The following is a 125,983-nucleotide window of genomic DNA, read 5'->3' on the forward strand; positions in this document are numbered from 1 at the left end:
TTGATGAACTACGTCATACCCCCCTGGAATAGTGCATTGTGGGATAGAGGGGAAAAGGTCAATACAACAACACGACCGGGCAACAACAACGATCAACGCAGCTTTTATAGTGCCATAACATGAGCGCCAAAAATATCTTAAACTACAGATCTTAGAATTATTAGTAAATAACAAATACAGACATTCACATTTCCAATATGCGACTGATTGAGGTTAAATACCACTAATTATGTATTACACGTGTTTCAATGAGAAAATGCCTAATTTCGGGTGGAATTTTCTCATATTCAAAACTCTCACAGTTCAATGCCACCAATATCAGGTGAAACTATATGATTTAGATGCCAAATGATCAAAAATTCAACATATGTTGACCTGAGACTTTTCTTGTTTTAACGCACTGAACCGTAAACACGGAATGAGCTGAAAGTTACAATATGATAGGGCGACTATTTACTAAAAACCGAAGCCGTGCGTATGAATTTTGGTACTATTACATCAAAAATGTCATATAATGAGAGAAAATGTACCATTTTGAAGCATCAAACTCTAAAAAGTACTTTTTGGCTATATAACTTGATCAATTTCAGCGATTTTAATGCAGTCTTTTCGAATGCCATGAAAACAAATAGTTACTAATCGTATTTCAATGTATCGCCCAGGCCTATTAGTGGTATTTAACCTATACTGACTGTACATTTTGTTGTTGACCGATGCTACATTTGAACCCTCCGACACATCTAATAACCTACTCAAGACTGGCCTCGAATGAACTTCTATAGACTATGCATGTAAAAGTATCCATATTTTGTTTTATCAGAGAAAATGTACATCTTTTCTGGTTTTATTTATGGTGATTGGACAATATCATAAGAACAGTTAAATATAAAATAGCAAAATACATTCGGAAACGATTACAATAATATACATGATAATAATTGATATCAGGGCTAGTGCCTTCAAACTTCCCCCTCTATTGTTATTTTATATTTTTTAAACTTCGAAATTAGATTCAAATTTTGAGTTTTACAAAAATTTGCCGTTGCCAATGTTATATGACTTGAGTTATTATACGAGTTTATGCGTTAAAATGTATACAAGTGTCATGATACAGGGTTCAAAAGATGCAAACCTGTAAAAAGGTATGAGTAGCCGTATTTGTTTTACACATATGGACCAAATTATAGCGTCACACGTCATTATGCATTGCGTTCAGTCACAATGGTTCATTATGTAAATAAAAAACCCTTTAAAAAGGGATGTACCGGGACAGGAATGATTTCATGTGAAGATTATATCACAAAAAGTAGATCACAGTGATTCCTTTACAATGTACTCATTGCCAATAACTCATCCAAGTTTGTGCCATCAATTCACCTACACCTTTTATAACATTCCAGAAATATTTGTTTTATTGTATGCAATTGCTAGAGTTCCAAATACTTTCCAATAGTGATCTACATTTGTTACTTATATTTTTTTATAATTAAAGTATGTCTTTCTATACTCAAAACATATACACACAACAACAGCTAATTGTGCTGTGGCAGTAATATAACAAACACATTTGAAAATTTAAACACACAGAATGTTAAACACTATATCAAGAATAATTATTTTTGGAATATATAAACAACAAATATATTATAGGCCTACACATACTGAAACCCAATGCTATTGTATTAATTTTGTTTATAGCATGGTTAAAGACTAGTGATATATACGTAAGAACATAATTCATAAAGCATCTGCACCAAAGCTACATTTTACTGATTTCTGATTTTTCTGTATATCATCATAATATTATAGACAAAATATATGAAGTTAATCAACTTATCCAAAAGAAGGTAATTGTTTATCATGTGTGCAAATAGCTTTTGATACCAGACTTTTGATTAAGGGCATAACATACACCCTCTTCTATCCTAACATATTATTATTATCATGTGAAACTCCTAAATGTAGAACCAATTGTCCTGCCAATTATTCTCTATCTCCCACCAACTGCCAATTAATTTTCATGTGTAAGTTTTCTGATGTGTAATGACATCAAAACATTTTCATTAACCTATAGCAAGATCGCTGCTAGATAACCTTGACCCTGCTTGAAAAGCACTATGACATGATGACCACACACTGACACATTTACTGAGTATTTTATTGTCCCCTGCACTTTATACTCTAATAAGGTCAATGTGCATGGTAAGAGGACCAGCGAATTTGCCCAATTTTCAATTTAGAAAGAAAGTTCCTAAAATATATACTGATTTTACCTTAGTCATGCAAAATCAACACAAAACTTCTGCTTTCTTCACACACCAATTTTGGTATTTCTATTTGCTATGACAACTTGATCATTTTTGACAATATTTTCTGTTTTATTCATAAACTATCAAATAGAAAGTTAGAAACAACAACAAACTTGAACCAATTAATAAGTACCGTGGCCAGCTTTGCTGGCCCCGGTACAAAAAGAGACCGTTTTAAACAGTGTTAAAAGTTGCATCTGAGTTCATAGGAGTCAGCTCTCAAACAATACAGTAGGCCAGGTCTGTGCATGTGTTTGTTAAAGAAAACCAGACTGCTATGGACTCAGGTGCAACTTTTAAAACGGTCTCTTTTCTTATACAATTAACCATTGTGACTGAACGCAATGACGTGTGACGCTATAAATTGGTCCATATGTGTAAAACAAATGGGGCTATACAGATCTTTTTACACTTTTACATTTCGTAAAATGTTTTCTGAATTATTTTAAAAAGTATTAGGGGGAAGTTATGGACCGTATATTTGCTCAAAATCCAAATAATATTTTGTGGAGGGTGTCTGGTTTCATCTCTTTCGTCTAAAACCTTAAATTAAAGGATTATGGCTGGTATGAGAGATTATAGTCAAGACAATAGAAAATGTTGCAATAAAAATAGAAATATGCGCATGCGATGATAGTATGTATGATTAAAAGTACCAAAAAAAAAAAAAAAAAAGATAATTTCTTCATAAATTGGCTAAAAATGTAATTAAATACAATGTTAGCGGAACAATAACAGTGTGGGTGATTTGCTATGCTAAGCCTCATGCTAAAACTAAACAAACATTTTGTAATTCAAATTTCTTATTCAATCCAGAGCATGTCTAGAGATGCTACTTTGATTACATATTAAACATTACATAAACATGGCCTTTTGAGAACAAAGGGTTCAGTAAGAAATAAATGTTTGTGATTTCACCACTGGGACCTCCTTTTTGTTAAATCTTGTCGTTGAATAATCTTGCTATCTCTAAAACAATGGACGATAAAGTCGACTCAAAATTGGAGTCTAAAAAGAATATAGCAACAACCCGCCAAATTCCATACTTTCATTCTTGAGAAATTTGTAACAGTACCTCAATTTGGCCTGTAATTTTCTCCACTACTTTTCACCGCAAATCAGACAGTGTCCATGTGCTATTGTGTTTATTCTAATTGCATTACGTAATTAAGACTTGGGGTCTGTTACCGTCAAGCAAAATTTTAAATATGTGGACAAACTCAAAAAAATAGAAATCCTTGATTCTTTTAGCATGGAAAGGGTTTAGGGGGACATTTTAAAAATGACATTTAAAAAGTTGCATTTAACCTGTTGGCATGGTAACGGACAAATCAAATTTTAGTCGAAAATGACCAAAAAATACAATTTTCATTTTTGAAAAAAGGCAAAGTTTGGTCGAATGCCACAAATAAATAAGATGTGATATTATTTTTAATTTTTTTCGTCAGATTGGGTCATGCTTTGGTAGTCCTTGCAAATGAAGAAAGAGCTTGTCACTCTTTTAAAAGATCCTTTAATTTTAAGTAGAAAAAACACATTTTTGGGCAAAAATCGTAAGTGCCATTTTACCCCAACATTGAAGGGGTGTAAATGTAAAGAAGAGATTGATATTTTGTAAGTGTATGGTGTCATAGCTAGAGTGAACCCTTGTTGACAGATATATAGTTTCAAAAAATTGGGATCTCAAATTCTAAAGAAATTATGGCTTTATAAAAGTACCAAGTTTTTGAAAAAATAAGTATTTTTTAAGGGGAATTTATGGCAAATAAGGTCATATTTCGATTAAAAGTATTGTATTTAAATATCCGTAATGAAATAATTATTGAATATATTTCTATTGATGAAAAGATTAAGTGACTTCTTAAATTTGAGTCTCAGTTTTAAATGGTGCAAACAAGCTATATTTATACATACAGGCCTTTTAAGCATGTTAAGTGCTATTCAAATACAGATGGAGGGCAGTGCTTGGAAGACATGTTGCTTTTAGCATCAGACAGCTAGAAACCCGGTACAAACAACAGAGTTCACCAAGTCTACGAGAACACCAATCAGGGGCTGTGCAATAAAATAAGCCCTGCAGGAAGGGTAAATATGGGGGGGTTGGTGTCCAAACATTTTGGCAAGCGAAAAAAAGGGGGGGGCAATTTTGGCAGGTCATATACCATGAGTCATAGCCGTCGCAGAGGAGTATAGGGTAGTGTCAATATTTGCCCGGGTTTTTGTAAGTTTGCCACTGCAAGCTAGGTGGTGGCAATGGACACTAGAGCATATTTACTGGGCAGACTATACTATAGACACGCTCTAATAAGGGCTTAGAAAAACAGTGCAGAAATGTTCAAATATGCAAAATTCCTTGCTCACTACACTTGTACATCTAGACCATTATTATAAGGTTTGCAAATTGGGAACTCAAACATTTGGCATGTGCGGGGGGGGCAAAGATTGGTTGGCAGGCCGAAAGGGGCAAGAAATTCTTTTTGGCACGCCGTTTTAAGCCTAGCCCCTCAACATCAGGAAGCATGTAAAGTTTCATCTCCAGCAGATCGGATCTTGTGGGAATTCAACATCAGAAAATGTTAACCAAGAAACACTTGAAAATCATCAACATCATGAACTATGTGCTGCTTTTAACATCAGGCAGCTAGCTACCAGGTACAAGCAACAGTGTTCACCGTTTTCTACGAGAACACCAATCAGCATTAGGAAGTATGTAAAGCTTTATTTTCAGTAGATGAATCTACTATGGTGGATTCAAGAGGTCTATTGAAAACGCTATTCAGTTGCCCAAGGAAACATGCACAACGACATACACAAAGTGTTGACGCTATAGTAGCTCACATTCATTCAGGAAAATATGACAAAATTACAAACACCAAAATTTAAAAAGCCTTCTAGCCAAGATAAGAGGAATTACAAGCGGACAGCAATGCATTCTTTCTGAATCAGAGATATGATTAGGTCATGAATTGGCCCTAAAGTCAGCAACAAGAGGGCATTTAGTACGCCTACATCTGAGACGAGTATCTGACCCCACAACAAATAAGTAGTTTTTTTCCGAGAGATCAATGATGAACTTGCAGATCCTGCAGATACAATGGTACGGTATATCAAGAGCCTAAAGCAACCAGTGCAAAAGCCAGAGCTTTATCATCCCATTACTCCTATTACTTTGGGGACAAATAGATTATTTAGAGTACAAGATGAAAAACAAAACTCTCACAGACATCTGTTAGCCACTGTTCATGATCTCATTAGAAAATCCCACACATGAGCGACTCCGTTTATAATTCTAATATTCTACACAAAGTAAAGACTTGATGGGTTGGCAATGGCTTCACCATGTCCACATTTAACTTTTAAGAAAAAACCCAAAACACTATGACATTGCATTTTAAAAACAATAATTCAAGTGCATTGTCCAGTCCTCCATGTTTTATAAACATTTTTATATTGTTTTGTACAATGTTTGATTTTTCTTACATTTGAGATTTGTTTTCAGTATCATGCAGTCTTAGAACTAAATTTATAGATAACATTGTATAAAACAGAGAAAAATGTTACTTGGTACTGTCAGTTGCAGTTGGTTGCTATAAACTCCAGATAAGGTAGAAACAACTGGTAAAAAAGACATAAATTCACAATTTCAGATAAAGTCAACTAATGAGTCCAGTAGTGAATATAGGCCTAAATAAGAAGTAGAAATGATTATTATATACACGTACATGGAAACCCCTAGCCTATATGTAGGTTTTAATGACCAATTGACCAACTGAAATATAATGTGTTTTATTTGGTTTCAATAGTTATAATCGATGTATCCATCGTTTAGGAATAGTAGAGATTGTAAATGACAGATAACCACCACCAAAAAAAAGTAATGCCCATATGGTAACCATTTTGGAGCGAACTTTGCGCATTTTTCATGATCATGCATATTAACCGTATAGCTGGGGGTAGGGGTCACTGGCAATTTACTTAGTGAAAATGTTTATATATACTTAAATAAATGATAACCCATGGTTATGATGGGTTAATGAGCTATTCTGAGCATGTTGTTTGCAAATCACAAAAAAATAAAGGATTTTTATACTGTGAAAGTGCTATGTAATTAGCTCATTTTTATCGAAAATAGCGAACTTTCTTTAAAGTAAAACTTCGTTATGGGGCCCAATTTTTTTTATTGGTTGGTTGATCAGCCCCATTCATGGTTATTCTCATCCAACCCCTGACTTTAATCAGCAATCAGAGTTATTGAATTTTAAAGTTATACAACTTTTACTAATGAAAAGAAAAAATTGCAAAAAGAGGGATTTTGCATTGCATATTACACAATATTCTAGGTGGGTGAGAAAACTGGCAATACTATTTTTGTAATGTCTAATACATAGACATTTATTGCAATTTTGTTAGTGTTAGCTAGAAAAATGTGTCTTTTTCGTATTGAAAAATTGAAAAAATGTACTATCCCTGTGGCAATCTTCAAAGAACCGTTACCATGGCAACAAGGGATTTTCGAATTTTTGATCAAGTTACAAAATCATTAGACCCAAATACCTTTCCTATCACAAGATTTTGGCAAATTCCATGAACCTTTATTTTTGGCTTTGTCCACCCATTGCTGAATTGATACAGACCCCCAGTCTTAAGTACACGGCTTTCGGCTCAACCACTGGTCGGCTATGTTAGGACATCTATGACAATAATAAAGGTATACAAATCTGAATTTTGATGGTTTTTATGATCGTCCGGATGAGCAAAGCACAATGATTTTCAGGATTTCATACAAAATACAAAAAGAACACCATAACATCAGAAGCATGTTTTCACAATTACGTTGTTTACACTACAGAAACAAATGATGTACACACATTGAATATTCCAATACTACGGTGTTAGGAGAATTGCTCTCGAACAGTAAAACATTATACCTGCTTTAATTCTTGAAAATAAATTGTTGAAGATATTTGATGCGAAGCTCGCCAAGGATCAATTCTAGTCCTTTTAATGTTGATTTTATAAGACAATGACATTGCACAATGCTTCCAATGCGTGGGAATACTGAAGTGTGTTTTTCTTGGTCATGCTGATAGCACAACAATAACATATTCACCCAAATGTACTGTCAATCAATCTGATTACAAATAACAAACTCCAAAGCGCCAATATGTTGTGAAGGAATACCTTGATATAGAACTATTGTTTTAGAAGTATGCCTATGAAGGTATATCGATTAGAATATTGTGTGTGACCAATGTTGTCCTACATTTCATTTGTTATAACTGATAGAGATATTCAATGGGTGTTTTGAAGGTTATGTGAAAGTTAACATCCGCGAATAAACCCCAGGCTATTGTTTGGAGTGGGTCTTTTACAAATTGTTGATTAGATTAGTAAATCGACATCAAGACTGTTGACATTGTGTAGAACTGTCTTCCAAATGCTTTGTAATTCTGAGTAGGACAAACAAAAAGCCTTGCGTAAGATGCAAAGCATATTCAATGGAATTACAAATTTAAAAAAAACCAAAGCAGACATTATTTTAAACGCTGGAATCAAACTATTGTGTATATCTCAAAACTATATTACAATTCAAAGAAACACATATAAAACAAAGACTCCCTTTGTTCGCTCAACTCATATGTCAATCAAAAGCATAAACTACTCAGCACAATGTCTTTTATCTCATCCCATTTAAGCATCTATATAATGGGGTTATTTACATAAAATAGAGAGAATCCTCGTTGGACCAATTTTCCTTATACTTGTGGTGTGATCAATACGTTCTGAATTCCCATTGTGGCTCAATGTATTAAATTGGACAATTGCAATATTGGCATCACTCAGTAAATTTGACCTTGACTAGAGAACAAAAACACTAAATTACACAGAAAACAAAACCACCTTGGCTGACATCATGCTTTCGCACCACCAATGAAAAAATGATATTCATTTTCTTCTCGTGGGAAAAAATGTTTAAATGTAACATTTGAGATACAACCTGTATTTTCAAATTGTACTAATGTTACTTAAACTATTTTTAATCATAGAAAGTTTGACAGATTGATATACTTTTAGTATTTCTTATTTAACATAATGAGCTGAGATCATTTTTGTGCATAGCGTTAACATATTAAAGCATTGTTCTGAAAGACGCGTGGCGCGTGGGAGAGGGTGGCGCAACTGTTAGGGTACTTGCCTTTAGTGCATGAGGTCCCGGGTTCAATTCCCGGCGGTGGCGATTTGCTGGGATATTGACTTGGCAATTAATTTGCAACATCTGTAGATTAAATTCAGACTTCCGCTCTTCCCATGGTTTATTTAGAATTGGGTAAATGAACCATGAAAGTACCCCGTCCTTCGGAGGGGACGTTCACGTTAAGAGTCATTACTGTACATGTATCTCGCAGCCAGTTTCGAAAAGAGTAGGGTGTTAACCCCTGACTGTTCCCAACCCGTCCCGGTGTTCAAATGGACCCCAATGGAAATAACTTCAAATAAGCTTCAATAGAGGCTTTCTTGGGTTATCCAGGGTTATCAAAACCTCGAACAAATCAAATCAAAACGCGTCATAATCGTGGTTTCTACATTCATGAATACAAGCTTACTATTAACCGCCATACGTAACCTATGAACCGCAATTATAACATTGCCTGTGCCATGTCACTATTATATAAAGTGTGGGTTTAAAAACTAAGGTTCGTCAGTAATGTGTACACTACTCCATGTACATAAACTTAAAACTTTTAATAATTGACACCAAAAAAGTTATTGGTGGGCCCAAACAGTATTCTGGTGTGCGGCCTGCCGTAAAATTCATGTAAAAATGCAATGAATAAGTTTGAAATTCAGGGGCGTAACCAGACCGGACCTTCTGGGGGAGGGGGTTGGAGGGTTTGGTTTCTAGATTTAAAAACTTCCCAATTTCTGATCAAAAGTGATAGTATTTATGTGCGAGCGAAGCAATAAACAGGTGTGGTCCAGGGGCCGACCTTAGGGCCCCTTTTGGTGTTCAGGGGCAAACCCCGGCGGAGCCCCCTGAAGCTCCTGGTTTTTGGCATATTGGAAGCTAAACAATCAGTTTTTTCAGAGTACACATTTCACAAATGAGACATCTTCTGTAACAACAAGTATATTTTGGATTTGTTTGTTTTATTGAACAACTTACAAGCAATGGCAGGTTATATAATGCGTTATTACTTTTTATACTAAATTATGTGCAGATACAGTCCGTATATATACGAAGGTCGGTCGCTATGTAATGAAAGTTGACTTGTAATCATGGCATTTCACTATGAACACATAAACACCGTACCTTTGTCTTTCAAACAACACATGTAAACATTACATCACATACTTGATTACGTAACAGCATTAGCATAAAATCAATGGTCTACAGTCATTGGCTAAAATGAGTCGTTTTTGTTAAGGGAAATAAGAGGCTGAAATGAGGCTGCATTTTGGAATAATAGAAGAACACAAACCACCAGCTCATAAAACCATCTTTGCCGGAATGGAAAAGTTTTAGTTGTTTATGACAAATCTTATTCCCAGTATGTTGTATCCGTTATTCCACCTACGCATGCGCAGATTGTTGTTTGATTATCATTGTCCTGAGTACTAGCTCTCACATGTGACCTGTCATTATATTTCAATATTTTTTTTAATTTTTGGGATTAATGTCATTTGTAATAACTGCTTTTTGCAGAATAATGTTACTTCTCTTCAAGTCCTACAGTTGTTGAAGTTCAGAGACGTCCCATTTCCACCCAAGTTTAATGGCAAGTCTCATATTGTACCAAAGGCATACCAGACCCAGGACCTGGTGTCTATTCCTGCCAAAAAGTAGTCATATGCACCATGTACTTTTGCTGTTATCGAACGTTTTAAAAGGCCCGGTTTTTGCGTGATTTGGCAGTGTCCATAGTCTATCAATTTTATGCCAATGTTGTTACGTAATCAAGTATATAATATCATTTCCACATAATGTGGTTTGAAAGACCAAGCAAAAGGTACAGTCTTTATGTGCTCATAAACAAATTCCATCCAAATATTTATGGGGTCAAAGGTCAACTTTCATTACATATTAACCGACCCTCGTAGTTTTAAATGAGACGATTAAGAGTAATTTTAATTAATTTTGTCGTGTCTTTAATTTCCTCACATGTATACATTTCATATTGTCGGGATTTTAATGTAGCTAATTGACGTAACGTGCCATGAAACATATCAACTAACACGCACTTAACATCCACACGCAACATGCTTATAAGACATTAGCTTTAATAGCCTTTTGCAAAATTAAATGCTTTCATATCCCCACATGCACACTCCGCACACTTTCACCAATACACACCGCTAAAAATGCACACTAAACGTCACAAACAACAAAACATGTAAACAAGTTCATTTTATGAGTCAATGTACTATTACATTTTCTTTCGAACACGATTTTAGTCTGCCTTTAAATAATGATTCAAATTAAATCACTGACCTGAGATTCGCGCAGAATTTGTTTTCAAGGGATTAGATTAGATTAGATTAGATTAGATTTATTATTATCTTTTCACTCCTTCGATGATACACTCTTAGAAAAAAAGGTTCCAGAGGGGGTTCTTGAAATGACAAATGGTTCTTGTTGGAACATCACATCTCCAAAGAACCTTTTAAGGTTCTTTATGTTCTTGAAAAGGGTTCTAAATAGCAAAATGTGGGTTTTATATGGCTATAGGGTTCTTCCAAGAACCATAATTTTAAGGACAACGGGTTCCAGACTGTCAACACACACCTATGTTGCAATAATATACCTACACATGATAAAAGAGTTTTAAATTAAATGTTTTTGTACTTTATCCTTTTGAACAATACTGTCTATAAAAAGTGAGCTTACTAGTTATTTTATTTTCCTTAATTTATTTGATATACCTATTTCAATGATACACTGGTGAGAATTTCAATTAATTATTCCTGCTGCGTAACGATATGTAGTGTGCAGTAAAGCGGTCATCTAGCAAGTTCACATGCTGACACCATAGAATATATATTCTGCTTTTTAAACTTTTACCCCATAATTTCCCCCATTCTTCAAGCCATGCCTTTATCGGGGGCTAATTTATCGTTTAAGCTTCTTGGATGTATACATATTTCGCGGTTAGTGGTTCTTTGTTGCCCTCCCTTAATAATAAATAATAAATAAATAAATAAATAAATAAATAAATAAATAAGGTTCTTTCTAGAACCCATTAAAAAAGGTTCCATCCAGAACCTGTAGGGTGCTCCCAGTGGGACAAACTGCAAGAACCATTAATGGTTCTTGAAAGAACCATTAAGGTGCTTAATAGAACCTGAATGGGTTCTAGATAGAACCCTGTTTCATGGTTCTTTATAGAACCTCCACAAAAGGGTTCTTAAGTAGAACCTTACATGGTGCTCCCCACGGGACAAGCTTTAGCACCTTTTATGGTTCTAAATGGAACCTTTTTTTCTAAGAGTGTACAACGAATAATACATAAATAAGGTATAATACAGAATAAAGATATATTAAAAAAATGCATTATCAATGATGTGTAAAGGAATTACAGTTAAGGCCAAGAGGCCTTTAGGAAATGTTTGTAATTCTCTTGAGAAACTATTCACTTAAAAAAAAAAGAATTCATCGTGTAAGAAAGAGAATGTTGAATTGAGATGATGATATCAGCAAAAAACCCATGCTAACAGTGGAAAGACATCGCTTTGCCAGGTTAAATGGAAATTGTATTCACGAACATAAAAATGAATAACATAATTCTTTCGTATTCAAAGGCAATAACGTTTTACACAATTTGCCATTAATATTTTCTATTTTCCAATAAATATATAACCATCAGGTATTTATTGTTTAAATGTTCAATATAGGAAAGATAATTACATTTTACGTCTAATATAATTTGCGGTGTAGGACTTATCATCAATGTTACGGTAGCAGAATTTATTGGAATACGTTACGAGAGTTGCTTTTTACATGATTTGTTTGGTTCGTACGTTAAACCAAAGGAACAAACTACAACCATGGACAAAGGTGTTGGAATAAAATTAGTACGCTATTGCAAATAAGCCCCCGTTCCCTCCAATCAATGTTGAATCCTGACATTTTGTTCATGTGCGCTCAATAGTACCCAACATTGATTGGTGGGGCAGGGGAGGTATTGGGGGTGAGGATAATGTTTAGACTTGACACTTAAGAAAGCGCCATTTCATCACACTCTAAAAAAAGATAACGAAAATATTGCTATTACAAAGTGCCCATTCTAATTTTTATTCCAACCTATTTTGTCTAGCATTGTAGAAAGAAGAGTGCCTGAAAGAATTGCTTGACTACTCTGAGAACACGCTATTATGAAACTCAAACATTTGAAAACTTGATTCATCTGGACACTTAATTTACTATGAAGAAGAGGTTAATTAAAAGGTTGCGGATTTTAGGAATTCGGAATTATTGTAAATCTTTACTTTTATGGCGAAACTATACACTTGATTATTACAAAAACCAACTAAAATGCCCATAAAAATACCTGAAAATCAATTCGTGAGTCCTTCCCACAAGGTACAATATCATGTGCATTGCATTAATATAGATACAGCTAAATGGGCTAATTAAATTTAAATTTTTTTTATTTTTTAAATATCAAAAATATAAATTTTTAATTATTTGCCATAACATGTGTATTATATCGCGAATTTCACTGACCTGAGCGTCGCACAGAATTTGTTTTCAGGGGATTACATTATCGCAAAAAAAAAATCAAAATTATTTGATATCAGAAGGACAATCTTCGTATTCAGAATGCAATTCAATATGTCTGATGTGCTCTCATGTCCCACAAAAATACTGTCCAAACGTTCATACCCCAGTCCTTAAGTAAAAAAAAAATCCAAGCATCCAAGCACCCGACGTAACCCAACACTCTTTTTCCCAAACGTAAATGTTGGCAGTACCTAAGAAAACAAATTTGGCTTGCCCAATAATATTTTGTAACTCCTATTGTCAAGAAGCATATTTGATAGAATCCAATGATAGAATGTGTTTGGCAGGCCAATAACGAAATGAATTACTATGATAACTTTTAAGTTCTAAATGTGATTAACAGGTTGAAGTAATCAGCCCGGAATTAAGTTTACGTAATAGACCTATTGTAGAAAATGCAATTAAGTACGAAAAGCTTGATCAAATAGTGAGTTACAAAGCATTAGAGCCACATGTATTGGGCTACTCCAGGAATAGACGCACACTGCCAAAGAGGAGTTCAGATTTCCGGACCTTTTTGTCAAGTCGTGATTGGTGGAAATCCAGAAAATTATTAAAAGGCGAAAAATTCCAGCAGAAAAAATGGTTCAAAATCGGAAATCCTCATTGGACATTTGCGTGATTTTTCATTCATTTAATTACATTTCCAAGTTGTTGTTTTTTCACTAACATTGGCAAATTGAATTCCAGACACACCCTCATCATACAATGGCTTAATATGAACAGTCAGTGGTTGTATGCCAGGGATCTTGTTGTACCACTAGTTACCAGTCGTGTATTAGGCTAAAAAATGTGTTATGTCTAAAAGCCCATGGCAGTTTCAGAAACGAATGCGGAATGAGATTTTTTTTAAACTTTTTTTTTTAAATATTCTTTTCATAACTAAAATTTGAATTAAGATGTCATTTTTAGTGCTCAAAAGTACACAGCACAAAATTGTGGTTGATTTACACATTTGTATTATTGTTTTATACCAAAACAATGCGAGTATCGAATCAAATAACTTATCTTCCAAATTTATCACAGAATTTCATGATTTTACGGCAAAAAATAAAAGAAAAAGAAAAAGAAAAAGGAAAATAAAAAATGAATTTGCCGTTTTAGCTAACATGGACGCGCTAAGAAAAACGAACGCGCGGGTGGGCTTTGAGACATAACAATTTTTTTAGCCTTACCAGATTGTTTTTAAATTTCCTACTAGCAGCGAAGGTATTTCTTGTTCTTAGATAGACTTCAATTTCACAAAGGTTTGTGTGCTTCTTTCGCAAAATTGTATCAAACTAGAAAGCAAAATTAAACTAAACTGAATATCCATCATTATATTGTATCAAACTGTTTAAAAAATCATGATCCCATCAGTTTAAAAAACAACTTAGGTTTAAATACTCTTAATCAAGTCATTATTGTTTGATCAAGAATAAGTCGAAGATGTGGTTGATATGGTAGCTTCAGCAATCAATGTGTTATTTAAAGGTCCTTTCTTAGTCTCCAAGGTTTTGATTGTTAAATCTTTCTGTAATACAAAATATACGAAAATAACATTTAATGATAAGTACAGACTTGACATTTAATATGGAATACTTTTTCGCAAAATTCCATACTGGTCTGGCAGAGGTGTGCATAAACGGCACGGGCTAAATATTAATTGGGGTGTGTCGGGTTATGGTGCAAAATAATTGTTTGACAGAAACTGTACTTTCCATTAGTTTATATTATGGCGCTCATAATGTAGCAAATTAGCCTAAAATGGCGGATTTAAGGAGACTGAATTTGAATTTTGTGGGGGTAAAATGTATGATTTTGAGCAACATTAATCTGATATTATCAAATTTATTGAGGTTTGAGGTAATTTTATTGAACCTAAATACCAATAAGTGTTCGTCAGATCTGTAATGCACCTGTGATCTACCAGTTTTGAAAGTGGGAGGAGCTTTACAAAATATGGCTCTATAAAGTGGTATGCACTCAGAAAATTTGAATGGTCCCCTGGGGCCAAATGTTATAAACTTACTGTACACAAAGAAACAGTGTGAGTTCATTGGACAACCAGGAATCCGCACAGTTGTTTTAAACAGAAAAGTTTATAACATTTGACCCCAGTGGGCCATTCAAACTTTCTGAGTACGTACAGCTTTTAAGAGCCCTATTTTTAAGCTCCTCCCCTGTTCAAAAACTTGGTACATTGTAAGTGTATTTCAGCTGTGATGAATGCAAGTTGCTGATGGAGTTTAGGAAATATCACCCCAAAACCCTATAAATTTGATAATAACAGAACCACGTTGCATAAAGTCCGAAATTGTGTCCCCCACAAAGCTCAAAATCAGCCATTTTAGGCAAACTCGCTACATTATGAGCACCATAATGTAAACATATCGAAACCACATTTTCAATCAAACAATTATTTTACACCATATCCCGACACACCCCAATTAATATTTAGCCCGTGCGGTCTATGCAGACTCCGCCCAGACCAGTCTTGGAACTTTGCGAAAAATATACCATATTATATTAAATGTCGAGTCTGTATTATTACATTATTATTGTTAGATATTGTCACATTTTGTCTCGTTTCTGACAATATTAAACATTACAACCACTTCAATAAGCTGCTTAATATAACTATTTGTAAGTATGTGTTTGAAATATCATGCTAATTTTACCTCTGATATCAGAAAAGAAATATTTGGCGAACACATCATACGACAGGCGTATAGTGTGTCCTAATCAAAATTACCGGATGATTTCATTTCGTTAAAAGTGCACATTGGAATCACACAATATTATTTAAAAAATAACATGTAGGATAGAATAATTATGATACGCATGTCACAATGAGGATTTGAATAATTCTCAGCCTGATGCTAATCATGCTGATACTGTATTAGTATCTACCTCTGGAACTCTAGAACGCGTATTAATTTGGCATCACTATAATTATATTTATTTATTAATATAATTATGTATAATTTATACATACATTTATACGTTTTATATTATAAAACGGGGAAGTATAGTTGTCGATATAGCACTATGCATGTTTTCTTCTTTGGTCCACAACGATGCACGGACCCTATTGAATACTATGTCATTTTAAATTTAAATAAGAAGCCTCCACGGGGAAATTCTCATGATGATAAAATAGAAAAGGTGGTTGGTATGAATGGCTGTGGAATCGAACTAAAGACCTGTCCCTCTGACACTTAGAACTAAGAATCAACATGTCATATGCCAATACAATTGGAATACCGTTACCGTTTATTCGATATGGGCTATCAAACCAATGGAACTATTTTACAGAAAAGTTGGAATGATGATAAGCTATCATTCAATAAAGTCAGACCACCCTATGACATTCTAATTACCTTGCCCAGCGCAGCTTCAAGAGACTGGACTTTCTGTGTTAAATTCTTAATTTGTTTATCTGTATCAGACTGCTCTGTTGTTTCTCCGTCTTGGGTCATTAACATCGTATTCTTTGGATGGACTTCATTTCTAGATTTAACCTATAGATATAAGAAGAATGAAAAATGGTCAGCATAATGGTCAGCATGTGTACTTTATCAATATTTTAGTCACAAATTTCATTAATTTACTTTCAATAATTAGTATTTGACATGTGCATTTTGTTTTTTGTTTTATTCTTTGTTTTTCTTTAAATGTACAACATAGGATATGTCATTGATGGACATGACAGTTGGTTGGTTGGACTCGGCATCTTTTGTGGTCTACCAACCTACTGCCATGTCAAGTAAATGCCATATACCTGTATCAAGGGGTTACAGAGCTACAGGCCTCTGGGCCTCAACTGTAATTCCTTCACTCATCGTTGTATTATGCATTTCCATAGTTCATATGTATTATTCTTTATATCTTTATGATGTATTATTCTTGTATCATGTAATGAGTGAAAAGATAATAATAAATGTAATCTAATCTATTTGTAAAATAATGGCAATGTCAAACCTACATTAACACACCCCACAAATATCTTCTCTACACAAACAACAACATATAAGCCCTCCCCCCCCAAAAAAAACAACAACAACAAAAACAAACAAACAAACAAAACAAAAAATAACATCTGTTTTGTTACCTTGGGAATGAAAACTAGGCAGAGAGTTACTGTTGCAGCGAAGAATATAAACAATGATATGATGAGATAATTAGCGTTGACGTCATCTAAGATAAGTGAGACAGGTACGCCGACAAATGACAGGATAACTATATTGTAAACGCTCACACCTGTGGTAAAATAAGCAGAAATATGGACAACCTTTAGACTAGTCACGCTAGCAGATTTTAATGTTAATGTGAGCGTTGCACAAAGGTAGAGCAAAATATTGATAAAATATATACAAAGTAAGTATTGGTTTACCTGTAAATTGCTGCACTTTTCACAGCTATGATTTCTTGTAATGCTAGTTTGTCTGGTGTCACGGATTTTACTTTGCAGGATTCAACATTAATGGTTCATGGGGAAGAAAATGTTCTATTTTAATGTCCCAACTCTGTTGATCGGCGTTGTATGATTTCAACTATGAATAATATTTTTTTAATATTTATTGTATGTTTGTAGACCCAAATTTATGAGCTTAAATAGAGAAAGTTGTGTTATGCAACAAGTTTTCAGTGGCAAAATAATGGATAAAAGGCACAGGAAATAAATTAATAAAATGGCAACAAGCAGTGCATCATACCAAATAGTTTTTACCTGTTTTTTGAATAATGTTAAAAAATACTTCGTAAAAAGAACTTCTAATTAAGGTAATTTCAATCATATCCAACACGACTCGTAATGAAAGTATGTTCTACTTACCTATATACTTAGAATCATTAAGCGCAGGAACAGTAACTTTTCTTGTTTCCCATGCTAAGAACGCCCCAAATATAAGTAATAAACCATTTTTGCAGAGTAAGCTTCCCATCCAATATGTATCCCATTTCGATGAACAGGTTACAAAAACGGGGATTAATACCACGTCAGAATTATCGGTACTAACCTAAAAAGGGTAAGTTATTAACAGAGATGAGTTATGACATGGGATAGGAAAAAGTGATGAGACAGCTAGATCTCTGAACAATGCTGTTAGAAAATTAGAAAGTAAATTATTTATACGTATTTTCAATCTCGAGAACAACTTGAACCTGTTTCAACATACTATTTGTATTAACAATGTTAAAATTCAAGTAAAGTGCGTACTTTGCATTTCAGATACTAGTAGTAATACAAATGACTACACTATAGAATTGTCACAGAATAAGTCACAATAGAGCTAAAGGTTAATAAAGTTAATGAAATTAGGAATTTCTTTAAAGATTGAATAATTTGGTTAACATGTTTTAAAAAGAGCAAAATACTGGTGTTGGGTTTGATGTGAGTACAAAACGCAAGAAGTAATTTTTTGTTTTTTTGTGTTGAAGTATAAGTTCTCTCACCTGTTCCCGGCCTTGACTGATGACTATTCCCATTGGATCTAATGCTTCCCATAAGGTAAATATAAGCAGATCCACCAGTATAAGAATACCAACCATTATAAATAGCTGAGAATCTTTAATAATCTGGAAACAAAATAATATCATCAATGCATTGAACGTGATATAAATTGAGATATAATACTTCTCAATTCTCATTTACAGTTTATTAGTTCAACAAGCTCTATTAAAGATTAGCAGTAATTTGGCAAAGAAAATCAAAATATATAATACATGTACCGCTGAGTGCACCAAATCCGGGTAACTTCGGAGTAAGCTACTAGTTTAGTAATTTGGCGAGTATCTCGCATTTTGTGACTTCCAAATCGGCGTAAGTTACTAGACTAGTAAGTTCTATTGTTATAATACTCGGCAACTTACTCTTCATCTTTTGCGGAGTAAGTTGGCAAGTATCTCAGAATTTAGTGACTTCCAAATGTGCGTAAGTTACTAGACTAGTAAAGTTAAGCCGCAGCTATTGTTATTTACTCGGCAACGTACTCTTCATCCTTCGAGGAGTAAGTTGTCGAGTAAGCAAATCGCTTCATAGATAGAGGAGAAAATTATTGATATTGATGAGATTTTGAAAGTGAATAATAAGATATTTCGTAATAGAGCGTATTTTACGCGTGGAACGTCTCGTATGCGGCGCCACAAACCTTTCGTGTAGGCCAAGTGATGGAACGTTTTAAGTTAAGGTTGGTCTTAACCCTGGAACTATGGAAACCTCATTAGTGCTAAATTGTAGGCCTATATACAAGTACAAATGTTTAGAATGACAAAAATCCAGGTTGCCACTAAGAAAAAATATTATCATCCGAAATGCTGGTGATGTCATCTATTCTTTGAAGGGGGAACAAGACCATTGGAAGGGGAAATTCGAATCTATACAAATATTTTCATGTCTACAAAAACATGCTTTCAAAACTCAAGATATCTTCTATCTTTAATATAGGCCTACATACTTTACTATATATATTATCTTATTTCAGGATCTCCCCACGGTTCAAGCATTAGGAATAACTGCAAGTTTTGTGCCAAATTAATTTTTGAGGAATTACTATCCCAACCCATCCGGTTGATGCTTGAATAGAATAGGCCTACTAATAAAATATCTGACAATCGTGGGCAGAGTAAGTACTATGCCCACGATTGTCAGATATTTTGGCAAATTGAAAACAATTTTGCGACATTGTTACTAAATAGGTCTATCATTAAAAAAAAATCCAAGACTTGCGTTTCATTTAGGTGAAATTTGTGATGTTTTTAACAATTGAAAAACTTTATACTAAAATTGTATACAAAAAGGTCCACAAATGAGAACCATATTTGCGGCTTATTATGACGTATGGTCATTTGAAATGAGTACTAAGTTAGACTTTGCGGGGGTACCACTTTTAATGAGTTGGTTTGCTAACTCACCCCCCCCAAATAAAAACCTAAACCCCCTAAAAACAACCTCACAAAAGAAAATGTCAACACCCTAAAACCAAAACCTTAAAATCCCAACCTCTGACCCCCCAGTGTAAAGTTGAAAATTGCCCGGTAAACACAAATTTTACCCTTATTTGGGCAAAAATAATTTAGTGGCATAGTAAACAAAAAATATCACCTTAATTATGGGGTAAAATTGTGTACAACTGAAAATGATTTTCGCGTTTCGTGAGCAATTATCATAAGAACACAGGACCAAAATGATGTCCACTAGATTTTTTTTAATCTTTGCCCCTCCTACAACTGACCCCTATACGCGGCTGTACATGTAAACTAGAACCCGAAAGGAATTTTACAAAAACTACACCGCTGAGCCCCCCCCCCCTCCACCCCAGTGTGTTATGCCCCTCTGTGACAGAATAAATAAACCTATAGGCCTACTACAAAATCACAAGACACGCAAAATACAATGATATGGTATTTTGTTTGTACCGGGGTATTTCGTGACATAACGTAACACTGTTATTGAATAACAATTGACGATGTAAGACCGCGTGGTTAAAAACGTTTAAATGCTGGTTTAGATTTTCTGCTCCATTAACTAAGATACTAAAGAAGTAGTTACTCGCCAGATACGCTTCAGCGCAAGTCCCAAAAATACTAGTTTAGTAAGATACTCGGCAGTTGCGGAGTAGTTACTAAAGAAGTAAGCTACTAAACTAGTAAGTTACGCGGATTTGGTGCACTCAGCGGATAATGAATAGGTTTTTATGTCTCTACCATTTCTTGACAAACAATGTGCAGAAACAACAAATTCTAAAGATAAATTCCAAAATGGATACCTTAAAATGTCACCACTGAGAGGCGTAAATATTATTAGGTATTTAGAACAGTTCTGTAGTCGTGAAAGTCTTGAATTTATAGTGAGAACTTAAATTAAATTCTTACCGTTTTTTTGATACGTTTAGTTGTGAATATTTTATGAACCCTCCATGTTTTGCTAAACATTGCCCCAAAAGCCATTGTAAATCCGACCGCTAAGACCCACGCATTAACCTATTATTAAAGAAACATTAAACAGATAGTTAATAGCATAGCCACATACGTGTTTGAGATTTAGTCATGTCACAATGAATTTTCAAATATCTTTGTTCATGACTAATTAAAGACCAGATATCAATCAACTCAGTAAATGGTATAGTATGTAAAACTGAGAATTTAATATCAGAAGATATACTTTTTGGATATGAGCAAAAACGAGGTAAAACATGGTAACGACCTGAAGTATATTCTATGGGCCATTGTTGTACACATTTTTGCTTCTAATAGCAAAACCGTAGAGCAATATAAATCAAACTTTTGAAACAGATTGTTTTGCCTCAAAATAGAAAACCTAATATGAAAAAATCTGACAACACACTCATCAATACTGTGGTTACTACCTCTATACACATTCTGTCTTTTTAATGAAGTGATAGAAAAAATATCAAGTGACGGGAAAAGGGTGGTTATGTCCATTTCATGTTATTATTATTTACTGAATAACGACAGGTCCTTCATTTCACTTGTGACTATTAAGATACTGCTGTTATGTTAAATCAAATTGGCAGATAATGCAATTTGGTGCATAACCAGGATTGAAATAATGGTCAAATGAGCAACATATCTGTACCTTACACATCCATATGTATGTATAATTGTCAATACGTCCCGTGTCTAATCCGTTTAAGATTATGTAAAGATAAGTCAGTATGCCTCCGACTAGTATCAAATTATTCAGCTTTGGACTAGACATCTTGATATACCTGAAATAACAACATTACCAAGGTCAGTAAAAAAACATCATTTCTGAGTTTAAAACCTGCTACCGGATAATCCATAGGTGATACGATACAGTGTGTACCTCAGAAATTAATACAATCTAAAGAAACTTATCACATTATAGGGGCTATTTGTTTGCCCAACTCATATGTCACCAGAATGTTGAACAATTACTCAACACAATCCCATTCCATTTAAACATCTGCAGCCACAAGTGATTTATATTAAGTAGAGACGATCCTAATTGCCCCACTAGGATAAAAATTGAACCAGACGAATTTTGGAATGGCCCCGTAAATTTACTGTCAGAAAAAAATCAAATCAAATCACCCAAACATTACCATGATTACCATTGTGATATTTTAAGATACATATTGGATTTGTAAATTTATAGTTGAATTGCATCAGGAAAGTGATTGAAAGTTACGATAGGTTTCTCGGAAATATGTATATTCCATTCCCAGTAGTCATGTTTGCGTGCAGATCGAATATATATTTTTTTTAAAGTTTCTGATTCCCTTAGTTCAAATGTTGTATAAGAAAAAAGGAGACCATCATAATATTCTGCTGTCTAGTAGAATTAATGTGCGAGTGCTAGTTAGCCAATTCGATAATATCAGGCGCTGCATGCATGGTTTTGATGGAAATCTTCAATAAATTGTATTTAAATCCCTCATAATGTTTCTTGCAATCCCTCAAAAGTACTCTGGGGCGATTGTCATTATCAAGGAGTACGGGATAATTAGTTATTGCGTTTTTGTACCAATGGGAACGTTTGAATTATATTGCTAGGCTAAAGTGATATATATCAAATGAGAATACTAGCTATTCTATACTCTAGAGTATAACATCCCATGTAATTAACAATACGTTAGGCTGTTTAGTCTGTAGAGAATATGGGAGGATACAAAAGGGTGCAACATAGAACCTCCCGTAGGGAGCACCGTCAGGTAACAATGGCTCTTTATTATGTTCAATACCCCTAAAATGTTCCTTAGGAACCAACATGGGTTCTAAAGACCCGTTGGAGAACATTAAAGCCATATTATAACATTTCTGCAAAAATAGAGTAGTATTTATTTTCCATAAATGTTAGCTTTTCCTGTCAGATATGTCCCCTTTTAATTTTAAGCGAGGTAAAGCAAAGAAAATTGGAATTTGCTACTAGCGCCAATGCATGTTACTCCAGCGGTTGTAATACGGTACGACCATCTGTGTGTATGTGTCCCGCCCGCACGCCGTGTACGTACTAGTACTGTGTTTATGTGTTACGTGTTCGACTTATATTTCCATCGTAATAATAAAACAACGGTTCCTGCGTTTTATTCAAAATCTCGGATTTTGACAAAACTACAGCACCGTAAGCCTTGATTTTTACAGAGTATCTTTGTTTACTAAAGTACATTACAATCGTGTAAACATCAGAATTAAAAATATTTTTGAGGGCGTTCTCCTCAGCAAATGTTATAATATGGCTTTAAATAGTTTTTGTTTGATAAAAATTGCAATTTCGCTTTTTAGAAAAAAGATATCATGGCAAATATTTTTCACGCAATTGACTTAGCAATATTTTGGCCAACAGAAAAACTTTACTTGGTTTCTTTACTAGTTCGGGCTCAAACGCTATGCTCAATTAACTAAATCGTCCCGAAAACGAGTTGGCCCACTTTTGACATTTTCGCGCTTATCAAGCTTGTATCGCGTAAAAATGATTTTAGAACAAAGGTAAAAGTTGTTCATGTTTTTCCAATAATTGACATTAGTAAATAAATAATATGATATTTATTTCAAATTTGTAAAATTTATTAAAATTACCCATGTTAAAAGCACCGACCAGATGATTCATGATTCAAATTAATTCAATTACTTTTGCAACAGTAGCTGTTTTAAGCTGTTTTAGGACTACTTTACACAATTGGCCACATCTTCGCTTGTATGCCACCGATTTTACTGAAACAAATCTTAAAATCACCCTGACGACAAAGTAAAACTCAATACAATCAATTAATGATATATTTGCAAAGTACTATTTTCTAAATTGTATAATTTCTTTTGTTACAACGTGTATGATGCTGTACAGCCAAGGTCAATGGTATTACTAGCCATTTGGAATTGTTTTGGGACTGCGTCGTTAACAATTATGGAAAACATGATCTATTCAGTCAAAGAGACGATGTATTTTTTTAATAATGTAAATGTATTTTCAAAAAGGTTGTCCGAAGGTTTTCCCAGCAAACACAAAACGTTTTCGACATCATTCGAAAAAAAGGTTATAAAAGGTTGTCAGAAAACGTTTAAATTTCGGGTTATATAAAGGGTGTATTAAGGTTATAAAACGTTTTCATAACCTTTAAAAACATTATTTGATAATCTACTGCTCAGCAAACAAAAAGGTTTTACACAAAACGTTTAAATGTCGGGTTATATAAAGGGTATGAAAACGTTTCAATAACATTCCAAAAAACATTCTTGAAAACTTGATACAAAACATTCTGAGCAGAATATTATTTTGGGGTTGAAAAAATATTTTGCAAAAAATGTTTGCCCAAACTATTTTCAATAACGTTTTAAAAACGTTTTCATGACTTTTAAATAACCCGACATTTAAATGTTAGTAAAAGGTTTTGAAAAAAACATTTTAAGAACATTTCTGTGTTTGCTGGTTTCAAATATTTTAACATAATGTTATTTAAGTATTGACACAATATTTGGCAAAAATTTTTGCAAAAATAGTTTACAATGACATTTTATGAAAACATTTAAAAAATATTGTTGTAGTGTGTTTTCATACAAAACGTTTTAAAATGTTATCATGACCTTTATATAACCCGACATTTTAATGTTATTAAAACGTTTTTACCTAAACCAAAAGCCAAAATATAACTTATTTAAAATGTTTTGAAAACGTTTTTGTGTTTGCTGGGTTAACATGACCTGCAATGATACACACCTTCTATCTCTGTACTTGATGTTGAACACCAGAAATATCACAGCAAGTGTTATTCCGATAGTAGCTAGTGTTGTTAACGTTACAAATAACACAAACGAAATACTGTTATATTCTTCGCGGATTATAATTGAATCAACGGGAGGCTTTCCACCTGTTTAATGAGAATGACAAATCGGATATATATTATATAAAATAAGTGTTACTAAACTATACAAAGGTAAAATAGATACATTATATTCCACCATGGGTTATTTCCTACACACCCAACATGGAGTTTCATACGGAAAGAAAAAAGCAAGGTACACCAACTTGATGTGGGGAAACAAGTAAAATGCAGACTAGACAGTATGCAGGGGACAAAAACAGCAAATGTAGGCAGAAGAAGTAGGCAAAGTTCGATAGCCAAAATTTACCAGTTCCAAGGCCCACAGAAGTGCTGAACCTGCAAAAACAACAAGGATCAATGGTAATACAAAACTGCACTAGAAGAAGTGATGAAAATCACTGTGCATATAAATTACAGACACGCTTGACCAAACATCAAGAGTAGGCACAAAACAGGCAAAGTTCGATGGCCAAAAATTGCCAATTCCAGAGCACACAAAAGTGTCCGGAAAACAGTACACTGGAAGTGATGAAAATCACTGTGTACATAGCAGTCAAACACTAAACAGACAAAAAACAACCGACGTTTCGAGCAGATAAACTGCTCTTCTTCAGGGACAGACAACAAAATATAAAGCAAACAACAAAAACTACATGCTGTAGTTTAAAAACAAATTCAAGTCAAAAAGTGAAGGCAAGTTCAAATTGAAATAAGTAGCAAAAAAGACAGCAAACTCAGAGCAAAATAAGTTGGGTCTTCTCTCATTGAGAGCAAATTCCCTACAAAGTAAGACTGGGAAACAATATGTAAATAAACACCACCACAGGACAATAGGGTATTGTCCTAATTGACAGGAAGTAAATGTCAAGTGGGGTCGCAATCAAGAGAGGTTGTAGAGAATGAATAGATAGGATAAGTGGACTTATGTCAATCAAACTGCAATATTATGAGAAATGTAATGCATATTAAATAAAGAACAAATAATGTTTATAGACCTACACAATACATAATTAAACATTTTGCTAGGCAAATCCAATAAAAAGAAACTCACTTCTTTAGCTTTCGCCATCTGGTCTGATGGCTTGATCACAAGTGTCTTGGTCCACTGCTTTTCCCGCGAAACGGCCTGTTGACATTTCCCGGAAGTGATGTTGTTTTGTTTTGAGCAGTGGATCGTATACGTGATCGAGAGAGACGATACCTTCGTCGCGGTTGATTGCTTTGGGCCCCTTTTTGCGGATTTGAATGGCTTCCCTTATTCTTCTGGTGAATGCGTTTGAGTCCCTGTCAAGTACTTTTGCCCCTTCCCATTCAATGACGTGGTTTTCCTGAGCGATGTGGTCAGTAATGGCTGATTTGTGTTGTTCAGAAGTTGATTCTTTTCGGTTTGCTCTTGTGAATTTTCTTTCGGCTATTGTTTCAGAGTCTTTCTTGTGTTCTTTGAGTCTTGTCCCAAACTGTCTTCCTGTCTCCTCTACGTAGGACTTGTCACACCCTTTACACGGGATATTGTAGACAACGTCACTTGTCTGCTCTATGCTAAACACGCAACACGCTAAAAAGCCTTTTAGTCCACCCTAAGGACAAGAAGGACATAGAGCAGACAAGTGACGTTGTCTACAATATCCCGTGTAAAGGGTGTGACAAGTCCTACGTAGGGGAGACAGGAAGACAGTTTGGGACAAGACTCAAAGAACACAAGAAAGACTCTGAAACAATAGCCGAAAGAAAATTCACAAGAGCAAACCGAAAAGAATCAACTTCTGAACAACACAAATCAGCCATTACTGACCACATCGCTCAGGAAAACCACGTCATTGAATGGGAAGGGCAAAAGTACTTGACAGGGACTCAAACGCATTCACCAGAAGAATAAGGGAAGCCATTCAAATCCGCAAAAAGGGGCCCAAAGCAATCAACCGCGACGAAGGTATCGTCTCTCTCGATCACGTATACGATCCACTGCTCAAAACAAAAACAACATCACTTCCGGGAAATGTCAACAAGCCGTTTCGTGGGAAAAGCAGTGGACCAAGACACTTTGTGATCAAGCCATCAGACCAGATGGCGAAAGCTAAAGAAGTGAGTTTCTTTTTATTGGATTTGCCTAGCAAAATGTTTAATTATTTAATCTACAATCCTACAAAATGCATCTATTTACTACACAATACATGTATAGTGAAAAATAAGCCAAAAATTGCTGGATAAAACACAAGTTAATGAAGGTCTCAAATATTAAAGTGTAATATGCATATATACTGAAAAGAAGAGGAGGTAGAAAAACAGAGAAAGTAAGAAAGCATGTGGTCCATGCATGATAAAATTTAATTTCAGTGCATGTACAGATATAGGCCTGCGGATGAAAGTGATAAAGCCAAAAATCACTAAAACCAAAGCACAGTGAAATACCGTTGCAAATTGACATGAAATATGCCAAAATAGGTAGTGATACAGGGACTGCTAAAAGCTGGAAAAATATTAGCAAGCAACGAGGCCTACAATAAGGAGAAAGCCAAATGTGAATTGACACATCAAACATAGAGGCCTACATGTAGGTCCAGTAATAAATGCTAACAAGATCCATAGGCCTAAAGATACACTGGCATGTTAATCTTTAACATTTAAGCCAAGTGGTTGGGTAGTCTGAAGTTTAGAGATCCAGTCTTTCTCAAGTTTATTTCGCATGAAAGTGTCAGTCTTTGGGGGTTTGTCAATACACATGACAGTAATGTGATTTGCAGAATGTCCTGGGAGGTTGAAATGTTTAGCTACTGGTGTATTTCTGTTAAGACGAGCATCGGCACAATGCTCAGTCAGTCTGGTTTCCAGGCTACGACCAGTCTCTCCTACATACTGCACTTGACAATTAGCACATTGTGATAAGGTAGATCACATTCTCACTCTGACAACTGAGGTGTTTGTGGATGACATGACTTTCACCTGTGGAAGAACTAGTGAAAGACGACCCTTTCTTGGTGTGTGCGGCTGGTGAGCCACCACCCCATTTAGGTTTAGAGTGGATCTCATGATTACATAAAGTACATGAGCCACATGCAATCGAGCCTCTGGGAGGAGGTTGGGCTGGAGGTAGGGATGAACGTACAATCATGTCCTTGATGATAGCACTTCTCCGATAAGCTACCATGGGTAGGTTAGGAATAGCCTTCTTACATCTATCTGAAGAATGCAAGATACGCAAGTGTTTGTGAAGTATCTGAGAAAGTTTGGGAAGCGAAGGATGGTAAGTGATGACCAGTGGAATGCGTTCTGGATTATCAGAGTCAGGCGTCTTAGGCACGAGAGCATCAGATCTAGGAATCTCTAGAGCTTTGTTGATTTGTCTGTTGATAACAGAACCAGGATAGCCTCTGGCCTTTAGAAAGCATTCAAGTTCAACTTTTCTCTTCTGAAGCGTCTCAGGTGAGGAGCAGATGCGGTTCAACCGGAAAGCCAAGCTGTACGGAAGACTTGACTTGGTATGCTTGTGATGACAGGAAGTCCAGTGAAGAAACTGATGTGAGTCAGTGGGTTTAGAGTACAGATCCGTGTGGAGAGTATCATCTCTGATGGATACCAGTACATCTAGGAAGGGTATTTCCTTGATTGAAGATTCAGAGGTAAACTTGATAGTTGGATGGAATGAATTGCAGAAGTTGACAAAGTGCTGAAGTTCATCAGGTCCATGTGTCCACAGAAAGAAAATATCATCGATATATCTCATCCACATGAGGGGTTTCTTGGAGATTGAAGAGAGCAGACGTTCTTCAAGACGGCCCATGAAAAGACAGGCCATAGAGGGCGCCATTTTCGTTCCCGTACTGGTCCCAAATATTTGCTTGTAGTTAGTGCTGTCAAATGTGAAATTATTGCAAGTAAGAACAATTTCCATGAGGTCACAGAAAGCATCAAGTTGGTCAGGAGAGTAAGTGAGTTCAAGAAAAGAACGACATGCAGCTATACCCTCGTTTGCCGGGATATTAGTGTATAGGGCTGAAACATCCATAGTGCAAAGTATGGTGTTAGGCGCAAGGGGCCCATGTGCGTTAACGGCCTTTATCTTGCGAAGGAAATCCATGTCATCCTGAACATACGATGGCAAAGTAGAGACATGTGGTTTGAGATGGTGGTCAATGAAAAGAGAAACCTTCTCTGTGACGCTGCCATTGGCACTAACTATTGGACGACCAACTGGTATAGTGTCAAAATGTTTGTGGATCTTAGGTAGAGTATAAAATCTACCTGGTTTGGGACGTTTGGGTGTGAGCGCAACCTTGTGATCATGATCTATAAGGTCCACCTCCAAGGCTTTGTTAAGACTTTTACACACACGCTTTTCAAATTCAGGGGTAGGATCATGGTCAAGTTGTTGGTAGTGATCAGAGTTGTTGAGTTGTCTTAAACACTCGTGAACATACCGTTTTTACAAGTCCTTGTTTAGGAGATCCGAAAATGTGAATCTGAAGGTCACATAGAATGACATGTGAATAATAAAAAACAGGTTAACCCCCACTAGAGTCAATTGCCTACAATATCCAAATAAAATGACCTTCAGCCTAATATTCAACAATATATATGGGAAAAATCTTTATCCGGATGGATCGTAGCATCTTCACTGACGATACGTCCATGAGGCAATCATAAACATCTCAAAAATATTGACGTCACAGCGCACATTTAAATCAATGTGACCCAAGATTTGAAAGTTGCAGTAAGTTGTATTGATTTGTATTCAGAATAACGGAAGGAAATCTGTGTAACTGATATCGGAGTGTTTTTGTATTGTATGTAAGTGCAATTTTCAAATCTGGACCTCACTACATTAAATTGACCGGTGTTTTATTGTTTTCTGGGCTATCGTATCAAATGATACTTTTTTTGAGATGTTTACAAACAATTGTAATGGCAACGTACTACCTGCAAGTTAATAATGATTTTGTTGAATATAGCAAAAATCACTATTATGCAAAATTACATGCAGGTTAAACTTGATTCATATTTCCTACCTTGCCATCGTATGGGCGTGTCATTAAGCCACAATAATGGAGTACCAGATATAGAAGCTGGGTTGTAGATGCCAACTCGGATTTCTTTGCCCTCTGTCATAAATATAATTTGCAAATAATTTACGTAAATATCAATAAAATAGTATTAGTTTAGTATAGACGTTTACTAGACGTCTCATACTATTATATTTGATATACCAATGTATAGCTATGAGTCTCCTTTATCCAATGATACCAACATTCAAAATAAGTACCATCATTCTCCCACGGCCTGTCGTTATGACGTTATAACGCAATTGCGCCCTGGCGAAATCGCTATTTACATTGAGGAAAATATAAGACAAATTTGTGTTTCGTTGCATTTGTTGCTAAATGAATAATCTCAATATCTAGTTAACAACTCAATATCACTATATAGAATATTTGTGTGAGAACAAAATAAATATTAGTGGGCTTCAGGAACACCGTTTAAGTTTTATGATCGTCCTTACTCCCGGACAAGGCGGTAGGTCAATTACTTTAATTTGGAAATGAATGCGCGGGATGGTCCCACAACTTCAATTAGCCATTTGGAAATCAATCCTAGCGTTTTCCCCGTATTAAAAATAACATCTTTAGGGCTGCAATAACTTCCAGTAGAGGAGGGTTAAATAATTATTTTTCATTATATTTCTACACTATGATTATTGCAAAATCAACCAGACAAAACGATTATCTTACTATACAAGCATATTTGACCTACAACAAATTCATTAAAAGAAAAAGAACAGAGTAAAATGACTGGCAAACGTGGCATGCGTGTGGATACATCACGACTCATTTAACGCGTAAACACCAACAGAGCACGGAGGCATGGTTTCTATAGCAACAATCATGCAATTGTAGGGAAGAATCGGTAACATCTTTGATTGTTAAATACAAAGTTGCAATGAGGCAATCATTGTTTATGGATCAAATATAATATGTTTTGTACGAAATTGATTTGTTTTTAACGACATATTCGATAAAGCTCGATGAAAAGTACTGAGATATTTTAATAACATAAAAACAAACCTATGTAATGCATGTTTGTATCGTTACAAAAAAGCCCTTTCCGGGTTAGCCTTTCATTATTCTTTCTAGAGGTTTTCAGACGAGAGATCCTTTATTAATTGGTTGCTCTCAATTTAATTTAAAAATATAAGGATTTGATTAATCTAACCTAATCACCTCACTAAAATATTTATATGAATCATTCTACAACTGGTCTTAAAATGGTCATATCAATCATTTTAGTGCAATGCTCTGTTGTTATTAAGTTTATTCCGTATATAAGAAGAATTTGGTTCCAAAAGGCGCTAACTCCAAAGGCTGCTTTGTGTAAAATTCATTGAAGATATTCCTAAGAGTAGCAGTAACCTTGCCAATAACATTGGAACTCCAGAATAGTTATAACAATGTTTTGGTTATCTTTAAAAATAAATTGCAAATCTCTGAAACCTCCCCGGTGCGAAAAAGAAAATATTAAATATAAAAGAAAATGAATTTTTGGTTCTGAAAGGAGCTAAATCCCGGGCTAAATCCAATAGCAACCATTTTAAAACTTTGCATTGGAGAATTTTAGGTGACAAATATGATGTCGAAAATAGTTACAAGCTAGAGTTACAAACATATCCATTCCAACCGTTAAATGTCATTTAAACTTAAAAATGTTAAAATATACCAGAAAAATGTGACAAAAGGCAGCTATTGGGTTTAGTGCCTTTTGGAAACGAACTCTGCATAATGTAAAATGTTTTGAAGATACATTTGATAAGTAAGGTTGTCGATAACTTGAGTTACGCAAGGTTTTTTACCCAGTATCAATAAAAACATCAAGGCCGCAAACCTGGCAGGGCTGAGGCCGGTAACTCTCATAATGCAACTATTGGAGTTTTATTGTATAATGGCCCCGTAGGGCAAAAAAAGCAAGGCGTAATCTTAAGTTACCTAAATATACCGACACCTCCCCAACCTTCCCCATAAAGGTTACAAAAAAAATTACATTTTTTTTTTTATATCCCATGGCCTCAAATATAGTTTCAAAAAGTTTTACATACGGAATAACAACACCTGGCGCTATCACCGCAATAAAAAGGTTGATATGATCATTTGAAGACCAGTTGTAGAATGATAAATATGATCATTTTAATAGGGGGACTGGGTTGTATTAATCATGCTAATTCTAAAAAAACATTGTTTTGACGAAGCAGCTAAACCTTTTGCCTCTTAGTCAATGGCATCGTTGTATGAGATGATTATAACGTACGACAGTTAAAACAATACCTTCATTTAAGATTATATTGAAGTCACTTGCCTTGTATTTGTTTGATTTGTATGAGTGCTTTCCTATCTCCGTTAGTGTTGAATTGTACAGGTCCCTATTTGTGCGAGTGAAAGGTAAAAACAAGCAGAAAAGTGAACACTGTGACCTGGGCAAAATGTAAGTGCTATTGGGTGTTTTTTCAAAAATTAGTAGCGTAGTTCAGTTCGGGTAAAATTGCACACCATTATCAAGTGGATTATCATAATGAACAATGTGTATGGTGTGGGTATGTGTGCGCAAGAAAGAATGTGTGTGGGGTGCGAGCCTTCTGCGTGGGGTTTTTCTGTGTGGCTGCTTGTGCGTGGCGTTTGGAGGCGTGTTTGCGGGTATATGTGTTGATATATTGGGGTGGGGATGGGTTGGGTAGGTTATTTCGGATTTTTTTCTCAACATTCGCATTAAGAATCATACTTCATTTCAAAATGCAAGTTGGTACAAGCACAAGCAGAAAAATAAGATCAAGATTGAAATTTCAATTTTTGTTGATTGCATTTAGGGATAAAGCGGATCAAAAGATTGTTTAATGGATAGTTTTAGACTAAATATTTTCCGTATTTTGTCTTTGTGTTCCCAACGATTAAATTGAATTTAGTCGACATATCGAATATTCATTAAATCAATGCGCGTAATGTATTAAGCCTTTCTTTCTTTCTTTCCCTAAACTGCACTCATATATATTGACATTTCAATATGAAGTAGTAAACATGTTTGCTAAATTCAAACTCTTTCCGGAACATGTAGAAATAGAAATAACGCAATATTGACAAGAACTCGTCAATTATTAGCTATCGGGTTATGTGATCAGTAAAATACTAGTATTACGCGCGAGCCCCTATTCTCATTTATATTCCTATTCCCCATTCCTATTCCCTATTCTCAGTGCATTTTAAATCGAGCACAGAGCCATAATTGTTGTATTTTACCCACTTTAGTTCAAAAACTTTTCCACAGATAGGCAACAAGAAGACAATCAGTGTACGAAATAGGGGAAGTGTCTCACAGAAATTTATTAGTGCAAATGTACAACAAACTTGCCTTGGATTTGTACAACTTCCGAGGCTGGCCATCTATCACCCGTTGCTGAAAAACTAACAGGGCCCTGTGTTTTGCAAGGAGTTATGTAAAAAATTTAATTCGTTTACTATATGACTGACCAACTTCCATTTAAGGATCCGACAATTGGAGAACAGGAAAACAATGTACTTGTCTTATTTATTATCAAAACTTGAGAAGTATTTACCATGTTTACCATATCACCATCGCGTACTGTTTTAAATAGTTCCTATATATTTAGATTTAGAATCATGAACACATTCTTTAAGAAGAACCCCTCTAGGAAGTGGACATGGCGAAGTCCAAATGGCGCAACCAAGACTGAAATTGACTCTCAGACAAGCAACATATTATAACAGATGTATCTGTTCTCAACAAATTCAATACAGGCAGTGACCACAGATTAGTAAGAGCTAAGATTTACATGAAACTGGAAACAGCCAAGCTAATGGGCAAGAAGACAGCCAATTTGAACCTCGACAAGCTACATCAACATTCACTTGAGTTCCAGTTCGCTCTACAGAACAAGTTTGATTCACTGGAAGATACAATGAAGGAGTGTGATCTTACTGAAAAATTCAAAGCCATAGCAGAAACAATCAATAGCTGTGCCAGGGAAGTGGCTGGAAAGGAAGTGAAAGTTTCTCAAGAAGAGGCGGAAAATGAAATAGCAAACCAACATTAAGAAAATAGAGTACTCGGAAGTATGTTAACCATCAGGAAACGAATGAAGGCAGAACACAATGTCAAACAGATATGCAAACCGTGGAAACAGGCAGACGCTACAAAAAGACAAAACAATCATTGACACTTGGGAGATCACAGATGGTTGTCCTGCAATATGAGGATGGGGAAATAATAACAGACCGGGATGGTTGAACATTTTTACCAGGACATCTACAGCAGCAAGATCCCAGTAGAAGTCCCACATTTAGTCTCAACCAGTGATCCCAATATACCACCCATCCACTCAGATGAAGTAAGATCTGCCCTTAAGGATATGAAAAAGAGAGGGTGAGATACTGACTGATGTGTTAAATGATGGAGGTGAAGTTGTAATTAGTAAGCTAGCTGATCTCTTCACACATTGTATCCGAGAAGGCAAACTACTAGACAAGTGGAGTAATGCTATTATCATCCTTCTTCATAAGAAAGGTAACATCAAAGATCCAGGAAACTATCCAATCACCACCAATAGGCTCACTGCTACCTTAGACTGCAACCAGCCCAGAAAACAAACCAGATTTATATAGTAGCGGATTCTCTACCACAGATCACCAACATGTAGTTAACCAGATCATAGAGAAAGCAAATCAATATCAGCAACCATTGTGTTTGGTTTTCGTAGACTATGAGAAGACTTTCGACAGAATTGAAATTTCAACTGTACTACAGGCACTGGTTAACCAGGGAATCAAGAACACATATGTCAATATAATCAAGGACATATACAGCAAAATAACAGCTACCATCCGGCTACACTCTGAGAGCAACAGAATCAACATTCACCGGGTGGTTCGACAGGGAGATACCATGTCACTAAAACTTTTCAACGCAGCTTTGGAAGCCATCATACAAAAGCTTGACTGGGAAAAGATAGGATAAGCCACCTGAGATTTGCAGATGATGTTATAATCTTTGCAGAAAACCCTGATGATCTGGAGTCTATGCTGCAAGCCCTCAACAATGGAAGTAACCAAGTGGGGCTGCAGATCAACATGAGCAAGACCAAAAGTAAGTTCAACAGATTTGTCCTCAAGAAGCCAATTAACATTCACCAAACAGCACTAGAAGAAGTAGATTAATATGTGTACTTGGGTCAAGTTGTCAAAATGAGCTACAACCACTTTTGGAAACTTGAATGAGGTGATGCAGAGCAATATGCCATTATGTCTTAAAAAGAAAGTCTACAACCAGTGTGTCGTGTCCTCCCAGCCATGACATATGGTTCAGAAACTTAGGTCATGACCCAGAGAATGGAGCAGAAGTTGAGAGTGGCTCAACACAGGAAAGGAGCATGCTTAGGATCACAAACTGAGACAGAAAAACAAATGAGAGTGTCAAAAGCATGACACAGGTCACCGAGAAAATGACAACAAAGATATGATCGTAAAAATCATCAAAATTCAGATTTAGTACCTTTGTCATTGTCATAGATGGGCTAACATAGCCTGCTAGTGGTTCAGCCGAAAGACAAAATAAGACATTTCACACAAATCTGTAATTTCTCTATTTAAGTAGAGAAAACAGCTACATGTGTTTAATGGGGCTTCAGCTTCAACTTTGTTCATTTCAAAAATAATGATTTTTTAATGACATATCCTTCACTTTTATGGAATTTATAATCAATTTGAATTTTTTACACTTCCGCCTGATTAGGATCGCTGAATGGGCCCTTAAGGAGAGCTTTTAAAACAGGATGCAAATAATCTTCTTCTCTTTAAATGTTTCGCTCCCTTTCTCTCTCACTTTATTTAAAGTTTTCTTAATTTTAGCAAATTACAAAATAATTATTTTTATATAAATAAATGAGTAAAATTTGAACTTACTGAAACGCCTTCAAAGTCAGTTGCATTCATAATTTCGAAAAATAGTTTGGTCATATTGTCATTATCATAGGTGAAATTAACGACGGTTTGAGGCGGATCTGAAATGCAAAATAAACCTATAATGAATGCTTGGACACGAGAAAGTGTTCATAAACAATCCGGGTAAACAATCAATAATACAATCAAGTACACCAAATACTAGACTGGGAACTTTAATTAGCGAAAGGAAGAAACTTTCATTTGACCTCTTTGAAATGATGATGGGGGAATTGGAATTTTTGGGGAAAAAGTCCGGTTGCATCGAGATCATTTTGACCCGGTATTATTGGTGGGATATAAACTAATAGCGTTTTTTTTAGAGAGGCTGAGTAGTATACAAAGTACCATAATTGCACAATTCAATCCTGTATAAAAAGCATTTAAATGGCTAAAAATTTCCAATTTCTAAAATACAGGATTGAATTCGACATACGACCAAAAAAAAAAGTTATAAATCCTTCAAAAATGTCATTCAGCATGGCTTGACCTTATGACCTTTGACCTATGACCTCTTAAAACAGAAATAATTAAAAAAATTCTAAATACAACACTTGATTTGAGAATGCAATAAAAAAAGTTGTGATTTTTTAAAAATGTGTGTTTTAACTGCTTTTGGTTTTTCTTTTTCTTTATATTGTTTTAAAACCTAAAACAAAATAAGAGACTTGAGATATGAGGTTTAATTTGGGTGTATTATATTATTAGCGATGTAGCAATTATTTATCATAGAAGGCCCAAGTTGAAACTTATGCGTAAACATTTTTGGGGAAATCTAAAATTATTTTATATAAAACTTACAGACAGCAATAAAAACTGAATATTTGTACCCAGGGTTCTGGGTCAGAGTGCAACACTATTTTATGTTATGTATAATATTTTTTTGGGGAGGATCTAAAATTTTATTTACTGTTCTGTATGATAAGTGTTTACACAAGTTAAAAGCAAATATTCAGTAAGAAGGAAATATTCAGTTTTTATTGTTAATAAGAGCCTTAAAAAAAATTCAACGACCCAAAATTTCAACGAAGACATTCCTTCAAAATCCCATATTTTTTCTCATCATTTTTCAAACCCAACATTTTTACCATTTTGCTTTTCATCATTTCCCAAACCCAGCATTTTTCACCATTTTTTATTTCATCATCATAAAACCCACACTTTTTCACCATTTGTCATTTTATTTACCTTCAAGCACCCCCTTTTTACTATTTTTCTTTGAAAAAAATAAAAATTAAAAATAAATATATTTTGTATATGTATACCATGAACCAACTTTCAACGAAAACAAATTCAACGAACCAATATTCAGAAAACCAACAAACTGCACTATGCACCACATTCAAAGAGATAGGATTGCGGTCTGAGAAAAGACTTTCTTACCATCTCCTGCTTGAAAATACTTTTGAAAATAACTTATTATCAGATATTTCTAATGTCGATTACACCAAAGGCAACCTAGGTCCTACTGATTTAGAACCTTTAGAAGGTGTGCAAATGTTCATAGATGACATTTACGTATATGGCTACCTTTCAAACTCAAACCTTGTGGATAAAGGTGGAAAAACTCTCTTATCAACAGGCGAAACAGGACATGCAAAGAGAGTAGTAGCTGCCATTCAAGTGTGTATTGGTGCTTCATTTGGTGTTGGAGAAGCATTCATTCCTGTACAAATAATTCAAACAATGCTTACAGGCACACATGGGATAGTAGGGAAAACGATAGAATCAATAGAAAGAAAAACAACTAACCAATGCATAGACCAATGGACATATATCACAAATGAAAAACCTGCCGCATGTTTTGTAGCCAAACTAGATGTTTCAAAAGTCCCAATACAAAAACTGCACCAACACTTAGACACCTTTCAAAGACATCTTTTAGCCATTGGATACAACCTATATTGCGTCGATTACACACAGGACTTTTCAGGCACACTCCACCGTCCCACCCTTGTAAACTTCCTCATGAGTATGGGCTATAACAACCAAGGTGATTTCATATCCGCATTTAACAATGACACCCCAACAATTCTAGAAAACACATCATCTGTAGGCAACAACGTATGTACATGGATTTCTTCCAAAAATGATAAAACAATTCGCGTCAAACTTTATAACAAAATAGTATCTAATTTCGAAGCAGGTGAAGTACAATCCCAATTTGGTGGCCATCTTGCAGACTATGCTGACTGCAGCAATGAACACATGAAGCAAACATTTACACACCACAAAGTACAAGAACGAGGCTGCACAAGAGTTGAAATTTCCTTGTATGCTTTTGAAAGAGGTGAAGAAACAGTAGCCCATAACATTATACAAGAAGCACTTGAAATGTTTAGAGGCACAAATTTATTTTTTATCCAACCAGCACCAAACCAATGGCTTTGTCTAGCAGAACAAATTGACAGATGCTGCGTAATTGCAAACCAACCAACCAAAACAATCAATGTCGGATGGTATGCAAACACCAAAACAGGAAAAATTGCAGGAATGCAGTTTGATGTAAAAAACATAGACAACTGGGAGAAAGCAGTGCAGTGGTTCATTTCAGAATTTGGCTTCAAAAATTGCCCAATCTTTCGCATAGACATTCTTGACATCCAGAAGAACAACATTATATCTGAAGACGGAATAACTATTGATAAACTCAGATGCTATGTTAAGAATGCACCAACCATATTAGCCCGCTCTAAAAAGCCAACTGAAGTTCATAAAGATCCTCCTTGTTTACAGAAGCTTCTTCCCCAACAAACTTTGTAGAATGGGAATGGCGTACTAAGAAAACAAAGAACAGCATAGGTATAGAAAAAATAAGGCATGAAATCCTTGAAGTTCCAACAAACAGAGAAATATCTACTCTTTCAGTGAATAAAAGGAAACTTAGATTATTCGACCTTATAGAAAGTGGAAAAGTTGCAAACTGGAAATTAGAAAAGGAAAGACAGCTTCAAGAGAACATCAATAAAAGAATCAAAGAATTTGAAATTGTTCAACAAGCGGTACTAAGAAAAACTCATGCCGAGGACATAAAGAGACAAATGCATAATCTAGTCTTGGATGCATTCAAAAACTACCCACCTCTAAAACTTGTCGAAATACCACTTCAAATTACAAACATAATTGTACTAGGTTTTAGACTGTCCAATGGTAAATTCACCAGTGCCAGAATGGTAGTAAGTTTTACAGGAGAAACAGTAGATGAAGTATATTGGGCTTCGTCATCTATAGTACGGTATTTCAAAGTTATTGTAGATAATAACTATTGCTGTACTGAAGAAACTACTCATTATTTTCCATCGTTGTCTTCCTGTCCACAATTTAGCTTAGAAGGAAACAAATTTCATATAGACCCTCACAACCAGTAGACTCTTCCTGGGTTAGTAGTCTAAAGAGTTTGATTGACAACATAGAAGAAACTGTACCTCCTAAATCCTCATATCTCCTTAGAATTGATCCACCCGAACCTAAGAACACAATCCAAGCATCAAAAATGAAAGAAGGTGAATATACATGCTACCAGTATGCTTTCACCACATACAGAGGCAAACCGAAAACAATTATATTGCTTATTGCATCAGGAACTACAGAAGAAATACCTGCATACGGCCCATTCCTACAGGAAGAAGTAGACAAGTTAGATCTATCAAATTGTATGGCACCAATTTACTGTAAAATAGGCGAATTGAAACACACCAAATCCAGGAACAAAGACAGAACAGTTTCTCTTGTTGCAAGCCACATGCAATCACAACCTATGCAATCACAGTCTATGTCTCCAGTACAAGAACCAATTCCACTGGACCACAATGTTGCACCTGAGGTAGTTAGAACAAGAAATGTGCAAAGCATAAAGCCTGCGAAAGAAAACCCGAAACCTGTTTCAAGGAAAATACGGGCGGATGTTGTAGGTGCGAAGTTATACCCCAAAACTAGCGTGAATGAAATGCTACAAGGCAAGTATGTATTTGATGCATTTCATACACAAACAATAGACAAGAAAGAAAGCATACGTACTTATCTACACCTACAAAGTATAGATAATACTGGAAAGAGAGCTGATTTCTTATATGGATATTCTACGTACGGCCCATCCATAGAACAAGAAATAGCCAAGATAGATTTCGAAAATACCATAGCGCCTATATACTGCACAATAACAGACATACCTGGTCGTGGTAGAGAATTTCACATATTATAAGATAGAAGTCCATTTCCACATTGCACTTTTCTGCGCTGATAACATAGAGGAGTTGCAAAGTACAAAGAGATTACCCATACACTAGGCATAGAATTTGAACCATTCTCAATATAGAAAGCATGTGTTGTACTACAGCATTTCGAAATTATCTGGTTTTGTGGGGAACAAGTCAAAAGACTTTCTAGGGTTTGTATTTGCAACAGGTTTCTGTTTCGGCTCTGGTGTATGTACATACTTCCAAGTTGTTGCAAGCACACCCAAAATCGATATGGCAAAATGGATATGGCAATAGTACCAAAATACACAACTTGTTGTACCATTTTTGTAGCTTCATATATTTGTTGAGATATGTCTTCTATTGTATTTGTGTTGATTTCCAAATCCTCTACTTTCTCGTCTATATCCTCTACATCACTTGCAACACTCTCTACCTCATCTTGTGTCTCTCCCAATCTACTAGCCATATTTTGTACAGTCGTGTCTATATTCTGTAGCCTATTGTGTATGGCAACCAAGAGACTATTGTGTTCTACAAGGCTTGTAGACAGGTCAAGGTATTCTGCATTAGATTGTAGAGGGATATCGGGTTCGGTACCTATTGCATCTTCTTGGGCTTTTGGTAGTTCCGTAAGCATTGGGGCTGTTGGGGGCTCTTCCGCTTCTTTCCATATTTTATATAATCTTGGGGACCCGATTCCATACTTTTTTTAAATTTCTTTGGCAGGCATCTGCCCACGCAAATTGTGGATGTCTTTGATGTCTTCTTCCGAGAGTTGTTTTCTTGGCGGCATTTTTAGAAAGGTATATATATACCCTAGATATTTTCTGGAGATCTCCAGTGCTACTCTGAAAAAATCCAGAATTTGTTGGTTTGCACAGCTAGCTACACAGCTAGCTACACAGCAAATTTTAGCTACATATACAGCTAAATATTAGCAAATAGCAACTAGTTTTGCAATTAGCTAATAGCAAACCAACAAATTCTGGGTTTTTTCAGAGTAGCACTGGAGAGCTCCAGAAAATATCTAGGGTATAGGTTTGAAAAATGATGAGAAAAAATGTGGGATTTTGAAGGAATGTCTTCGTTGAAATTTTGGGTCGTTGAATTTTTTTTAAGGCTCTTATTAAAACAATATAAAGAAAAATAAAAACCAAAAGCAGTTAAAACACACATTTTAAAAAAATCACAACTTTTTTTATTGCATTCTCAAATCAAGTGTTGTATTTAGAATTTTTTTAATTATTTCTGTTTTAAGAGGTCATAGGTCAAAGGTCATAAGGTCAAGCCATGCTGAATGACATTTTTGAAGGATTTATAACTTTTTTTTTTTTTTTTCGTATGTCGAATTCAATCCTGTATTTTAGAAATTGGAAATTTTTAGCCATTTAAATGCTTTTTATACAGGATTGAATTATGCAATTATGGTACTTTGTATACTACTGGCTGTACATGTACAAAATTTTCGAGCTTCCAAAAAAAAGGATAAGTTTTAAGTTAAGGAAGTTAAGGTTAAGGTTATACATAGTTAAGGGGACCCATTATCAACAAAAAAACATCAAGGCCGCATGCCCGGCAGTGCTGAGGCCGGAAACTCCCATAGTGAGGACTTTATTGGGACTATGAGGTAATACTAGCTAATACTCACCTAGTAATTGCAGCTGTCTTTCAGCCTCCTGTAGCATGAGGGCGATAGTCCACACGCTGTCATAGCCATACGGTGCTTCTGTATAGCCGGTTAGTGATTCAGGATTGCCGCCAACATAGTCTTTGTATTCTTTTAAAAACTGCTCTGTCGTCTTATTTCAGAATCAATGTAAGAGAGAAAGAAAAGAAACGTGGAGATTTTCAAAAGGCAATATTTTCTGGTGATGTTGTCTTCTCATACATACGTTTCAGTATTATTCTGTCTATAGTTATTTTTAGCTGTCAATAATATTTAAAAACGTTAATAGTGTCCATCAATAGATTTTCATTGGATCGTGGAATGGATGAAACTAATCCGAGTTTTAAAACAACAAAAGGCTTTCAGACACAACGTAAGTTCATATTTATATTGGTATGTACAGAGATAAAACAAATTGGTATGTCTCATGTTGACCAGCATACTTTATATTACCAGTTTATTCTAAGCATACATTCGCGTCACCAAAATATTATTCCTTGTACTTTTGTTTTCGGCAGTTATCGTAGCAGTGGTGAATCACCAAATCTTACGGTGCTCATCCAGAATCCAAAAATTCCTAAAAGGAGAAATAATTATCAAGCATGGATGACACAATATGAGGTTATCTTTCTGTGTTATGGATGCCCTAGCAAAATATAAACACAAAGAATGCCACGTACCCGACCCGATACCCCTGGATGTTCCGATAGACTCATCGGTAACGCATCCATGGAAAATGATCCTGACACTGCCTCGTCCATCTGTGCTTGGGAACAATCGTGATTTTTATCATCTTTACGCCACCATTCATAACTGTACCAACCTAAAGAAGACATACAATTTGATATTCAATGATGGTACTCACATGACATATTGATGGCGCTGTGTGGTATAATAGCCCCGCATTCTGGATGAGCAAGTGTTTCGTTTTATAGGTATTGGAGGCAGCATAGTATATCAGCTTGTAAATGGATACACATTCATCAATGTTAAAAGATTGATGTATGTTTAACATGTATGTGTGTACTTTAGCTTTTTATATTTGATAAGAGTTAAAGATGTTCAATTTCAATGCAATGACTTTGGGACCTGATGTGGATCGTGTCTAGTGTCATGCTATTTGTATTAAACGAAATGCTTTTCAATGTATTATACAATCGGTTAATTATGGGCTAAAAATATTTTCCCTCATTAGCATCAAACAGTAATAAACCCTAATATTTCACACGGTTAAGAAAGAAAGGTTATCGCTTATACCAAAAAGAGAGGCACCGTAAGATTTGGTGATTCACCACTGCTACGATAACTGCCTAAGTAATTTTGTGTGATTTTGAAAACAGGTACAGAATATGGTTCACGTGTACATCAGTTACGTAATCACCCTATTCATTTCTGATTATTCCATTTGTCTCATTATCATTTTGTTCTTGTGCAAGGATTGGTGAATAAATATGTTTAACTGCATGCTTGTACCAATTTTTGTACTTGTTCTCAAAATTATCAAAAACTATTTAGGCTATTATCGTAGCAGGGTGACGATATATTTTAGTGGTCATTTGTTTAAGTACATATTCAAGACAAACCATGGAGATTGTTCACATAACTCCCTTGGTCGTGTAAGGCAAAGCTAGGATGTCCTTGGGTTTCAGAGATAAATATCCCGTGGCATTAGAGAGATAAAGACTTGGACCTTTAACATTATCCCCATTTACATTTCTTAACTGGCGGAATGTTAGCAAACCCTTAAGGTTTCAAGCCATTAACGAAATCACTATGCAAACAAGTTAATGTTCGTTGGGCTATGACATTTGTCGAATGAATTAGTTTGTAATATCTTGAGGATTGAGGAAACAAAATCCGTATTTAAGGAATCAGAGATGCTTCAGGTAAGGATGATAAATAACAGCAGACATTAAGTCAATTGACACAGTGAATCTTGTGATTATATTTCGTCTGTGTTGACTTTGTACTGCAGCAACACCCAGTTTCAAAAAAGTGACACAATGTGATTGATTGCTTTCATTTGGTGATAAACGAAATCGTGACATCGAGTTTTTGCAGACGATTAGGAATAGAACAAAGACAATAAAACTAAAATCGAAATGAAATACACTCCAGAACGAAAGAAAATAAGTCAAGTTGATCAAGCTGATTGAGCCTTTGCATTGAAACCTCATGCTGGCATTCAATAGTGAAACTGCTAAAGTATATCGTTGCTTTTCGAATATAGCTTGTTTACTTAAATAGCACATCACTTACGTTCAGTTTTTAAATTAAGACAGAATGTAAATGTCAAAGTGGTGTTATCTAGATTTTCTCTTTTGACGTTTTCAAATGAAATGAACTTTGTAAGCGATGTAAGTACCGTCGCTATTTCTCGGGGCAGGAAAAAGCATGGCTTTTACTCTACCATTTACGTCCAAACGCTTATAAGTGACAAGAACTGATCGATCGCTAAATCAAATACGCATATGGCTGTAGGTGTGAGAGTGACATGGCATGATCGATTACTAATTCGTGATCACAGTCGTGAGGCGAGCACATTCACCTTTGTATAGTATGACACCCACAGCAGACAGAAATTATACTTTTGACTTTTGTGAGAATACAGAAAATTATCACAAATTATAATTTTTAAATTTAAACATTGATGGCATGCCTTTTTCATTAATTTGAACAACCCACCAAATGTTCAACTGGCACTTCAAATTCTGAGATGACCAGCACACATATCTGATACGTCAGCAAATTCTGAGATGACCAGCACACATATCTGATACGTCAGCAAATTCTGAGATGACCAGCACATATATCTGATACGTCAGCAAATTCTGAGATGACCAGCACACATATCTGATACGTCAGCAAATTCTGAGATGACCAGCACATATATCTGATACGTCAGCAAATTCTGAGATGACCAGCACACATATCTGATACGTCAGCAAATTCTGAGATGACCAGCACATATATCTGATACGTCAGCAAATTCTGAGATGACCAGCACACATATCTGATACGTCAGCAAATTCTGAGATGACCAGCACACATATCTGATACGTCAGCAAATTCTGAGATGACCAGCACACATATCTGATACGTCAGCAAATTCTGAGATGACCAGCACACATATCTGATACGTCAGCAAACGTAACACTTTTGTAACCGGATCAGCTACTATTTTGAAGAAACTAAATGTGCATTAATACCGATTTCACGCTGAATCATGTTATTCACGTGATTTGTCGAGGCGCAAAACTGACATAAAAGTAAAAAGTCACGAAACTTTAGATTGTAGATTTCACTTTGAGTGTAAACATTACACCCAAATGACTTAAAGGAGTATTTCGTGATCCTAGCATCCTCTATTTATGTCATTTTTCATTAGATATCCACGAAAAAAACCTATTCCCAAAATTTCAGTTGATTCCGATTTTGCGTTCGCGAGTTATGCATGATTATGTGTATTACACTGCTCCATAGACAATGCGTTGTAATTTCGTTTTGGTGCACCAGAACGAAATTCAAATTTCACGATATCTTTGCTAAACGAATTAATCTGCAAGAAATATTTTGTACATAAACATTATGTAGCCAGAGGTTTCCAGTGATATAAAAATCTCAACTTTTTGGAGAAAAGTGGGGGATGAGGCTGTGGATCACGAAATGCCCTTAGCTATACTCGCAAAGGGTGTCCCCATGAGAACTGTTCGTCGGACACCTAATTGTTTGGGTATTTTAACGCCACAACTAAAAATAACTAAATAATTAGTGTGATTGGATAATAAATCAGCTATCACATACTTTTTGAATTTTGACAATTGACCACACCGTTCCTGAAATATAAGAATTTTACGAAACTCTCTCATTTTCAAACCTTTCCACAGAATCAAATATCAATCGATGATCTGTATTCGGAATGCTAATCACAGCGCACGAGGCGTCTATTATCATTGATAGATATTTGACTCCGTGGAGATCCTGTGTCATATACTGGGGTACACAAAAAGGTGGTTTTGTTACATGTTGATGTGCAGCTTGGATTTCAAAACACTGTCACTTGAGTATTCCCTCACTTAGAAGATTCAATTAGGTCTTAAATTGAGGCTAATTTATTATATATTACTCATGTTTTTAATCTGTTTTAAAATAATTTTTAATTTTTTTCTTATGACGTTTGGCATGAAATGTGCCAAGGTTGGTTGAGGATTAGGAGGAGGAGGAGGATTAGGAGGAGGGATTCGTATCGTTAATTTGATCTAAACCCCCATTAAAAATGTGAATTTAGTAAAAAAAATGTCTAAATGAACTCCCAGACATCTAAACCAAGTAAATAAATACAGAAGGTCATTTAAAAGACTAATACCTGCTCAGAATGATTGTAAATGTTGAAAAAAGACGTGGGGTTAAATCCCACCTACTTTGTGATTGTGTTTGCCCCCACTCTCTCATTTTTTAACCGATTTCCATAAAAAAAAGTTGTCAAAATCCTCAGGAGGATGAACCACTTCAAATGAGACGTGTAGGTAAGATGTTTGAAACATTTCATTTTTTTACTATGTAACACAAAGGTACCCCAGGTTGTGACACAGGACCTGGAACGAATTGAAATTGAGGTAGTTTTGTAAAAGTCTTGTATTTCAAAATCGGAGTGGTCAATTGTCAAAATTCAAAAAGTATGTGATACAGGGTGTCCCAAAAAAAAGAGGCCCCTCATTGCGCCCCTTTTTCTCCTATTTCTGTTGATCAAATATATTTTGGTATGTAAAAAAACCTTGAGTCGTTAGCTATAATAAACCAAAACAATTATATCAATCGGCTCACAACTTTTGAAGATATGCTCTTTTAAAGAAATGTACCCGTTTTTCACTCTGTCCACGGAGAGGGTTTGGCTACTTCAAAGATTGAAAAAGAAATGTACCCGTTTTTCACTTTGTCCACGGAGAGGGTTTGGCTACTTCAAAGATTGAAAAAGAGTACACATACCATGCATGAATATCAAACATTTCTCAATGATAACTTTATAAAATAACTTTGTTTATGTTATGGGCTTTACCGGTGGGTTGGGCAATGGATTTTGTTAATAGTGTCATTAATTTGTGGGTAAAATGGATGCCGAATGGGACTTCTTTTGTTTTACTTGCAATTACTTATTTTTTCTTGGTTATTTATGCCTTTTTGTTTTATTATGTTTCTTACTTTCTTACGTTGTTGTTTCTTGCTTTCTTTTTTTTTAATTTACAACATAAGTCATTTCTCTTTTTAGGATAAAAGGTAGCCCTAAAAGGCTGTTTGGTTTGTATTTGGTTCTTCTGAAGTGAGTTTACTATGCTGCTCTGCCCTCTACCTGGTTGCCTCCTTGGCGAATACAGGTTTCAGCCCTGGTCCTCATTGCATCTATTGCGTTGCGTACCATCCTTGTGCGCCGGATACTTGCGAATGCATTCAGTAATACGTTTGCGAAGATCTTGGATTTTGCCACAAAGGAAAAAAATCAAGTGTTAAGGTCTGGTGATCGTGCAGGCCACTCCACAACATGAGCCATCCCAACCACTCTGTTTACTATCCGTGGACAGAGTGAAAAACGGGTACTTTTATTCAAAAGGACATATCTTCAAAAGTTGTGAGCCGATTGAAATAATTGTTTTGGTTTATTAAAGCTAATGATTAAAGGTTTTTTTACATACCAAAATATATTTAATCAACTCTTCAGAAATAGGAGAAAAAGAGGGCGCAATGAGGGGCCTCTTTTTTTTGGGACACCCTGTAGCTGATATATTCTGTAGATCCATCCTTTTTTAAACAAGTACATCATAACAATGCAAACATACCAAGAAATGAATTGTCAAAGAGCCGTTTTATCCTGAATCAAGCAGGCCATTGGCTTAGCATTCTATAAATTTCTCACCATTTACAATCCAGACATACTTGGCCCCATACATTCCTTCCTTGTAAGCCTGGCAAAAGATCTGTCTCGCCTTGTCCTCATAAAAACTACCCAAAATAATTCGTGCTCCACGTTTCTATAAGAAATGAACAGACGTATAAAGCTATTATATTCCCATATTGTGAGAGGAAATTGAAATATGAACCCATAATATATCATTCAATTTGAAAAATCAAATCCGCATGCAGGATTATGATGGCAAATGCAGACTTACGTTGGTTAATCAAGTTATAACCTGGCAATGTAGTTGACTGTTGATATTTAGTTAGTAGTAACGGTACATTTCACTTACGATTTCGAAGGTTACCATTGCATTCTAAGCTGATCGTAACATTACATGATCGGTCTACCTCATTGAAAACCCACTGAATTAAAGCAGGTTCATTTGTACTCAAATGGAAAAACATTTTCACATAAATCGTTATAATTATGGTTATGAAAATTTAACATTGAAAATACACTTAAAGGTCTAACATCGTTGGCCAGGCCAACTGGCCAGTTTCGTGCAGTAACTAAATACCATCAAGTAAAAATGGTATACTAGGATTTGTGTAGGTAACCTTATCCTTACATATCACAATGTTCTTTACACTGATCAGGACCTTGGCGAGTTAGACACTTTTATTATCATGGATTATGTTTTGCCATTGAGCTTGTGTAACATTTATGAATAAATCCAGACGTGCTGTTAACCTTAAAATTGTCGACTTCACTTGACAGACGTGCAAAAGGTTCATTAGATCTAACGTTTTCAATATCGAACGGTAATCAGATACTGGTGCGTTATGCAATATCCCTCACAAACTAATGAAAACTTTGTGCTACATCCAGAACAAGCTATAAAATTGCATTTAGGTTTGGCCCTGAAATGTCCCTATCTGATGACAATGATACCCGATATACGACGAATCAAGTGAAATGAGTCATTTGTCGCAGAAAATAAAGTCCCGTTTAATAAACACTTGTTCATTTAATGGGCGACAGTGCTGAAAATTCCTCCAACATTAGAGCTACAGTTCCTGAGATTATAATTTTTGGCTGAAAAAATGCAAGGAATATAGACACTTGTTTGGACGGGGCCCGATACCTCCTCTGGTTCATAATCAACCTGTTCTCTCTAATACTAAGACTGTATGCGACTGAACACATACTCGTAATCGGTCTATGTGAGACTGAATACACAGCAGTAAATAGCGCCCTCTGTTTTACATTAAGGTTAAGTATTCCTCATTCAAACCAATTCAATGCACGACCTCGGAGTTACTTGCATGACTTTGGCGGGCTATTTTGAAACTGTCATTGTTGTACATGCAGGTACTTCTTTTGAAAATCCTAAACAAGCTATAGCAGTCGCTGATAGGATATGCAGTTTATAGAACACGGATAACCTCTATTGGGCAATGTTGCATTAAGGTTACTGTTGGTCAATGTTACATTAGGTAAGGTAAGGGGTTATTGGTTAGGGTTAGGATTAGGATTAGAATTAGGATTAGGGTTAGGTTAGTGGGTTAGGGTTAGGGTTAGGGTTAGTGGGTTAGGGTTAGTGGGTTAGGGTTAGGGTTAGTGGGTCAGGGTTAGTGGGTTAGGGTTAGGGTTAGTGGGTTAGGGTTAAGGTTAAGTTTAATGGATTAGGGTTAGGGTTAGGTTTAGTTGGTTAGAGTTAGGGCCCCAGTATCAACAAAACATTAAGGCCGCAGGTCCGGCAGGCCGGAGGGTTAGGCTTAAGGTTTGAGTAACCTTAAGGGTGATGGGCTGCCAAAGTTCTGCTTTTTATATTCTATAGTTTCACATATTAACTCAAGTATTTATTAACACCGTTGAAAATACTTACTAAAGTGAATTTTGATCAAGAGAGGGCGCTATTTACTGTTGTATATTCAGTCTCATATAGACTGATTACGATGTGCTTCTTCCCTTTTCGCCTGTTGACGATCAAATTGAGACCAAACTGTGCCATATTTGGCCTCTCACTTTTTAGATTCTTGAGCACCATGGGCAAAAAAACAAACAGTTTTTGTGTTCAACAATTCAAAATTTCAGTCAGCAAAAATTTTGTCGGTACAAGTTTGTACCCTCCCCCGGTTACGCCATTGCGACTTATGACTCATTTTACTTGATATTGTCACAATTCGAATCAAACACAACCGAACGTCTTCAGAGTGATGTCTCACGTTAAACGTTCCAGTAAAATGGAACAAAATATATAATATCTACAGGATTATATAAGAAACATCAAGTTTGCCAAAAGTGCGCAATTGACACTTTCTTCATTACATACTCCATTCATATTAATAATAAATGTTACAAAAGAATATTCTATTGCATCTGTGTTTAATTAAATATACACGTTACACGTCAAAATATCTGATTCATGACACGACATGTCAATATGTCACAAATCATTACCATTAAGCGATCCTACTCGCTTTTGAAATTGAAGATATCGCTTTGAGCAATATCACCTTTTCAAGAGAAATGTCTGAGGCGAAAAATATTCAAGTTGTGTATTGGTTCATAATGTAAATATTAAATGTTACATATCAAGATTTTAATCATTTAACACGTACTCGTCGAGAAGCTGTCGAGGCTAAAAATAACTCCAAGTTAGAATTATTGCATTTGACAGATGATTTATCCATATTCATGATATTGTGTGTTTAATATATTAGAATGGCATTAATTGGCACTACCATGATTTGTTTTCTCACTCTGCTTTAGGGATTAAAACGTTACAGAAAATATCTATAAGATATATCATTTGTTGAAAGGTTATATTTCAGACAGTGTTATCTTTACAAGGGATTTGCAACATTTTCATATATTAGTATTAATATGAGCTTATTTTTGAAAGTGGGATTTACTGGTATGCTTTCTAATAAAAAATCAAATATTTGATCGGTATTTCATAACAATGGCTTTTAATTTGAAATTGCAACAGCGTATAATGCATGGCGATATTAAACTTGCAATATGTTCAGTAAAATTGCAGAATCCAATGCAGAATATTGACCGAATTCTCTGATCCTTAACCATAAAACTACTGGGCCATATTTTGTTGTTGCAACCACCCTCCCCCCGATTTTCAATTATTCAAATATACTGGTATATTTATGTATAGCTATGGGTCTCCTCTATCCAGCGATATCAAAATAAGTACAAATATTCCCCACATAATGTCGCTATAACATGTGAGGGCGCCATGGAAATTTGGGAAATTCTGGCTATGTACAAAAGTATAGACAAAATTCGACTAAAAAATCTACAAAAATGCAATTTGTACCGAATTTTCTCCTAAATATAAAAGAAAATTACTATTATTACCTAACTAACAAGTAAAAAGTCAGTAGCTCTTGGAACTGCTTCACAAGAGCGATATGTAAGTCATTGATTTTACTGTCAGTATAAACCAATTTTTTATGACGGATAAAAAGATCTTAGGAGGCGTGGTACAACCCCCCTCTCGTTCGTAGTTCTAGGGTTAAACATGTTGATATGGATAAACCATCATCATCAAAATCTCAACATCATCACAACCAACACAAACTAAGAAACAAACCCATAACAGCATTTAAGAACACTATGCAGTAAAAATCAGATATTTTCAAAAAATGTTGGCAGACTTCAAAAAATGATTTTTCTTAATACTTTGTGTGTGGATGCACCTTGGGTCAGAGTCTACAGGAGTGACAGTCATATCGCCTCTAAACCTTTGGTTGCCATGGCAACAGCGAAAATGTCAATTTGCCCAATTTTCAGCATTTTCAGCATTTTCCCATGTAGCAAAATGTAGAAATATCAGGTCAGATTTCAGGATGAAGGAAATAATGTTCAGTACCCTTCTTTTATACAGTGAATAAGACATCCTTCTTCTCTATTAAAATCATGTAAACACAAACAAATCCCTTTCAGAAGTGGGTGAAACCATTATGTAAAATAGGGGTGTTTTTCATTATTTTCGGCCATGCCAAAACTTGTGTTGGGAAAATTAATGTAACCCCCAAAGTAACACTTTTCTCACAATAATCTGTTCAGGGTAGGTAGATAAGATGTTGGTCTAGTAATACCATGAAAAAAAAGTTGTGGTAAATTTCAAACGTGGGAGCAGTGTTGCCAGGAAAATTGCACAATTTTCAGTTTTTTAATTTAATATATTATGAAAAATAGGGCTTTTATCCACCTAGGGGATGATGATGCATTTTTATGATATTAGTATGAAGACATTACCAACTGTAGTGCATCAGTATCAAGTATTTCTGCCTAAGTGTTGACAGAAACCTCACTTTTTTGACGTTTGAGATTTTATTTAGGCCTACAATGGAAAATGCTGATTTTAACAGACAACTCTCTTGTTAGTTTTATGCAACAATCTAGTATTGTTATTTGGAGTAAGTGCATGGTGTGACATGATTTGCATTGGTTTCAACACCAGTGTTGCCAGTAGCGTTGCCTTTTCAGGTGCTGTTATAAAGTAATTTTCATATGTGGGAGCAGTGTTGCCAGGAAAATTGCACAATTTTCAGGGTTTTTTTTTAGTATATTATGAAAAATAAGGCTTTTATCCACCTAGGGGATGATGATGCATTTTGATGATATTAGTATGAAGACATTACCAACTGTAGTGCATGAGTATCAAGTATTTCTGCCTAAGTGTTGACAGAAACCTCACTTTTTTGACGTTTGAGATTTTATTGATGATTGAAAATACTGATTTTAACAGGCAACTCTCTTGTTAATTTTATGCAACACTGCAGTATTGTGATTTTGATTAAGTGCATGGTGTGACATGATTTGCATTGGTTTCAACAACAGTGTTGCCAGCAGCTTTGCCTTTTCAGGTGCTGTTATAAAGAAACAGCGAAACCAGCGTTGCTAGTAATATTGTCTATTCAAGTCAGTTTACAGGATAATGACACTCTTACTGACAAACTTACAGAAAAGGAGGTTAACAGCACTGGTATACATAGTATACTAAATTTTTTTTAAATCGTGAAGTAAAGCGGGTACTGGTCTGCTATTATTAACATGTCAACAACAGTATTGCCAGAAAACTCACTTTTCTATTATTGAGGTTAAATTGACTGTTTAAATTAAGTGTAGTATACCTTACTTTGCTCACTGTGATTTCAACACCTGTGTTGCTAGTAACATTTTCAGTTATTTTGAAACAATTGAGAAAGCTACAGAAGAATTTAAAGAGGTAACATGGTTAGCTATGTCTGTTGCAGTTCATACACTAGATATGATGCAGCAGAGTACCCTTTTTCACCTCATTTGATGACTCACATTACTGAAGATACAAGATTGCCAACCGACATTTACAGACATAGTGCTTAAAAACACCACATGTTTTGAAATTGTTCAAAACATTGTTTGTAACTAAACAGGAACAACCTTCCACAAAGCTTTCAATTTTCTTGATATACGGACATTTAGGTGTCGATGTTGAGGTATATGCATATGTCCTTAAGTTTTTGAAACAGATTGCTTGATCAGACTCTTTGTTTTTACAAGTTCACAAATATTACACGGAAAAACAGTAGCAGGATCGACGGGAATTATATAAATAAACATTGTTATTCATCAGGTTCGCCTTCGCAAATAATAAAGGAGACAAGAAGAAAAAATGATCCCGCCTGGGAATTAGGACCTCAGGGTTACGAGACCTACGCCTTAACCGCTTGGCCACGGGAGCTTCATGATTAGGCTGGTTGAAATTCGAACTCTTCAGGTTCGCCGTCGCAAATAAACTGAAAAGGTTAGGCCTACTAGCAACACTGGTGTTGAAATCACAGCGAGCAAAGTAAAGTATACTACACTTAATTTAAACAGTAAATTAAACTCAATAATACAAAAGTGAGTTTTCTAGCAATACTGTTGTTGACATGTGAATAATAGCAGTCCAGGACCCGCTATACTTCACGCTATACTTCATTGAATTGACAATGTTACTAGCAACACTGGTTTCGCTGTTTCTTTATAACAGCACCTGAAAAGGCAAAGCTACTGGCAACACTGGTGTTGAAACCAATGTGAAACATGTCACACCATGCACTTAATCCAAATCACAATACTAGAGTGTTGCATAAAATTAACAAGAGAGTTAGTTGTCTGTTAAAGTCAGAATTTTCCATTGTAAATAAAATCTCAAACGTCAAAAAAGTGATGTTTCTGGCAACATTTAGGCAGAAATATTGATACTCATGCACTACAGTTGGTAATGTCTTCATACTAATATCATACAAATGCATCATCATCTCTAGGTCAATAAAAGCCCTTTTTTTCATAACATTTTAAATTAAAAACTGAAAATTATGCAATTTTCCTAGCAACACTGCTCCCACGTATGAAAATTACTTTATAACAGCATCTGAAAAGGCAAAGCTAGTGGCAACACTGGTGTTGAAACCAATGCAAATCATGTCACACCATGCACTTACTCCAAATAACAATACTAGATTGTTGCATAAAATTAACAAGAGAGTTGTCTGTTAAAATCAGCATTTTCCATTGTAAATAAAATCTCAAACATAAAAAAAGTGAGGTTTCTGGCAACACTTAGGCAGAAATACTTGATACTCATGAACTACCAGTTGGTAATGTCTTCATACTAATATCATAAAAATGCATCATCATCCCCTAGGTGGATAAGAGCCTTATTTTTCATAATATATTAAATTAAAAACCTGAAAATTGTGAAATTTTTTCCTGGCAACACTGCTCCCACGTATGAAAATTACTTTATAACAGCACCTGAAAAGGCAACGCTACTGGCAACACTGGTGTTGAAACCAATGCAAATCATGTCACACCATGCACTTACTCCAAATAACAATACTAGATTGTTGCATAAAATTAACAAGAGAGTTGTCTGTTAAAATCAGCATTTTCCATTGTCAATAAAATCTCAAACGTCAAAAAAGTGAGGTTTCTGGCAACACTTAGGCAGAAATACTTGATACTCATGCACTACAGTTGGTAATGTCTTCATACTAATATCATAAAAATGCATCATCATCCCCTAGGTGGATAAAAGCCCTTATTTTTCATAATATATTCAATTAAAAAACTGAAAATTGTGCAATTTTCCTGGCAACACTGCTCCCACGTATGAAAATTACCAAAACTTTTTTTTCATGATATTACTAGACCAACATCTTATCTACTTACCCAGAGCAGATAATTGTGAGAAAAGTGTTACTTTGGGGGTTACATTAATTTTCCCAACACAAGTTTTGGCATGGCCGAAAATAATGAAAAACACCCCTATTTTACATAATGGTTGCACCCACTTCTGAAAGTGATTTGTTTGTGTTTACATGATTTTAATAGAGAGGAAGGATGTCTTATTCACTGTATAAAAGAAGGGTACTGAACATGATTTTCTTCATCCTGAAATCTGACCTGATATTTGTACATTTTGTTACATGTGAAAATTCTGAAAATGCTGAAAATTGGGCAAATTTACATTTTGGCGGTTGCCATGGCAACCAAAGGTGCAGAGGCGACATGAATGTCATTCCTGTTGACTTTGACCCAAGGTGCATCCATGCACAAAGTTTGAAGAAAAATCATTTTTTGAAGTCTGCCAACACTTATTTGATTTATACAGCAGACCAGTCTTAAATGCTTTTGAATAGTTTCGTCAATTTTGTTTGGGAATTAGAAACAAAATCACGGTAAATAGGCCAAACTGCTGTACTATATAAATACTAAAGCATAACAGTTACTGGCAAAGAACAAATGATGTCTCCATATTGTCGTCATTATTATTGGTATAGTTATTACTATTCAGACTTACCCGTAGGTTAGATACTTGAACTTGAGGATTGTCTGCAAAACTTTCCGACGAGATCACTTCGATGTCATTGTCACTAGCGTGGTCGTGGAAATCAGCTGTAGGCTATACGGGTATGAAAAGGAGAGGTTCACACTCACTATATGACATATCGGTATGAGTTGAATTTTTACTATATCTGATTTAGTTTGTTATACAAGGGGAGACCTCTATTACATATATAATAACATTGATATTGATGGAAACGTAATTAAAGGTAAAAAAGTGACAATTATCGGCGTACCTACCAAAGCAAACAAGTCAACTGATTGATGTAATGTTGCGACTTTCTTCCATCCAAAGTGCTTCATCATTGCAAATTTGACTACATTGAAAACAGATTCGGGTGGATACATGCGAAAAAACTTGGGAAAGATTTCCCGCTCAGACAGTTTTGGTGAAGCTGAGGAATACGACAGCTGAAAAAACAAAACAAACAGAAAAATTGATGAAAAGTATTTATATAATATTCTCATAAACTATTGTAGGCTACGCTACCCAGATACATAATTGTAGCATCGTCCTATTAAAAATGTCCTGGAACAATCAGGGCGCAAACGCCTGGAGTTTCACGCTATTGGTCTATAATAAAAGCAGATTTTACCCTTAATAGTGAAACGTATTTAAGTTAAACAGATCAAGTGAGATATTTGCTGCTGGCAGAAATCATAAAAATGTACATTGATGAAGATACACAACATAATATTATAGGCAGGGACACATAAAAATTGCGAGAACGGTATTGGATTGGCAACTATACTAACTAAAAATTAGATAGAATCGAACTGGCGTCGCTGCAGTGGTAACTCTACACCAGCACGTCTTTCTCCATTCAGCATTTATAATATGAAAAATCCATCACAACTAAACTTGGTGCTGTATGTAACAATACGCACAATAATGCTGCTCATTTCTCTTGACATTCCAATGAAAATATGAAATCCAATTAAGCAAACAATGTAATGGCTTATATGTTGTTGCAGTTCGAAAAATAAATAGAGGTTAAAAGAATATAAATGTTAACGATGATATGTTATTAAATTGAACAGACGTTTTCTTTTCCTAAATAATATTGCAAACAGTCGTCAGTATTTTTAATTCTCGACATTTTCAATAAAAAAAATTAAAAAAACAGTGGCAAAAGTGGTAAAACTACATTATATAGCAGAAGAAGTATATTCATTGGTAATGTAAGAAATGGTAAAACTACATTATCTTGAAGAAGTATTCAATGGTATTGCATAAAGTGGTAAAACTAAATGTTGTATTGGAGAATAAGTATTTAATGTTATTTTAAGAATTGGTAGAACTACGTTGTCTTGAAGGACAAGTATTCAATGATAATGTAAGAAGGAGACGTATTCAGTGGTAATGTAAGCGGTAAAACTACATTATCAAAGTATAAAAAATCTTCTAATCTGCATTATCTTGAAGAAGTATTCAATGGTATTGCAGGAAGTGGTAAAACTACATTATCCTGAAGAGAAGTATTCTATACAAATGCAGAAAGAGATAAAACTACATTGTCTTGAAGGAGGCATATATTATATTCAGTGGTAATGCAAGAAGTGGGGATGCTGGAAAGAAGAAATGTTCAATGACATTGCAAGGAATGCCTAAAATACGTTGTTAATCAGGGACTATGTTAACGTGTCTCCTGGTACGTTCGTGCAGTGAGATTAAAAATCCGTGCAGTGACAATTAAAAATATGTGCTTAAAATACGCAGTGGAGATGTATAGCCCATTTTACATTAAAAATGTCAGATTCAGGAAAAGGGAAGAAGGGTGGTAAATAACAGGTAGACTAGGTGGGTCAATGCCCACCGAGTATATTATTTTGCCCACCCAGTCAAGTTAACCTGCCCATTGCCCCTAAAATGCATATCCAGTAAATATTTTTCCACACAAATATGTGCACCATACAATAATCGTTAAATCATAATTAGCTGGCATGTGCCCCGTCCATTCTATGAGTTATTCATTCCAGATGGAGAAGCAGATAAAATATTTTGATATCATTAAAGTATGTGGAGCTGGAGGTAGGATTCCCGGGACAAAAGCACCCAACCCACCGCCGTCCGTCGGTTGCACTTGCAGTAGACTGAGTGAATTGACAACAGGATGTAGTATAACCTGGGCTTGATAATATCAATGATCTTCAACACTGTGAACGTCCTTAAAAGACGTTATGGTAGCGGCCACATCCGCCCATGGTATTCATGGTATTTTCATTGTGAAATCTCTTGAAATCAACTATTACTATATCTTTTCATAACATTTGTTATATTTATTTCCTTGAGGTTCAATTACAACTTCGGAGGCGCAGGGATAAATATCACACAGTACACAATGCTATAGGAGGCTATTACATCATTGAAATTTTTTGAGCCATTTCCAGACAGGGAACCCATAAATGAACCCATACATTTGCTTCATATTATTTGAAATTAAACTACAACATCAAATTTAACTTGACTATTGTTACACTACATATCATAGCTAAAACTTTTGTAGAGTTTTAAACCCCTTCTTTAGTGAAAAGCAAGTACAAGAAGCTTCTGTTTTGCCTTATATTATCGGAAATTAAGTCCACTTCAGAGAACATTTTACGACGTAGATAGCTACAAAATTAAATGTAAATTTTATCACTGTTACACTAGATAGTGAAAAACGTGTTAAACATTGTAATGTGAAAAGGACAATTAAACACACACCCGCATACAAAAAAGTTGTCAACTACCTGGTATAATTATGGTAACCTGTTTGATGAAAGGCAAGTACAAAAACTTAAGTTTTGCCGATCATATTATCTGAAATTAAGTTCAGTTCATAGCACATCTTACAGCTCACCTCATGTAACTATGAAATTAAATATAATTTTGCTATTGGTACCCTACAGATAAAACTTTGTTCCTTTTTAAATGAAAACGTGATGAACATTGTTATGTGAGAATAACAATTAAACACGCATCCGCATACAATGAAGTTGTCAACTACCTGGTATATGGTATCATATTTTTGGAGTGTATGCAAGAAGTCATTGCTAACAAAATGAAAATCATGTTTTGCAAGTTAAAGCGGGTGGAGAATTTCTTAATATAGCGTTCTGGAAGAAACCAATTGATGGGCCTCAATGTGAGGTAGAAGATACCGTGATCGATGGGCCTCAATGTGAGGTAGAAGATACCGTGATCGATGGGCCTCATTGTGCGGTAGAAGATACCGTGATGGATGGGCCTCAATGTTAGGTAGAAGATACCGTGATGGATGGGCCTCAATGTGAGTGAGAAGATACCGTGATCGATGGGCCTCAATGTGAGGTAGAAGTTACCGTGATCGATGGGCCTCATTGTGCGGTAGAAGATACCGTGATGGATGGGCCTCAATGTGAGTGAGAAGATACCGTGATCGATGGGCCTCACATGTGAGGTAGAAGTTACCGTGATCGATGGGCCTCATTGTGCGGTAGAAGATACCGTGATGGATGGGCCTCAATGTGAGTGAGAAGATACCGTGATCGATGGGCCTCAATGTGAGGTAGAAGTTACCGTGATCGATGGGCCTCATTGTGCGGTAGAAGATACCGTGATGGATGGGCCTCAATGTGAGTGAGAAGATACCGTGATCGATGGGCCTCAATGTGAGGTAGAAGATACCGTGATCGATGGGCCTCATTTTGCGGTAGAAGATACCGTGATTGATGGGCCTCAATGTGAGGTAGAGGCTACCGTGAGTGATGGGCCTCAATGTGAGGTAGAAGATACCGTGATGGATGGGCCTCAATGTGAGGTAGAAGATACCGTGATCGATGGGCCTCAATGTGAGGTAGAAGATACCGTGATCGATGGGCCTCATTGTGCGGTAGAAGATACCGTGATTGATGGGCCTCAATGTGAGGTAGAAGATACCGTGATGGATGGGCCTCAATGTGAGGTAGAAGATACCGTGATTGATGGGCCTCAATGTGAGGTAGAAGATACCGTGAGTGATGGGCCTGAATGTGAGGTAGAAGATACCGTGGGTGATGGGCCTCAATGTGAGGTAGAAGTTACCGGGAGTTAAAATCGAATTACCCGCCTTTAAGACAATATTACACAATATCTGTTTACACGGCTCCGCAAATACATGCTAGGATAAATTCTAATCATTCATGTCAGCACATATTAATTTCGTTATCTAATAAAAAAAGGATTTATCACAATATAATCTTTTTGTATAGCTAATCCAAGGTAGTAAATAATCAATGCATCTAATGCTAGTTTCCATTAGTTACCTCAATATGAAAACACAGTTACTCATAAAACTAATAAAACTAATGTATTTTGGGAAACAGGCCACCAGATAAAAAGATTACTCAAGACCATCACAAGAGCATAGCACAGTTTCCAATCCCATTAATATTTTGATTCCAGGAATAAACAAATTCGTTTATATCTTTTTTCTCATCAGGCGAATGTATAGAGACCTTGACATTATTGTTCACTTGCACACGAAACCATAGACTCTGAATACGAAACCAATCAATTCATCTAAAATACAGATAAATAATAGATGAAAACGGAATGACATTTCCAGAATTGAGTTTAAAGGTAATTGTGGGTCAAATGAAGTGGTGTGGGTTGTACTGATTCCCTGGAGGTTTTTCATCCAGCATATTAAAACGCTTAAATACACCCAAATGCCTTCAGCTTATCGTTGATCCATGTGTCCGTCATAGAGACATTACGTTGTAAACGTTTGTACTTACTTTGATATCACTGAATAGGAGGTATATGAGGTTTAATATAGAAAAATGTATTATTTATTATTTTATTTTCTTCTTCATCTTCTTCTTCTTCTTCTTCTTCTTCTTCTTCTTCTTTTTCTTCTTCTTCTTCTTCTTCTTCTTCTTCTTCTTCTTCTTCTTCTTCTTCTTCTTCTTCTTCTTCTTCTTCTTCTTCTTTTTCTTCTACTTCTTCTTCTTCTTCTTCTTCTTCTTCTTCTTCTTCTTCTTCTTCTTCTTCTTCTTCTTCTTCTTCTTCTTCTTCTTCTTCTTCTTCTTCTTCTTCTTCTTCTTCTCCTCCTTCTCTTCTTCTTCTTCTTCTTCTCTCTCTTTCTTCTTCTTCTTCTTCTTCTTCTTCTTCTTCTTCTTCTTCTTCTTCTTCTTCTTCTTCTTCTTCTTCTTCTTCTCCTTCTCCTTCTTCTTTTTCTTCTTCTTCTTCTTCTTCTTTCTTGTATCTCAAGGCCATTACACTGAAGTGGTACATATCAGTATACTTGTTAGATTTTTTAAATCAGTTTCGCATATAATTTGTATCGATGGGAAGCAAAATCAGAATCAATCTATTATTCGTACATGTTGACCGATGTTAACCTTTTTAAAACATTTTTATTTGATGCATTAATATTACCATAATTGTATTTATATATTTCTTTAGATTGATTAATTGCATTCGTTAGTAATTGCCATGATTGTATTGATGTTTTCTTATTTTCTTTATTTTATTATCTGTCCCAATCACAAATAAAAGTTTTTAGTGTACTACAATATGATTGTAATAAATCAATGTCAACATTCTTGGCATAGGGATGATAGGGTCATATTTAATATATTTATATTTTGAATAAAAGAAAACTACAAAGATTTATTGTGTCTTTAATTTTTGTTGATAATGTTTGTTGATAATTTGATTTAATTTCCATTCGTTTGTTTGCTAGAATTATATTCAAATCGTTATTTTATATTCCAGCGTTATTGATTCGTTTCATGTAATTTAAAGATAGTACCAAAGATTTCATTTTCTTATTTCCATTTTAAGCCTGTTTTTCAGGAAGTAGGGATGGTTATTTTTGTTCACACTTTTAGTTACGTGTTTTTGGATTATTCATTACATGCAGACTACCGTTAAATGTCCAGTTATATAAAGGGTATAAAAAGTTTTATTAAAGGAGGATTTCGTGATCCTAGCATCCTCTTTTTATAACATTTTTCAATAGATATCTACGAAAAAAGCTTATTCCAAAAATTTCGGTTGATTCCGATTTTGTGTTTGCGAGTTATGCATGATTTAGTGTATTACACTGCTCCATATGACACTGTTGTAATTTCGTTCTGGTATACCAGAACGAAATTCAAATTTGCCGATATTTTTGCTAAACGAATTAATCTGCAAGAGATTTTTGGTACATAAACATAAACATTATGTACCCAGAGGTATCCAGTGGTATAAAAATCTCAAATTTTTTTGAGAAAAGTGGGGGGATGAGGCTGTGGATCACGAAATGCCTTTTAACATTCAGAAAACATTTTTGAAAACTTGATGCAAAACATTCTAACATAATGTTATACACTGTTGACAAAATATTTTGCATATTATGTTTGTCAAAACGTATTCTGCCATAACATTTTGAAAACTGAAAATTTTGCTGTAGTGTTTTTCATATAAAACTTTAAAAAAAATGTTTTCATGACCTTGATATAACCCGAGATTCAAATGTTATTAGAACGTTTCGATCAAATCCAAAAAGCGTTTATGACACGTTTTGAGGTGTATTTGTGTAAGTTTACTTCTAAATATTTAACAAAGAAACTGAAAGTTTAAAAAACTGAGAAACTCCAGATATTATTTTTCATTATTATTTTGAAAAGATTCCATTTACCATTTACTTTAAGCCATTATCTTTGGAAAAGTTTGATGACAATAATGTAATTGAATTGAGCCTTGAATTTTACTAAAAATTCTTAGCAAATCTTTAATGGCCTTTCAGAACAGTTATTTTACTTCAAATTAATCTTTCTCAAAAATACAACAATGTTTCAGTGGAATTTCAATACATGATTAAATCAACAATTTTCACTTCGACTATTACTAGGTCTATTAAATGAGTCCCTTCAGGTTCTTAATATAATTACACTGACCATATAAATTGAGTAGATAAAATTTGATTCAATATCAAATAATAAAAGCTGTCCGCTAATTCAGACCCTACTTCGAAATATTTGTATTATATTGCCGTATAGTGACATTACTAGCATTACTGCATTGGCTTCCTGTCACCCAAACAATTGTTTTTAAACTTATGTTGATTGTATATAAATGTAATAATGATATTGCTCCGTTCAAATTATGTTCCCACTCGTACTCTTCGATCTGACAACATGCAACTTCTTCACGAAACAAAATCCAACCGCACATGGGGTGACAGATCATTTGCAATTGCAGCTCCGCGTCTATGGAATGAACTGCCTAATATACATTAGAACTGCTAAAAATGTAACTGTGTTTAAAAAGTTGTTAAAAACTCATCTTAAGTCAGAGACATTATGCAATTCGTAAGTTATTCGTAAGAGTGCCACAGACTTGTCGCTATTATTATTATTATTATTATTATTATTATTATTATTATTATTATTATTATTATTATTATTATTATTATTATTAATAATACTTTATTTGTATATAGCGCAATACATCAAGCGATCACAAAGCAATAAAACTAAGATATAAATGTACAAGAGTTTTAGGATTAAAAGACTTAAAAACCATATTTTAGAAGGCAAATATATAAAAATACCAGAATTAGCAAAAAGATACACAAATAAATAAAAAAATCAAATAAAAGACCTGAAACAAAACATATCGTAAGAGGGAAATGCATGAAGCATTGGAGAACAAGACCGACAAATGCAATATATTGAGGGAAAAGTCAAAATCGATGCCATTGTGATAAAACACAAAATATAAACAACACATTGAACATTGTGACAAACTTACTTATAGTAACACCAAACATATTGCACTTGAAATCTGCACAAGGCTCACGACGAGAGCAAAGACGAGAAACAAAACACAAATGCAATAAACAAAGTAAAGTCTATGAAAAATGCATGGTATCTCGAAAATTTTGTATGAAGAAGATATAACGTATATAAAGTATAAATAATATTACAAATGCATCATATTATAAAAACAGCAAAATAAATACACAAAGCATATTGCACATGCACATTGCACAAGTAACTCGAGAGCAAATAACAAGATGAAACCAAGATATGCAACATACAAAGTGAAATACAAAACCATGGAATGCATAAAGCACACAAAACTAATATCAAAGTATAAAACTTACGTCATATGCGCATCAATCTTACAACAAAAACAACTATATAACAACACCGCGCATATTACACATGACATTGCACTTCATAAAGGACGAAAGAAGTATAGACTGTTTTGTTGCCTTTTAATTCTGCGATGTTTTTAATACAATTGCCCAATTGTTCAATGTACTCTTTCAATGCTATATTATGGTCCAAATACAATACAATATAATAAAATACAATACAATACAATACAATACAATACAATACAATACAATACAATACAATAAACGGAATTTATATAGCGCCTAAGTAGCATAAGTATGAACAAAGCGCTTTACAATGATCTTAAAAGTACAACTTACACTACATCTTAGGCTACAATAAAATGTACAACTTAATTAAAAATAAAAAAACTTAGTTTGGAAATAAATGGGTTTCAGATTAGATTTAAAAGTGGCCAGACTAGGTGAAGACGAAGTTTTACAGGTAATTGGTTCCAGAGAGCTGGCACAGAATTGCAGAAGGCATTATCCCCATATGTTGTGTGAGTTCTATTACATTCAAGCAGACACATACCATCAGAAGATGTGTGAGATTTTAGAAGATTTTGTATGTACAGTGGTGTTGTTTCATGTCTACTTTTATAAGCGAATGTGAGTAGTTTGTAGGTAATACGCTCATTTACTGGAAGCCAGTGAAGCTCTTTCAGCAGAGGAGTGGTGTGTTCCATACGGTTTGCCTTGAAAACTGGCAGCTCTGTTTTGTATCTTTTGTTACAGTTGTTCCATATAATAAAGAGTTACAATAATCAATTCGAGAAATAACAAGTGAGCGGACAGCATGGTTGCAAGTATCTTTATCTTCCAAACATGATACCCTACCAGTTTCAATGCTTAATACTATTCATTTCAAATTTAAAATAACATTACTTTTTGAATGCATCACAATATATTCTGTATAAATCTATTTTGATATGTAATATTGTCACTATTCAGTGTTGCAACTGCAATGACATTTTGAATAAATATATATACATTAAAACATGAAATAAACCAGGTATATCAGATTATTGGTAGCTGAATGTAAACAAACAGACACACAATGACATGCTGTCCATATTGGGAGTACACCTCAGTAATCGTTTAGACAGGGTGACATTCCACATGACACATTGGATGAGTTCGTGTGGCAAGCCTTTCAAAGCAGATCATAATAAATCTAATAATCCCCACAGATGAAATCCTCTGAAGAGGACCCGTTTCAATTAATCTTGCAAACAAACATAATGTAAAGCTACACCTATAGTTTTGTATTGGAAGTCCAATATCCGATACCACAGGTATTCGTTATTCAATATGTTATCAATTGATTTCTTGTAATTAGGCCTATTCCATTTTTTCACTCTGATGTCGCAGTGACATTAGTGCGCATTTCATTGTGCGCAGCTTCAAGTAGCTATCGGACGGTCAAAGCGCTGTCGTACGCACGCACATGCTTAAAGATAGATGCTCACGGGAAACAACTGCCTCAACGGGTTGACGTCACTGCCACATCAGGGTGAAAATAATTATAATGTTAGTTGACGAAACTATGTTTTGGTGGCCATTTTATTCGACGTCGAATATGATTGATTTTCTGATATAAACAAAATCAACCACACACCTAATATATCAGCAAGTTATCAGAACAATTGGCAAGTTACAAGAGCAAATCACATCGTCACCTGGCCTCGGTAATTACGACAGAGCTACCGATTAGCCGAGTTTGCCAGGAAGTAACTATCAACGCCAATGCATGTGATACGGCTAATACTTTGCCTGGATCGTTTTGTTAATAATTGATTATAAATGAAGCCGAGGATATGTCTGGATGAAACATATCGTTATATAAGTGCAGCGCAGGTGCTCAATGTACAAAAATGTTACAGCTGTCTTCTGTATGATGTGCGTCTTTTGTATCGCTTGTCGTAAATATTTCACAATAACGCCAATACGTGTCTTATAAATATGTCCCCACACTGTCTAGAATTCTATCTTTGGTCGTGAATAATAGACTGTAAAAGTTAGACTCTTTATTTGTCTACTTGGATCAGCTGAGTCCCTAAGAAAGTTTAGCGTCAGACGAGTACATTAGAAACTAAAAGCAAGCCCAAAACAGACTTTTCAAGCAACACACACTTTAGATTATAGGGTTAACAACAGCTACAGTAGAGTATTTAGCTGCATAATTGAAAACCGTCATGTCCACAACTATAAGCGCGACCATTTGTTTTTTGTAATTCAGCGATATAAATGTGGCATTCATTTGTTTTTGTTAGTTTTCATAGTTTTATATGATTCTTGTATTTAAAACGTTTAATATTGCAAGGATACATCTCGTGTATTCATTGTTCGAATCTACACACGGCAAAAACAGCAGAGCAACACTTAATAAACACTTTAACACTTTAATGGCTCAGTTTTGTATAGTAAGTAAAATATACAAGTAAAATATGAAGATGTTAATGTTTTTAACACACGATAGTGTTAAAAGCACACTTTTACCATATTAATATTGAACTATAATCTAGTCAACTGGACTTACTATTTTTTTGAGTGGGGGAACATTTCACGTCCAATCCTGAACGCATCATCAGCCCTACTGATCATCTGGCGGTAAAAGTTCATTGACCTGTGAAACAGATGTTGTAGTATCACAGGTCACCACCTTTGAGTTCAACCTGAGAGGTATCTTCCTGATCGCGGAACTGTAGGCCCCGGCCAAGTTGTGACGTAAGCCGTCTCCCCTGTTAAGTGAAGGCTCCTCCCGTTTCACGTAAATCGCTTCTTTGTAGTATCACAGGTGGTGACCTGTGATACTACAACATCAGCAACTAAGCTGTGATAAAAGCTGGAAGCAGACTAGTAAGACTGCACCTGCCCTCTGAAGAATTCCAGGGAGGCGCTGTCAACGAGCTGCTAGGGAAGTGTATTCCAAAGTCTGATACCATCTCGGCAGAACGAACATTAGTAAACAGCTGTCCTGGCACGTGATATTTCATAATCTGTATTGTGAGTGCGAATGCTGTCAAGTGATGTAGTTTAGCTATGGATTGACTATAAACTTGGTTGAGCCACTTTAACATGTCAAATGCAGGTGATTACCTGCAAGCAATCCATAAACTGTACTGAGACCGAGGCCTCGTGGGTTTAGCAAAATATATACATGCAGTACATCTTTTATAATGAAAGACGGAGATAAAAAGACTAAATCGCGTCTGACGTCAGGGCAAAGGCGCGCCGTGATTGGTTGCCGACCTGCGTAGTACGGCATTTTCAGTCTAGTTGTCAGAATATTAGACGCGAACTAGTCTTTTTATCTCTGTCTTTCACTATAGGAGCCATTCCATGTCAACTCCTGGGATGTGCACCGCAGCACCTCTTCAATTTTTTTCTTTTTCTGTGTGGTGGTAGATATTGATGACAAATTAAAATCCTGAAAATTTGAGCTTCATACGCTATTTTGTTTTCCCGTGGTATCAATTTGAAATTTAGGGGGATCAGCGTAAAAATGTGTCGCAACGCGAAAGACATACTTTGAAAAGTATGTATCCTGGGGTACTTAATTGTGTAGAGCTCAATTCTGGCATCAGACAACTTGTAACTCCTTTACTTTCAAATGCAACTTTGTCCATCCAGGACCAACTTCGGGGTGTGTCAGAACTCCAAAAGTAAAAATAATTCTTTTGTCCATTTTTTTGCCAGTCGGAACCCTTTGGTAGGACATTACTCTTATCCAATATTGAGTCAATTAGAATAATCTTAGCTGAGATGTTACCCAAAACTCCAATAGTACATTTTTTTTAACATTTTGACCCCCCTGAAAACCAATGTCAGACATGTTGCCCCACCATCAACTTTAGGTATGTTGAAAATATGTTCTTGGACAACATTTCTGAGAAATAGTGGCTTGGGGTCTTGATGACTTTGCATTAAAAACATCAGTCATTCCAGCCACATCAACAAAAAGGGTTGGTTGGTCAGTGGTCATCCCCTCAAATTTTGCTGAAAATCATTTCTAGCATAATGAACACATGGAAAAAAATGAATGCTCAACTCCAAGCGGATTGGGAGATATGGCTTGTCAAACTTTGGCCCAGACCCCCACTTTTTGCTTTCTCGAGTCAGGTCGTTGAATTAGTAGCGTTTTGGGACACTCATATTTTGACTTTGAAAAATGATATTATGCTGAAAAGTACTAACTGGGGTGACTTTTACCCAGAAAAACAGAATCTGGCCTAAAAAGTTATGGGTCTCTCAAAACCTTGTTTCGTTTTGTGAAAATTTATTTGTCAAAAACGAAAAGAAAAGAGGTTTTGAAAGGATTCTGTTTTATACCCTGGAGTAAAATAATCTAATATAATCTAATTCTTGTTATTGCATATGCAATCACAAAACACGTACTTGAAAATCACCTGGGTTTTTTCAGGTGAATCTCCGATATGTTTTAAAGTGATTGCTTTACTGGAATAAAAGGGCCGCTATACGGAGCAAACACCTTCATTTCCATGTCAGTTTTAGAGACCACATCGGTATATGCTCTATTTTCCTTTTTTGGACAAAGCTTCCTATGGAGTTAAAATGTACCTACACACTCTAATCTTCTAATATCTGGGTTGATAAAGGCATTTTTGTGTGCATTTTTACGGCAAGAATGTCAATATTTAACAACTATAACTTTAAAAGTTAATTGAGTATGAACTTCATAATTATTTGCTGTGGAGAATACACGTCACATGTGTATTCAATATAAATGTTCGCCTTTATATCTTGATGTAATATTGGTGGGGGAATGCATTATGTTGGTCATTTTGTGCAATTTTGAAGTAATGCCAATGTATTATGTGGTGAATGTGTAATAAAAAATCAAACATGACAACTTCCTGAAATCAAAGATTTTTGACCTATGACCTCTTGAATACAGCCAAAATTAAGGTTGGAGTCAAATTTCTCTTGAAGTTGATATTTTTGGATGAAAATTGGAACAAAGTCACAAAAAATACATTATCAACTTAAATCAAAATATCTCAGTTCACGACACTTGGCAGAATTTACAGCCGGGTTTACAGAACGAGAAGACTCTATCGATTGATTCTAACATGGCTGTCGCCTTTATCCCAAAATGTTGCCCTCTCTATTATTTAAGAAATAAAGGGTAATGCATGATCCTTTACACGAAAATAATGTGTCCGAGGCAGTAAAACGTAAATAATGGGTGAGGCGCAGCCGAACCCATTATTTAAACGTTTTACTGCCGAGGACACATTATTTGCGTGTAAAGGATAATGCTGCACCCTTTATTTCTATTCTATTACCACAAAATAGTGTGATTTAAAGAGAAAATATCAATTTTTTTGTCCAAATATTTCAAGTTGTTTACCTCAAGGTGGAGCGCATACGCGTAGCCAAAGCGTATGCACATTCCAATAACACAACCTAACATTCCATTCTCCCCTATAAGCAGGTATGCACATACAATAACACACCCCTGACATTCCATTCTCCCCTCCATAAGCAGGTGTGCTGTGCGCTCTGCTGTGCGCTGTGATGATAGAAGAACATAAAGTTCGTTGCCCTTGACACTTTATCGCTAATTAATGGTCTGTCACGTGACGCGTTTCAACAAATCACAGTGCGCGATTTTGAATAATGGGTCGTGGGGTAATAGAATTAGAAATAAACACATCACAAAAAGAAATGCGTGCAGTTTTTCAGAGTCATTGCAACAATGAACGTTTGTTTGATACTACTTGTATAAATGGGGATGATCGTAGAATCACTACTTATTTGTGCTAACAAGTACTATCATTTAAACAAGTGGGCATTTCATTTTAAAGTGCTTATTTCCAAGATTAAAAATATCATTTAAAAAAAGTCATAAACCTTTCTGCTCTGACTCGGAGTTTGATTGACAGATGACGTCAGACGCAAACTAGTCTTTTTATCTTTGTCTATCATTATAAGTGCGGGAATTTTAATAACAGCTAATAAATACGGAAAATAATAATAAAAGTGACTTTCCATTTGTACAATCTGGTGGATAGTGGTTTTTCTGAGTAGCATTTCCTATTCAAATCACATTTCAAAGCGGATTCTTTAATCAGATTTCCTCACATCCTTAAAGGCTGCTTCCGTGGTATTTTTTATTTCCTGGTCCAATCTTATACCTGCGACCATTGCACCTCTCATAATGCGCTCATAATTGTTTGTCCTGGACGCTCCTTGAATCAATTTACTAAGAAACATAGCTTAAAGCTGTTATTCTTTTGTCACTACTCTTCCGGGCAGGTATGTAATCATTTCCAAAAACAATTAATTATTTGTCCTGAAGAATTGCAATGTTAATGTTCCTCCACAAGCATCTCTCTCAGTTAATGCCCTGCGTGTTTCCCAATAAATTACTGTACTGAGCATAAATCCAACTCAATAGGAATAATGTAATCAGAGAGACCATTCACAGACCAAAGTCTGAAATTCCAAAAATGTATGGAAAAATTCCACGCATTATGGTCTGTAGCTGCATTCAACTCCTTTAATATTCATGTTCAAACATCAGTGTGAGCCATGTCATAGAATACGTCAAATTCGGGAAGAACATTAGAATAATGACTAACTCCCAAACGCAGTGTTGAAGTGAAATCCTCATATTAGGTATTTAAAGTCATGACCTCATTTTTCTCACAATTTCACAATTTTTCAAAATTGCCAACATTGATAGGAGTGGATCAGACCGTGTCACATAATACAGCACAGTGAAATAAAACTACTTTTGTCACAGGTAGGCTAAAATGTGAATGCCATTCGGAATTCAGATTAGAAACGGGACTCTAAACGTCAGAAATTGATGGGAAACATCTTACTAGGAGCTTTTAGGTTACTGCTGATTGGGGAATGTCATGGTGTACAAGTATGTTAGATTTTGTTACATATAGGTCAAAGTATGAGCAAATCTACCTCACTATGAATCCTCACCGGATGTGAATCGTCGAAAATGTATGGCAGATGTATTTTAGGATAGCACTGATTAAGACTAAAACCCCGATTACCTGGCAATCTCCTCATTTGGGTCATAAGTGCCGATATCACTCAACTTGATACTTGTAATGAAACCGGGTGCTATTCCAATCTTATTTAACTTAACACTTTATCTAAAGACATTACTCGTGCTTACCATTTTAGTTATAATTTGTATCTTGGGATTGTTTTTTTTTTTCGATACTGAAGAATCCAAGTTAACTATAAATCGTTCCCTTACATTGCGCTGACATGCCAGATGATGTGGCTATCGATTGCTTTCGTAAGGCAAAGCCGTTTGCCATGGTCGCTACCAGCTCAGGGCACACCAAGGGTTATACAGGAACGGTTTATAGTTAACCTGTATTCGTCCGTATGCAGACATCTAGATAACAATACCTGAATAAGATTCCAGAGATGCGACGACTGTGCTGTTGGTTCTGTTACAATGGAGCATCCAGCACCTAAGATGACCACTTTAGTAGTAGATGCATTGTAAAGCTCTCTATACATCATATCTGTACCAATGCCACCATTACACTGCATGAGAATGGAAAAGGGAGAACAATACATTTTAGTGATAACGATAAATGCTCGCCTTGAAAGTGAACGCAATTATACCTGAGGACACAAAAGAAATGAACCCACAATTCATCAAGTGGGACAATTGCTAAAAAATTACCAAAAATTATATTTGTGTTAGCCCTACAGAACATTTTAATGAACGTATTTATTCTTTAACGTTGTGCAATCCAAACATTAAATCGTTCTTGAAGTGTTGATAATGACAAATTATCATATTTGACCAATAACATTCCACGGTATGATGTAATATTCGATTTTCACTTTTCTCCCAATAAGAAGTAACTTAACGTCTGCTCTTATATATCATTATCTTGTTTTGCCGGTAACCATGGTAACTTATTAATGCTGAATTTAGTTCATTGTATTGGGAAAACCTAAAAAACTAATGAAGTGCATTATTGCATTGTATTTCGACAGAAAGTAGTACCCATAGTGCTGATTGATTACTCCAAGCGAGATAGGGCATCTATTTTGCTAGACTATTTTGATCTAGACATTCTTAATCATTCATTGTTAAAAGTTTAATTTCAATCCAATAAGAGATGATCAAAACGGAACTCCTCCAAGGTAACTATTATACCACTGTCAAATCTCATAAAGGAGAAAATGAACACAGACAGGAGCTTCCATGATGTTGGATATAATGCATCAATCGAATATTTACCAAATATATACATAACCAAGTAATAAATATTTTATTTTCAAATGCTGTAAATGGGCGTCAGGACATACAAATATTGGTTTAAGGGCCGTTAACTTGCAATTAACCTTATTTTCCCCGGTGTACTAAACACAGTCAAGGTACGGAGCGCTCAGATGACTTGTACTACTCTTTTCGTGCACTCATTAAAAAAATATTCACCTACCATCTCACCATAGGCAAGGCTCGTCGTTCAAACTTCAGTGGTAGGAATCTCCTTAGTAAAGCGTGTGGCAAAAAAATACACCAGTATTACAAGTGCATGGGAATATTTCTGAAAACTAGGTTACTTAGTTAAGGGTATGATATCTTGTAATTCAAGATTGCGTGTATTGATTATGTTATTGTTTCAGACAAAGTCTTGAGCTGATTTGCTATGGATCTGACCTTCAAGATCTACACTTCTATTGTTTCTTAAAAACAACTTAAAAATGATTAAGTATTAAGGGTTCGGAGAGCGATATTTTCACGTATTTTTGTGGGACCTTGAATACAAGGAATGTCCTTCTGATATCAAACAATTTTGATTTTTTGATATTCGCGATATAATACACATTTTATGACAAATGATTAAAAATTGATTTATAAATAAAATGCACATTTCTCGAGGTAAATTGCATAATAATATGTACTTAGCTGTATGTAGCTGGGATAAAAAGCCGTCCATCATATATAATTTTTCCCCAAAACACCAAAGTTTTTTTTTTGGGACAAAATGTATATCTTCACTATATACACTTTACAAATACATACACTTTAAGTACATATTAATTAGATTTATAAAGTTTACTTCAAGGACTGATAAATATCAAAAATAAAAAAACAACATATAATTTGTATTATATCGCGCATTTCAAAAAATCAAAAGTATTTGGTATCAGAAGGAGATTCTTCGTATTCAGAATGCAATTCGATATATCTGATGTGCTTTATCATGTTTATATTAAATGAAGAAAATGTATTAAACTATTATTTTGGCGCCAACACTTTCTCTCGAACCTACCTTAAATGTTATTTTCTTCGATAAATCAATGGGATTGATACATAGTTTCTTTTAGTCAATATTATTAAAAGGTGCCGCAACTATAGATCACGATTATCCATTTGTGTAATATATTTATTGCATACTGCACAAGTCATTGAATAAACTAAAAGCATCCTTTAAAAGCAGGGATTTCTATAGACGTTTATTGCAATTGCTAATCATGAAAGTCAATTTTACGCGATACAAGCTTGATATGTGCGAAACTGTCAAAAGTGGCCCAACTCGTTTTCTGTTAGTTAGTTAATTGAGCATAGCGTTTGAGCTCGAACTAGTAAAGAAAGCAAGTAAAGATTACTACTGATACCATTGCGTGTAATATTTTTGTGACGATCTCTTTTATTGTTTTCTAAAAAAGCGAAATTGCAATTGTGTATTTTTATTTTTACAAAGTTAAACTAAGTAAAATAAAGTGGCTGAAGGCAATATTTACTTCACACATCCAAAATAATGTGTACATTCGTTCGTTGTGCTTTCGCGTCGGACTAATGTGAACGATATTCGGTACAGCATTAGGTTAATGCCGTACTAAATTTGAAGGGGATTATTTGAAATGCATTTATTTAAAAACCTGTTTGTAATAATGTTCAACGCAATGTCACTGTTTAAAATAAAAATAATTTTGAACGTCCTAAAAATAAATTTATTTTGTTTCCTTTCATCATAAAGAGACCATTTTTATTTCCGACTTATTTTTAGAAGTAGAAAACAAACCGTCCCACAAGAATAACACTACTCATTTATTTTTATTTTCTTTGATGTATAAATGCCCACCTATTATGTAAACCTTCCCCGCTGTTACCTACTTGGCACCAAAAGTAGTGAATGACATTATGTCATAGAAATGATCAAGACATTCGATTTTTTGAAATGTAATTTAAATTTTTTGATTAAATAATATTATTCATAGAAAAACCGCGTATTGATTTAAAAAATACTACTTCCATATGAGACTAAAATGAAAAAATAAAAAACACTAGTGTTTGATGTAATCGCTGCGAATGTACTGTTGTGATTGGATTCTAATAAGTGGTTCGATCAATAATTTGACGTATCAAATTTCTGATTGCTATTACGTAAAAATTAGCTTCCGAGGCTATTGACATTTTATGTATTAGTTTAAAATATGAAATACAATGCCGAACCATGGACATTATGTTATGTATAGCTCTATGGAAGACCTAAGCATAAGGTGGGTTCGATTGGAACATTCTATCCAGAACCAATCACAAATATTTGCGCCCAACTTGACAACCATTCCAAAAAGATAAAGCTGGATCATCAGTTTTCCCTCAGGCGCACTGAGAAAACTGATATGTACATCCACGTTCACGTCGAATTGGTATATATTTGAATAGTGCAAGAATCTTTGTTGTTTAGATGCAAAATAAGAATTGAAAAGAAGCAGACTGGAGTGTGCCTCTGGTAACATTGGTGTTGGTTTGATTTTGATATATTTGTCACGAATATTGTCTCGTTTGTATTGTTTGCTGTGATTGCATACCGATGTTTACTCGTTGATATTTGTGTAAATCGTGCTCATAATTTGTATCGCTCCAGGATATTATATTCCTATACAATGTCACCTTTAGAGATAGCATAAAGGTTGCAACAAACAAAATGAGAATGAATATATTATCAAACATTTCACCTAATGATTGTAAAATTTCAAAGTTTTAGGGGCCTGAGCTTTCGATCCTAGCAGGATCTTTATCAAAGGCAGAGTCAATCACTACTTATTGCTGTTGTGAGTTTTACTTGGTCGTCAGGATAAATCATAAGCTACTACTACATAAATGTTAAAATCGGTGGTCCACAAGCGTAGATATGAACAATTGCGTAAAGTATTCCTAAAACAACTTGGGCCACTTTCGTATCTTTGTGTAGCAAAAGTGGCCGAATTGAATCATGAACCATCTGGTCGGTGCTCTTATGACGTTTAAATAAATATCATATTATTTAATTACAAATGTTAACTAAGTGAAAGAAAAACATGAAGAACCTTTGCTTTTGTTCTAAATTCTTTGACGATCAAACTGGCTAAGTGCACACATTGAAAAAAAAGGTAGCCCATCTCGAACGATTAAGCAAAATCAGGCATAGCGTTTGAACCTGAATTATGAAAGGAACCAAGTAAAGTGTTTCTGTTAGAAAAGATATTACGGATTCTACTGCATATCACATTTACGCCATGACCCTTTTATTTTTTGCTGAAAAGCAAAAATGCAATTACTAGTCATGAATGTCAATTTTACGCTTGGTATGTGCGAAATTGTCAAAAGTAGCCCAACTCGTTTATTTGCAGTCGTCCTTTCACTTTACAGGTCGACAATATTGGATTTTACCTTGTATTTCGCAAAATGTTAAAAGTAAACACAATAGAAAATACAACATCGGATTTGATTTTAATATTAGAATACAATGGATGTCTATTATTGTGCAAAGACAAAATATGGGCACATTTTATGAAAATGGAAGAAAAAGAAAGAAGGAAAGAAATGAAGAAAGAAAGAAAGAAAGAAACAATGAAACAAAAAAAGAAAGAAAAAAAACAAAAAAGACACAAAGACACAAAGAAAGAAAAGAAAGAAAGAAAGAAAGAAAGAAAGAAAGAAAGAAAGAAAAGAAAGAACTTTAAATACTCTCTTAATGTAAAAGAGTGAAAATCACTCTTTTACATTAAGTGAAAATATTACACTCTCAAAAGAGTGCTTTCTCACTCTTAAAAAGACTGAAACCCACTCTCAAAAGAGTGGAAATGAAATTATTACTCTCACTCCAAACAAGTGGTAATTCACTCTTAATTGAGTGAAAAATAATCAATCTTTTTAGAGTGAATTATATTATTCTCTTGTCACTCGAATAGGAGCCAATTTTACTCCATAAGAGTGAAAATCAGTTCACTCTTGATAGGGAGTAACAATTTCACTCTTTTACATTTAGAGAGTACCGTCGATGTTTGATAACAAATATATTCATGCCAATGACGTATGATGGCGCTTTTGTTAAAAAGGTTACTTCATCATATTTTGTCTTGCAGATGGAAGCAGCCAGGCCAGCAAGTGATAATTATTTTAGTGCAATGCAAAATGGCTAACTGCAGAGGGTTGGATTTGAATATCACTATTCTGAACATGTGAAAAAGATAAGCACTCGAACAAAAGCATTTTACAGATTTTAAGAATGTTACAAATGTTTAAATGTTGTTAGCGTGTAGAGTTATCCTGTGGTAACCTGTCTACTTAAGTAAAACCTTACTGAGAAACAAAACTAAACACTTCGAACCTGAAAACTAATTCTTAGACTTAGATCATCAGTGAAGTCTTCTGGTAATCCAGCATCTCTGGTTGTCAATGTAAACTCAAGGAGTTGTGTATATGCTGGCTATTGAAAACTTACATTCTTTGCAAAGCTGAACCAACGTGTAACAAATTCAAAATGTGTTTTACTTACAACCGACTGTCTTCAACTTTTTGACTTTTTTATTTCAACTTTTTGCTATGTTTTTGACAATAAACTATGCTTCAAAACCAAGATATTTAGATTCTTTTCATGAGTGACTAGTCACATCGATTCTCTTGAGTGCACACTAGTCCCTGATATTAATATTTGGATTATTCCGCTAAATGCACTAAAAGCATATGTAACAATGTACAGACAGGGTAAATCTAACGCAACATCAAATTGAGAATAACGCACATGGCAAATTCTAATGCTTTCAACTTTGGTTATTCCTGTGGTGTTATTCCGCAGTGGATTTTGTATCACATTATACTCTGTTGTTACTTTGATAACATGCTAGTGCGACACCGTGGTATCCTCTTGGATCTATGTTTTGTAGTTTCTCTGTGATATTTTGCGCCTCTTCTGTTTACGATGCATACTCTCTTTGAAATTGGAATATGTAATGCAAATATATATCCTACTACACAATCAGTTTTAAAAAGTACACTAGAGTAATAGAGTGACATTATGTTATACAGTATCAGTGAATAGAATCCGACAGCTTCCATCGGCCACAAGCATGTGTCACTTGAAAAAGACAAACTATTAGTGTTTGCTAGCTTCTATGTTAATTTCCAGAAAACAAGAGTAATTTCGTTTTGTGCTCTAGGACATGCGACTGAACAATAGATTAATTATACTGAGAAATATATGAATTGACACTCATTAGTTACAGTATTTTCCTAAACACAACACAAAATGAAACTCCTCACTTACAAAACCCGTCATAAATGTAAACCTGCTCATGTTATAAAAATTTGATTGACACGGTCGTGTGCAGCATCTTGTTAACACCAATTTGCTTCCAAAAGCTCTCTATTGACAAAGATTGATACCAGTAAATTTGGCGCATTTTCAAACATTTTTACCCGCACATAGGAACTAAGAGAGATGATCGTATGGGAGAACTTGTTATTTAAAAAAGACTTTTTTTTAAATCAGTGGCTTTCATGAGATTAAGTTTGGAGATAGCGAGACAACGCCAAATCTATGATATGCATTTATTTTAAAACCGAAATCTAGTTGTTATAATCTTCAACGCCATGTAATTGTTTTAAATTACAATAATTTGGAACGACCTAAAATGTTTTAGGACGTAGTTTTTGGAAGTAGTAATAAAAGTACTCCATTATTTTTATTTTCTTTGTAAATTTTACGTATGACGTAAACTTTACCCGCTGTTACAAATTACTTGGCACCATAAGTAGTGATTGACATTATGAGTGTCATAGAAATGTTAGAATGATAAAGACGTTCGATATTTTGGAAAGTATTTTTAAAATTAATGATTACATAATATTATACCTAAAAAAAACGTCTACTGATTTCAAAATACTACTTACACTACTAGAATAAAATATGAAACTGAAATAAAATAAAAAGTAGTGTTTCATAAATCCATACGAATGCACTATTTTGATTGGATTCTAATATTAAAATTAATATTTTTGTGTTGAATGACTGTTTAAACTTACTATGCAATATTAAAGTGGTTCGATCAATAATTTACGTATCACATTTTGGGTTTTCATTACTTACAAATAAACTTCCGAGGCCATTGACATTCTGTCATATTAGTTTAAGAATTTGAAAATACATTATCTTATGTCCTTGGCAGGACTAAGTACAACGTTGGCTCGATTCAAACATTCTATCCAGAGCCAATCACAAATATTTGCACCCCACTTGACAACCATTCCTAAAAGATAATGCTGACTCGTCAGTTTTCCCTGAGGCGCACTGAGAAAACTGATATGTACAGCCACGTTTATGGCGAATTGGTATTTGTACACTACAAGAATATTTGTTATTATTTAGATACAAAACAAGATGAAGAATTCAAAAGAAGCAGATTGAGTGTGTTTATCTTGTAACATTGGTGTTGGTTTGAGTTTGATACATTTTGTCACGAACTCTGTCTCGCTTTTGTTTGTTCGCTCTGATTGTATACTTCTTTATACTGGATGGCATTTGTGTAAATCGTACTCATATTTTCATCGCTTCAGGATATTTCATTACACTACAATGTCAGGTTTTCAGATAGCATCTATCAGAAAAAGATATAAAATATCACCAAATAACAAAGTACTTGTGTGCATGTGTCAGTTAAACTTTGATTGTGGAATGTGTGTGAATTGGCTGCAAGACCGTCCATATTGTCCTTTAAATATGATAAAACTATAGAAGACAAGACCTAATTCCCTTTAATGATGGTCATATTAACTAATATACAGTCGTCACAGGTCGCTAATATTTATGTTATAACTGGTACTTCGCAAAATATTAATAATATTATTAAACATCCCTTGTGGACATACAATGCATTGCAGTTGGTTTTATGCTACAATACAATGGATGTATATTAATGTTCAAACACAAATCCAGCACATTTGATGAAAATGGACAACATAAATACCAAACATGTTTGATAACAAAAATGTATTGGTGCTGATGACGTATGATGATATTTTTTGTTAAAAGGTCAACTTCATACTTTGTCATTTAGATGGAAGCAGCCAGAAGAGCATTATGAGAATCATTTTAGCGCAGAGGGTTGGATTTCTATCGTCCTCCTGAACATCTAGAAAAGGAATGCATTCGACTAAAAGCACATTTTGAGAATGGTACAAATTTTGAAACTTTGTTAGCTGAAGAGTTATCATGTAACCTTCTTAAAGGGGGGTAACCCTATTGGTTTTGGATATGGATTGTCTTTAAAATTACATAATAATATCAAATATCGCCCCCTTTATGCTGCTTTGTGAAAAAACGAGAGCATTTTCAGCGTAAATGTGAATAAATAGCCAAATTTGCAATCCAATACCTTGGTATACGTGAATTGCATTCTGGGCAGGCAAGCAACAACAACAAGTCCCGTTCGTATGACGAATGCATGACATGCTGTACAATGCCCAGCCCGTATTGAACGGAAAATATTTATTGTTTTTTTCGTACCGTTTCAGAAAAAAAAGAAACAAAATATATTTCCCCTTGCAATATGTACATTTCAAATGAATATAAAAATGTTTGGGTTAAAAATGGAGAGGAAAAAAGTCTTCCGATACCGGATTTTGAACCGGGTACCTCACGGGTGAAGCATGATGCGCTAACTAATTGAGCTAATCGGCCCACTACGTGCGACGTGGAAGTTTTATAAATATATACGGCGCACAGTCTCCTCAGCAGTTGGTGTGGTTCGCTTTTTTCACAGAATGTGTATGACGCGAAACCAAAGTAGCTGTTGAGGAGACCCATGATTCGCAATTCATTCCCTACCCAGAAATCCGAAGTAAGTTTTAGTATTTACAAACTGGTAGCCTGTAAAAGCCGCTGTGTTTCATGATTTCTCCGGAAATACATCGACTTGGAGCGTCAAATTTCAGGATAGTAATGAGAAAAATAGTATCTATCATGTAATACCAAAACCTCATCAACAATGAAAAAAATCGGGGGGATGATGCTGTCGATCGGGTAACGGACCTTTAAAGTGGGGGACGCTAGAAACAAAACACTCCGAACCTGACTACTAATTCTTACACAGGGAAAGGATTGTTGAAAACTTTTGAAATCATCAGTGAGGTCTTCCAGTAATCCAGTATCTTTGATTGTCAATATAACATGTAATAACCACCATGTTTATGAAGCCAAAACCACTGACCTGGTAAGGGAATTGATCAAATTGTACCATAGACCCTAGCTTTTGCAGGGCCTATAATTCTACAGAACACTACCTGACTGCTATTAATGGAGCTATGTGCACCATGGGGTTAACAGTCTATACAGTGAAAAACATACAGCAAGCCAAATAATTAAGGTACCAGTTACGTTCACCCCTGTATATCCTATATAAAGTCAATTTGTAGACAGAAAGTTGACGAAACACACACACTGGATCTCTAAAGATGCACTCCCGTGAAATATATAACATAAAATAAAACAAACGAAGACGGGAAACAGTTGTAAAGTCAGATATGTCATAATTGGAACCTTTTGGAATCTTTTAGCTCATTCGTTGAAATTGTTCAAGAAATAAAGACACGACGATCCAAAAACCCAAGGAAGATCCAAATTTAAAAGTTGCAGTTTGCCACATTGCATGCCCTATTGAATTGTACACAAAGCGTTCGCGAACAAGAGAACTAGCGCCGTGCTTTCATTGATTAGCCCGGAAAAACTAGCGTCGTGCTTTCATTGATTAGAACACAAAAGTGCAACTTTTTATTTCGTATCTTCATTAGGTTTTGGATAAAGATTACAGGCATCGACTTTTTGTTTGACACATTTGTCTTTATTTAGGATATACAGGGGTGAACACAACAGGTACCTCAATTCTTTTGCTTACTGTATACGAAGCTACCTAATATAGGCCAAGAGCCGGCCAAAAGCATTAGTCAAAATTATACACAAAGGTTAAAATAGCACATAACAAGCTGAATTTTCAGGATATATCGAGAAATACATGTAGAATAACACTCTTCCTAGGCTACGGTACTAGCGCTACAAGTCAGAGCAGAACTGGGAAGCTGCGGGTGCATTATGTACAACAAGGGGCTCTTTCGCAATTTTTCATTCAAGCTGATAGGACGGGATATTGAAAGCTCCAATTCGATAACTGATCTAAAAGGAAGATACTTTTTTACTCTACAAATAACACCAATACGTTTTGATACATTTGAAGAAAGATAACTAACATGCTCATCCCAAGTAAGATCTGGATCAAATGTAACTCCTAAATACTTATACTTATCAACTCTTTCAATGCTCACACTTTTATAAATGAGGGATATGTTTTTATAATTAATTAAAGCTTGCCTCGTTCCAAACAACATCAACTTAGTTTTCTTGTATTTAGAGTTAAAATGATTAGACTGAAACCAGTCAGCAATTTTCTTTAAATTTGCATTAAGATTATTTTCCAGAACAGTGGGGTCAGATGAGCTTACTAAAAGAGTAGTATCATCTCCATACATCACACACTTACAACTACTACTTACGGCCTCTGATAATGAATTCACAAATATTATAAATAATAAGGGTCCCAATATTGAGCCCTGTGGAACGCCAATATCAATATTTTTAAAGTTTGATAGAGAAGAATTTATATTTACAGCTTGAGATCTACCATTAAGATAAGATCGAAACCAAATAAGAGCTTTACCTTTGATACCATATGAGTTAAGTTTTTGAATAAGAAGGTCATGGTTAACAGTATCAAAAGCCTTCTTTAAATCTAAAAAGAATGAAAGAAAGACATGGAATCTGAAATATTTGACGAAAAGCAAGAATGTTCAATTTACGCGGTACAAACTTCATGTGAACATGGCCCAAAACGGCCCAACTTGGACGATTAAAATCAGGCATAGTGTTTGAACCTGAATTAGCAAAAAAACATGTTATAAAGCGTTTCTGTTGGCCAAGATTTTACTGATTCTAAATTACGCAATGGTCCCTTTTAAAATGCAATTGCTAATAATGAAAGTCAATTTTATGCGATGCAAGCTTGATATGGGCAAATATGTCAATAGTGATCCAATTCGTTTTCTGGGTGAGTTAGTTAATTGAGCATAGCGTTTGAGCCGGAACTAGTAAAGGAACCAAATAAAGATTTTATGTAAGCTACGATGTTACTGATTCCACTGTATATAACATTGTTACCATGATCTCTTTTATTGTTTTCTAAAAAGGGAAATTGCAATTGTATAATTTTTATTGTTACAGTAAGTATATCAGGAAAAGATAAAAATATTGTCAAATAGCAAAGTACTTGTGTGCATGTGCATGTGCATTGTGGAATGTGTGTATGATTTGTTTAACTGAATTTAACTTCATCTTTTGCCTTGCAGATGGAAGCAGCCAGGCCAGCAAATAATGATTGTTTTAGTACAATGCAAAATGGCTGACTACAGAGGTTTGGATTTGAATATCGTTCTTCTGAGCATGTAGAAAAGATCAACATCGACCAAAAGCACTTTACAGATTTTGAGAGTGGTACAAATACTTAAATGTTGTTAGCATGGAGAATTATACTGTGGTGACCTGCCTACTTAAGTAAAACCTTAGAAAAAAATACTTCGAACCTGAAAACTAATTCTTAGACAGGTAAAGGATTGTTGCAGACTTTGCAGATCATCAGTGAGGTCTTCCATTAACCCAGCGTATCTGGTTATCAATGTAAACTTAAGGAGGTGTGTATATGCTGGCAATTGCAAACTTACATTCATTGCATAGCTGAACCAACATGAAACAAATTCGAACTGTGTTTTACTTACAACTGACTGTATTCAACATTTTGACTTTATTCCTTCAACTTTTTGTTATGTTTTTGACAATAAACTATGTTTCAAAACAGAGATATTTCGATTCTTTCCACGAGTGACTAGTCACAACGACTCTTTGGGGTGCACACTAGTCCCTGATATTAATATTTGGATTACTCCACTAAATGCACTAAAAGCATATGTAACAAAGTACAAACAGCGAAAATCTTCTCGAGATACTGTGCAAAATAATGCATGTACATACAATTTCACTCCCAATCAGTGATACGCGTTTTTTACCCTATAATTAGTTGTAATCATTGCAGTACGTATCTGTAATTTTAAATGTAATTAAAGGAGCGAGTGTATGCTGGCATTGAAAAGCAAACATTCGTTGCAAAGTTATACATTCAACTGTGTATCTTGGCTTGTGTGTATTATTTTTAATGATTTGTTTACCTTTTTTACAACCATCTGCCTTCAACCATTTCAAAGCATGTAGTTTCTGATATTTTGCGCCTCTTCAGTTTTACGATACATACTCTCTGATATTGATATTGGAATATGTAATGCAAATATATATCCTACTACACAATCAGTTTCTAAAAAGTACATTAGAGTGTGACATTTTGTTATAAACTGCACAATACACTTAACAGTATTAGTGAATAGAATCCGACAGCTTCCATCGGCCGCAAGCATGTGTCACTTGAAAAACTATTATTGGGTCAAGTTAAAGCTTCATATGCTTTATGCAAAATGACGTCATACAATGAACGCGTTTTGCAAGCTTCTAAGTCAATTTCCCGAAAACAAATGTAATTTCGTTTTGTCATCTTGGACATGTTACTGAATAATAAATATATGAATTGACACCCATGAATTACAGTATTTTACTATATTGATTGAGAAAAAGGGAGATTTGGCATGATGGAATACCACATTCAAATCAACGTTCGTGATCTACTCTGAAGAAATTAATACAAGCGAAATAATCATATCCTTGTTATGTTTACAAAAATGAAAATTCAATTAATATTGCCACAAAATTACCATTTTATAACCATGGCAACTTAATTTAATGGGAACTTTAATCAACTAATTAAAATCCAAATATTATTTCAAAAAGAATGAAGTTGCATTGAATCTTGACCAAAAAGTACCCATAGTTTTGATCGAATACACCAAGTGAAATACGTGTAGTGGCATCTGTTTTGTTAGACTGTTGTGATCTGTCCATTAGTTGTTATTCATTCTGAAAAGTTTAATTTCGATTTAAAAAGTGATGATAAAAATGGACTCCTACAAGGTAACATATCTCATAAAGGAGAAAATGGGACACAGTGCACAGGAGCTTACGAATTGTAATATTAATTCATTAAGTATTCAGTATTTTCTAATATTTAATATTAAATATTGATAACAAACAGCTATTTGTTGGCAATTACAAGTACCATTAATAACAAGACACGTACAAATTAAAATTAAAAATAGGTAGGGCTTATATTATATCTATATTCTTATTATTATCAACTGGCTTTGCTGCATGAAATTAATTACCTACTTCGACGAGCATAAAATGATATACACATCAGTTTAGTAAGTCGAACGAGAATATTTCTTAATATAATTAGGCCTTAGGTCTTTTCTTTCCTTTTTTTTTCTTTCTTTCTTTCTTTCTTTCTTTCTTTCTTTCTTTCTTTCTTTCTTTCTTTCTTTCTTTCTTTTCTTTCTTTCTTTCTTTCTTTCTTTCTTTCTTTCTTTCTTTCTTTCTTTTTTCTTTTCTTTCTTTCTTTCTTTCTTTCTTTATTTATTCAACAAAGGTAATCAGACCAACATTTTTTGACTTGACAATATTTTCTACTAATTCACAATCTTTCCTCTGTAATTAAACCATCAAAATTGAATGCTATTAGTGACGAAGTATATAAGAGTAACTAAGTAAATGAAGCGGCTAAAGACAATAATGTTTACATTAGTTGTACTTTCACGTCACACTGAGGTGAAAAACAGTACGCACAGCCATTTAAGGCAGTGTCAGTGTATTGATAAAAACAATATATACAAAAGAGGGACCTTACTGGCAAGAAAGTATCCAAACACCCATGGGAATAATTTAATCCGGATTTGAGGACTGTGGCAGATGAACGTGTGCTTAAAAAAATTAGCAGCGTTTATTTGATTAACTGTCGAGATGCCGCTAAACCCAAGAAAAGTTTTTATTTCAAAACAGATATCTAGTTGTAATACTGTTCAATATCATGTCATTTCGTGGCAAATTAAATATGTTTAACAATTATAATAATTTTTAATAATGTTCGGAGGTTTACAAACTGAATCTACTGTGTACCCCGTAATCACACAATTGACAACACTTTTTGAAATAGATTTAGAAATGATCGAGAAGTTCAGTACTTTGAAAAGTAATGAATGAAACCAAAATGAAAAAATAATAATAGTGTTTGATGTAATCCCTGCGAATGCGCTATTTTGATTGGATTCTAATAAGAGGTTCGATCAATAATATGACGTATCAAATTTCAGATATTTATTACGCAGAAATTAGTTTCCGAGGCCATTGACATTTTATATTAATTTAACAATATGAAATACAATGCAGAACCATTATGTATACATCCATTTCAGAACTAAACACAGCAATATTTTAAGGTGGATTCGAATGAAACATTCTATCCAGAACCAATCACAAATATTTGCACCAAACTTGACAACGATTCCTAAAAGAAAAAGTTGCATTATTATTTTTCCCTGAGGCGCAGTAAGAAAACTGATATGTACAGGGTGAGTAAAAAAAGGGCAATATATAAGAATCCATTCTTATTTAAGAACCGAGTTGAACTTTTTAGGTTTTAAAACATTTGATAAATAACATATCCATTAGTGATCTTGTGTGAAAAAAAATCAAGGAATTAGCATTTTCCGTTTTGTTTTTATGACACACTTTATAGCAATAGCCAATTTTAATGTTTGTCCAAGAGAAATCTAAAATTTGAATGTCAGTCCACCTTGTGTAAGGTTGATTTGGAACATCTACCATTTTCTTAACCTCGTTGGCATTGAAATAAAATGGTGGACTCAAAGTGTTATTGCCTTTGGTCTTGTTTAAGGAGAAGAAACATTATGTGTTGTTATTTTAACTTTCCCTTTACTTTAAAGATGTTTATTCTCTATCAAAAACATATAAATTTGTTAGGCGGGTTTTTCAAATGTCAAAATGAAATGCGCGCAAATTGAAGTGGAGTGAATTACAAAATATCCAGTAAGTTGGATATATTGTGATTTAAAAAAAATGGAGCTGGAGTCGAGTGAGGACTAAAAGTAATGTTAGAAAGTTTGTTTGAACAGAAAAAAGAAATTAAAATTACGCCAAAATCAACCTTATTTGTGTTAAAGTCAGTTTCAGAGCTGGTGCCTTTATCGTGCATTGTGTGCTCTCATTCAAAATACATGGTACCCCGTGGACAAATAATGAAATTGGGTATCGCAGCAAAAGGACTCATAAAAATTTAACGGTAGTAGCGAGTCACTTCATTTTTTCACAGGAGGTGACTATTGAGCGTGGCATTTATAGAAATTTTCAATAATGGGCATGTTCAACTTAGTCCTTACATAAATATCGATTCTTTGCTCTATTGTACTTATTTGGACTTCATGTAAAATGGCGTTATACAATGAACACGTTCTATGTCAATTTCCAGAAAACAAGAGTAATCCTTTTTGTCCTCTAGGACATGCGACTGAACAATAGATTAATTATCCTGCGAAATATATGAATTGACACCCATGGGTTACAGTATTTTACTAAACACGACACAAAGAGAAACCCGTCATTAATCTAATCCTGCTCGTGTTATGACAATTTGATTGACACAGTCGTGTGCAGCATCTTGTTAACTCCAATTTGATACCTCATTTGCTTCCAAAAGCTCTTGTCAAAGATTGATACCAATGTGACATTTGGTGCATTTTAAAATCATTTTACCCGTACATAGGAACTATATATGAGATATGATCGCGTGATTTAGTAATTTAAATCAACAGCTTCATCAGATTAAAAGGGCATTTCGTGATCCACAGCCTCATCCCCCCACTTTTCTCAAAAAAAGTTGAGATTTTTATATCACTAGAAACCTCTGGCTATATAATGTTTATGTACAAAATATTTCTTGCAGATTAATTCGTTTAGCAAAGATATCGTGAAATTTGAATTTCGTTCTGGTGCACCAGAACGAAATTGCAACGCATGTTCTATGGAGTAGTGTAATACACATAATCGTGCATAACTCGCGAACGCAAAATCGGAATCAACTGAAATTTTGAGAATAGGTTTTTTTCGTGGATATCTAATGAAAAATGACATAAATAGAGGAAGCTAGGATCACGAAATACTCCTTTAAGTTTGATGATATCGATACAACGCCAAAACTAGAATTTTGTAACATTATAATAATTTGAAACGACCTAAATGTGTTCAGATGTTTTCCAAATGAATCTATTATGTTCCCTTTCATCACAAACATAATTTTTTTATTTCCGACTCTGTTTTTGGAAGTAGTAAACAAACCGTCCCACGAGACGAGAATAAAACGACTCCTTATTCTTATTTTCTTTGATGTATAAAGGTCCATTTTACACATTATGTATACTTTACTTGCTGTTAGAAATTACTTGGCACCAAAAGATAAGTAGTTGGTTATTGACATTATGTCATAGAAATGATCAAGACATTCGATTTTTAAAACGCAATTAAAATTTATGATTAAATAATATTATAGATACATAAAAAAGCCTATTGATTTTTACTTACTACTGGAATTAAATATGGAAAAATGAAACTGAAATAAAATAAAATAAAAAGTAGTGTTTCAAATAATCCCTGCGAATGCACTATTTTGATTGGATTCTAATAAGTTTATCGATCAATAATTTACGTATCAAATGTTAGGTTTTTATTACGTACAAATTAGCTTCCGAGGCCATTGACATTTTATACATAGCTTTAGAATATGAAAAGCAATGCAGAACCATGGGCATCATATTATGTATACGTCCATTGGATAACTAAGCACAACTTTGGCTCGATTTAAACTTCTTATAAAGAGCCAATCACAAATATTTGCACCCAACTTGACAACCATTCCTAAAAGATAAAGCTGAATCATCATATTTCCCTAAGGCGCACTGAAAAAACTGATATATGCATCCACGTTTACGCAATTGGTATTTGAATACTGCAAGAATCTTTGTTATTATTCAGATACAAAACAAGATGAAACATTCAAAAGAAACAGACTGGAGTGTGCCTCTAGAGCATTGGTGTTGGTGATATATTTATCACGAACACTGTCTCGTTTTTGTTTGTTTGCTCTGACTGTGTACTGCTTTGTACTTGTTGGCATTTGTGTAAATCATGCTCATATTTTGTTATATCTCCAGGCTATTTTATTTCTTTACAATGTCAGATTTACAGATAGCATATATCAGAAAAGATATAAAAACAATGGTCAAATAACAAACTATTTGTGTGCATGTGTGACTTACATTTTGATTGCTGCTGAATGTATGCGTGAATTGGCTGCAAGGCCGTCAATATTGCCCTTCCAACTGTAGAAGACAAGACCAATTTATCTTTAATGATTTTCATATTAAAACTCAAAATACAGTTGTCACAGGTCGCCGATATTATGTTTTACCGGTGATACTTTTAAGTACTTATACACATACATGTATAATGTGGACACATACAACATTGCAGTGGATTTAGAATACAGTGGATGTCTCAGTGGCGTAGCGTGGGTCATCACATGGGGGGGGGGGGCACCGACCATGATTGGGGGATCGCACTGGGTCTGATTGGGGGGGATTTTCCTGGATGGATTGGAGGGGGCACGTGCCCCTCACGCCCCTGTGACGCTACGCCACTGGGATATATATTATTGTGCAAACAATTAAAAATACAGTTCTTCTGTTGTGGAAAGATAAGCATTCGACAAAAAGCACTTTGAAAAAGTACGGGTTTTGAGAATGGTACCAATTGTGAAATGTTGTTAGCTGATGAGGACCTGTTAGGGTAGAATAAACATCCAATTGGGAAATAAGTCAGTTGAAATGTTGTTTATACACCTATCCGACTTCGCCATTACTGCGGTGTCCCGAGGTCGGGGATTCCATCCATTATTTATTGTGTGCTATACAGAATTGTACCCGGGAATTGTACGCATCAACATCTCAGTACACGTGCATTAGTTTGTACAATTTCACTCCCAACAAGTCATACGCATATATTAACCTATTCGCCACTTGCACGGTTCCGCCATTATGCACTATGTGCGGGGAGGGCCTCGAACTGGCAGCATACATGAATGGGAATTGAACCAGTCATATAACATTCTGTGTAAGGTTACGTAATTCTTCCTTTCATGTATGCTGCCAGTTCGAGGCTCTCCCGCATATAGTGCATAATGGCGGAACCGTGCAAGTGGCGAATAAATAGTCCAGCCGCAGTTCGGTGGGCCGGGTGACAGGTCGATTGGATATTAAAGTCATCTGTATTTTTGATTAGAGTATGTGTTGAAATGTCCAAACAATGCCAGAACCAATAAATACATTTATTTCAAACATCTATTTAATACTTTTCAACGCAATACACCAAATATCAATATCACGTTTTCCATATTAAACTTGTAAACACGTGATTGTCATTGTCAATATTAATTCAGGGAGTGAGTGCATGCTGGCAGTGAAAGCGAACATTCGTTGTAAAGGTGAATTAGGGAGACTGTCCGTGGAGTAATGAATATAGAGCATATATGTATAATGCATCTTGGGGTGTGTGTAAGTTTTGTTTTTATTATACTTTGTGCGCTTAGAGAATTGTTCTGCACTTTATAAATTACATGAATTATTGTTATTAAACAATGTGTTCTTCTTCCCTACAACCATCTGGCTTCACTTTTTCAAAGCATATTTTAATATTATGTTTAAACATTCTCTCTGATCCTTTGCGCCTCTCCGGTTTACGATGTACACCAGGCACAAAAGAAACTCGTCAGTTATATTCATCCTTGCTGTTCAATAACTTGATAATTTTGGATTATTCTGAAATATACATTTTGTTAATTGGACTTTTCTTTCTCATTTGACACCCTGTTCGTGAGCAAGAATTGACCAAGATATGCGCCTCCAAACTCTCAAACCCCAAAATGAAAAGTTGCAATTTTAACGATTCAATTGTGCCTGTTACACTGTGTGCTTTATTGATTGGCCCGTGGTGCTTGTGTGCAATACAACGATGCGTTCCCATTGAAAATCGTTGAAAATGCAACTTTTGATTTTGAGGTTTGAGGCTGTGGAGGCGCATATCTTGGTCAATTCTTGTTCGTTTTTCACGAACAGGGTGTCACGAACAAAGTTTCTTTTTGTGTCTGGTGTATATTCTCTGATATTGATATTGAATATGTAATGCAAATATATCTTTACAACACAATCACTTTCTAAAAAGGTATACTAGACTAACAATTTGTGATACACAATATACTTAACAGTGTCAGTGCCTAATCATCGGCCCCAAGCATGTGCAACTTGACAAAGACAAAATAGCATTATGTCAAATTAAAAGCTTCATAAACATCTACCAAAAAGTAATTACCCCCCCCCCCTCCTATATTATGAGATAATAAGTCGAAATCTATGCATCAAAACTCAAAACTGAAATAGCAAAAGGAAACCCAGTTTTATTGCAAATTTTGATGCCTCGTTTGTCTTAATTGCCCAAACTTTGTTGCCATGGTGACCCTTTGAATGAAAAAGATTCAAAAGTTGCACCAAAACCCATAGAAAATGTTGCTTTTGTTGCTAGAGTGCCTGGCCGACCGTTGGTCATCCTTGACCAGTCATGTAGAAAATGTAATGGTACACTCACTAACTTGAGTAGCTTTTAGTGCAACTTTTGAAAATGCATCTTTTTCAATCCATGAGTCACCATGGCTATACATTTTGAGCTATCAAGACAAATGAGGTATCAAAATTTGCAGAATTATCCTGGGTTTGTTTTTGCTCTTTCAGTTTTTAAATTTGATTTTGAGTTTAGTCTTGTAATAAAGGGGTAATTACTTTTTGGTAGATGTTTATTTACTATGCTTATTGTGTACGCCATACAATAAACGCATTTTGTAAGTTTCTATGTCAAATTCCCCCCAAAACGAGTAATTAATTTCGTTCTGCCCTCTAGGACATGTGACTGAATACTAATTCATTACCCTGAGAAATATATGAATTGACACTCACGAATTACAGTATTTTACTGTATTGATTGAGCATAATAGAGATTTCAAGTACCATAATTATTGAAATCAAAGTTTGAGACCTAACAGAAATACGATATAATAATACGAGCAGCGAGTGTGCTGGTAATAGAAAGCTTACATTCATTGAATCAGGGAGATTGTCCCCGGATGAATGAATAGGACATAGAAATAACTATGTCTTATAATTAAAGACAGAGATAAAAGCAATTTATCGCGTCTGATGTCACTGTCAATTACGATCATTGATTGGTTTACACAGGTTAATCAGCGCGTAAAGGAAGACCGATCTATCTGGTGCTGATCGGAGAAAAGGAATAGCAGCAAATGGCGAAAAAGTTCGTACTTTTACAAGGCAAAAAGCGGCTTTTCTAGGCATTGTGGACATGGTGCTTTGGCCTTCACCAAAGAAAGTTTCCCACTATAAAGACCTAACTTTTGAGATGGTTTGCATGTCGAAAGGTGCAAAACTAACAATAAGGCGCCCGGTTATAAATCCGCGTTCAGCAAGTCATCATCACGACACTTGTAAACAAACCGTGCTCGAGTTTGATTGACAGGTGACGTCAGACGCGATATATAGGTTGTGCTTATTGGCTTTTTAAATTGTATGTATTGTTGTTATTACTATTAAGGGGGTACTACACCCCTGGCCAATTTTGTGCCTATTTTTGTATTTTTCTCAAAAATTATAGCGCATTGGTAACAAGTAATATATGTATATTATAGGGGCAAGGACTACAACTACTGCACTGGAAATTTTATTTCAGCACAGACAACAGTTGTGGAGTTACAGTCAAAAATGAGGAAAACCAATATTTGATCAATAAATCAGTAACTACTTGCCTTGAGTCGCTGATTTTTCAGTGCAGTAGTTGTAGTCCTTGCCCCTATAATATACATACCTTACTTGTCACAATGCACTATAATTGTTGAGAAAAATGCAAAAATAGGCTCAAAATTGGCCAGGTGTGTAGTACCCCCTTAAGCGATCTGTTATGATCTTTCTTACAACCATTTTATTTAAGACATATATATCGGCGCCTCTCCTGTTTAGGATGAATACTCGATCATATTGAAATTTGAATATGCAATGCAACTGGTTACCCTATATCACAATCAGTTTCTAAAAAAGTACTTCTTTATTTAATATAAGCTTTATATGATGCGCAACTTCAACCTTCTGATTTGCTCTTCTCCCTTGTCCCTTTATCCTACTACACGCTCTTAACCTTCATGCTTCCTTACATCTTTGGTTGCTTTTGCTATGTTATTCTTATTATAGGATAAAGCATCATATTAAAATTCAAAGCGATTTAGTACAAACATTGCCGCTGCACCTGTTTACAAATTACTCCCTGATACCGACATTTGTACAATGCAATGCAAATATTACGCCACAATGAAATCAGAATTTACATCAGGCTGCTTCATGTTTCAGAGAAACGCATTCTTTATAGTAAGAAGTACGCTAGAGGAACAGATTGACATTCTCATACACAATACTCATAACAGGTATCAGTGAATGAAATCCGACAACTTTCATCAGCCAGCCGCAAGCATTTGTCACTTGAAAAGACAAACAAACGTTGTGTCACACATTGTCAATATATAAGTTGCCATATAGGTATTTGTATAATGTAATTGTGACGTCATATCAAAACGCTGTTTCACTGCTGTTTTCACTTTTCTGACAACGAGAGTAATTTCTTTTTTTGAAATTGCTACATGAGCCCTTCAGGACCTTTGATTGAATAATAAATTGATAACTCTGTGAGAAACATGTGAATTAACATTCATAAATTGAATTCACTTATTGCTCGAGCTAAACAACAATTGACATAAGAAAAGTTAAATCAAGGTTTGTGACCTAACACAAGGTATTGACTAACAACGAAATAATGCTTGCTTTTATTTTTATTTTCCTTTTTTTCCTTTTCTTCTCTCATATAAAATTCTAAAGGGCTCAAATAGATAGACGTTGAGATTTATATAACGCGCAGCTTATTATCCAAGAAATGAATATCATAGTGTTGTTGCAAGGTTTCAGTTCAAGGCCGTTTCCGTGATCCCAGCGAAAGTGCAAAATAATTTTAAAAAATTTAATAATTGTCTAAAAATGAAGGATAAGTCATTAAAAGTTCCATTAAGTATTTTTGAATGAAAAATGGCAAAAAAATGAGGAAAAAAGGCATTATTGACAAACTCGAGGTCTCATTCAAATACGTGTAGCTAATTTATATACTGTTCGTATACAGTATGTATTGCAGATTCATGTAAATTGCCTTATTTTGTCTCAAATGCACAATTTTTGGCTGAGCCACTAGCAAGTTATGTTAGCACATCTATGACATTGACAATGGTACCTAAATCTGAATTTTATTGATTTTTTTTTATCGTCGGGATAAGCAAATCACTGAATGGGCCTTTAAATATATTCGTATTAAAAACGTCTTCGTTTTGTTTCAGTTTACAAAAAAACTGACTGGGTCAAAGCATGAAATTTACTTTCTGATCTCCGTGTCAAACCTGATCAATTGTTTGTTTAGGGTGTGTTTGTTCTTTTGATAACATCTTAGATCCCCGTCGCATGATTGGTCAAACCTGGTTATCTTGGTTAGACATTATCACGGCAATTTTTGACACGAAGATATAGGGATGCTGACGCTGTGCCATACCTCAACATTATATGCTTATAGAAAATACTATTTTTAAATGCCTGAATTGGATATGGCGCTAGCATGACTGGTTTCCTATTTTTCAAGAAATTGCCTTTTGAAGATTTGAAATTATCAAGAAAGTGTACAGTAATAAGCGAAAAACACAAGAAACATTTTCTTTCCAATCAACCTGTCGCGTGCATACACTGCTGAAGGTCAGTGCTATTAGCAATAAAAACATTGCCTTTGTTTGAGTGGATTAGTCGACAGACAATGATCAACCAAATGTGTCAGTTAAAAAATTAAGATGTCTTATTGAAATGACATTTTCCTGCTAGCTATATCTCTGACATTTCATTATTGAAGACATAAAATCACATCCGATCATAGAATGTTTGTTTTTCCCTAAAGAACTAAACCAGCCTGAGGTGAGAAGATTTATATTTAAAAAATAAGTCTGGCAATTTCAAACCGAAAATGCGTAAAATATACTTCACGTGACTTAACCGACGTTTATTAGCTTCATATTGGCTTTAGATGGTCAAGGTTGGCTATAGTTAACAATGGAAGGTGATATTAGAAAAAGTCATTAGAACTACTACTTTTATACTGTAGCTTTCACAAATTCATTATTCGTTATGTTGAGCTGTGAATATACACACCGAAATGAAGTTTAATGAATTGCAGATTTACGATTGATTGTTTTAAAAATTCATCTCAATAAATAATTTTTTTAATTAAAAAGAAAAATGTTTAATTACATTCGCAGTAACTTTAAATGATAAATTAAAAATCTGCAACGCGAAATACCGCCATCTAAAGTGTCGCAGCATTTCGGGAAACTAATGGAATTGTGTAGTAAGTCATATCTAAAAAAGGCCATTATGCTTCAATGCAAATGATTTTGAAGACAAATGCGGTCCATAAAATTCTTGTTCGCTACTACACTGGTCTTTCCATTTAGCACATTTAGATGTATTTTGATCGTCCACAAACCCCGGTAAGTTGCTAGGTCAAAAATGAGATATTGTCCTAAGATTACCCGAAGTCGTTTGGTCACTTATTGGAGCGTTTGAGCAACGGGAAAACTGAATTGAGTGCGACTCGTAGACGAGTGTCAACTAGGCATCCGCGGTTATAGCCAATATGGATTTTTCCTGGCATTCCGCCGATTGTAATTACAAAAATAAGCAATCTGTTTTATGCAGTTATATATTTTAAATAGTGCATACACTGGGATTATGCAAATATATGTGTACAGTTAATATTATATTCTTTTATACATATGATGCTTCAGTTTGTACACAAAAAAATGTTTCAAGGAAACATCCCCACTCGCCTATTTTAAAATAAAGAGGTGATCAGGCTTCAAGACCTGGCAGTGGTGTAGTTTGCTCTCGTGAAAAATAATTGAGTTAGCTTAAAATTCCACTGGACAAGGAACTCAATGCAAACTGTCGCGTTGTAACCTGTATGAAACTTTGGGAGCTGATCCTGGCTGCGAAGGTCTATCATGGTATGTCTAGGGCGTGCGCTTCTTAGGCGCAAGTCCTTGTCTTGTTGCTAATTGGTTTTGCGTATAGCGCTCCATAACTTATTGCATTTGTTTTTTGCATGTGTTGCGGCAAATTTCCAATAGAAATAATTTCTTCACGTTTCAAGCATGTACTAAGAACAAGATACCGTATTGTTTCGAAAGATAGAACACATATCTTATATCAGCCATTAATTGACTAAATGTATGTTTAAAACTCCACAGATGTAAAAATTAACCGTTGTAGTAAAATGTTATTGCATGTGCCAATACGTCTTTTATACCAAATTGAAAAATCTCCTTAAGGGGAATGCATTAAAATGGTTGACTATTGACTTGTCATGGTGATATATCCTAAGGATAAATTTTATTAAGTATTATGTTTCCTACCGTATCTCTTTTAAATCTACCTGAAGACATTAAACCGATATATCATACGCATTACTAGTATGAATCAAACCAAATATCGTCACGATGATACAATGCTCCTGCGATATAATATTTCATTTTGACTTCTTAGTGTTTAAGATTTATTTCATTTGAGAGGGTTTGCTACAATTTATGCACCATACTACTTAACACGATATTGTAATGTTGTTACTTAGCCTAGTTCAGGGGATCAAAATCTTCCCTAGGTAATCGCCGGGTTTTCTGAAAACCCGGCGATTACTTATTTTTTTGCAATCAATTATCTTTTAAGAGTTTCTTTTCAAACAGTAATGCGGATGTTGCCTTATTTAAATCCCTTACAATTCAAACCATATCGATACACTGGGCTAACATTTATGTTGCCATTTGTATTTGCTGTATACATTAGACTCGTATTTTCTTTACAAGATTTATTTTAAAATATAGGTTACATATATATAACCACAGACTGATAATGCTAAGGGGATGTCTTTTTTTCGGAAGGGGGAGGGGGTCATGAATATATCGGTGACCGGATTCAATTGTTTATGACCGGGGGGTGTCATAACCTTTTTACACCAAAAATAGTGGGTTATAAAATTATCTTAATAAAAAGGGCTGGTGACTCTAAATTTTCGCGCGCTATGTAAATTGCGTGAGCAATCTTTCTTACACTTAAGTTTTTGTCCGCTCCATGGTTTAGTTTAAACAATGATTAATTTCGCTTGATCTGTGTGGACTGAAAGGTCGAAAATTTTCAACCCGAGATAGGGCCCCCTATTTTGGTATAAAAATTCTATCATGACCCCCAGTATATTCCTAAGAAAATGACAAACCCCAAGGTGTCAATGTGATCTTACATGTTTTTGTTCTTCTTTCAAAATCATTGTGAAGTACTCTAGTTCAAGTAGCTGGGCAGCAGTGTACCTCTGGGGCGGCAGCAATACAATGTAGGAATCTGGCAGTGTATCATACCTTCACACACTAACTCATACGACGTATGTGCTTTTAGAAATTCAAATGCTTGACGAGACAAGTTTCCCATCTACAAAAAGTACACAGGTCGATGGAAGCGCGTTTCACTTAATAGGTTATTTAGTATGAATGTAGATCCACCATCTAAAAGTTACATACACTACTAGAAGTACGATGTTTTAATTGATACGACGCTAGTATGTCTGGATTCTCATTTTTTCACAAATTGCCTGTTCAAGATTTACATTTAGTGTAATCTGCAAACAGCACATTAAGAAACTAAGAGATACATTCAAGTTCCGTTGCGTTTGTCGCATATATAAACTCCTCAAGGTCAGTATGATTAGTATAAGAACAGAATATTGATCAACAGACAATGATCAACAAAATGTGTCAGTCAGAAAGATTTCATTGTTGAGGACACAATATCACATCTCAAAATCTTAGCAGTTTTTCATGTATAGAACTAAACCAGCCTTAAGGCAGACGATTTAAGAAAATACATATGCCAATTTCAAAATGAAAAGCTAAGTCATTAAGTAATCTTCATGTGATTGATATAAACGGGTATTTTCCTAACTGAACTTGGCTGCTTCCGTCATAATCCCACAGTTGGCCGTCGAGGTTTACTAGTATGAAATGGGCTATTCCAGAAAATAGATGCACACCCCCTATAGAGGAGTTCGGATATCCGGACTTTTTGTCCAGTCGTGACTGTTGGAAATCCACACTTTTAAAGTGTCCAACGGCGACAAAATCCAGCAGAAAAATAGTTCAACATCAGAAATCCTGAATTTGAGAGCTCATTTTGGACATTTCCGTGATTTTTCCTTCATTTAATTGGATTTCCAGGCTTTTTCAAGTGACATTTGCAACTGGAAATTCAGTCGTTTTCAGAAAGCAGACCTGGAAATCCGGACATTCCTTTGATTGAAAGGTTGCTCCTCTATAGGGTGTGTGCACTTGTTTTCTGGAAGAGCCCAATAGAAAGTCAATTATTTAAAAGGTCATCAACATTGCAATTAAATACAGCAGCTTTTGCAAATTAATTAATTATTCGTGACATTGTGAAAGTTCATTTGATGAAATCTGAAGCCTATAGACGGGAACTAAATTCAACGATCGTTTTGCGATAAGGGTACGGTGTGTAATATTGTTATTAATGGCCCATTCAGTGATTTGCTCATCCGGACGATCGTAAAAATCATCAAAATTCAGATTTTGGTACCTTTGTCATTGTTATAGATGTGCTAACATAGCCTGTGAGTGATTCAGCCGAAAGCCATGTATTTAAGACAAAATGAGAAATTTTTACACGAATCTTTGGAGCTTCAACTTCGTCAGTACTGCTTATCCTTCACTTTTAAGCAATAATATTTATAAACAATTTTAATTTACTTACACTTGTGCTGGGATCACTGAATGGGTCTTTAACCAATAGAAAGATTTGAGCCAGGTATTCCAACTTGATACGGGGAACAAGACAAAGATTTCGGTTAGTTTGCTCGCCCCGTCTGTTCCAACCTCTTTTGCTTAGGCACCAAAAACAAATTTATTCAATCTTTGGATCGACCGTTGGTACTGCTTCGATGCTTGTTATTAATGAACTAACAAATTATTAATGAGAATTAATGCTAAATTTATATTTGTCAATATCAATACATTCTAAGATTCATATGTTATCACAATTAACAATAGCCAATTAATTGATTTCATAATAATGAATAATAAGGATCGGCCAAGCATCGATGGTCGATCGAAAGACCTATTTTGTTTCTATTGCCTTTATAGTAAGTGCATCTAGAGGGCATACGTCTGTTAGCTAATTTAATCTTACCAGCCTAAGGAATTCATTGTGAAAATTTTATTTCAAAGGTCAAACGCAATACCACTTATTATGACATCAACAGCAACACCATAAACAACACCATGAACATGAGATAACCAGACAATTTTCATAGAACACTTAGCCGTGTCATTATCGTCATTGACATTAGTAGCCTCATAATCATCTTCGTCGTCATTTTTGTCATTATCATCACCACCTTCGTCGTCTTTTTCCACCAACACAACCATCTTCATCATCATTGCATTTATCATCTATTATCACCGTGACGATACTACTAAATGTGTCCATGATACGGTGTTTTATTTATTTCGGTCATAGGTTACGTCACGTTAGCAAAGCGCATTTCATTCAAAGGTGTTGAATGACACTCAATAGCGCCATCTCAGCGTCAATCCTAAGGATGTAGGCCTACGTGTCATCCTTAGTAACAAGCCCTCAAGTGTCTAAAGCCTTGATACAGTCTATAATGATATCAAGCTAACTACAGCATTTAAAACTAGAGAAACTTCCCATAAGCTCAAGTAGTTCAAAGCTATTTCATTAAAAACAGGCAACGGTAAACAACTTCATATAGAATCCCAAAGACACGTTTACATTGCACTATATTATATGTAGTAAAAAACATCAACATTACAGAAGTAATCTTTTCTAGGCCCAAAATGTAACGTATCTTGTAAAGTATCTTTAAAAACGTTGGACCACATTATAAACATTGCAGATACTCACAGCATATTAAAATATTTATATTCAAATTAGAACAACTATTCGTAGATCCCACTAGATAACTGTAAGTTCAGTGTTAAAATATCATAAACTATAGCATAGAGTTGTATTGTTGATTATAATTGGTTAATGAACGCGTATTACTTGTTGGAAGAGAAATTAGACAAAATAATGCTCGCGCGCTGATGTTGATGCGTCTAATGCACGAGCCCCGAAGGGGAGAGTGCATTAGACGCATCAACATCAGCGCAAGTGCATTATTTTATCTAATTTCTTGAGCAACAAGTAATACGCGTTTATTAACCTATTTCATACACGAGAAGAAAGAAAAATGCGTGATTTTTCTTTTTTTATAACGAATTATCACTAAATATGTTGGAAAATAGAACGAAATATAAATGCATCAACCCGCCTGAAAAATGAATCAATCCTACGCGACTCAAACTCGCGAGAAATACTGCGCGTAGTACGCGGGGTGCACAATAGACACGCTTGCTCTGATTGGTTCTCGCTATCAAAGAGTGTATGAAATAACTTTAATAGATCCTATTTCACAGCATAATTAGCATAATGCTCCTTTAACAATATTTATGTAAGCTAGCCACATCTTTCAGCCCAAAGACTTCGAGGTGAAAAGTATCAACTTTAATAGCGGCGAGCGACCTTGTTTCACGAGCCCAAAGACATTATTTCAATTCGGCCAGCGCAATGCAAGTCATGTTTCCATTATTTGTTACTTCGGTTGTAACTCACTTAAAGTCACTACTTTAAGCTGAAACGGGAATCTGAAACGCAATCGATTGTTAAAGGAAGGCTCATAGACACTCTTGGACTAAACTGTTAGTCGCATACAGTAGCAATTTCATTATGTCATCTGTGCAAAGAGAAAAACCATGAGCAAAGAGAATTACATTTTAAATTCTACGTCTGTACATAGTTATCTTGATATATAATACTTAAAAGTAAATCGAAAACCAGGTTTTGAGCGTTAGGTTTCTCACTTTTTGATTGAATTGTTGGACGTTAACTTAGCTTATGAAGGAAACATAGGCATATGGTGCAACATAAAGGTCCATAAAGGAAATATTTTTGCCATCTGCTCTGTCTTTGCCTCATTCACCCCCCCCCCCCCCCCCTCTCTCTCTCTCTCTCTCTCTCTCTCTCTCCTCCCTCTCTCTCTTTTCAAGCATGTACTAAGAACATAAGAACAAGATACCGTATTGTTTCGTAAGATAGAACACATATCTTATACCAGCCATTAATTGAATGAATGTATGTTTAAAACTCCACACAGATGTAAAAATTAACCGTTGTAGTAAAATGTTATTGCATGTGCCAATACGTCTGTTATGCCAAATTGAAAAATCTCCTTAAGGGGAATGCATTAAAATGGTTGACTATTGACTTGTCATGGTGATATATCCTAAGGATAAATTTTATTTAGTATTATGTTTCCTACCGTATCTCTTTTAAATCTACCTGAAGACATTAAACAGATATATCATACGCATTAACTAGTATGAATCAAACTAAATATCGTCACGATTATACATTACTCCTGCAATATAATATTTCATTTTGACTTCTTAGTTTTTAAGATTTATTCCATTTAAGAGGGTTTGCTACAATTTATGCACCATACTACTTAACACGATATTGTAATGTTGTTACTTAGCCTAGTTCACAGGATCAAAATCTTTCCTAGGTAATCTCCGGGTTTTCTGAAAACCCGGCGATTACTTATTTTTTTGCAATCAATTATCTTTTAAGAGTTTCTTTTCAAACAGTAATGCGGATGTTGCCTTATTTAAATCCCTTACGATTCAAACCATATCGATACACTGGGCTAACATTTATGTTGCCATTTGCATTTGCTGTATACATTAGACTCGTATTTTCTTTACAAGATCTTTACAAGATCAAGATTGTGATTTGTTCCTCAGGAGCAAGGTTTTTAGGCTTAAGATTTCCTCAATCATACCAGACATAAATAGCTTTATTCTGCATTTCGAAAGATGAGAATGGTAACATAGCATGTATTGTTAGAGACACTCTGCATGTAAAGTCTTTGAGCTTCCAAAAAGGGCTTCATTAGGATAATGTGTGCACGTAGCGTGCAAAAATTGGGTATTTTACACTAGTTTGGGGAGAATTTAATGGTGGGACATGGGTTCCTTGCCCCTTTTCTTTTCCTTTGCCCCCCACCCAATTTTCTCTTTCATTTTTCGTCAGAGGGACAACTTTTCTCTTTTCTCTTTTTGTTTCTTTTTGTCAGGGGAGGGCATTCTGCCCCATTACTCCATTGCCACAAGCACCCTTTCAAAATTCATCCCAAATCTTATATTAGTTTGATATACTTGTTGACAAAGTCATGTATTGTGTTTTGTCACCACTCTTCAGTCCAGCATCTCGGAAATCTTTCTCAGCCAGTTGCATTCGGTGAGCAAAGTGAAAACTTGTAAAGTGAGCTTTGTGTAGATTGAACACTCTTGTGAAAATACTGTCCATCAAAGGCTTCAGTGTCCTGCAACTATAGCTGTTCTGATAACTTTTTCTTGTTAAGAAAATTGAAGAAATTCCTATACTACTTTTTTTTTTTTTTGCATTTGCTCTTTCTTCTTGTTTTTTAAAATATCATTTGAAAGGTAGGAATATGGAATTATTTGCTTAGCATCTACATCCCACCTGCATGCCCTTAGTTTTAATTTCCCCAATTTTTGCATCAATAGTTCATCAAATTTGCATATCAAGTTCAATTTTTTTTTTATTGATTTGGCCTTCTCCATTTGTTTCCTTTTAATTTCCTCAAATTGTGTTGGTCAGTAGGTGCGACTCAGCCCTTGCTGACCCTTGTATATCTCCATTTCTGTTACCATGGTTGGTTATTGCCTTTTCAATGTAAAACCGTTTCACGTTGATAGGTCCATTTCTACCCTTTACAAGTTGTTCAGTGCTTTATATAATTCTTCTTTCTAGATTTCCTCATTTTTTACCTCATTGCCGCCTCTGTTCCTCAGATATGTGCCCTGTTTCCACCTGCCTTCACCCAACTTCTTTTTTTTCCTGTTAAATTACATTTAATACCTCCTCTGGTGATGAATTGTAAATTTCCTCAAATATGCATTATTACCCATTTCCATATTCTAACACCAACATCTTCCTCTTTTAAGGTTCTTATTTCTTGAACAATCAGGTGAATTTCTCAAACTTTTGCACAACCAGTGTCTTTGCCCTCATGCACCTATTAAAACTTTTTGCTGAGATCTGATTCCCTCTACGTCATCTTCTACATATACCGCACTCCTCATTTTCTTTTTCTTTCCTCTTTTTCCTTTCCCCTCTTCCTCTCCTCTTTTCTTTTTCTTCTCCATCCCCTTTTTTCCCCTTTCTTTTTTCTGATCAAGGCATTATTTCCTCAATTTTGTCTGTCAGTTCCTAGGAGCGAGACTGATAATGCTAATGGGGATGTCATTTTTTTCGAAAGGGGGGAGGGGGTTCATGAACATGTCGGTAACTGGATTCAATTGTTTATCTTGGGTTGAAAATTTTCGAACTTCGGCCCACATAGACTCAAAACAAATTAATCATTGTTTAAACTGAAGCATGGAACGCACAAAACCTAAGGTGTAAGAAAGATTGCGCACGCAATTTACATAGCGCGCGAAAATTTAGAGTCACCAGCCCTTAAAAAATGTATAACCCATTATGTTTGGTGTAAAAGGGTTATGACACCCCCCCCCCTATTTTGGTATAAAAATTCTATAACGACCCCAGTAAATTCCTAACAAAATGACAACCCCCTAAAGGTGTCAATGTGGTCTTACATGTTTTTTGTTCTTCTTTCAAAATCATTGTGAAGTTACAATAATTATGGCCCAATTGTAGACAGTTAATTACAAAGCGATTCCTAATAGCGGCTTTCGGCATGGTTTCGTAAACTAATAATTTATTATAACTACCTAACCAAATTTGCCATTGCTGCCGAACCCATAGGTACACTGCTGCCCAGTTACATGAAGACTACTCTAGAGAACCAGTGCTGTACCAATCCAGTAGCCTATCAGTGTGTGTACAGTTACTACTCTACATGTGATTCCGATGTGTCTACTCTAGAGTACTCACTCGTTTAGATAGAGAACCAATGTCAGAAGTAATTCAGGGCAACAGTGTACCTCTGGGGTGGCAGCAATAGGAATATGGCAGTGTATCATACCTTCACATACTAACTCATAATGTGCTTTTAGCAATTCAAGTGCTTGACGAGACAAGTTTCCCATCTACAAAAAGTACACAGCTCGATGGAAACGCGTTTCACTTATATGAAAGTGCATACACTACTAGAAGTACGATGTTTTAATTGATACGACGCTAGTATGTCTGGATTCCCATTTTTTCACAAATTGCCTGTTCAAGATTTACATTTAGTGTAATCTGCAAACAGCACATTAAGAAACTAAGAGATACATTAAAGTTCCGTTGCGTTTGTCTCATATATAAACTCCTCAAGGTCAGTATGATTAGTATAAGAACAGAGTATTGATCAACAGACAATGATCAACAAAATGTGTCAGTCAGAAAGATATGCCTTAATTGGAATGACATTTCCCTGATAGCTGTATCTGTGACATTTCATTGTTGAGGACACAATATCACATCTCAAAATCTTAGCAGTTTTTCATGTATAGAACTAAACCAGCCTTAAGGCAGACGATTTAAGAAAATACATATGCCAATTTCAAAATGAAAAGCTAAGTCATTAAATAATCTTCGTGTGATTGATTTAAACGGGTATTTTCCTAACTGAACTTGGCTGCTTCCGTCATAATCCCACAGTTGGCCGTCGAGGTTTACTAGTATGAAAATAGAAAGTCAATTATTTAAAAAGTCATCAACATTGCAATTAAATACAGTAGCTTTTGCAAATTAATTAATTATTCGTGACATTGTGAAAGTTCATTTGATGAAAAATGTTGAAATCTGAAGCCTATAGACGGAAACTAAATTCAACGATCGTTTTGCGATATTGGGTACGGTGTGTAATATTGTTATTAAACGCTCATTCAGCATGTTCAGTGATTTGCTCATCCTGACGATCGTAAAAATCATCAAAATTCAGATTTTGGTACCTTTGTCATTGTCATATAGATGTGCTAACATAGCCTGTGAGTGGTTCAGCCGAAAGCCATGTATTTAAGACTAAATAAGACATTTATTTTGTCTTAAATACACGTCTTATGGAGATTACACGAATCTATGGAACTTCAACTTCGTCAATACTGCTGTTTTCTTTGTTTTGTTTGGCCAAATTTGTCATCTCAAAAATACCAAATGACAATTTGAATGACTTATCCTTCACTTTTAAGCAATTTATAAACAATTTTAATTTATTTACACTTGTGCTGGGATCACTGAATGGGTCTTTAACCAATAGAAATATTTGAGCCAGGTATTCCAACTCGATATGGGGAACAAGACATAGATTTCGGTCAGTTTGCTCGCCCCGTCTGATCCAACCTCGTTTGCTTAGGCACCAAAAACAAATTTATTCGATCTTTGGATCGACCGTTGGTACTGCTTCGATGTTTGTTATTATTGAACTAACATATTATTAATGAGAATTAATGCTAAATTTATATTTGTCAATATCAATACATTCTAAGATTCATATGTTATCACAATTAACAATAGCCAATTAATTGATTTCATAATAATGAATGATAAGGATCGGCCAAGCATCGATGGTCGATCGAAAGACCTATTTTGCTTCTATTGCCTTTATAGTAAGTGCATCGAGAGCGCATACGTCTGTTAGCTAATTTAATCTTACCAGCCTAAGGAATTCATTGTGCAAATTATATTTCAAAGGTCAAACGCAATACCACGTATTATGACATCAACAGCAACACCATAAACAACACCATTAACATGAGATAACCAGACAATTTTCATAGAACACTTAGCCGTGTCATCATCGTCATTACTAACCTCATAATAATCATCTTCGTCGTCATTTTTGTCATTATCATCACCACCTTCGTCGTTTTTTTCCACCAACACAACCATCATCATCATCATCATCACGATGATCATCATCACATTTATCATGTATTATCAGCGTGACGATGCTACTAAATGTGTCCATGATACGGTGTTTTATTTATTTCGGTCATAGGTTACGTCACGTTGGCAAAGCGCGTTTCATTCAAAGGTGTTGAATGACACTCAATAGCGCCAATCTCAGCGTCAATCCTATGATGCACGTGTCATCCTTAAATGGTAACAAGCCCTGTCGAAAGCCTTGATACAGTCTATGATGATATCAAGCTAACTACAGCATTTAACAGAGAAACTTCCCATAAGCTCAAGCAATTTCATTAAAAACAGGGAACGGCAAACAACTTCATATAGAATCCCGAAGTACCGTTTATGTTGCTCCATAGTATATGTAGTAAAAAACATCAACATTACAGAAGTAATCATTCTAGACCCAAAATGTAACGTATCTTGTAATGTATCTTTAAAAACATTGGACCACGTTATAAACATTACAGATACTCACAGCATATTAGAATATTCATATTAGAACAACTATTCGTAGATTCCACTAGATAACTGTAAGGTCAGTGTTGAAATATCATAAACTATAGCATAGAGTTGTATTGTTGAATAACTTTAATAGATCCTATTTCACAGCATAATCAGCATAATGCCCCTTTCACAATGTTTTATGTAAGCTAGCCACATCTTTCAGCCCAAAGACTAATAGCGACGAGCGACCTTGTTTCATGAGCCCAAAGACGTTATTACAATTCGGCCAGCGCAATGCAAGTCATGTTTCCATTATTTGTTATTTCGGTTATAACTCACTTAAAGTCACTACTTTAAGCTGAAACGGTAATCCAAAACGCAATCGATTGTTAAAGGAAGTCTCATAGACACTCGTGGACTAAACTTTTAGTCGCATACAGTAGCACTTTCATTATGTCATCTGTGCAAAGAGAAAAACCTTGAGCAAAGAGAATTGCATTTATCTTTGATATATAATACTTGAAAGTCAATCGAAAACTAGGTTTGGAGAGTTATGTTTCTCACTTTTTGATTAAATTGTTAGACGTTAACTTAGCTTATGAAGGACACATAGGCCTTTGTCACAAGGATATGAAGAAAGCTACACAAACATCACGATGAATATGTGAAGAAAATCTCATTACTCTGTATAATAAACAGACACCATACTTCATTGAAGAGATTCATCAGGATTGTCTATATAAATTATTACTAGAGTTCTCATAACAAATCCAGGTACTCACAACTTATCCAAGAAAAATCAACTGGCAACACTACAGCTAAGACAGCAAGTGCTAGCATTGGATACAGCTCAGTCAAGAAGAAGCAACCAGCCAGTAAGGTTGCGAAACGTCACTACTAATTGTGAGTACCTGGATTTGTTATGAGAACTCTAGTAATAATTTAAGACACCATACTATTTTATCTTCATTCTACATGCTATAGAAACGCTCAAAATCAGAACTAAACATATGAACGTCTCATGTTATTAATAAGGTTGAATATTGATTCGTAATGACTATGAAGCTGGTCATACAGACAAATGGTGAAGTCATTATCTCCGTTATTTTTTCATGTCACAAATCGTATTAATATTTAATCGATGCTACAGTCACTGCTACAGTACGTAAGCACATTAATGACAATAATAAAACAATATTATTGCAGCAAGTTCATCATCACATTGCAGAAGCTGGAAATTAAAAGATTTGTATACATGGAAAAGTAAAATTATGGGATATAATCATATCCCTGAACCTCAAGCCACAGATGTAAATTCCACAAGGCTGCGTAAAACCGCTATCTTACACAAATATTACCCTTTACAAATACCCTACAACTACAAGATATATTTTCTTCAGATTCTTTGTAAATAATATGAAACTGGAATAGAATTGAATTGTATTTAATGGTGAAGTCATTATCTTCGTTATTTGTTCATAATGTCACAAATCGTATTAATATTTAATCGATGCTGCAGTCACTGCTACAGTACTTAAGCACATTAATGACAATAATAAAACAATTGTTGGTTCCTCTCTATTTCATTATTCAACACCCATGTCAATACAATGAGGTGTTAGGATAGACCCTCGATCTAGATCACTGCTAGGGGGTAGTGGACTCAAATTGTAGGGTACGTTTTTCGCTAGAGGTCACGAAAGGTCACACAGAGGAAACAATTAAAAATGCTTCGATCTTGTTGATTACTCGTCTTATAACAAGGATTAAAAATATATTGTTTGTGCTATCTACGACCTATCGTTATTACGTTTTTGTTTGTACGGGACCACGTTAGATAACTGTAAGGTCAGTGTTAAAATAAACTATAGCATAGAGTTGTATTGTTGAATAACTTAATAGATCCTATTTCACAGCATAATCAGCCCCTTTAACAATGTTTTATGTAAGCTAGCCACATATTTCAGCCCAAAGACTTCGAGGTGAAAAGTGTCAACTTTAATAGCGGCGAGCGACCTTCTTTCACGATCCCAAAGACATTATTTCAATCGATTCGGCCAGCGTAATGCAATTCATGTTTCCGTTATTTGTTATTTCGGTTTTAACTCAGTTACTTCAAAAGTCACTACTTTGAACGGTAATCCAAAACGCAATTAATTGTTAAAGGAAGGCTCGTAGACACTCGTAGACTAAACTTTTAGTCGCATACGTGTAGCACTTTCATTATGTCATCTGTGCAAAGAGAAAAACCTTGAGCAAAGAGAATTACATTTTAAATTCTACGTCTGTACATAGTTGTCTTTGATATATAATACTTAAAAGTCAATCGAAAACCAGGTTTGGGGTGTTATGTTTCTCACTTTTTGATTAAATTGTTAGAAATTAACTTAGGCCACATAGGCCTACGGTGCATACACGATTTTTTTTGTTCTCTGCTCTGTCTTTGCCTTATTACTCTGTACACTCATAGAAATTGTTCGTTGGCATTACTCAGTAAGTTGATGTAAGTCGTTTTGCGTCAACTTTCCGAGTAATGCCAACACGTACAATTTTTGAGTAACGCTGACTCGATATCATTATGTTGGTCGCACTCATTTGCACTTACTTTATTGAGTTGTTACAACTCAGAAAATGAAACTAGCCTAGGTTAGCATAATTTTCTAGAGGTGTGCTATAGTATACAAAATTTTGCACTGATTACAAAATAAATATTTGAATACTGCTAATTGTGCAGAAAATGATCCAATTACGTGAATTAAGTAACAAAGTACCAAATTGGAATAACTCAAAACAATAAGTACCAGTAACTTAATATGAACGAGTTACATCAACTTACATGTTGAGTTACAATAAATCAACTAATTGGTTCTTTGAACTTGAATTCAGAAGTTGGCATTACTTAAAAAGTTGACGCAACGACTTACATCAACTTTTTAAGTAATGCCAACAAAGTTGATTAGTTGACGGAACTTTTTGAGCTTTTTCAGCATTTTTTAAGTTCGGATAACTAAAATGAATTTTGTTTTGGCAACTTTTACACTATTTTTTAGTTGTCCAAACTTACTCCTTTTGAATTCTCGCTATTCGCAATAAGGGCGCCGCCAGCGGTTTGCGATGTAATCGTGATGTATCATGGGAAAAGGTCGACATCCAAGTCCGCGCAATACGAATATTAGAGAGATTGCGAAATTTACGTGAAACGTGAAACGGGAACGGGAACGGCAAACTACATTAGTCAAAAATAGGTTAGTGTGCCCTCTAGATGGTGAAATCTATTGTGAATTGGTCAATCGTGGAATTACCGTAAGGCGATTACGTTGCGGTTGGTAGCAAAAAATGACGTTCCAAAATGACAAAATGACGCATTATAAAATGCAGAAAAATGTTATGTTTGCCTTATTATGAAGCGAATCAAAGTATCCTAATAGAGCAAGAAGAGTCCGACATGTAATAAAATCCATTTTGGGGGTTACAATTTGACCTAGTATAGACCAGAAGAGGTGAATAAATTTCGATTTTTTTCGACGCGAATTCGAACGGGAAGATTACCTATTCATTTCTGTGTGGAAAATGCCGTCCAAAAATCAGCTTGCGAAGAGGCGTTTTAGGGAAGATCGAGTCGTGTTACGGCAAATTTGCCGTTGAATTTTTTTTTTCGACGGGGGACAGAAGTTCATGCAACGCCATTTTTCGCCTTACTTTTTCGTTGTGTTAAACAGCTGTCAGAGTGTTTTGCTTATGGATACTATTCAGCAAACATCAAAATATTTTTAAAACATGATCACGTGTTTTGGTTAAAACATTTTGATAAAATTTTATTAAAATACCAGGGAATGTAAAGGTCACGATACTGTAGGAAAAGCAATTTTGTTAAATGTTATTTTGCAAACATTTAAATATTGTATGAACACTTTATGTACTAATAAGTCTATTGTGTTAGCCCTTTTTACCTAGCTGGGGGGTTTACAACCCCCGAGCTAGGTACTGTTTTTCTATCCGATTCTTCTTTCTTTCTTTCTTCTTTTGGCAACAAACTTTAAAATGCTCCTCCTCCTACATGTTACACCCTACAATTACGTAACTTGCACATATGTATCGGCTATATCCAGTGCCCATAGGGTCTAAACAGAATTGGGGTCAAAGGTCATTAAGGGGGAATTTCCGGTATTTAACCAAATACCATGTCATTTGCATATATGTCATCGGCTATACCATACGCCTATAACTTGTATACAGAATTGGGGTCAAAGGTGATTAAGGGGCTAAATCTTACAATTGCATGATCTGGACATCTGTAAGGGGTATGGGGCTCAAACTCGGTGACAACAAATCTCATGACCAGGGGCACATTTTGCAGAGGTCAGGTTAAAGGTCATGCAGAGGTCAAATTTTAGAAACGCATTTCCTGGACATCTGTAAGGGGTACAGGGCTGAAACTTGCTGACAACAAAATTAATGACCAGGGGAACATTTTGGAACACTTTGCAGGGGTCAAAGGTTATCTTGGGTCAAATCTTATCATTTCATTTTCTAGATATCTGTAAGGGGTATGGGGCTCAAACAGACTAGATGACCAGGGGAACATTTTTGGAACATTTTGCAGGAGTCATGTCAAAGGTCATCTGGGGTCAAATCTAAAAATTGCATTTTCTGGACATCTGTAAGGAGTACGGTACTCAAACTCGGTGACAACAGACCTCATGACCAGGGGAACATTTTGGAACACGTGTCCAGCCCTATGTCTAAAATGACCCAGTTAAGTGAGTCAGTAAAACGTTTTATTGACTCACTCAACTGGGTCATTTTAGACATAGAGTCAATGTGACTAACAAAGATGAGTCCAGCCTTGAGTCAAGCTATGTCTAAAATTACCCAGTTAAATTAGTCAATAAAATTTTGAGTCAATATGACTAACAAAGATGAGTCCAGCATCGACTAACATGGGTGAGTCAAGTTATGTCTAAAATCTAAAAACTAATATCAAAAGGGCTAAACACCACCACGAAGAACAACATAGGCCTACAAGTGTATTATAATGTAGCATGTGCACACATTTATCATGTTGTGGATGGTGAATCAACCTGGTCCCTACACATTCCCAAATGAATGCAGTGACCAGCCGGTGTTCACTCAGCTGATTGGCTGAAGGAGGTTAGATTGCATGCAACAACCTTGAAAGTAGAGCATGTCTCTACCTTTTTGCCTGTTGCTCGGGGATTAATTTGCCTGATGCTTGGGGATTAATTCCTTGCAAATCCAAAATACACGGAGCAATCTTTTTCCAAGGTCTGTGCAACAGGCAATTGCATGGAAAATTGCATCGTGTAAGCCGGCCTTTAAAGACATGCTCTACTTTCAAGGTTCTTGCATGCAATCTAACCTCCGCCAGCCAACGGTGAACACCAGCTGGTCACTGCATTCATTTGGGAATGTGTAGGGACCAGCTTGATTCACCATCCACATGATAATGTGTGTACATGCTATATTATAATACACTTGTGGGCCAATGTTGTTGTTGTTGGTGGTGGTGTTTATCCCCTTTTGATCTTAGTTTTCCTTAGCCTTTTCTTTATGTGAAATTGTATAGATATACAGGAGAGGATGGCAATATTTTGCTTTCAGGACAACATATGAGCAATTTGGATATGATTACGAAAATCATTAACCACTACTTATGTTTTGAGTATATCCCCAACCTATGACCACGCTCAAGGAATTGCAAGGCCCCACATTGCATCGTATATTTTGATCAATTGCTCAGCTTCATGGTCAGTGAGCACATAACTCACCCACTAAGTAATAGGCCTTGCAATTGAAATTGCCTCGTATGCTCTTCTTAACACGGGTGATGGAATGCAGTTTAATATTCCCGCCAAGGCCACATCATTTCACATTTTAGGTGGAATAGACCTATGGAGGGACACAGTAATGGCTGCCATTGAGGTGTAGGAATGCGTGAAAATGGATTCGTCAATATAACGGATAAGCTTGCTCACTATTCGCCGTATAGAAGTGACGTAATAAAAGGATCAACTACTATAGCAATAGATCAATACAATTTTTGAATATATCGCCCTGCACTACAACTAGGTTACATTCACCACCTGTGTATGTCTGTAACCATAGATTGAATACAATTATTGTATTCAATCTATGATTGCAGACATACACAGATCTTTATCCCTGTTCTTTGACGTCTATGGTTCAATGCATAGGTACCACGTGAACGTTGTAGTGCAGGGCGATATATTCAAAATTTGTGTTCATCTATGTAATTCTCTTATTACGCCACTTCTACGACAAATAAACACGCTCAAGCACTATGATGATTAGTGGCCAGTGATGCGATGCAGCGTTTGAGCCGGGGGGGGGGTTCTTCCAACATTTTTTTCCAAGCATACTTTCGAATGCTGACTTTCTCACTTGCTATTTTCTGCTGTTTTGCAATAAGTATACCAATTTTTCACCAAGAACACCCAAAAGTCACCAACATTTGCCCAATTGGACGCATTGGCCGCTCTGAAAACCCGCCAATCGATAAACCAACCCCTGCTACATATCCCCGCTAAATACATTCAACCGGAAAGAACTCCCTCCCCAGGGGGTTTGTGCAGTGCAGTGATCAGTTGACCACTGCTTCACAGACATATGACCTCTTTCAAGTGGAATGGTCAATTCATTGAGTACCATAGCAATAGATAAATACAATTTTTGAATATGCATTGAACCATAATTATATGTCAAAGAAATGCTGATCACTCGCACCTGTAAGCTACCGTATCTTTGAAAAAAGCGGTATTGTATTCAATCTGTGATTGCAGACATAAACAGGTGATGAGTGCAACCTGCTTGTAGTGTAGGGTGATTTAAAAAAAAATTGAATTTATCTATTGCTATGGTAGTTAATCCGATTATTACGTCACTTCGACGGCGAATACGCTGGCGAAGTTACGTAATAATCGATTAACTTCATAACAATAGGTACAAACAATTTTTGATTATATCGCGCTGCACTACTACGTTCATGCAGTACCTCTGCATTAACCATAGATGTCAAAGAAATGCTAATCACTTGCACCTGTAAGATTAGTCTCTTTGTAAAGAGTGGTATTGTATTCAATATATTATATGATTGACGACAGGTGATGAGTGCAACCTGCTTGTAGTGCAGCGCGGTATATTCAAAATTGTTTGTACCTATTGCTATGGTAGTTAATCCGATTAATTACGTAACTTCGCCAGCGTATAGAGTGTGTCAGCAATTTATTGATTTGGCCGTGGCAGCGCACCATGCGGAATGCGTATTGGGCTGTTCCATTTGATATCCAGAACCCCATTGAAGATATTATTCTTTTGCACAGGGACCTGGGGCACTTCAATATGAAATGGATATAGGTGTAGGGCTGGCACTTTCGCAGTAAACGACATTCGGTGAGAGCAAAATATACCAAATATGGGGTCATTGGGTGAGAGCATGTTTTTGGCTTTCGGTGAGAGCATAATGTAACAAAATCAGCGATACATGACTTGTTGGTGATCAAATGAAAATATAAGGGTATTTGGGTGCCAGATCGAAATGACAGCTATGGGGTCTTTGGGTGACAAGAGCATGTGCTCATAACAAATATGGGGTCTTAGGGTGACAGTGGTGCTGGAAAAGGGGGTCTTAACAACCCTACATACGCGTCACTTCCAAAGTGGGAGTGCCCCCCCCCCGGGCAGAGGGAGTATGTATTTCAAATTGCTTTACCTGAATGGGCGACTCCATTGAAGTCTACAAGCCCTTTGGATAAGGTCGTGTCCGGGGGGCACTTCAAATTGTAATGGATATAGGTGTAGGGCTGGCACTTTCGCACTAAGGGGCATTTGGTGAGAGCAAAATACAAAAAATATGGGGTCAGTGGGTGAGAGCATGTTTTTTGGCATTCGGTGAGAGCAACATGTAAAACATATGGGGTCATTGGGTGAGAACATGACCTTTTTTTAACTGGAATCTTTGGGTGAGAGCCAAAACAGCGCAACAGAAACCTCGAAAATCGAATTTCTAGTTCTAAATGGCTTCAAGTTCCTTTGTTTTATCAAAATAAGTGACAAAATCAGTGATAAATGAAAGTTGCTGTTAAAATTGAACAAGTAAAGGTCTTTGGGTGACAGATCAAATGAAAAAATAAGGGGTCTTCGGGTGACAGAACATGTGTTCGTAAAAAATATGTGGTCTTTGGGTGACAGCGATGCTGAAAAAGGGGGTATTAACAGCCCTACATACGCGTCACCTCCAAAGTTGGAGTGCCCCCGGGGGGTCGTGTCTTCCATGTATGTGTATACACTAGGATCAACAATATGCTTATCTATTAGGGGAACAGTTCTTAAACAGTGTGTTAAATCCCAATATATTTCTACATTCATTGAATGAACAAAAAAACTCATACTCTGCAACTTGAGGTCAAATTTTGCACTGTGATTATGTAATTGAGATTATTGGACTATGCCATTGGGATGATGCTCTTGTGGTCCATAGTGATACTAGTATCGGGTTCCAAAAATATCCCAAAGGAATAGATTTCTCAGATTTGCCAATTTGGTGTTTTAATACGACCTATACGCTGGCGAAGTTACGTAATTAATCGGATTAATTACCATAGCAATAGGTGAAAACAATTTTGAACATACCGCGCTGCACTACAAACAGGTTACACTCATCACCTGTGTATGTCTGCAATCATAGTTTGAATACAATACTGGTCTTTTCAAAGATACTAATCTAACAGGTGCAAGTAATCAGCATGATATGGTTCAATGAAAAGGTACCGCGTGAACGTATCAGTGCAGCGCGGTATATTCAAAAATTGTTTTCACCTATTGCTATGGTAGTTAATCCGATTATTACGTAACTTCGCCAGCGTATACAAAATAAATCAAATTTTGCAATGGAGTCAAAGCAAAATGTCCTTTTATTTGAATAATAGTGTCAAAATATAACATTTAATGTACAAGAAAATTGTCCGAACATTGCTTCAATTCATGTGAAATCAAAAAAGGAAACGTGTATTTCGATCATCAAATCATCATAGCACATTTTGAACATTGTCCAAGAATCTCATCAGTGGATTCAAATTCGTACAATCTGTATAAACTCAGGTTTTTACTAATCATACTCGCTTCGCCATCCGACACCAAACTCTTGTTTTTCGTTATTTAGACAAACATGACAAATGACATACACCTGTTAAAAATACTCGTTTAAAAAAGGCCCGGAAAACATCGATGCTATATTCTAAACTGGACTGAATGCAGCCAGTCGTATTTGCATACCAATACAAATGTAGGTTCGATGCACCCAAGGGTGAATGGGTGATTCATATCTCTTCATAGATGTTGTGCATATGACTACTCAAATGCATTCAACAAAAGCATGACTGCAATCTACCGCGACAGTTCGTCTCTCACACACATAGCAAATGCACTACGATCAAATAGGTTGATGACAACATTTGATTGAATAGACTGGACTGCGCCATGATTGCGGTGAAGGACACCGGTTCAAATCCTTTGTTTGGATCCAATCGAGAAAAGCATGCATGGCATCTATAGTATATTTGTTTCGGCATAGCGCCACTATGAATGTATTGTATTTGATTTTCGCGGCGAACGGCATTATGACGGTCGCCCGCAAAATGCCGAAACACGTAACCCGTATGGCGTTTCCAGTGAACGCCTCTCCGCAATCTCTCTAGTACCATGCTATTACTTAGGAACACGTGACAATATTTTTTTAGTTTGTCAAAATAAAGGTGTTACACGCGAATCGATACTCAATAATACTTAATAATGTGATTTGAAATGTGCACAATTAATTTTTTCTCTATCGATTTGCGTGTAATACCGTTATATTGACAAACTAAAAATATTGTCACGTGTTCCTATGTAATAGCATGGATAGCAGAATCTGGAAATGTATAATTTATATTAAAAGATTTGTATACATGGAAAAGTAAAATTATGAGATATAATCATTCTGAACCTCAAGCCACAGATGTAAATTCCAAACGGCTGCGTAAAACCGCTATCTTACACAAATATTACCCTTTACAAATACCCTACATCTACAAGATATATTTTCTTCAGATCCTTTGTAAATAATATGAAACTGGAATAGAATTGTATTGTATTTAATTTCCTCGTGACATCGTAGAAGAAAGTCAACGTAACCCTCGGGGAGTGTATAGTGAATATCTTTTTACACGTTCGTATTTTAAGCCAATAAAACATCGTTCTTGTGCGATGTGTTAATTGTTGGTGCATTTGAATTGTCATTTTTAGGTCATGATGTGAGAAAGTTGAGACTGGCTGATAAAGCTAATAATTGATGAATGTATCTGCGGATGAGTAAGGAATAACATTGCGAGTCCGGATATTACCGTGATGGCATACAGGCACAAGCAAACTTGACTTTTACAAGTTCGCTGTATGAAAGCCTAAAATCAATAACAAAGTTGCAAGAACATGGTGGTCTACCTAGCTAGACATGAGACATGACATATTTTGAAATCTGAATCGTCTTGACCAATTTATGCATTGCATATATGACAAGTCGAATTGACTACCAGGCATGCAGTTTATATTAAACACATTGCATTCTGCTGTGTGAACAAACCAGTTCGACAACGACTAATATATAGGCCTATCTGTTTATAGAAAGTCATTTCTAATCAAAAACTAATTTCTATTTATAAACAGATTATTCCAGAATTATATTGTTTTATGGGGAATATAATAAAAGCATTTAATTATTTGTTTTCTATGGTTTTGTGACTAATCTCCTTCATTGACGAACGAATAGTAAGACATTAAAACCTGTCAGCATTGTGAAACGGAACTAACTTTTTTGATGAACCAAATAAAAATGCAGCTAAATCCTTCTAGTGACACAAACAGAAGAAAATTTTTCTTCGTAATTTTGGGTTTTTACTGCGGCATCTGGAGGGGGGTTCTGACTGAGGTATTTGCTCCCCAATGGCGCCGCCACTGAACAAAATTAATCGCCAAGAGTTTGCAAAAATACCTGGCTTTGTATGATTGTAATTACTTGCGAAGCATGGACCATCACCCCTAAACTTACAAAGGGTCTGGATGGCTGTTACACCCGCATGCTTAACTGTTCTGAATGTGCATTGGAAGGAACATATGTCAAATGCAGACCTATATGGAGATCTTCCAAACATAAGCCACAAAATCAGGGAAAGAAGAACCCGGTTTGCTGGCCACAATCCAGAAGTGAGGAGCCCCCATCAAAAATGGTTCATTGTTGGAAACCCAAGCATGAGAGGCGGAAACTTGGAAGACCTGCTCTGACCTACATTGACATTCTGGAAGATGACACTGGACTGGAGGCAGCAGACTTCAAGACAGCAATGGAGGACAGGAAGTTGTGGAAAGCAGAGATGTATCGTTTGAGTCCGGACTCGGACTCGAGTCCGGACTCGAGTCCACTTTTTGGTGGACTCGGACTTGGCTCGGACTCGGACACGAAAAGACTTGGCTCGGCTCGGACTCGGACACAAAAGGACTCGGACTCGAAGCCGAGTCCGGTCCGAGTCCAGTCCAATTAAATCCATGTAAAATGTGAAATGATAAATCTAAAAATGTCAAAATAGATCTCAAATTTGTTGACTTTACTTATTTGAACATTTTCCAAATTAATTGGGGGCTGTCAAATCTGTGATCTGTCATATATCCTACATATCCAGCAAATTATTTAGATTTATCTGTCACTTAGCAGAATCATAATTATTATTGTTATCATTATGAAATAATTGATAATTAATTAAATGCATAATTTGAATATTTGGACTATAAAAAATATCTAAGAGGTTTTTCATGGAACTTTCCAATCCATTAAAATTTAAGAGAGAAACATGCACATGCACTGGACCCTACATCTCAGCTCCCACTCAGTAAATTGGTAGGTCCATGACAGGGCTACGGTGTCTGTAGTTTGTGTGTGCTCACTACTCCCAGCACATCTGTGTGGGACAATTTTGAAAAGATGTTTAGAATTAAAGGTGAATTCACTGTTAGTATGATTATTATTATGATGATGATGATAAAGATGATGACGATGATGATGCAGAGATGCCAACATTAACATCCAGAAAATAGAGAGGATTCAAACAAAAAATAGGGAGACTTTCAAAATTACATGCAACTTCAAGGGCACAAAATTTGCCAGAAATAGGGAGGTTGCCAAATTTGGGTGTCAAAATGGATAAAAATGTTTACAATAATAGGGAGCCTCCCTCTAAAATGTATTTGAATACATTGCAATTCATTTACACATCTTTATGCTTCACACAGCCTAGTGACATTTCTCTAGTCCTGAGTTTACATGTAGTGTGCCACACACACACAAATACCCCCACATGACTGCTGTCTGATACAGGTGGTCTGATACATGTAGTTTTTACCTTCAGGAGTTACATGTAGCTGCTCATGGGTATGGGTCTTTGAAGTATTGTGTGTACCATGTGTAGCGGTTGGTTGGTTGGTTGACCTGGGTTGAGTCTTTGAAATGTAAACTGTGTGGGGTGGGTGGGGTGGGGTTTGGTAGGGTGTTTGTGTATAGGGAGAGCGGTGTGTGGTGTGGTGTGGTGTAGTGAGTGACCTTTGACCAATGACCTTCTCTTTCTGCAATTTTATCATCAAAATGCCTTAAAATTATGCGGAAACTTTGAAATTGTCTTTTTTTCAGCAAATTTGTATTGTAAATTTTCAAATTAGAAACAAAATATAAAATTTTGCTCCAATATTTGGAAAAAAGACCAATTTTTTCAAAATTTTATACAAAATGACCCCCTTCTTTCAAAATTTTATACCCAATGACCCATTTTTATACAAATTCCTACTAAGCAATGCCAGTAGGCAGATACATGTCACATTCAAGTTGAATGACCCCTCCCCCGCCCCCACCTCCGGTCATGGACTCTGACCGAGTCCGGACTCGAGCCGGACTCGAGTCCGGACTCGGGTCTTATTTTTGTTGGACTCGGACTTGGCTCGGACTCGGCACCCCCGGACTTGGACTCAAGTCCGGACTCGGACACAAAAGGACTCGGACTTGGCTCGGACTCGGATACAAATGGACTCGGCTCGGCTCGGACTCGGACAAGCTGGACTCGGGTACAAGTCTGGTGGAAAGCCATCACAGCTCGAGGACACCACTCGAATTAAGCAAGTAAGCAAGTCTCTTCAGTTCGTTCACAATAAGAAACACTATTAAAAATAATATCCTAAAGTCTTTAGGCTAAAGGAGTTACAATGGTTACCGGATCGCGTCACCTTCAATAAAATATAAGTATTCGTCGCTAAAATTAAATGTAGGCCCTATACGCTTTTCCTTGTACTACCACAGTTTATCAGGCATCTGACTGTACGAAATCAGAAATCTGGACGCAAACGTTGTAAAAAGTAGTTGCAAATTACAATATGCCGCATTGTATTTGATTTAAGTACTCTACACGTGATCTTCAAATTGACCAAGGTCTGGGGCATTTACCTAATACCGAATAGGGCAAAACCCTCATGTTCTACGTTTGTCTCTTGGTCGTGTATTATGCGCGTATTTTGGGGGAGCTTTGGGGTGCGACCCCCGGGGTAAAAGCAGGAGGCGGCAAAAAAGAAGGGGCTGCGGAAGAATCAATTTGTAAGCCATCTTGAATGCCTGCTTTTAAAATCGCTTTAAATACCAAGTGATATAGCAAAAAAAAATTGGCTTGGCGTTTGATGCTCTGAAATGGTATATTTTCTTTTGACATTGACATTTTCGAATAAATTTGTTTTGACATTTTATTTTATTTATTTCAAAATTTTCAATTTTTTTAGAAATTTCCAAATTCATCCACACGACCTCGTTTTAGCAAAAATATTCGCCCATTATCTGGTATTGCTGGCTTTTAACCTTCAGTCGTAATCGTAAGCGAACAATTGATAATATTGACAATGGCAATCTTGTATACAATATTGGTACTAATGCAGGGTCTGGAGAATAAGAAGAAAAGGATAGACGAATGAAAGGAAAATAGGACAGGAAATTGTATTAAAAATAATGGTATTAACCGCAAATAGATGAATAAAATGAAATTAAATTATTTAAAATGAAGATGAACCACAACAAAGGAAAATAAATTGAAAGAATGAAAGGGAAATAAATATTTTAAAATGTCCACAAAAACAAGTCCCTCTTAAAACACGTAAAAACACCGCATTGTATAGAGGGGGTATAGAGGGATGTGGGGACCCGTTTTTGAGGACATCTTGCGATTTATAACAAGGTATGATACTGATGTCCCCATAAATCTGTATATATAGACCATTTATGTCCCCATAGACATAGTTTTATAAATATATATATATCCGACTCATGCGCGTTATTTTGGGTGGAGCTTTGAGGACACGATCCCCCGGGGGGTGAGCAGGAGCGTCAAAAAAGAAGGGCGGCGGAAGAAGACGGGGCGGCAAGAAGAACTATTAAAGAAAAAAGGGCCACAGGAAGAATTATTAATTTATGGAAATCTTTACAAAAGTTTGAAAAGAATGCAAGTATATCTTGATGGTGGCCAGCAGGGCCACCACTCAAGACTCAAGGGGTGGGGGTTATTGGGGGTGTAACACCTCTAACTCTTTGATATTCAAAAAAATGTGGAGTGACAAATTTTGATTCTCACCCACAGAACCCACCCCCCACCACCACCACCACCACCACTTTTTAGATTCTTGAGCGGAAAAATTGGGTCAACCTTTTCGGGCTGTTAGTTTGTCTCTTGGTTGTGTATATACAAGGTTTTTAAATCTTTTTACGTTTTCGTAGTTGTCAGAACTACTTTCTTGAATACTCAAACTGGATTACGACTAATTGTGCCATTCACCCTTTGCACGGATCCACCATCTTGCTACCAGACGCATCTTGCTACCAGACTGCAAACACTTGCGTAAAAGGTGCATTTTTATTTCTAGCGTTTTTCTAGCAACTCGCCATACGTGAGCGGTAATTAAAGCACCCGTTTGACAGGCGTACGCACCAGTAGCGCTATTGGCTGGTGTTAAAAGTGCCACTTGCTCTTTTAGCTTCTTTTGATCGAACCAATCTAACAAAACAACAATAAAATTCACTTGATAAATCGATTCCACATACCTGTGTATCATAATCCAGTAACACAAGTTCGAATCCAGGGAGAATACTTTGATTAGCATTGACGTGTTCGATTCCCATTTTTGTCGCCGGTAACTGTCCTTGTCCACCTGGCCACGATCCAGACATTGGGTATAAACCCAATATGTACAGTGGTGTCAGAGAAGACGACAACCGCCAATATATCGCTACAATTAGAAAGTTTAGTATCTTAAAATTCATGATCCAAAGTCGTAAAACAAGTTTACCAGAATTCACAAAATTGATAAATATTATCTTCGAGTAAAACGTTTGATAAAGTTACTCCAAACCAGCGACACTTAACTGCTATACCAATGTAGAGAACATGATGACAAACTTGGCTAATTTACATCTACCAAAGCTTCGGTGGCAAATACTACCCTGCTGAAACTATATGAACATAGGAGCGACGCTGCAATACTCCTTTCTTCACTGATCGCGTATTTTACAATACGTCAGACGATAGATCCTTTCAATTACTTCGTACAGTGCCCTCTTACGTTGTGGAGTATCAGTCTTGCACAGTTGGCATAAGGTTGGGGTTGGATATTCAATATTCTTTATTCCGTTGAATATTTTTAAGCCCGTTCTGGATATTCCAAGCATTGTGAAACATTGTGAAGTATTTGGACATTCGTTATTTCAAAGCACTGTGTCCAAAAACCCTTTAAAGAATTCATCGACCAAATTGACTGAAATCGGACGAAATTTACTAAAATTGGCCAAACACAGATATGTGTTCCAATATCTGTGGTCCAAAAAAGTTCAATATTTTGGACCAATGTTTGGATGTCCAGAGCTCGGGATGGTGGTCCCAAATAGATCGTACTAAGATATTTTATACCACCACGCCGTTATCATCACATTTATAATTTATTACCATAATGATAATAATAAAGGATGACAAAATGATGGTTTTTTTTTTATTAATTTAAGTAACAGCGCGGTTTTCATTCAAATGTGTTGAATGTTCACCGCGAATGTGTCCGGAATGTGTCGAATGAACCCTAATTAGTACCAATCATATGCGTAACATACTGCAGTTACTGTCCGTTTTCCTATACACAATACACAGTGCTCTCACCATTGACGCGTGACCTCTACAAATGATGTATGTTGGAAGAATGGACACTTGCCTAGTTAACATCACTGTGTGACAAATAACCAGCCAATATTTAATTTATTCTCCAAACTTCTAGCAAATATGTTTCTCCAACATGACCTAAAATTACAGCTAGGTTAGATGTTCAGAAATGGTCGCACTTTTGTAAAATATGAGTGAGGGCAAAGCATAGCTAGCTCATAGCTAGCCAACTCCCCGTGTTAATTGAATGGAGATTTGACCGAAAATTTAGAGCTATATTGGTAACGGACCGCTCCGTTCTGAAAAAAAAAAAAAAAAACGGTACAAGCTACATTTAAACTATTCTAAATAGGTTCTAGAAAATACAGTTTTGTAACATGTCCTAAATTTTTAGCTAATTTAGATGTTTGGAGAGGGTCGCACTTTTGTGTTTTAGGAAGGATATGTAAACGACAGATAACACCAAAAATATGAAGAAATTATTTCCAAACCGTGTTAAGTCAACAATCATTATGTTGCTCATTTTGAAGAATGCTGGTTAACAAAAAGCAGGTCTTTGTCTCATTTCGTGAACAAAGGTACACATACCATTGTTTCCTTTCGTTTCCTTTATAATCGGTTACCCAACTGAAGCTATAATACCAGCTTTATTGCGATGTCGCACATGTAAAACAGACACTTGTGCACAACCAGAGAAGATCTGATTTAATCAGTTGAGCTGCTTCAATGAGTGTTATCTTGGTTTAATAGCTTTTAATGGGGTTTAAGTCCTGCAAAAGTCGAGATGAATTCTACTGTATACATGACTGCATCATGAACGTTTCAAATTAAATATTATATAGAAGCTAATAAATAAGTCATGGGAAAATGATTTATCAAGCTTTAAAATTGAATATTCAGATTCCAATAAGATCAACTGACCATTCGTAAAAGTCTTGCATACTGCAGTTACTGTCCGTTTTCCTATACACAATACACAGTGCTCTCACCATTGACGCGTGACCCCTACAAATGATGTATGTTGGAAGAATGGACACTTGGCTAGTTAACATCACTGTGTGAAAATAACCAGCCAATATTTTATTTATTCTCCAAAACTTCTAGCAAATATATTTCTCTAACATGACCTAAAATTACAGCTAGGTTAGATGTTCAGAAATGGTCGCACTTTTGTAAAATATGAGTGAGGGCAAGGCATAGCTAGCCAACTCCCCGTGTTAATTGAATGGAGATTTGACCGAAAATATTGGTATCGGACCGCTCACTTCTGAAGGATGCCACAAAAAACGGTAAAAGCTACATTTAAATTATTCTAAATAGGTTCTAGAAAATATAGTTTTGTAACATGTCCTAAATTTTTAGCTAATTTAGATGTTTGGAGAGGGTCGCACTTTTGTGTTTTAGGAAGGATATGTAAACGACAGATAACACCAAAAATATGAAGAAATTATTTCCAAACCGTGTTAAGTCAACAATCATTATGTTGCTCATTTTGAAGAATGCTGGTTAACAAAAAGCAGGTCTTTGTCTCATTTCGTGAACAAAGGTACACATACCATTGTTTCCTTTCGTTTCCTTTATAATCGGTTACCCAACTGAAGCTATAATACCAGCTTTATTGCGATGTCGCACATTGAAAACAGACACTTGTGCACAACCAGAGAAGATCTGATTTAATCAGTTGAGCTGCTTCAATGAGTGTTATCTTGGTTTAATAGCTTTTAATGGGGTTTAAGTCCTGCAAAGGTCGAGATGAATTCTACTGTAGACATGACTGCATCATGGTTGTAAAATCCAACGTCAAAATCTAAAATACGTAGTATTTTAAATATTAATGCCTCTTTAATACAGTGTAACCACAAACGTTTAGTCCAAAGGCTTCGCGGTGAACAGTATCAACTTTTTAATAGCGGTGATCGACCTTCTTTCATGAGCCCAAAGACATAACTATTGGATCAAGGTAATGCAAGTCATGTTTCTGTTCTTGTTATTTTTGGTGCAACTCACTTACTTCACCTGAAACAGTCATTTGAAACGCAATCACATGGAGACACTCCTTGAATGTTTAAGTTTAGTATCGTATCTTACGTTAGCAAGTAGCAACACTTCAATTATATTGAAGAGGCTCAGTGGTTACGGCCGTGGACTCATAATCTGAGAGCTTGCTCGGCGTGCGTGGGTTCGAGTCCCCGTTCCACCACCGTGTTCCGCCCATGGGCAAGGTGCTTTGCCTCGCTTGCCTCGCTTGCCTCGCCCCACCCAGGTGCAATGGAAAGCTGTTAGGGGTAGTCACAGTCGTTGTACTTATGAACCCTGCGCCATTCAGTGTAGGCTGCAAACGTGGTTCCGACATATTCTAATGACGGCGGAATAAATGTAAAGCGATTTGAGGCTGTTTACGGCATAAAGCGCTATATAAATATCTACATTTATTAATTTTATTTAATATTTGTGCCAGGCGAGAAGAATTACATTGGCATTTTTTAATTTGACCTCTGTACAAAACGGCAATCCCAGAGCAATGTTTTATCCCCTGAGATTAACTTGGTGGACGTTAAATAAGTTGGGGAAACGGTGTATAAGAATTGTTGGTTGCTCTCTATTTATTTTCATTATTCAACACCCATGTCAACCAATGTTTAATACAATGAGGTGTTAGGAGTGACCCTCACTGCCAGGGGGTAGTGGACTCAAATTGTAGAGTACGTTTTCGCTAGAGGTCACGAAAGGTCACACAAGGGTGAAACAATTGAAAATGCTTCGATCTTGTTGATTACTCGTCTTATAACAAGGATTAAAAAATATATAGTTTGTGCTATCTACGACCTATCGTTATTGAGTTATCTCACAAAAACCTTATTTTTTAGGCAAAATGACACGTTTTTGGTTGCACGGGAGTGAAAATTTCAACTTGTTTGATTGATTACTTTTTCTAACAAAACATTATATAATGTTCAATTCTAGACCTGGACAATACCAACAGTACACATATATTTTATTGCTATTTTTAACATACACCAGGCACAAAAAGTTATAGTCATCTTTGCCGTTCAACAACATGATTATTCTGAAATATACATTTTGTTAATTGGACTTTGCTTTCTCATTTGACATATTTGACACCCTGTTCGTGAAAATCGATCAAGAATTTACCAAGAAATGCGCTTCCGAAGCCTCAAACCCGGGCCTTAAACTTCAAAATCAAAATTTGCAATTTCAACGATTTTCAATGGGAACACATCGTTGTATTGCTCATAGGCACCACGGGCCATTCAATAAAGCACACAGTGTAACAGGCACAATTGAATCGTTAAAATATCTTTGTCAATTCTTGCTTGATTTTCACGATCAGTGTGTCAAGTGAGAAAGCAAAGTCCAATTAATAAAATGTATATTTCAGAATAATCCAAAATTATCAGGTTGTTGAACAGGAAGGATGACTATAACTGACGAGTTTGTTTTTGTGCATGGTGTAGATTCTCGTTTCTATATCAAATTATTCATCTTTTCTGCATTTTTGTGGTAATTTTTATTCTAAAAGTGCACATTTGTGTGCAAATTGAGGGCGCTATTTACATACATTTTAAATTTAAATTGGCCAAATAATGTTAGTTATTCCTTACATTTCATGATGTAAAGTTTTTTAAAAATGTCCTTGCCATTTACTAGTCTGATGTTGCAATGTCATTATACATGTGTCTACCCTTTCTAAAGATGCAAACAAGATTTAAGATAGATAGCTCAATCATTGTTCACCTTTTCTTTTAAGAATGACAACATATTACATGCCATCAAACAACCGTGTACAGAGCTTACGCATATTAATGATTTTATTTTGCAGCCGAATTTGAAAGTTCCAGTTCATGGTTTAAAAAACGATTGTATGTCATTGTAATAATAATAATAATGATTTAGGGATTCAATCATGTTTCACCGTTGTTCATCCCCGTTTAACAACGATGCGGC

General features: G+C 35.5%; 1 protein-coding gene across 1 annotated transcript; it reads right to left on the bottom strand.

Moving 5' to 3' along the window:
* Positions 1 to 13,086: 13,086 nt before the first annotated feature.
* Positions 13,087 to 121,307, bottom strand: LOC140151484 (gamma-aminobutyric acid type B receptor subunit 2-like). The gene is made up of 18 exons (XM_072173835.1): positions 120,916 to 121,307; positions 71,039 to 71,179; positions 55,752 to 55,922; positions 55,468 to 55,569; positions 47,631 to 47,745; positions 42,403 to 42,545; positions 41,705 to 41,855; positions 35,822 to 35,919; positions 32,211 to 32,274; positions 29,876 to 29,968; positions 24,767 to 24,917; positions 21,668 to 21,800; positions 20,944 to 21,051; positions 18,526 to 18,648; positions 17,906 to 18,089; positions 17,183 to 17,331; positions 16,452 to 16,592; positions 13,087 to 14,602 (listed from the first exon to the last, which is right to left on the bottom strand). The coding sequence occupies exons 1-18, from the start codon at positions 121,132 to 121,134 to the stop codon at positions 14,501 to 14,503; spliced, it is 2,388 nt and encodes a 795-aa protein (XP_072029936.1). The 5' UTR covers positions 121,135 to 121,307; the 3' UTR covers positions 13,087 to 14,500.
* Positions 121,308 to 125,983: the final 4,676 nt, after the last annotated feature.

The sequence above is a fragment of the Amphiura filiformis genome, chromosome 4, assembly GCF_039555335.1.
Source record: "Amphiura filiformis chromosome 4, Afil_fr2py, whole genome shotgun sequence".
NCBI lineage: Eukaryota > Metazoa > Echinodermata > Ophiuroidea > Amphilepidida > Amphiuridae > Amphiura > Amphiura filiformis.

Bases quoted from the DNA above. Each gene is read 5' to 3' on its own strand.
- LOC140151484 (XM_072173835.1), bottom strand. From the start codon at position 121,134: ATGAATTTTAAGATACTAAACTTTCTAATTGTAGCGATATATTGGCGG. The intron at 55,570-55,751 runs GTAGGTACGCCG...ATACCCGTATAG, and splicing joins CAGTTGACTTGTTTGCTTTG to CCTACAGCTGATTTCCACGA. The intron at 17,332-17,905 runs GTAAGTAGAACA...ATTTTACCACAG, and splicing joins TAATGATTCTAAGTATATAG to GTGTGAGCGTTTACAATATA.